The sequence below is a fragment of the Camellia sinensis genome, chromosome 6, assembly GCF_055761805.1.
Source record: "Camellia sinensis isolate YWXY chromosome 6, ASM5576180v1, whole genome shotgun sequence".
NCBI lineage: Eukaryota > Viridiplantae > Streptophyta > Magnoliopsida > Ericales > Theaceae > Camellia > Camellia sinensis.
This window is the reverse complement of record NC_138966.1, coordinates 190,047,465-190,191,643: the sequence shown is the minus strand read 5'-3', so window position 1 is coordinate 190,191,643 and position 144,179 is coordinate 190,047,465. Positions and strand designations below refer to the sequence as shown.

Here is a 144,179-nt window from a genome sequence, read left to right as displayed (position 1 = left end):
GAGCCGAGTATGCATACATTCATCCCTCTTCCCGAGGCCATTTTACTGCTTTCAGTAGCTTAATTAATTTGTCAATCAGTTAGGTGGTTTTGTAATTAATTAATTAGCTTGTTAGTTGATTAATTTGTATTATTCTTTTGGTCCCTCCGAGAGAGGGCGAATTGTGTAATAAGCGTGCGTGTGTGTGATGCATGTCTTCCAACCCCATTTCTTTCTCTCTTTTATTTAACCGCTTACGATGGTTAGTTTTAGGGCACATTTCAATTAGCATACTTATGATAGCATGTTTGCACACATTCATTCGTATTGCATGCACCAGGCTCGGCGCATCATGCTAACTACATTGTATTTCAATTCCAATTTGAATACATGTATCAAAGTTGCATTTCACATGACATCTTAGAATAGCCGAGCCTATTTCTAGTTGCATTTTGCATGTGTTGCATTAGCCATCTTAACATGAACTAGGATCATGCATTTGATTACTAACTAGTTTCTGTTTTGGCTCGGAGTACTCAGTAAGTGTTTATGCTTTAGCATCTTGCATGCGTGTGAGTGTTGCCATGATAGCATGCTTACCATGAGGCTAACTGCTTATGTGATATAACTGCCTGAATGTCTATGGGTGAAGGTTGGATTGCTTGAATTGGAACAATTCATTGAAATCCGTGTTTTAGCCTACTTGCGAGTAGCAAATCTCAAACTATTTTCCAAGCAAATGGATATGCAATGCTTTGTTCCAATTCAGACGATCCAGTCTATACGTGTATGTTGTGCGAATCACATAGTAAATCTAGGCTAATAACCGGAATAAGAACACATAATGTTTTCAAAACTCGATATCATGGTTAGTAGAGGCCGATCTTTGATCGGGCGAGCGGGGGTGCTCATAGCTGACCTTCTCCAATCGTACCCAAGTTCCCAAGCCGAGACAACTTTGGTGATGACGGACACGTGGCCTTAAGCAATGAGTCAGGGTTTCCTAAATTCTCCCAAAATAAATATTTAGGTGGCGACTCTGTATCTGGCAAAGCAGTCCATGTTTGGCACTTCTTTCAAAAAATCTGTTTTCAAAAACGATTTGCCGGATTTGGACTCTTTAATGATTCATTGGTCTTGCATCGCACTCTGCGAGATTAGATATAGGACCGTGACATTGAGTCCTGAACTATAGTGAGCCCAAATGAACAAAACGGGATTCATCTCCCGGGGCGTTCGGGGACGTCTACAGTTTGTTGCTCTAAATGTTGATATAGTCATGAAATGATAAAGTTGATGAAAATGCTCGATAGTGATTGATGAGTATATATGTTTATCTTGTGAAATTTCTTTAGAAAGAGAAATAAGAATGGTGACCAAAATGGGAAAAAATTGTATGGAAGAATTGAAAATGGAAGGATATTACTATGTATTGTTATGTGTTGCATTGACACTTCAATTCATTTGGTTATTACGAGTTTTGAATTGAGAATTGAAAATTTTGCATTTAAAAGAGAAATGTTTGTGAAATGAAATTCCATGGAAGTGTTTTGAGGTAAATATGTTGGTAAGTCCGGATAGGGGGGGTATAGAGAAAATTGTTTAAGTTGGCCTGAGTGTTCAGAGTGAAAGACCGAAAATACGTGCGGATGAGGTACCGCGTACCTTCCTGTTAGCTACCAATAAAGTGGGGGTTTTAATAGTGTTAGTTATGCCTACTTGCAGACACTAACCCATAGATTACCTGAGTCATATTTACCGCTCCTTGAACTTGATGTAAAATTATTAAATTGTTAGATCTTCAAGTTTTCATTAAGCATGATGGCTTTCAAAAAAAAAAAAAAAAAAGATGATAACGTGACTTTCTTTTAAAAGCATGGCATGGCATATGCATATGCATTTCACCTTGTGAGAATTGTATAAAATGTATATACTTTGTTAAGAATTTCCTACTGTGTTTTATGCTCACCTTATGGGATTTTGTGCAGGAAAATAAGTGGTGATTCCACCAAACCAAGGGCGTGGATGTGTATGTTGAGAGCACAAGGCTATAGTTTTGTTGTGATCATATTTTTTGCAAGCCAAGGGTTATATTTGTATGGGTTTGAGCAACCATTTTATGTAACCAAGCTCAAGTCTTGGACTTTGTAGCCCTTTGAGGGCATTTATTTATTTTGACTGGATGTTTTACATATTATAGATTCGTGTACTAAAGTCATAGAATGTATAATTGCATGTAGAACTATTTTGTAAATCTCATATGATTATGTATTTCAGTGTTGCGGATTCACTTTTATTTATCGTAAGGAGCAATGGTGGATGTATTTTATTGGGCATATTTTCTTGGGGCGTTGCATAAAATACAAGAATGAACAAATAAATAAACAAAAAAAAATCTTTATGTTTTCTTGCATTTCCTCATCATCCAGTTCGATATCTGGTCAGATCTGACCTAGAAACTAAGAGTAGAGAGAGAGTAGTCAGACAAAAAAGAGAGAGAGTGGTGATAGAAAGAGGGTTGAGACATCGCTGGATCCCATATTGTTGCGCTATTGCGTCGACAACGCCAATCGTAGTTGAAGAGAATATAGACAGAGCGCAGGAGAGAGAGATGGGGGAGTGAAGGAGATAGGAGGCGTGGGCGATCTGACAGAACAATAATCAACTGAGACAGGGGGCTAGGATTAGAGTCTAGAGAAGAAGAAAGAGGAGAGAGAAGAAAGCATTGTAGGCAGAGAATGAGGCAACGAGGTGTGGGAAGCGAAAAAGGAGGCAACGGCGGGGCAGAGGAAGATTACATCTTTTATGATTATATTATTGAATTATATGCATCCTTAATTTCATAGAAATTTAAATACTAGTTTCATACATTGCATGCTAGTCACTCAGTTATTTCCTTTCAATATTATTATTTACTAAAAGTGCATATGTTCATGCATATAAAAAAAAAATTAAAAAAATTAAAAAAAAAAAGCTAAAGTGAAATTATAAATCAATTATTTGGTGTATATGGGTCCAATGTGGGCTTTTGGGATGGGCCTATGGGTCGAGTTTCAAGTTAGGCCTAAAAATGTCCATCAAGCCCACAAGTCCTATCCATCAACCCATGCCCAGCCCATATATTTTAGGGTTCAATTGAGTCAGGCCATCTTCGAGCCAATGTTATGACGAAACTAATTGGAAGATTTCAATTAACAAAAGTTCTATGGTCCACTGCCTTCTCCTAGCTATTGATATGAGAGCCTAAAGAAAGATGGGCAAATTACTTGAAAGTCCTATTTAAGAGAGGATAAGTCTATTTAGTCCCACAACCTTTTGAATACTCTCAAAAGTCCACTATATATTTTTCATCTTCATTCTTCTTTGTGCATTTGTTTTTCTCTACCTCTTTCTCTTCATGATTTTCGGTGACCGTCGATCATACCTTACTTCTTCTCTTTCTCTTTTTAATATATAGTCATCGGTGACTGACGACCATCATTGCTTGGGGTTCACCGGCAACCACTGACTATTGACTCTGTACTTCACTCTAACTGACGGCGAAAGAAACGAGTTTCAGCGAAGCAAATGAGTAGATATACTCAAATCTACATCAGATCTGAGAAAATCTACATGAGATCCAACTAAATCTAAACCAAAAATAGTTGCTGGAGTACAATATTCTCTCTATATCTATTTCTCTCCTTCGTTTTCTCAAATTTTCTACCTTTTCTCTACTACATATTTCTATTTTCCTATTTTAATGGAGAAAATTTTCAAGTTCTGAACAATTTGTTTTTAAGTTTTAGTTACAGGCGGTGAAAACTGTAAAATTTTATAGTTTCGGTTTTTTTGTTGCTAAAATGAATCATGCTTTAAAACTATCAAATTTTATAGTTTCATAATATTCTTTAGAACTATAAAATATTGCAGTTTCATAACATGTTTTCCAGTTTGATTAATAAGGATAAATGCTTAATAGAATCATGCTTGTTATGGTTTCAAAACATACATTTCAATTTGATCAATATTAGAGATTATTTGTTTAAATCCGACAAAAATTAAAAAATAATGTATACTTTTCCCATTGTTGTTTGTTGTTTTTATTTTTATTTTTTTTCCCATTTAGTTTATTAATATTTAGCACATTTTGCTATGTTTTTTTCACTATAATTTTTCCATTTATTCTTTTTTTTTCCGATAATATTCTGGACATCCCGATGAGTCTCCGATGATGTTCTTGATGTTCAACGAACATTCTGGACATTTCGACGACTCCGAGTGACGTTCAGAACACTCTGGCGAAATTCCAACAATACTCTGGTGACTTTCCGGTGACTTCCCGATGATGTTGAATATTCCGGCGAGTCTCTAGTCACCGTTTGACGGAAAATCGGCAGTGGTGGGATGTAGCAACGTTTTTAAAGTTATTAAAAAAAAAAAAGATTTTTTGGTGACAATTAAAATTATGTAAGACTAATTGATGTAAGTATTTTGTTTTGGAATTAGATGGATTTTGAATTTTGTGCATGGGACTTACTCGTAACTACTCCAAGAAAGATCAAGAGTGTCATTATTATATCAATAGGGAGCCTAAAAAAATATCATGAGAGTGTCATCATTGTATGAGGAGAGAGACAAGGAGTACTATTTAACAAACTTCATTATTATAAAATCATAGGAAAACAATCTTAAGGAAATCATCCACAACCAATCCACTTATTTATGCTATATTGCATCATATTTAATTAAAGTTTAACAAATAATAGATTCATAGGTTCTCCATTCTTTCTTTCTCTAGTTGCTGGGCCACCAAAATTGAGCTTGAAGATAATCTACCACCTTCTTGTCCACTTGGAATGCCTTGGCAAGAACATCATCAGAAATCCTTGGATTTGACCCGAACACTGTATTAGCAACTGTAATGGTTCCGGGGTTTTGGCTACTTAAGGCAGCAAGAGCTACTGCATTAGTCTTTCCATTATTAAATTGAAAGTGAATGAGACCTTGTGGGAACACAAAAACATCTCCTGGGTACAAGACCTTTGTAAAGAGGCGGTTGTCAGTGTTGGAGGTCACGAAGCCAACATAGAGAGTACCTTCCAACACCACGATAACCTCAGTTGCACGAGGGTGCGTGTGGGGTGGGTTGAGGCCATAAGGTGCAAAGTCAATGCGAGCTAAGGAGATGCCGAGAGTATTGAGGCCTAGTATTTGGATAACGTTTACGGGAGTAACCTTTGACCCAATTGGGTTCGATGTGTTTTGAGGAGTAAGGAGGCCTGAAAAGAAGAAGTCATCTGCTGTGGCAAGCTTTGGGTCATTGCAAACTTTGCCATTCACGAACACTACAATGCAAAAGAAATGGAGTTGTGCTTCAGTAAGATTGGGTGAAAGAAATAAAATATAACATATAGACTGACTAATTTTCAATAATGTTACAATAATGACATCTAAGAAATTAAAAATTGGTCCTTTACTAATTAAAACAATTAAAATGTTGGAGACCAACATGAAATATATTTTATATTTTGAGGACCAAAAGTGTAATTAACCATTTTTTTAGCTAATGTTATTTTATGTACAGAAAATACTACTTATTTTGATGATGAATATTGACGATGTCAGCGAGGGAGACAATTTTAATACATATTTAATACTTTGAATACGAAATTGGCACCACTAAAATATTGATTATCAAAATGACACAAAAACATATTTATGTTACCAAAAGTACAATTAATCAATCAATATTTGACTTCAAAATGAAAAACTGACATGAATTCCAACGAAAAAAATTGAGGTTTTAATTATTATCAAAATACAACTGCTTTGAATAAGTTTTATCACTAAAATCATATTTCAAAATCTAAACCGTAAGTTTCGAGGGCTTAAAGTTGGGAGATAGAGATGAGCATGAAATATACCGTTGGAGTTATTAATAGCAACACAGAAATCCTGTAGAGGACTAGGGTCTGCAGCAGAGACAAGTGTGGAAGCCAACGCCATAATAGCTATGGTTACAAGGATAAAGTGAGTGCCCATTTTTATCACTCGGAAACAACAAACAAAATATTGCAGTAGCTGTTTTTTTTTTTTGGGAAGCAAATTGGAATTTCTATGCCTAATTGCTTGAAGAAGGAGACAGATATCTAAGCATGGAAAGCCTGTCTATTTATAGATATAGATGGATGAGAGTAGTTGAATTTTTTATTAAGTATTTTCCAATGCTAATGACAGAAGAATTACCAAGTCGTCAATGGGTAGCTTCTTTCCTTATTGGCCATTTAATTCAATGATGAACGGTTCTTCAACAACTAGACCCTTTTCTAATATCTTTTTTCTTACTGCTTATTGAAATGCTTCTATTGACTTTTCTATTTCATCTTTTTTTTTTAATTTTTTATAATGGACAATTTCAATCTTGGGAAGACAGTATTCCACTATCTCTTGACTTGATTCATAAAGACTTCTTGAAGAAAGAAAATTACTAGTCAAGCATAATTTCATCATTTAATTCTAAATTAAAGATTTTTAAATATTATCACCTGTTACCATTTTGTTTATGCCTATACATTATAAATTATAATTTGTCTCAATTTATTTAAATATTTCTTCAAGAAACAGAAAGATTGAAGTTTTACAATATTTGGATGCTCTTTAAGTGATTAGATTTAACAAGATAAAAATTACTTACACTCCTCAATTAAATTGTGTACATAGAGTAAGAAATAATAATTCATATATTCACTATACATAAATGCCTTTAAAATTTAAAAAAAATTAAAAATTAAAAAATCCATTTTATAACACACGATAAATGTTTGAAAATAATATTTTATTTATCTTTGTAAATTTTTTATTCATTACTTTTATATTTTTTATTGATAAAAAAACCAAATAGAAATTAATTTTGTAAGCAATACTTTTACGTTATGTTTGGTAAGAGAATTAACAATATATGAGATTAGTATAAAATTAGTTATCGGGTTGAATTAGTGAGATAAATAATTCTCTCTTATTCATATTTGTTTGGACGAATTACACTAACGGTCCTTATAGTTTAGGACTTGTGTCACTTTGGTCCATAATTTTTCCATTGTAACACATTTGATCATGAATTTTGAAACTTGTTTCAAATAAAGACAATTAGATACCATTGCTTAATTTCAAAGGAAAAATCGTCAATTTGATAAAAATATAAACTAATTTGACAAAACTAATTGTCAAAAAAATATTTTGAATTTTTAAAAATTATTTTTATCCACTAAAGATAAAATTATGTAAAATTGAATCTTTTAGACATTTATTTATTTATTTATTTAGCAAATTAATTTTTATTATGTGTTTGGATGATGATCATGTAATGGATGGTTGTTTTTATTTTCATTAAATTTGTTTACATTTTTCCAAAAGTAATTTTGATATCATTATTAAACCAATCCATTAAATAAAAAAAATCTAAAACTAAAAACACTTCATATATTAAATATATCAATTACACATTAAAATCATAATAACCACTCATTACATGATCATCATCCAAACACATTATAAAAATTAATTTGGTAAAATAAATAAATATAAGTCTAAAAGATTTATCAATTTTACATAATTTTATCTTTGGTGAATATAAATAATTTTTAAAAATTTAAAAATATTTTTTTGACATTTATTTTTGTCAAATTAGTTTATATTTTATCAAATTGACAATTTTACCCTTAAAATTAAGCAATGGTATATTCAATTTCCTTAGTTAGATCAGGATTCAAAATTCTTGGTCAAATTTGTTACAATTGAAAAGTGAAACACTCAAATTATAGGGACTATTAATGTAATTCATTCTATTTGTTTTGTAATAGAACAAAAAATTAAAATATCTAATCGAATCTAATTTAAATTATAAAAATTAAAATTAAATAATAAAATATGATTCTCGCAAAATAATTATTTTAATTTTATATTACAATTAATCTGTCTAATCAAATGGCTGTTAAGCTATAGTATTGAATTCATCGTTAAATTCCAAAGGAGTTGACTGTTAATCAAGGAAAGCAAATTAGACTTTCTATGCCTACGTGCTTGAAATAAGTTGACAAAGCAAGCATGGCATACGTATCTATATCTCAGTATAATATAGGGGGAGTTATCGATAAATTCTATAGGTTAGAAGTATGTTTTGATTAGTCTTATAATTTTTTCTTATTTATTTAATTTTTTTAGATGTGTAATAATTCATTTGTTATTATAATTTCCTTAATTGTTATTGTTTGTTAGAGTATTAAGTTTGGAATGTTACGTTTGAGAAATGTACATTAAAGAGTTTTTTAGTGTATTAGAATAGAATGTTACGTTTGAAATTGTATTGAACTGTTACATTTAGAAAAAGTATATTAAATTTTTTTTTTGAAATGTCACGTTACGGAAACGTGATCCAAAAATTAGATCCAATTTTCCTAAGATGACGTCCCCCAATAAGAAAGGGTAGAAACGTCTGTCAAATCATACCAAAGTTCAAAATAAGATCTCACAATATAGTTATCAAAATAAACGATACCTATCAGTGTATTAGAAAATCTGTGGGATTGATTAAAGTAACTGATCCTCATAGGAGACTTTTTGACCATTTTCCCTATAATATATAATTAAGAGTGATTGAGAATCCCACCATCTAGGAGGTTACAGCTCGTTCTAGCTCCAAACTCCTCTTTATTAATGTTTTTCATTGTACTCTGTACGTGTTTCATCAATAAAGTTTTCTTTGCCGATCAAAAAAAAAAAAAAGGAGTGATTGAGAAATCGTCTACTATTTTCAATACAAGGCTTATAATTAATGTCTTTTTACCCAGTCTTCTCTTCGGTTAGCTTATTGTCTAACTCCACCATGAATGGTTCTTCAACTGCACCATTCATTTTTTATTCGACAAATTATAATAATTTTTGAGTTTGCAAATAGCTAACAATATAACGTTAGGGTGGTAGGAGTCTCTTCATTAATAATCAATTTGGTAGGAGTCTCACCATTAATAATCAATTAGTTTTGAGTTAAGTATTTTAATAAGGCCCAAATCCATAGACTTTCACCGATTAATAAAAAGTTACATTCGAGCTAGCCTATCACATATTTTTAAAACCTAGAATCTATTCATGTGCTTAAAATTTCACCTTAAATTTTAACTTTTATTCAGACCTTTTTTTTTTTTTAAATAACAATTTCAAAATCACTAAAAAAATAAAAAAACTTCTAATAAAATTTTTTGAAGTGCATCACAACAATTGTAATCACTTTTGAAATCATTAAAAAAATAAAAATAAAAAACTTTTTTTCATCGAAATACAAAATTACATCTATTATGCTTTTGTTATCGAATTGTATATACATCGTTAATCTCATAGAAATTTATTAGTTACTAGTTTCATAGATGGCGTGCTACTCACTTGGTTTTTATTTTCAAAATTATTATTTTTTATACGTTCTTACACATAGAAAGAAAAAAATAAAAATAAAATAAAATAAAATAAAGTGAATATAAATTAATTATGGGACATTTATCAGTAAGTTTTATACATAAAGTTCAAAATTCATTTAGTCCCAAAACAAAATACTTGTACCAATTAATCCTACATATTTTTAATTATTACCAAAAAAAATTAATTTTTTTTTATAAATTTAAAAAATTTGCTACATCCCACTACCATCGGATTTTTGTCACACAGTCACCAATGACTCTTTAGAATATTTAACATCATCGGTAAGTCACAGCCGGAAGTTCACCGAAATATCGTCAGAATGTTTTGAATGTCACTAAAAGTCACCGAAATGTACAGAATACTCGTTGGAGGTCAAGAACATTGTTGGAGACTAACTGAAATATCTAGAATATTGTGGAAAAGAAAAAAAAAAGAATAAATGGAGAAATTATAGTAAAAACAATATTGCAAAATGTGTTAAATATTGATACACTGAAAGAAAGAAAAAACATAACAACAACAAACAACAACAATGAGAAAAAATATAAATTATTTTTCAATATTTGTAGGGTTTAAGCAAATAATTTACAATATTGATCAATCTCAAAAGCAAGCTTTTAAACTGTAAAATGTTACAGTTTCAGAGTATAATTCTATTAAGCATTTATCCTTATTAATCAAACTGGAAAACATGTTATAAAAATGTAAAATTTTACAATTCAAAAGAATGTTATGAAATTACAAAATTTTACAGTTTTAAAACATGATTCATTTTAGCAGAAAAAAACTGAAACTGTAAAATTTTACATTTTTCACTGCCTGTAATTAAAACTTGAAAACAACTTATTCAGAATTTGAAAATTTTCTCCATTGAAACAAAAAAATAGAAATGTGTAGCAGAGAAAAGGTTGAAAAATCTAGAGATTGATTGAGAGAAACAGATATAGAGAGAAGATTGTAATCCGATAACAATTTTTGGTTTAGATCTTGTCAGATCTCATATAGATCTACTCAGATCTCATGTAGATCTGTGTAGATCTACATTAGATCTATTCAACTTCTTCGCCGAAGTTGGTGGTTGGTGGTTATCGGTGAACCCCAATCACTGGTGGTCATCGGTGACTATATATTAGAAAGAGAAAAAGAAAAAGAAAAAGAAAAAGAAAGAGAAAAAGAAAGACATGGTTGCCAAAAATCAGGGGGAAAAAAAATTAGGTAGAGAAGAACAAATGTTCAAAAAAGAACAAAAAGAAAAATACGTAGTGAACTTTCGAGAATATTCAAAAGGTTATATGACTAAATAGACTTCTCCTGTTTTATACTAAGAGTCCCTATAGTTTAGGACTCGTGTCACTTTGGCCCCTGACTTCTTAATTGTGACACATTTGACTATAAATTTTGAATCTTGTTTCAAATAAGAACAATTGAAGATACCATTGCTTAATTTCAAAGGCAAAATCGTCAATTTGATAAAATATAAACTAATTTAACAAAAACAAATGTCAAAAAAATATTTTAAAATTTTTAAAAATTATTTCTACCCACTAAAAATAATATTATGTAAAATTAATAAATCTTTTATAAAAAAAATTTTACCAAATTAATTTTTATTTTTTATTTGGATGATAATCATGTGATGTATAGTTGTTAGGATTTTAATGTGTAATCAATATATTTAATATATGAAATGTTTTTAGTTTAGAAGTTTTTGATTTAATGCATTGGTTTAATAAAGATATCAAAATTATCGCCATATTTGACTTTTGAAAAAATAGAAACTAATTTAATGAAAATAAAAACAACCACTCATTAAATGATCATCATCCAAATACATAATAAAAATTAATTTGGTAAAAAAAAGCCTAAAAAATTTATCAATTTTACATAATTTTATCTTTAATGGTTAGAAATAATATATAGGGGAATTTTTTTTAAGGTCCCTAATAAGAGTAATTTACAGCATAAAGGACACCAAAAATAGGAATGATGTCTCAGGTCCCTCACTAACGACAAGCGCGTTTTTAATTTTTTTTTGGATCAAAATACCCTTCACAGATCAACATAGAATGCTCAACTCGATTGCATTCCGACGACTCAATTCATTCCAAGCATCCAACCATTTTCATGAGTAAGAGAACATGAGAATTAGGGTTTCACTATCATCTTCACTGTCGCCATTACGGTTTCATTATCTTCTGCCAAACTCTTTTCAATTCGTTCCTCACAAATTTCTCTGACCCGTTTTCATTGTTCATCGTCATCTCAGTTCATCTTCATCTCATTGCATCTTCATCTCAAGCCATTTCAGTTCGAAATTAGGGTTTTCATCATCACTCTGGTAAGTTTTCTCCAATCCAACTAGTTTTTCTCCGAAACACAGTTGACTAGCCTTCCATTAATTAGGATTTCAATTTCGTAATAAAAACCTACATGAATTTGAAAAATGTTATTTCTCTAAGTTTCGAACTTATTCTTGAAAATGTTTGTGTGATTTTGTCTGTAAATTTCTCTGTCATTTGAATTTCTCTGGTATTTGCTTGATCTATGTGTTTTCTTTGAATTTTCTCTAGCATGTTTATTCCCCCATTTGTTTCTGGTTATTCCATATTTTTCTCTGGTTTTCTGTAAATTTCTCTGGCATTTTCATATTATGGAATTCATATTTTTTTTGGCTTGCCATGTTTAATTTTCTCTGTCATATATGTAATTTTCTCTGGCTTGCCATGTGTAATTTTCTCTGGTATGTTTATTTTGTTCCATTCTTAAATTTTCTATGGCCACATCACTTTTCTCTTTTGTGTGGTTCTGTCATGTTCCATTTTCTCTAGTTGTTTGTAAATTTCTCTGACATTTTCATATTATGGAATACACACGTGTTTAATTTTCTCTAGCTTACCATGTGTAATTTTCTCTGGTATGTTTATTTTGTTCCATTCTTGAATTTTCTCTGGCCACATCACTTTTCTCATTTGTGTGTGCCTGTTATGTTCAATTTTCTCTGGTTGTCTATAAATTTCTCTAGCATTTTCATATTATGGAATGACATTTTCTCTAGTTTGCCTTGTTTAATTTTCTTTGGCATATATGTAATATTTTCTGGCTTACCATCTGTAATTTTCTCTGATATGTTTATTTTGTTCCACACTTGAATTTTCTATGGCCACATCATTTTTCTCCTTTGTGTGTGTCTGTCATGTTCTATTTTCTTTGGTTGTCTGTAAATTTCTCTGGAATTTTTATATTATGAAATGCATATTTTCTCTGGCTTGCCTTGTTAATTTTCTCTGGCATATATGTAATTTCTCCTGGCTTGCCATGTGTAATTTTCTCTGGTATATGTTTAGTTTGTTCCATTCTTGAATTTTCTCCGGCCACATCACTTTTCTCCTTTGTGTGTGTTTGTTATGTTCCATTTTCTCTTGTTGTCTGTAAATTTCTCTGGGATTTAATGTTGACATCTTTATGTTTTCATTGTCTAAAAATGACGAAACGTAAAAGCAGCAAAACACCATAAACACCAAGTAAGAAATAGAAACTCTATAAATAAGATAATCTAATTTGAATATTTCTTAAAACTAACTATACCTATAATTTGTATGCAGTGTGGATTGTGGCCTCTTCATTTGCTACATAATGAGACAATATAGCAACCATAAACCTATCAGCTCAACATTGTCAAAACAAGACGTAAGGTTCACGAGGACAGAAAATCATAGAGAGATTTGCGACCGAAATTGGCCGGTCATGGACAGAACCAATTGAAATATCACCAAAAGAAGAACTAAAAGTATAATAGTGAAAGCATACTAGTGAAATGAAGACAATGTACACAATGTAATAAGGAATGACCCTTCAATTTTTTTTTTCGTACATTGAAGAAATGATGTTTTTGACATATATGTATATATATTGTTTTAACTAATGTAAATTTCATAACTATCAATGGTTAAATATTTTTTTTATAATGCATATTTAGTGGTGATTATCAACACAATCCACGCAAAGAAAATTGTCTAAAGAAATTTTTCTTGTATGAAGTTACCAGAATTTCACAGAAAAATTTAACTCGTATCGTGCCAAAAGGGTGCCTATATGATCATGTAATTTGTAATGCACTGTGTTGGTACGAAACAATCATCAAATTCAAAAAACACAATGCACATTGTAGTTTTCTCTGCTATTGGCAAATTTCTCTAGATGAATTTGAGCACACAAAACACAGTGCACTATTAGCAAATTTCTCTGGATGAATTTGACCTCACAAAACATAGTGCAGAAATTAATTTTCTCTGCTAGTGGCAAATTTCTCTAGATGAATTTGCCACAATGCACATAGTAAATTTCTCTGGATGAATTTCACCTCACAAATTTCTCTAGATGAATTTGACCTTACAAAACATAGTGCACAAAGTAATTTTCTCTGTTACTGGCAAATTTCTCTGGATAAATTTGCCACAATGCACATAGTAAATTTCTTTGGATGAATTTGACCTCACAAATTTCTCTATTATTGACAAATTTCACTGGATGAATTTGACCTCACAAAACGCAATGCACATTTCAACAAACACAATGCACATAGCAAATTTCTCTACTATAGGAAAATTTCTCTGGATCAATTTGATTGGTATTATAAAGGCACTCCCAAAGTATGTTTCTAAAAACGCAACATAAAAAGTAATTTTCACTGCTATTAAAAAATTTCTCTGCATGAATTTGATTGGTATTATATATGCACTGTCCAAAAAGTACATTTCACAAAACAAAATACACAAAGTAATTCTCAAATGTATTATTCAATCAATAAATGTAATATCCTCAACTATTTAACAAAGGTTCCTTGCATATCCTCTTATTATGGCGATCAATCCTATCACATCGACTACACTTAATCACCCTTTTAAACTCTTTAGTAGAAGCAATTTTGTTCTTCTTTGGCCTCCTAGCTGGTCTCTTACTCAATGCAAGTAAAATCATAGCATCATCAATTCAATTCGCATGAAACATTAATAATAATAGTATCATTCCCATATTTGCACAGCAACAACACTGCACTGTCCATCTAAACTGAAACAAAAAATACCAAAAATAACTTGTTCAATATAAAAATACTTCACAAGAACAACATAAAAGTCTAGAGAAATTTCTAATAATTATAATTTTCTCTGGATTATAATACTTACCTTATAATGTTCTCTGGACTCAAATAAAAATCCAGAGAAATTTACAAACTTAAATTCACCTTCAAGATAACAAAAACAAAATTACAGAAGAATTAATGAATCTAGAGAAAATCACAGAGATATTCAATGCTAACTATTAAACACAATCACAGACAAAAATCACACAGAAGATCAGTTATCAAATTATAAGCTTCTCTGTGATTTTCACTGGACTACAAGCTTATAATTTTCTCTGTGTGATTGTGCATTATTGGACTCAAATCAGAATGCAGAGAAATTTCTCTGGAATATAAACATACAATTTTCTCTGGAATATGAACATATAATTTTCTCTGGAATACAAAGCAAAGTGTAGAAAAATGAAAAGTGCAGAATAAATGAAAAAAACAGAGCACAAAACTTAAGACAGTGAAGAAAAACAGAGCCAGTCTCCAAACACGAAGAACAAAACTTATCATTGATAAACATGTAACACAGAATGAAAAATCAACTCCATTGTCAATAACAAAGAATGAAAAATCAACTTCAAAAATCAAAAAATAATTCACTAAGCTGGCTTTTCTATCACTTTGATCAAAACTAAAAATAAAAACCTAATTCAAAATAAACTACAAAAACTTATTTGAAATCGGAGTCCATATATACAAATCAAATGAAAAATAAAAAACTTAAACTGATTATTAAACTTACCTGATTCAGCTCTACTGAAAATTCGAGCTTCAACACGACTTCAACTTCTACACGATCAACGAAACTCAACTACTATACGACTACAAAATTCCTATAAAATTTCCACGAAATCTGCATCATCGAAATCTCCATCGATCGCCAAGTTCATCCCAAAGTAATCTTCCACAAAAATAGTAACGTAATCTTCAGATTCCAAAATTGAAAACCACGTATAATATACAAAAGGGTAAAATAGGTATTTTATAAACTAAACTAACATTGAGGGACCTTAGACACCAGAAAATATTATTGTGGATCTCTCCTCATACTAAAAGTTGGATAGGGACCTTAGACCAATTTTTCCTAATTTATAAAAATTTAAAAATATTTTTTTGACATTTATTTTTATCTAATTAGTTTATATTTTATCAAATTGACGATTTTTCCTTTGAAATTAAGCGATGGTATCTTCAATTGTCCTTATTTGGAACAAGATTCAAAATTTAAAATTAAATGTGTCACAATTAAAAAGTTAAAAATTAAAGTGACACAAATTCTAAATTATAAAGACCGTTAATATAATTTGCCATTTTAAATATGATTTTCAGGTAATTTGCCCATCAATTATTCAGTGTATATGGATCCTCTGTGGCCTTTTGGGATGTGCCTATTGATCTAGTTTTGGGTCAAGTCTCAAAATGACCAACAGGCCTACAAGTCCTATCCTTCAGCCCAAGCCTAGCCCTTATATTCTTGGGTTAAGTCGAGTCAGGCCATCTTCGGGCGCAAGCTAGGCCCATGCTTGATCAGCTGGCCGAGCACGGTTCGGCGCTGGGCTCTAGACTTTTTGATGGGGCTTGATTAATAGTTTGAGGATAGAATAAAATAAAATAAAATAAAATAATTAGAGATTGTTTAATGGATAAAGGTGTAAGTATCTATTTTTTAAGGATACATTAGACATGCAAATTGAAGTTGCGACAAAATAGTCTATTCAATCTCATCGAGTGATTAAAAAGTTTATCATCCAATTTAAAATAATTTATTATTTTTTGAGTGATCCATTTTGCTCAAGATTTTAATCTAATTTTTTAAGAGAAAATATCATTTTGTCCTCTTAAACTATCACTCATTTTTTATATTGACCTTCAGACTTCGATTAATATCAATTTTACACCTAAACTTTCACATTTTTTTTTTTATCAATTTGGCCCATGCCGTCACATTCTGTCTACAATTGGACGGAATGTGTTGACGTGGCACCAAAGTTAATTTAACAATTTATTTTATCCCCCAAATTATGCCTTAAAAATCAATTTATCCCCAAATTAAAAATCAATTTGCCCCCCCCCCACATCAGCACATTTCGTCCAATTGTATACGAAAGGTGATGGCAGGGGTCTAATTGATCAATTTGTAAAAAGTTTAGGTACTAAATTAAAATAAATCGAAGTATGAGGGTCAACGTGAAAAACGCGTGATAGCTTGGGAGGAAATGATATTTCCTCTTTGTTTAATGTTAGCTATCAATAAAACTAAATTGTTACAATGTGCAAAATTAATAGGGCACAACTGATACAATTAAAACTACAATGACCATAGGAAAAATTACAGTGATAGTCCCTGTAATTTACATTGTTTTCATTTTGGTCCCTGTTATATCAATTTACTCAATTTTTTCCCTTAATTTTATGGATTGTGTCATATTAGTCCAATAAATAACGGTCGTTAAGTTTGATGGATGAAAAATCAAATGATGTTTCAATTTGGTCCATATAGTTTACAAGATGTGTCAATTTGGTCCTTATTTTTTTGACTTTCCTATAAACTATAGGGACCAAATTGACACATCCTATAAACTACAGGGACCAAATTGAAACACCATTTAATTTTCCTTCCATCAAACTTAGCTGCCGCTATTTTATTTGATTTATATGACACAATTTGTAAAATTAAGAGATAAAATTGATCAAATTAAAACAATAGAGACCAAAATAAAAATACAGGTAAACTACAGAAACTATTTGAGTAATTTAGCCATTACCATATTAACTCATGAAGCAAATTACAAGCACCACAAATATAATTTGTCCTAAAAACTTATATTGGCTGATATGATGGACTGGTTGAAATCCTCTGTCATATACAAAAAATAAAATTAAAAAAAATAAAAAAAAATAAAAAAAAAAAAAAAAAGAGGGACAGAGAGAAGTCAATAAAAGCAATTAAAAAAAAATTACAAATTACGATAATAGTTCCTGTAGTTTGGTCCTGATATCATTTTGATCCCTATAATTTCAATTGGCTTAATTTTTATATGAATTTATGACTTTGCTTCAATTTGGTTCAATTGATTACAACTCTCAGCATTTTTTTATAAAAAATACGCACATAAGTGGCGTGTCATATTTTTAAGAGCAAAATTATAAACGCACTCAACTCAGTGAGTTCAACTAATTCAATAATTGTTTTCTGTCAAAAACACTAACGGCATTATCAATTGAACCAAATTAATAAAAAATTTAAAATTAAAAATCAAAATTTGAACAAATTAAAAATATAAGAACTAAAATGACACAAAATAAAATATGAGGATCATCTGCGTAATTTGCCCCCAAAAAAATTATAAACTAGTAAAGTTGTTGAAGAACCGTTCATGGTTCTTCATTCCAAGATGAATGAAGAAAAAAGTTAACCATTGAAGACTTGGAATTGTCAAAAATATAATGACAAATTCAACTAATCTGATCAATCTATATCTATAAGCACACAACCTCTTCGCCATGCTAGATATAGCTAACCCTTCTTTCAATCATTTGCAATTTGCCTCAATTAAAATGTCCACTCACTTTTTCCTTGTAACCATAGCCATTGTGGCCTTGGCCTCCACACTTATCTTTGCTTTTGATTCCGGTTCTCTACAAGGTTTATTTATTTTTTTTTTTTTTGATTCATGAGAAGAGATAAAACAAACAAAACAACAGAGGGTCTAGGGAGATTAATCCCTTCCAGAGCCAACTTTAAGCAAGTCAGCAGTTAACAAAGATAGGATGGGAACAGGAGGGTCCTCTTTCAAGATGAGGTGCTCTTGTTGATTGACTCCTAAATTAGCCAAAGCATCTGCACACTGGTTTGCTTCCCTGGGAATTGTTTCTATAGTGCAGTTGCATCTTCGCAGCAGGAAATTGGCATCTTCAACTAGGGCCCTGTAGGGAGAGTTTTCCCCAGCTCCACCTTGGATAAGCTCCAATGCCTGCTGAGAGTCTGTTTCAATTTGTATGTTTGCCAATCCTTTTTGCAGAATGATGGTAAGGCCGCGGTAGATGCCCCAAAGCTCAGCTTCCAAACTGTGACAGTTACCTAAGTAACCATAGTAGCCCCAGATCCAAGTACCAACTGCATCTCGGAGTAGACCTCCATAGCCTGATTGCCCAGGATCCCCTTTAGAGCATCCATCAGTATTCATCTTGAGCTTACCTGCAATAGGACAAGACCATGACATTAGAGAAGGTTCCTTAAAGTTGGGGTGAAGTGAATTCTGGAAGGCTGCCTGAGTTTGCAAAGCCGTATTCAGTATGGATTTCACACTGATGTGGGGAGGTTGGGTAGAGTTATCAAAAACTTCTTTGTTTCTCTCTTTCCAAATAGTCCATAAGGCTGTCAAAAAAACTGTTGGCCATTGGATATCATGAATGAGTTCCTTGCTCTTGATATTTATCCTAATCCAGTCCTGCAGAGTTTTGTGTTGGCTTAGGTGCCACCAATGAAGGTTCTTCAGCTTTACCCATAAAACCTTAGCCTTGGGGCAGTTAATGAGGAGGTGAAGCATGTCTTCTCTAGTAGAGTGGCATCTGGGGCAGATGTCTGAATCAGAGAGATGTCTAATAACCCTCATATGATTTGTGAGCAGTCTTTCATGCATGACGAGCCAAAGGAAATGTCTAAGCTTATGAGGAGCCTGGATTTTCCATATCCCATACCAGTTGGTTCCAGCAGAATCGGTGTTGGCAAGAGCTTGGTAGGCTGCAGCTGTAGAAAAGTTGCCACTGGATGAGCCTCTCCAATGGGGAGTGTCGTTATAAGTAACATACCTGGGTCTATGAATTCTAAGAATGTCATCTGTATTTTGAGGGGTTAGAAGGTGCTGGATAGAAGTTAAGTCCCATTTACTCTCTTCGTCAAGGATGGAGCTGACTTTGGTAGCTACATCAAGATGAGCTCCCTGGTTTGTATGGCTCAGGGGTTGGTCTCCACACCACCAATCATTCCATAAGGAAATCAGTTCTCCTGTCCCAACATTCCATTTAATGTTCTGTTCCAACACAATTCTATTTTTAACAATGCTGCGCCAGATATGGGAGGCTTTCCTATCACTGGGCCAATTAGAGAGAGAGTGGTGCTTGAGATACTTGGTTTTGAGGATGGTGCACCAAAGCTCTTCAGAGTTGGAGACAAGTTTCCACCCTAGTTTAGCAATAAGAGCAGAATTTTGATCTCTGATGTTTCTGATTCCTAAGCCTCCATGCTTCTTGCTTTTACAGACTTGATGCCAGTTAACCAGGTGAACCCTCTTGCGAGTGTCAGTGCTGCCCCATAGAAAATTTCTGTTGAGTTTCTCAATTTGGTCACAGGTGTGGCGAGGGAGTTCCATAGTCTGCATAAGATGATTAGGCATAGCCGAAGTAACCGCCTTTATCAGGGTTGTTCTACCCGCGAGGGATAGGTTTTTGGCTTTCCAACCAGAAAGTCTTTGAGCCATTTTGTCAAGGATAACTTGAAACTGGTTTTTAGAAACTCTACTGTGGAGCATAGGGGTGCCCAAGTAATTGCCCAGATTGTCAGTGAGAGAGATACCACAGAAGTAACTTAAAGAAATGGCTTCTCTTCTAGGGACATTAGAGGAGATGAACATTTTTGATTTTTGAAAATTAATTTTTTGCCCAGACATAACACAGAATTCAGATAATACATCCATAATGCAAGCACAATTTCTCCTAGTAGCTCTAGCAAAAAGGATGAGATCATCAGCGAAGAACAAATGGGAAATGGGAGGGCTATCCTTGGAGGCCTTAAGACCCTTCCATTCTCCATTATCCGTCTTTGCTCTGATCATATTAGAAAGGTTTTCCATGCAAAGGACAAACAAATAGGGGGAAAGAGGGTCACCTTGACGTAAACCTCTACCCATAGATATGATAGGGAGAGTCTCACCATTCCAAATAATAGCAGAATTGACATTAGACACACAATTCATGATAAGAGTGATCCAATCAGGATTGAGGTTCAGCTCTTTGAGGGAATGGAGGATAAAATCCCACGATAAGCGATCATAGGCCTTCTCAAGATCGATTTTAAGAACCATTCCCCCAATTTTACCTTTTTTGCCTCGAAGTGTGTGCAGGATCTCTTGAGTGATGATGATGTTATCAGTGGTAGTGCGACCAGGGATAAAGCTGCTTTGGTTTGGACTAATGAGGTTAGAGAGAAAGGGCCTAAGTCTGTTGACTATAATTTTGGTGATAGTTTTGTAAGAAACATTGCACAGACTTATAGATCTAAATTGTTTCAAAGACTTAGGGTTTTGAATCTTAGGGATGAGAACAATCAGAGATTCATTAATCTCAGGAGGAACAGAATGATTATGGAAGCAATCTTTGATAAAATTACAGACAGAAGGGCCAATAGTGGTCCATTGGGTATGGTAAAAAACCGCTTGGAGGCCATCCTTCCCAGGGGCTTTATAGGCTTTAATGCTGCGAATGGCTTTCCAAATTTCAGAATTGCTCACAGGGGTTTGGAGAAGGTCATTATCTTCTCTAGTGAAACCAGTTTTGGCAATGTTAACCCAATTAGATAAGAAATGAGTATCCTCAAACTGAAAGAGCTTTGTAAAGTGGTCCAGAATATGAGCTTTTAGTTCATGGCAATTGGAGATCCAATTCCCAGTATCATCTTTAAGAACCTGGACTTTAAGCTTTCTCCTTTTATTAAGGGTAGAGATATGAAAGAATCTGGTATTGCTATCTCCCATAGTAAGCCAATTTGTACGGGATTTTTGGTACCACAAAAGTTCTTCTTGGAACAAGGTCGTATTAAACTGCTTAATAAGGTCCTTTTCAAGAATCTGAAGATTATGAGAAAAATGATTATTTTGGGATTTTTGAATGCCCTCAATCCGTGCAAGAAGACTTTTCTTTCTTTTAAAAATATTACCAAAAACCTCCTTGTTCCAGATTTTAACAGAATGGGTGAAATTATTGATGGCTTCAAGCAGGTTAAAATCCATGTTAAGCCAAGATTGTTTAACAACATTAGTGAAATTGTAATGACAAAGCCAAGCAGCTTCAAAACGAAACGGTCTATTTTGAGGGTTGGGGGGGTGCATACCTTGAGTGTAGACTACTAGAGGAGAATGGTCTGAATAGGTTCTTGGCAGGGTTCGCACCGTGCCTTCAGGGAATAAAGCCCGCCATTGCTCATTACTCATTACTCATGGCTCTGTCTAAACGTTCCATAGTGTTAGCCATGCCTTGCCTATTGTTAGTCCAGGTAAAGCGAGGGCCAACACTCCCTAGATCAATAAGGTTACAGTTGTTGATCCTATCAGCAAACCTTTGGGTCCTGGATAGGTTTGAGGAGGGTGTGAAGCTCCTCCTTTCACTGAGATTAGCATAGTCATTGAAATCGCCCACTACAAGCCAAGCTTTATTCATACTTGCTGCTGTGTCTTCAAGGTCTTCCCAAAGAGAATCCCTAGTAGTTGGGTTTGGGCTCGCATAAACAGCATTCAGAACCCATTCCTCATAGTCTGTTTTGTGCACTGTGGCCTGAATGTATTGATTGGAGGCTGCTGAAGCTCGAACAGTGACCTGAGTAGGATCCCAAATGATCCATATTATAGCGATCCCGGGTTTACCCTTGTTATACCGTGATCCAGACATGTGTCCGTGGATGTTGGTAGTTGTCTATCATCTTGTTTGCATACTTTTTACTTAGTATTTGAGTTATGGGATGTGTTGGGCAGGTTTGTTTCAGGTTGGTTGAGTTTAGAAACCAAAATTAGTTGCCCAGATTTTTGGCCTGTCCGCTCGAGCGGAGGTGTTGGCGCTCGAGCGGGGAATACATCCATCCAGTATCTTGTTGTGCAGTGTTGTGAGCTCGAGCGTAGGGTTGGGAGCTCGAGCGGAGGCCTGGTTCTGCGAAAGTGCTGGGCGAGTGCATTCTGTGCTCGAGCGAGCGGTTGGCCGCTCGAGCGGAAGTCTGTGAGTGGCCGCTCGAGCGGGGTGTTTTACGCTCGAGCGGAGACCTGGGTTAAAGTCCCGAAATTGTGACTTTTCAAATCACTTTTTCACTTTCTCTTCTCTCTCTTACTTTTCCAAAATCACCATTGTTGAGCCTCTCACTCTAGACTCTACCTTCTCTCTAGGTTTTGATCTAGTAGGAGTGATTTACTCACCTTTGGCCTTTACAAAAAAGTTGTTGATCGTCGAGGGCTTCATTTTAATCTGAAAATCACGGGTTTTGGAGCACGTTGGGTTTTGTAGTCTTCTCCTTTGGGACTCCGAATTTGAGGTAGGGATAACCTACTCCTCTCTATGGGTTTTGTCTTTAAATTTTGGTATTTTGAGATGTTGGGCTTGGTTTGGTAATTTTGTGAAAGTTTGGGGCTTTTGTGTAATTTTACAAAAGTTGGGGTTTTATTCATAATAAACCTAGATGCATGTTTGGCATAGAAAATGGAATGATTGTTGAATCATTGATGAAAATGGGACCTAAGGGTCGAAATAGTAATTATGAAAAATGGCCTAATTACATTGTTTAATTAATTGGGATAATTAATTGGTGAGAAATGAGGAAATGAAATGTTGATTGAATATCCATTTGTGCATTTATTTTCTGTTTTAGAAATAACTGCTTTGGGCTATCGGTGGAGGATAGTCGAGATTGTTGTAGACAATGCATGATGATTAGGTAAACGGAAACTAATCAATGGAATGTGTCATGGAATTTGACGGTTGATAGAATACATTAATTGTGTGTATTGTGTGATTGTATATAGAACCAATGTGTTTATATACGTTATGTGTAGAGGAGGAGATAGGGGATGTACTCCGCGGTTTAGGGGAAGATAGGGGATGTACCTCTAAACCGGATAGGTATTGGGAGGAGATAGGGGATGAACTCCGTAGACAGAGCTCATATGCTTGTCTAGAGAAGTGAAGATAGAGCTCATATGCTTATCTTTGTGAAGTGTGGATATAGCTTATATGCTTATCTGTGGATATTGTGGTTATACATATCTGTTGTAGAGTGTGGATATAGCTTGTATGCTTATCTGTGGATATTGTTGATATACATATCTGTTGAGAATGTGGATATAGCTTTTATGCTTATCTGAATGTGAGATATAGTTTTTATACATATCTGTGGAAATGATGATAGAGCTAGCATGCTTATCTGTTGAAAAAGGGAAAATGAAAAGTAATTGGGACTTGTAAGTCGTTGACATAAATATGTAATTTATGTGATTGTATCAGTGTTGACCAACTATCAATTGCTAATGTTTTAGTCATTGTCCATGGTTGGTTTAGTGTATTTCTACTGGGCTGTGGCTCACCCTATATGGGAATATCATTTTCAGGTGCAGGAAGCATGCCACCTCCAAGGACATAGCTGGGAGGCTAGTGGCGGGCATAGTTTTGTCGTTTTACTTTTGATGTATTACATGTAATTTCAAGCCAAGGGCTTAATGTGTAAACGAGTTAGAACTCTTTGTTGTAACCAAGTGTTAACTTGGAAAGCTGTAAGCCCGTAGGGCATTTTGTTATGAGATTAACATGTAATACTTATGACTTGGAATTCTAATGAATGAAAGGAATGCAGTTAGTTTAAATGTAAATGCATGTCTTATCTGATGGGTTTATTGTTATATTTTTGAGGGCGTTACAACTTGGTATCAGAGCGTACCGGGTTCGAATACTTTGGGTACGTGGGAAGTGATTAGGATCACAATGGGCTTGTCTCGCTTGATAGAGACGTAGATGTAGTACCATATGCTACGTGTTTATTTGATAACATGCTTATGTGACTATGTGGGTATGGGATTTAATTTCTAGGATGTTGATTGGATCCTTGAGTTTCTGGGAGTCTTGTTGGAAAGGCACTTGATCAATGCTGTTTCTAACCGGAACTCTAGTAACGCCTCGGGACTATTATTATCCGGAAATGAAGTTCGTAAGTGCTTATGTGTTTATGTGCTTATGTGGAGTGAATTACAGTTGTCCATGCATTAGGACGTGAGTGTTTAGTTTCGGCACATTTATAAATGTGCTAACGTTCTGTGTTGCCTTATTTAGGATGTCAGGACGAGGAAGAGGTGCTAGGCGTGGTAGACCTGCGAGGCAGGAAGTACCGTTACAGGGTGAGATTCCGGCAGTGCAGGAGGGAGTTGGGCAGGCCAATGTGGCCGAGCCAGTAGGTCAGCAGGCTATGGGTGCCTTGGCCAGAGAGATAGCAGGAGCTTTAGGTATTCTTAGAGCTGGGAATCAGGCAGCTGAGGCAGGGCCTTCTTTCTTGAAGAGGGAGTTTTTCCGGTGTAATCCGGACGAGTTTATCGGGGATCCTAAAGAGCCGCTTAAGGCAGATGAATGGCTCGAACAGACAACGAAGACGTTTGAGATGCTTGGCATCGAGGACGGAGCACTGAAAGTGACCTTGGCATCCTTCCAACTGAAGGGAGATGCGGGTCAATGGTGGAAGTACGAGAAGGCTCGTGTGGGCAGTACTTGGGAGGCATTTATAAATGCTTTTCAGGAGAGGTTTTTGTCTGCAGTAGCTAGGGAGAAGCTGAGGGATCAGTTTAGCCGGCTTAATCAGCAGGGCTTGTCAGTGGCCGAGTTTGAGGCTACTTTTACCAGTCTGTCCAGGTTTGCACCTGAACTGGTGGCGTCTGAGGAACGCCGTTGTTATGAGTTTGAGCGGAAGTTGAGGCGGGGCCTCAAGTTGAGAATTGGTGGGTCTTACATTCGAGAGTATAGACACCTGGTAGATGCTGCAGCTCATATGAAGCTTATGATGCAGGAGGAGGATGAGGGTCAGAGAGGCTCCAAGAGGAGCCAGGATAGTCAGAGTGATGGTAGGAGGCAGAGGGGTTATAACCCTCAGCAGTCTCAGGGTGCAGTCTCTAGATCGACCTTTCCAGTGCCGAGTGTAGGCTCGGGGAGAGGCAGTCAGGGGGAATTCACTTGTTACAAGTGTGGCTAGTTAGGTCACAAGGTTTCAGTTTGCCCGCAGAAGGGTGGGGGTCAGAAAGCTGCTTCTTCTTCAGCTAGACCGCAGAGTCAGAGTTTGGGCAGGGGGCAGCTCTTGACTTGTTATCAGTGTGGACAACCTGGGCACATGAAGAGGTTTTTCCCACAGTTGAGTGCCACTTCGGGAGCGTCTGGTTCTAGGCAGACGCAGGGTTTTCAGCCAGCTCAGTCTGTGCAGGCCTCGAGGGCCAATCCGGGAGCTTCGTCATCCCAGTCTGTGCAGCAGTCTTTTGCTCCGAGGGGTGAGCAGGTAGACCAGGGGCCTACGGGGCGCGTGTATGCTGTTACCGCGCAGGATTTAGTACCGGCTCCATCAGTAGTGAGAGGTACTTTTCTATTTTGCAACTCGGTTGCTAATGTGTTGATAGACACGGGTGCATCTCATTCTTTTGTATCTGCTGCATTTGCATCTGTTTTGGAATTGGAGTTAGCACAGTTAGCATCTCCTATTTGTGTGGTATCGCCTTTGGGTGGTGAGTTGATTCTGAAACAGGGTGTTAGAGGATGCGATATAGAGGTCGCCGACTATAGGCTTCCTTTTCCGTTTGTTGTCATGCCCATGAAGGGTTTTGATGTTATTTTGGGTATGGACTGGTTATCGTCATACCGGGCTGTTATTGATTGCTACCGCCAGAGGGTCACGTTATGTACCTTGAGCGGGGAGTGGTTCCATTTCTTGGGAGACCGGGTTGGTAGTGTTTTGCCACCGGGGTATGATTCGCGAGGGCGAAGTGAGCTTAGTGGTCTACTTGCTAGCTTTGAGAGTGGTGAGAGTGGTGAGACCCAGGTTGTGTTACCGAGGGTGGTTTGTGAGTATTCGGATGTCTTTCCCGAAGATCTTGTTAGTTTGCCACCTCACCGAGAGATAGAGTTCTCTATTGATTTAGTGCCTGGTACGGCGCCGATTTCTATGGCACCTTACCGTTTTGCTCCAGCAGAGTTGGTTGAGTTGAAAGTTCAGCTCCAGGAATTGCTCGATAAGGGCTTTGTTCGCCCTAGTGTTTCACCGTGGGGAGCGCCGGCCCTCTTTGTTAAAAAGAAAGATGGTGCCTTAAGATTGTGTATTGACTACAGGAAGTTGAATCGGGCTACGGTTAAAAATAAGTACCCTATGCCCCGTATAGATGATTTGTTTGACCAATTGAAGGGTTCCCGTTGTTTCTCTAAGATAGACTTGAGATCGGGTTACCATCAGTTGAGGGTCAGGGATGAGGATATTCCGAAAACGGCATTCCGTACGCGGTATGGCCATTATGAGTTTTTGGTGATGCCATTCGGGCTTACCAATGCACCGGCAGTCTTTATGGACTTGATGAACCGGATTTTTCGGGAGTTCTTAGACCGATTTGTGGTTGTTTTCGTGGACGACATCCTTATCTATTCGTCTTCTGAGGAGGAGCACGAGGCACACTTGAGAGTGGTGCTTGAGTTACTTAGAGCCCATAGGCTGTATGCCAAGTTTGGGAAGTGTGAGTTCTGGCTGAGGGAAGTCAAATTCTTAGGCCACGTGGTATCCGGGGAAGGGGTGTCTGTTGATACATCCAAGGTTGAGGCAGTGCAAGATTGGGCACAGCCTAAGAGTGTGTTTGAGATCCGCAGTTTTCTGGGATTAGCTGGGTATTACCGTCGGTTTGTGAAAGATTTCTCCAGGTTAGCGTCACCGTTGACTAGACTGACTCGGAAGGGAGTCAAGTTTGTGTGGAGTGAGACTTGTGAAAAGTCGTTCCAAGAGTTGAAAATTAGATTGACCACCGCTCCGGTGTTGATTATTCCGGAGAGAGGGTTGGGTTATGCGGTTTATTGTGATGCCTCACGAGAGGGTTTGGGTTGTGTGTTGATGCAAGAGGGGAAAGTGGTAGCTTATGGCTCACGTCAGTTGAAAATACACGAGAAGAATTACCCCACACACGACCTAGAGTTAGCAGCTGTGATCTTTGCCTTGAAAATCTGGAGGCACTACCTTTATGGTGAGAGGTTCGAGGTATTCTCGGATCACAAGAGTTTGAAGTATCTGTTTACACAGAGAGACTTGAATCTGAGGCAGAGGAGATGGATGGAGTTCATCGAGGATTATGATTTTGAGTTGCATTATCATCCGGGAAAGGCCAATGTTGTGGCCGATGCCCTTAGTAGGAAAACCATTGGTGATGTAGCTTGTATAGCCATCCGGGAATGGGAGATGTTGGGAGCACTTGGCGAGTTTGATTTGCTACTGGGCGAATCTGTTGAGGCTGCGGCCTTGTTTTCTGTCGTGGTGCAGCCTACACTTGTGATTAGAGTGTTAGAGGCACAGAGAGGTGACCTTGAGGTAGAATCCCTCCGAGAAAAGATCTCCAGTGGGAAAGTTGAGAAGGGTTTGACGGTGTATCCCGACCTGAGTGTGAGATACCGAGACCGTTTGTTTGTACCGGAGTCTTGCCGAGAGGAAGTACTCCGAGAGTTTCATCATTCGCGCCTTGCGGTGCATCCGGGAGGTACTAAGATGTATCAGGATTTGGGTCGCCAGTTTTGGTGGCGGGGTATGAAAAGAGATGTGGCTTTTTTCGTATCGAAGTGCCTTACTTGCCAGCAAGTGAAGGCCGAGCATCAGAGGCCAGCGGGTTTGTTGCAACCTTTGCCTATTGCCGAGTGGAAGTGGGAACATGTCACTATGGACTTCGTTGTAGGTCTTCCGAGGACTCAGCGGGGTAGTGATGCTATTTGGGTGGTTGTAGACCGGTTGACTAAGTCGGCGCACTTTATTCCTATGCGCGTGAGAGATTCGGTAGATCATCTTGCCGACTTGTATATTCGGGACGTAGTGAGATTGCACGGGGTCCCAGTGACGATCGTCTCAGATAGAGATCCTCGTTTTACTGCTAGGTTGTGGCAGAGTTTGCAGAGTGCCTTGGGCACTAAGTTGACCTTTAGTACGGCTTATCATCCTCAGACTGACGGGCAGTCCGAGCGTACTATTCAGATCCTCGAGGATATGCTTCGGGGTTGTGTCCTGGACTTCAGTGGGACGTGGGAGAGGCACTTGCCATTGGTAGAGTTTGCCTACAACAATAGTTTTCAGTCTAGCATCGGTATGGCACCGTTTGAGGCCTTGTATGGCCGACCGTGTAGGTCTTCAGTTTGTTGGGCCGAGGTGGGTGATGCACCTTTGTTGGGTCCGGAGTTGGTTAGGGAGACGACGGAGAAAGTTGAGCTTATCCGTAGGAGGCTTGTTACAGCCCAGAGTCGACAAAAGAGTTATGCCGACCGTAGGAGGAGGCCTTTGGCGTTTGAGGTAGGTGATCATGTCTTTCTGAAGATATCACCTAGGCGAGGTCTGATGAGGTTTGGGAAGAGTGGGAAGTTATCCCCTCGGTTTATTGGTCCTTTTGAGATCCTTGAGAGGATTGGTGAGGTTGCTTATCGATTAGCCTTACCACCGCAGTTGTCCGGAGTGCATGACGTGTTTCATGTGAGTATGCTTCGGAAGTATGAGCCAGATCCATCACATGTGTTGGATTGGACTGATTTAGAGGTAGATGAGGATGCCTCGTATGAGGAGAGACCGGTTCGGGTCTTGGATAGGCGGGATCAGGTCCTGCGTGGCAAGACCATTCCTTTGGTGAAAGTCTTGTGGAAACATCACGGAGTGGAGGAAGCCACTTGGGAACGTGAGTTGGAAGTCCGTGAGAAATATCCGGACTTGTTTGTTGATATGTAATCTTATATTTAAATTTTACATTTTTGTTGAACTTAAGAGCTTTTATATATGTCTTAAGTTGTGAAACATTGAAAATGTTTGGTTTATTGAAAGTATGTTTTGGAACTTGCCTCATATGGAAGTTGAATGTAACATTTTATCTGTTGAATATATTGTTGAAATTGGAAGGATAGTGCATAATGTTGATGCATGTTGAAAGTACATATGTTGTTTGCATATTGTGATATGTCTCTTGTTTAAGGGATGGGATGACCGGTAATGGGTCGAATTGTTGACTGTTCAAGTGTAACACTGTTTAAAATGGAGGAAAGCTTGTTTTGCAACTTGTGCTTAATTTCGGGGGCGAAATTCTTTAAGGGGGGGAGGTTATAGCGATCCCGGGTTTACCCTTGTTATACCGTGATCCGGACATGTGTCCGTGGATGTTGGTAGTTGTCTATCATCTTGTTTGCATCCTTTTTACTTAGTATTTGAGTTATGGGATGTGTTGGGCAGGTTTGTTTCAGGTTGGTTGAGTTTAGAAACCAAAATTAGTTGCCCAGATTTTTGGCCTGTCCGCTCGAGCGGAGGTGTTGGCGCTCGAGCGGGGAATACATCCATCCAGTATCTTGTTGTGCAGTGTTGTGAGCTCGAGCGTAGGGTTGGGAGCTCGAGCGGAGGCCTGGTTCTGCGAAAGTGCTGGGCGAGTGCATTCTGCGCTCGAGCGAGCGGTTGGCCGCTCGAGCGGAAGTCTGTGAGTGGCCGCTCGAGCGGGGTGTTTTACGCTCGAGCGGAGACCTGGGTTAAAGTCCCGAAATTGTGACTTTTCAAATCACTTTTTCACTTTCTCTTCTCTCTCTTACTTTTCCAAAATCACCATTGTTGAGCCTCTCACTCTAGACTCTACCTTCTCTCTAGGTTTTGATCTAGTAGGAGTGATTTACTCACCTTTGGCCTTTACAAAAAAGTTGTTGATCGTCGAGGGCTTCATTTTAATCTGAAAATCACGGGTTTTGGAGCACGTTGGGTTTTGTAGTCTTCTCCTTTGGGACTCCGAATTTGAGGTAGGGATAACCTACTCCTCTCTATGGGTTTTGTCTTTAAATTTTGGTATTTTGAGATGTTGGGCTTGGTTTGGTAATTTTGTGAAAGTTTGGGGCTTTTGTGTAATTTTACAAAAGTTGGGGTTTTATTCATAATAAACCTAGATGCATGTTTGGCATAGAAAATGGAATGATTGTTGAATCATTGATGAAAATGGGACCTAAGGGTCGAAATAGTAATTATGAAAAATGGCCTAATTACATTGTTTAATTAATTGGGATAATTAATTGGTGAGAAATGAGGAAATGAAATGTTGATTGAATATCCATTTGTGCATTTATTTTCTGTTTTAGAAATAACTGCTTTGGGCTATCGGTGGAGGATAGTCGAGATTGTTGTAGACAATGCATGATGATTAGGTAAACGGAAACTAATCAATGGAATGTGTCATGGAATTTGACGGTTGATAGAATACATTAATTGTGTGTATTGTGTGATTGTATATAGAACCAATGTGTTTATATACGTTATGTGTAGAGGAGGAGATAGGGGATGTACTCCGCGGTTTAGGGGAAGATAGGGGATGTACCTCTAAACCGGATAGGTATTGGGAGGAGATAGGGGATGAACTCCGTAGACAGAGCTCATATGCTTGTCTAGAGAAGTGAAGATAGAGCTCATATGCTTATCTTTGTGAAGTGTGGATATAGCTTATATGCTTATCTGTGGATATTGTGGTTATACATATCTGTTGTAGAGTGTGGATATAGCTTGTATGCTTATCTGTGGATATTGTTGATATACATATCTGTTGAGAATGTGGATATAGCTTTTATGCTTATCTGAATGTGAGATATAGTTTTTATACATATCTGTGGAAATGATGATAGAGCTAGCATGCTTATCTGTTGAAAAAGGGAAAATGAAAAGTAATTGGGACTTGTAAGTCGTTGACATAAATATGTAATTTATGTGATTGTATCAGTGTTGACCAACTATCAATTGCTAATGTTTTAGTCATTGTCCATGGTTGGTTTAGTGTATTTCTACTGGGCTGTGGCTCACCCTATATGGGAATATCATTTTCAGGTGCAGGAAGCATGCCACCTCCAAGGACATAGCTGGGAGGCTAGTGGCGGGCATAGTTTTGTCGTTTTACTTTTGATGTATTACATGTAATTTCAAGCCAAGGGCTTAATGTGTAAACGAGTTAGAACTCTTTGTTGTAACCAAGTGTTAACTTGGAAAGCTGTAAGCCCGTAGGGCATTTTGTTATGAGATTAACATGTAATACTTATGACTTGGAATTCTAATGAATGAAAGGAATGCAGTTAGTTTAAATGTAAATGCATGTCTTATCTGATGGGTTTATTGTTATATTTTTGAGGGCGTTACACATATACCTCCAGCTCGACCAGATGGGTCGACAGTAGTAGACGCCGTGAAGCCCAGGTTGTTGAAGAAGCTCCCCATGGAGCTGTAGGTGACTTTTGTTTCCATGAGAATGAGTATACCAGGATTATGCAGTCGGAGAAGGTCCCGCATGTGCCTTCTAAAGGTACTATTACCCGCCCCTCGGCAGTTCCAGATCAAGATTTTTAGAGAGTCCATAGATGGCATCGGGGGGAGGGGGTCAGTAGCTAACTTGGGAAGAATGCTACGAATTCTCCGATGATCCTGGTCGACTGATATACTATATACTCACTTCTATCTCACAACATTGTGCCTTCCCAAATATATGTTTGCTGTCATTTTAGTTTTTAACATTTTAATTGTGACAATTTCATTATCAAAATGTGTATTAAAGTTGTCTCACTAGTTGACATTGCCAATATTCATTGTCAAAATAAGTAGTATTTTTGAAATAAAAAATTACTCATTTGGTTCCTAAACTATACAATTTTATTTCATTTTGATCCCAAAATTTTAATTGTTTTAGTTTTATGAAGGGTCAATTTTTATTTTCTTAGATGTCATCATGTAACATTATTGAAGCTAATTAGTTTGTTTAACATTTTATTTTTTTTTTAATAAAATTTTTTTTTTTTCTGGCCACTTTACTCCCCAAAATACATCAACCCAGTTGGGTCGATTGTCACTCCTGTAAACGTCATGCAAATCCCAAGCCTCAACACTCTCGGCATCTCGTTAGCTCACATTGACTTCGCACCCTACGGCCTCAACCCACCACATACACACCTTCGCGGAACTAAGATCCTTGTGGTCTTGGAGGGTACCTCTACGTCGGTTTCGTAAATTCCAATCTAGAAAATAGTCACTTCACTAACATCTTGTACCCAGGATTGCGAATGCAGTGTTAGGGTCGAATCCAAAAACTTTTGATGATGTTCTTGCCAAGGCATTCCAAGTGGACAAGAAGGTGGTAGACCATCTTCAAGCTTATTTCCAGTGGCCCAACAACTAAAGAAGTAAATGGGGAATCGAATCATGAATCCATTATTTGTTAAACTTTAAACATATATATTTTAATATAGCATAAATACATTGTTGGTTATGGACAATGTCCTTATAACATTTGGAGTAACTATCAATAGGTCATAATAGTTTAATTTAATTCTCATGAAATCCTATTGAAAATAAATCTTAATAAAATCGTCACTACAAGTAATTTTTTGTGACGACTTTTTAGATGTGTCCCTAAAAATTAAAAATTAGTGACTTTTTAAGTCTACTTCCGTTTTGGACCCTTTATTTGTATTGAATCATGTTTAATCAAGTTTGAGGTCGTAGGTAATCTCATGATTATTGGCCGGTTATGACCTTAATCCATAGGGGTGGGTTCGGGTCATGACATGCTACCTCCTTCAACTACTTGTACGGACCACATTTTTGTAACCAAAAAGAGCTTATCTTTTTAATCGGAAAGCTGCATGGAGATTCTGCCATCGAGACACATAAACACAGATATGATTGTGTTGTAAGTTGTATGCATTGTTAACGAATACGGATTATTTTGCACGAAACTGTATACTAAATATCGTTTCCCCCTTACAATGCAACTATTTTACTTAGATCATTTTGCCCCTCCCTGTAAGAGTACGTTGGCTACTACACGCTCCATCCCTCGGCTAAATGATTGGGGTGATGCCGAAATACGGGAGACACGGTGACGTATGGGAATGAAGCAAATGTTGGAGCAACAAGAGGTAATCAACCCATTCGTTGTGCACATTTGACAGCATTGCCCCACCTGTGTTATGGAAACAATGACAGACTGAATTTGTGTTCCTATGACTAGATGACAAGCAGTGACAAACAGTGACCCATTCCTTAGCGTATGCCATATTTTCACTTTGTCCCTCCCTGTTTACTCTCAAATACTCAAACTTTTGCGGGAAAAACATGAAGTTTCCATCTGGACAATATTGTAACCTTATAAATTCAATTTTATGTACTACTTCCGTTATCAAATGAATTTTGGTTAAGCTCTGAAGTCAGATTTTTGGAAAAGTTGAAGATTTTGGTTTTTTAACCTTGTAAAAAGGTCAAAACATTGTCGTTCAATTATTGTTAATTAGTTTGTAATTGAAAGTTTGTCTTTGTTTATCTAAATGGGAAAAGGTCAATTGGTAAACATGGGATCGACTGTAAAGTTTTTATCCACACCAGATGAGCATCATTTACAACAAATTCTTTGTTCATTTCAGACAAATGGAGTAATTAATTTTTATTAGATATATTTAATATGTAAGTGTGTACACATACGTTAAAGCGGACCGAAAGTTTACGATTCATAGTTGAGATCGATTAACGATTCAGTACATTACCATTTTCATTCATGATTTGAATCCCGATTTGACAACTATGTTAGGTGGAGTTTCATCCAACAATTGAGGAAAGCAACGACATTGATGACGCAATCGACGCACACCATGTCAATAACAAACAGAAACCATAGATTGATGAAGTTCGTTTGAGCGAGGTTGAGTCCGATATTGGTGAACTAAAGGAAACCATGAAGCAAGTGCTTCACAGCAATGCGAAAATAAGGGACATGTTGCTCAATTTCCGAGGGAAGGAAGTTGTTGACAATGCAAAGGTAAGCAAAAGCGATCAGTACACAAGCTTCACACAGTTCACAGAGGTTACTTGAAGATGAAATATCGTAGTAAGTTAATGTATGTGTTTGTGTGATTATGTGGAGTCGACTGAAAGAAATTGTAACATTAACATATCCTCCAGAATTGGTGAACTCAAAGAAATGTTGAACGAACTGGTTGCAGCTATATTGTCTGGGAAACAACCGTTTAATGAACAGACACATATTGTTGAAATGAAGCAAATGATGCAGCAAGTGCTGGAAGGTTTATCAAAAATAGCACAATTGCCTCGCACAGAGGAAAAGGGTGTTGACCCTAGCGTGGGAGTCGAGTTGCATGACGGCGGCGTGGTCTTCCCAAATTATTATGGTAGCCCAATAGAGGGTAATCTTCAAGATTTACAAGGGGTGGATTGGGAGTACAATAATGTGAATGGAATATTGTCCAATGAGATAATTGATATGCACGTTGGACAGTTGTATACTGTCCAAGAAGTTGGGGACACGCACAACAACCGTGGCCTTGCCTTGGAGGAAACATACGCAAGCGAAGAAAGCAAATCTCTTTTGGTTCAGTTTCTGGCCATCAAGAACGTTGCAAAAGAGAATTTATCTTCCTTTGATGATTTGCAAACCTTGCCTCCAATGCGAGGAGAAGCAGACTGTAATACCCCTGTTCTATATTATGTTAATTGGTCCTTTATAGGAGTATGATTATGTGTTTAATATGATTTTGTGTGCTATTACGTGAAAATATGTGGTTTTGAATTTCTATCTGTTCACCGTAGGAATATCTGTTTAATTGTCTGCTTTGGAAATTAAATTGAAGGCCTTATCGGCCACAGAACCCGAAATTGATTATGCCATTGTGATTAGCGTAATTTTTAAAGCCTACGGTGAAATTTAATTGGAAATTGATTTGGATCAAATTAATTAGATTAAATTAATGAATTAAGTGCCCAATTGTTTTATAATAAAATAATGTGTTGAGTGGGGGCCTTAATACACTCAATTTCTCTCCTTAGCTTCATTTGGACTGATCGTAAACTCAAAGAAAAGAAGAGAGGGTCGGCTTAGAGAGAGAGAGTGTAGAAGATTGAGGTTTTGGTCTTGAGGCTTGGAGATTTTAGAAGATTACTCAAGAATTTGCTATAGATTAGAAGAATTGAGCCTCTAGGTAAGTGAATCCATGAGTTTAATGTGTAATCTTGTGTATGCAAAGTGGATTAATGATCAAGAGGAAGGATTGAAGTGGAATTGAGTTGTTTATGTTGAATTGAAGGTCAATGTATGCATGCATGTATATAATTGCTATGAAATTGCATAATCTAGCATGTATTAAGTTGAATATGGAATTATGAGTGTTAAATCATACATGCAAGCATGTTTTTGTTGAGTTTCATGAGAATGAACACCATTTGCTTCATCTAGGTTGAGAACAAGGGTAATACATCACATGCATGTACAAATTATAAGAATAGGAGCTATGAATGCATGAATTTGCATGTTGGAAATGAGTTTGGTGTCAATTGGGACATGCATGTGTTTGATTTATGAAATTGAGCTCCATGTTGATGTAAATGGGTGTTTGTATCATGATAGCATAAAAATATTTGAAGTTTGAGCCATAAAATATAAGTTGGATTGGTTTGAATGCCGGATTTAAGCTCAAGAACCATTCTAGAAAACCTAGAATTTTTAATGTCCGCTCGAGCGGGGGAACCGCCGCTCGAGCGGGGATTTTGAGCTCCCAGTATTTTCTGCAGACATGGTGGCCGCTCGAGCGGGGAGCCATGTAGAGAGGCATTCCGCTCGAGCGCCGAAGTGGACGATTGAGCGTAAATTCGACCTAACCAGTACTTTTGTAGGCCTCAAGGGTCCACTCGAGCGGGGAAGTCCACGCTCGAGCGGGGACCCTGTTTTCTGAAATTTTGAAAATGCATTATGTGTTCTGTTTTCCGTTCCCTTTCACTTCTAAGCACTCTTAGGCATACATTGAGCATTGTAATTGAATTAAAGAGATAAGAATGAAGCCTAAAGAGGAATATGTGAATTAAAGAATGGATTGAATTATTTGTGACCCATATGTGTTATGTGATATGTAGGGTCAAGCTCTAGGGCAAATCCACAAGCCGATCACTGTGAGTAATATCTTAACAAGATATTTGAAATATACTGTTGTCCAATTGTTTACTTCTATGTAAGTTTTGTAAGTTCGTTAATTTGAATGGTGGACAACGATTGATATGAATGATTAGGCCGAAGGCCGATTGATCTGAATGATTGGGCCAAAGGCCGATTGATATGAATGATTAGGCCAAAGCCCGATTGATATGAATGATTGGGCCGAAGGCCGATGGACATGAATGGTTGGGGCGAAGGCCGATTGACATAAATGATTGGGCCGAAGGCCGATTGATCCAAGTGATTGGGCCAAAGCCCGTCTGCTGTAACTATTTCAAAGATTGCTTATGTATCTACCTTATTTGATATTATTCACTAGGCTTTCGCTCACGCTCATTCATGTACATATAGGTGAGCCAAGGGACGTCCAGAACCAACCTCGGTGAAATTGTGAGAAACAGTCAGAGTTTTGGAGAGTCAGCCCTAGTGTCTCACGCACGAGACTCGTCTTCGCCTTTCTGCTATGCTATGTTATTTTTGTCATGATGGTGAGGACTTTGCATATGTCTATATATTTTCATGGGTTGACTTAGTTTTTGGATGATCTTGTTTGTACAGAACTTATGCTACTGAATTTCTGTTGTGAGTTATTAAGGTATACATATATGTAGGAATGGCAACGGGGCGGGGCGGGGCCGGGGATCACACTCCCCGTCCCCGATCCCCGATGGTAAAATTTTCCCCATCCCCAGCCCCGATCCCCGACGGGGACCTATCACTGCCCCCGTCCCCGTCCCCCAACGGGGATCGGGTTTCCCCGACCCCGAAATTCCCCGGACCCAAAAAAAAAAAAAAAAAAAAAAAAAACCAACAACAACAAACAAACAGCGAGGGAGAGATCTGATATACATCATAAACATCACAAACAACATCAAACAACATCATCAACATCAGGGCAGATCTGATGCTGTTTTTTTTTTTTTTTTTTTGAGTCGATCTGATCTGAGAGAGAGAGAGGAGTAGAGATCTGATCTAAGTCGATCTGCTCGTCTGAATTCAAAGGGCAGATATGAATCTGATCTGGCTCGATCTGCTCGTCACCCGTCGTCCTCCCATCTCTCTGCTGCTCGTCGTCGTCAGAGGTGGCGCTCGTCGTCGTCGTCCTAGTTGGAGGTGGCATCGTCGGAGACGGACTGTCATCGTAGTCAGATGTAGCGTCTCAGACGGAGAGGAAGAGAGAGAGAGGGAGTAGAAGGAAGAGAGAGAGAAGAGCATTAATGAAATAAAACAAAAAATAGAAATGAAAGAGGGTTAAATGAGAGACGGAAACAAATAAAATAATAAAAAAATATTATATATATATATAAATCAGTTCGGGGACATGCGGGGCGGGGCGGGGCGGGGCCAGGCCGGGGCCGAGGATTGGGCACTTATCACCGTCCCCGGCCCAAAATTAATCGGGGATTGGTTTTTGAATACCATCCCCGTCCCGTCGGGGGTATTTTTCGGGGAAAACCCGTTCAAATCGGGGTCGGGGGATCGGGTCCCCGTCGGGCCGGTTTTAAATTGCCATCTCTACATATATGTTTGGTTGTTTGGACGTGCCATGTAAGTACAGCTCTATGGACAAAGTTTTGAGCTGCTTCCGTCTGGCCCCCATTAACTCTGTTAAAATACATTTGTTTTGGTTTGAGGCCGTAGGTAATCTCATGAAAACTGGTCGGTTATGTCCTTAACCCACGGGGGCGGGTTCGGGTCATGACAGAGTAGTATCAGAGCACGAGCTAGTAACTCACACACTTGTCCAAAAGAGCAATAAGCGTCTAGAAAAGACCTAGGATGCATTCATGTGATAAGTATGACTTTGATAGTATCGAGAATGCATCTGAATGTTTCAATGTGAACAACTATGTGTTATAAATTTGTGAATTGCTGCTTTGCAAATTATTTAAATATGTATGCTCTGTAATATATGCATACCTGTGAATCTTTTGTACAAAGTATAATGTAAGTTTAATCAGATGGTGAGAATAAGAGGTGATGAGATAGAGGAATCCTCTACTGCCAGGATAGACAGAATGGAAAGACTGATACAGGAAATGGCAGAAGCTTTGAGACAGCAACAGGAGTGGCAACAACAGTGGCAGCAACCACACCCACCACCTCCACCTCCACCTCCACCTCTACCTCCGGCACCTCCTATGCCAGATAATCAGAATGATGACCGAATCATAGCTCTCACCAAAGAGTTCAAGAAAATGAAACCACCATAGTTCCATGGTGGATTAGATCCTTTGAAAGCTAAAGCTTGGGTCCTCAGCATCGAAAAACTGTTTGAAGTGTTTCCGTGTTCGGATACACAGAAAGTGCTTCTAGCCACCATTATGCTAGAAGACGAAGCAAGAAGATGGTGAATGTTAATGCATGAGAATTACAAAGATGCTGGTTGGGCAAAATTTCTAGAAATTTTCTATGACAAGTACTTCCCGCAGTGTGTCCGAGATAGGAAAGTAACAGAGTTCATGGAACTCAAGCATGACAGTATGACTGTAGCTGAGTATGAGGCCAAATTTATTGAATTGGCCAGGTTTACACCACACGTGATTTATACGGACTATAAGAAGGCGAGGCATTTTGAAGGTGGGCTTCGAAGCGACATTTTAGAAAAAGTGAATGTTTTGAAGCTAGAAACCTACATTGAGGTGATAGACAGGGCCATCATATCAGAGGTTAACATAGCTAGACAAGCTAAGCCAATGATAGAATGGAAAGGCAACAAAAGGCAGGGCTTCTTTTCAAAGAAGAAGTTTTCAAAGAAGCAAAATACGGGCTCCTCAAATACTTCTAATTCTTCCCGAGATACAACCCCGTTGTGTACTATTTGTAGTAACAGGCATCGTGGGGTTTGTTACCGTGTGTCAGGAGCTTGTTTTAATTGTGGTAAATAGGGGCATATGGCCAAAGATTCCAAACAGAACAGTGAAAAATTTGCTGCTAGTTCGACAGCATCAGTCCCAAAACCAGGAAATGCTACGAGATCTACTCCCGTCGAAGATACCGTGAGACAAGGGAGAGTTTTTTGCGCTTGTTCCGGGCGATACCCAGAATGCCAACGCAGTTGTCTCAGGTACCATTTCCATGTTTAATCAGGATGCCTTTGTGTTAATTGACTCTGGATCAATACACTCATTTGTAACATGTGCATTTGCATCTAGATTGAATAGACCCTTAGAATTACTGTCATATCTGCTATGTGTGTCTGCTCCATCTGGGGAATTTGTATTGTGTGAATCTATATACCGATTTTGTGATATGCGTGTTGAGGATGCTATCCTATATATAGGTTTGCTACCCTTGAACTTTAGACATTTCGATGTAATTTTGGGCATGGATTGGTTGACCAAGTATTGTGCCACCATTGATTGTGTGACAAAATGAGTTGTATTTAAACCACCAGAACATAAAGAGATTGTGTTTGTGGGTAATGGGGTAGTGCCTCCACCTTATTTGATATCTGCAATGAAAGCATGTAAACTGATCAGGAAGGGGTACCAGGGTTATTTGTGCTATGTATTGTCTAAACAATCTATGAATGTTGAATTGAATGATATCCCTATTGTTAGAGAATTTCCAGATGTGTTTCCAAATGAATTACCAGGGGAATTGGTAGACAGAGAGATAGAGTTCACTATTGAGACTGTGCCAGGCACCCGGCCTATTTCTAAAACTCCCTACAGAATGGCTACAGCTGAAATGAAAGAATTGAAGGAACAGTTGCAAGACCTGCTTAACAAAGGGTTTATCCGACCTAGCACTTCGCCATGGAGTGCACCAGTGTTGTTTGTAAAAAAGAAGGATGGAACCCTACGCCTGTGCATCGATTATCGGGAATTGAACAAGGTAACAATAAAGAACAAATATCCCCTACCCCGTATTGATGACTTATTTGACCAGTTGCAGGGATCACAGGTGTTTTCTAAGATCGATTTGAGATCCGGGTATCATCAGCTGAAAGTTAAGGCTGAGGATGTTGAGAAAACCGCATTCAAAACGAAGTATGGACAATTTGAGTTTCTTGTTATGCCATTTGGAGTGACTAATGCTCCGACAGCATTTATAGACCTAATGAACCGTATTTTTAAGACCTACCTTGACAAATTTGTTGTAGTCTTTATTGATGATATTTTGATATACTCCAAGAACAAACTTGAACATGAACATCATTTGAGGACTGTCCTACAAATACTTAGGGAGAAGAAATTGTTTGTTAAACTAAAGAAATGCGAGTTTTGGTTGGATGAAGTTGTCTTTTTAGGGCATGTGATCAACAAGGAGGGAATTTCAGTGGACCCGCAGAAAATAGAGGCAATTGTGAATTGGCCTACACCGACAAATGTAACAGAAGTCCGCAGCATCGTGGGCTTAGCCGGGTATTACAGGAGGTTTGTGAAAAAAATTTCGAAGATAGTTGACATGCAAAGGGCAATCATTTGAATGAAATGACGAAAGAAGTTGCCTTTCATGAATTGAAAACGAGATTGACCACTGCACCGGTGTTGACACTACCGTCAGGTACGAAAAATTTTGTAATTTTCAGTGATGCGTCTTATAAAAGTTTGGGTTGTGTGCTAATGCAGAACGGAAAGGTTATTGCTTATGCCTCCCGACAATTGAGACTGCACGAGAGAAACTCCCCAACACATGACTTAGAATTGGCCGCAGTCATTTTTGCTTTGAAAATCTGGCGGCATTAGTTGTATGGGGCAAAGTGTGAAGTCTACACGGATCACAAAAGTCTGAAATACTTCTTTACACGGAAGGAGTTAAATATGAGACAGAGGAGATGGCTCGAACTGATAAAGGATTATGATCTAGAGATTCAGTATCACCTTGGGAAAGCTAATACAGTTGCTGATGCCTTGAGCAGAAAATCAACGGGGAGTATGGCTTGTTTGCTTACTGAACAGAGAGAGATCTTGCAAGATTTTGAGAAATCTGAAATTGAAGTGGTAATATGTGAACAGAGCGGATTGGTAACCGCTATTACAGCCGAGCTGGCAGTCATTGATGAAATCAAACAGAAACAGAAGGAGGATGAATTCCTCCAGAAAGTGATTGATGAATTTGAGGCAAGTCCGAAAGCAGAGTTTAGCATTGAGAATGAAGTGTTGAGGTTTCGGAATAGGATGTGTGTCCTAGATATTCCGGAACTAAAGAAGAGGGTTTTAGATGAAGCCCACAGATCCGTATTTGCTATGCATCCGAGTAACAATAAAATGTATTGGGACCTAAAACAGACCTATTGGCGGCCTAAAATAAAGAAAGAAATTGCGGAATATGTGTCCAAGTATCTTCAATGTCAGCAAGTCAAAGCTGAACATCAGAAACCAGGCGGTCTACTTCAACCTCTCCCTATTCCTGAATGGAAGTAGGAGCATGTGACTATGGATTTTGTTGTTGGTCTACCTCGGATTTCTCGAGGTATGGATTCTATTTGGGTTGCAGTTGATAGACTGACTAAATCTGTACATTTTCTGCCTGTTAGAACTACATTTAATGCTTATAGATTGGCTACTATTTATGTTGATGAGATTGTCCATTTACACGGAGTTCTGGTATCTATTGTGTCGGATAGAGATCCGAAATTTGTATCTATGTTGTGGAAGAATTTGCAGGAAGCTATGGGGACGGAACTAAGATTCAGTACTGCATTCCACCCACAGACAGATGGGCAATCAGAACGAACAATACAGACTTTGAAAGATATGCTTCGGATGTGTGCTTTGGATTTTCAGGGGAGTTGGGAAGACTATTTGCCACTTGCAGAATTTGCTTATAATAACAGCTTCCACTCCAGCATCGGTATGGCACCATACGAGGCTTTGTATGGTAAAAGGTGTAGATCACCTATTTGTTGGACAGAAGTCGGAGATAGAGCTTTACTTGGGCCTGAAATTATGCAAGACACTACTGAGAAAATCAAAACTATTCGGCAAAGGCTCAAAATAGCTCAAGACCGACAAAAGAACTATGCAGACGTTCGAAGAACACCTCTTGAGTATGAGGTCGATGACCATGTGTTCATTTGTGTGTCCCCAATGAAAGGCCAAGTCAGGTCTGGAAAGAAGGACAAGTTGTTGCCCTGTTACATTGGGCCGTTTCAGATTTTGGAAAGGCTTGGTCCAGTTGCTTATAGAGTTGTTTTGCTACCTGGATTCGAGCAAATCCATAATGTGTTTTATGTGTCGATGCTGAGGGGTTACCTCCGAGACCCGTTTCATGTGATTGACTATCACCGGGTAGCTATTGATGAAAACATGGAATACGCCGAATGACCGGAACGAATTGTTGATCTGCAAGTGAAACAATTGAGAAGCAAGTCCATCCTAATGGTGAAAGTGGAATGGAAAGAACACTATGGGACGGATGCTACATGGGAAAGAGAGGAGGAAATGCGACTCCGCTATCCATATTTGTTTCTCGACGAAGGTAAAATGAGTTTGGAGGACCAAACTTCTTAAATAGGGGAAGACTGTAATACCCCTGTTCTGTATTATGTTAATTGGTCCTTTATAGGAGTATGATTATGTGTTTAATATGATTTTGTGTGCTATTACGTGAAAATATGTGGTTTTGAATTTCTATCTGTTCACCGTAGGAATATCTGTTTGATTGTCTGCTTTGGAAATTAAATTGAAGGCCTTATCGGCCATAGAACCTGAAATTGATTACGCCATTGTGATTAGCGTAATTTTTAAAGCCTACGGTGAAATTTAATTGAAAATTGATTTGGATCAAATTAATTAGATTAAATTAATGAATTAAGTGCCCAATTATTTTATAATAAAATAATGTGTTGAATGGGGGCCTTAATACACTCAATTTCTCTCCTTAGCTTCATTTGGACTGATCATAAACTCAAAGAAAAGAAGAGAGGGTCGGCTTAGAGAGAGAGAGTGTAGGAGATTGAGGTTTTGGTCTTGAGGCTTGGAGATTTTGGAAGATTACTCAAGAATTTGCTATAGATTGGAAGAATTGAGCCTCTAGATAAGTGAATCCATGAGTTTAATGTGTAATTTTGTGTATTCAAAGTGGATTAATGATCAAGAGTAAGGATTGAAGTGGAATTGAGTTGTTTATGTTGAATTGAAGGTCGATGTATGCATGCATGTATATAATTGCTATGAAATTGCATAATCTAGAATGTATTAAGTTGAATATGGAATTATGAGTGTTAAATCATACATGCAAGCATGTTTTTGTTAAGTTTCATGAGAATGAACACCATTTGCATCATCTAGGTTGAGAACAAGGGTAATACATCACATGCATGTACAAATTATAAGAATAGGAGCTATGAATGCATGAATTTGCATGTTGGAAATGAGTTTGGTGTCAATTGGGACATGCACGTGTTTGATTTATGAAATTGAGCTCCATGTTGATGTAAATGGGTGTTTGTATCATGATAGTATAAAAATATTTGAAGTTTGAGCCATAAAATATAAGTTGGATTGGTTTGAATGCCGGATTTGAGCTCAAGAACCATTCTGGAAAACTTAGAATTTTTGATGTCCACTCGAGCGGGGGAACTGCCGCTCGAGCGGGGATTTCGAGCTCCCAGTATTTTCTGTAGACATGGTGGCCGCTTGAGCGGGGAGGTTGACACTCGAGCAGGGAGCCATGTAGAGAGGCATTCCGCTCGAGCGCTGAAGTGGACGATCGAGCGTAAATTCGACCTAACCAGTACTTTTGCAGGCCTCAAGGGTCCGCTCGAACGGGGACCCTGTTTTTTGAAATTTTGAAAATGCATTATGTGTTCTGTTTTCTATTCCCTTTCACTTCTAAGCACTCTTAGGCATACATTGAGCATCGTAATTGAATTAAAGAGATAAGAATGAAGCCTAAAGAGGAATATGTGAATTAAAGAACGGATTGAATTATTTGTGACCCATATGTGTTATGTGATATGTAGGGTCAAGCTCCAGGGCAAATCCACAAGCCGATCATTGTGAGTAATATCTTAACAAGATATTTGAAATATACTGTTGTCCATTTGTTTACTTCTATGTAATTTTTGTAAGTTCATTAATTTGAATGGTAGACAACGATTGATATGAATGATTGGGCCCAAGGCTGATTAACATGAATGATTGGGCCGAAGGCCGATTGATATGATTGATTGGGACAAAGGCCGATTGATATGAATGATTGGGCCAAAGGCCGATTGATATGAATGATTAGGCCGAAGGCCGATGGACATGAATGGTTGGGCCGAAGGCCGATTGATATAAATGATTGGGCCGAAGGCCGATTGATCCAAGTGATTGGGCCAAAGCCCGTCTGCTGTAACTATTTCAAAGATTGCTTATGTATCTACCTTATTTGATATTATTCACTAGGCTTTCGCTCACGCTCATTCATGTACATATAGGTGAGCCAAGGGACGTCCAGAACCAGCCTCGGTGAAATTGTGAGAAACAGTCAGAGTTTTGGAGAGTCAGCCCTAGTGTCTCACGCACGAGACTCGTCTTCGCCTTTCTGCTATGCTATGTTATTTTTGTCATGATGGCGAGGACTTTGCATATGTCTGTATATAGTTTTCATGGGTTGACTTAGTTTTTGGATGATCCTGTTTGTATAGAACTTATGCTACTGTATTTCTGTTGTGAGTTATTAAGGTATACATATATGTTTGGTTGTTTGGACGTGCCATGTAAGCACAGCTCTATGGACAAAGTTTTGAACTGCTTCCGTTTGGCCCGCATTAACTCTATTAAAATACATTTGTTTTGGTTTGAGGCCGTAGGTAATCTCATGATTACTGGCCGATTATGTCCTTAACCCACGAGGGCGGGTTCGGGTCATGACACAGACAATGTGCATCCTTCTATTGGTAAGCTTGCCCAAACATTGGGAGCGGGACAAATTGTAACAGGCAGAGGAAAGGAAAGGGGAAGAGGAAGAGAAAGAGGTGTTGAAGCCACAGACATAAGGGATATGCATTCATGCAGTGATAGCAAAATAAGTACTCGACTTACTGCAGAAAAATTCTCAAGTCGCCACATCACTTCACCTTTCGTATGTTTCATTACCAATTGATGCCGACAGCATTACTGATCATAATTGAACCATTATTGGTGTTGTATTTTAATAGTTGTCATTCTAGTGCAAGTTTGCACTAACAAATGTTGTGCAATTGTCTTACAGATTTCGGACAAAGTCCTGTCCAAACTGCACAGGTTGGAGAAGTAGTTTCGTTCAGACGTTAGACATTGTTTCACCAATTTTAGATGCATAAGGATGTGTTATGTATTTTGTAAATTTATTTTCTAAACTGTGTTCAGTTAGTTAATTGTTTATATTAATAGGAGGAGTTGATGTTACTTGATTGTTTATATTGATAGAAGGACTTGATGACACTAGAGAGCATAGAGGTTTTATCAACGGCCGAACACAAAGTTGTTGACTCTGTACTTGACGAAAGAAAAAATGAAAGGTACGGATGAGTTTAGTACTCGCAATTAACCTGTTCCGTAGTATTTGTGAAATAAGTTTGAATTTCGCAATTTTCATCTGTCGTGCTATGTTTATTTGATTTTTGTAGCTATTAGTTCTTTAATTTTTCATTCTGTATGATATTGATTTTCGTATGATGGGTTTATCCATGTCGTATGTAGGATTTTCTTTGAATTTAATGCAGTGGCCTAGGGAAAGATCACTGGCTAAATTTCCTATCTGAAGTTTTCTTCTCTTGGTCTTATCCTGCACACATGTAGCTATTAGGAAAATTGCAAATCACTGATATTTTCACAAAATATTTACAAATTCATGGAAAACTTTATAATTTTAATTATGAAACTTAATAAAGTTTACCAATGATTTGCAAATTTTTTTGAAAACTTATACTGAAGTGCAATTTTCCCCAGCTATTTTCTTCTACTCTGCTTACATTTTCCATTTTGATCATTTTGGGATATTGTTGGGTCCAGTTTGTAAAATACATGTGATTTTTTTTTTACTTGCTCACCTGTAAATGAGCATTTAAATTTTCACATATTATTTTAGCAAATACTATTGGACATGTCATAAGTTATAATATCTAAAACTTTTTCTCTTATTTTTTTTTTTGAAAAACTTAAAACTAATCTTGGATTGGAGAGTAGTACAATCAGGAATATCTGCCATAGTTCTACAACAGAAAAAAACTAATCTTATGTTGTAGAGTTAAGCCAAATACGTTTAAGTTTTACTAGGCTGTAGATTGCTTCTTACTAGTTCATGGATACGTTTAATGTAGGGACATTGTCGTGTCTATGAATCTTCATGAGATGCCTTGCAAATGTGCTACGCGACGTCACATGCGCACTGTAGACACCCCATTTTTGACCGTCCTCAAGACTTGGGCGTCATCGTTTGAACACTCGATGATCATCCATGCTCGTGTTCGTTTTGAGTTCCCGAAGGTCTCGGCTGCGCGTCTTGCCTTAGGATCTCTAAACTTGTTTTTTTTGTGCTTGGTTGTGGACCAAGGACTTGTGGTTTTGTTTCTGAGGGAAGGGGGTGGGTTGTTGGCCATCCCCTCAACCCATCGACTAAGGCATTATGCCATCAGCCTTGTTTTCTTGCCATCGGCCAAAAATGGTGGCCGATCGGCACTTTATTTGGTCGATTGGCACTTTGTTTGGTCGATCGGCCATATTTTTTAGCCAAGACCTTTCCATCTGCTTTTTGCAGATATTTTTTGCCAACTGTGACAACTGGTGGGCACAATTCCTATCCTCCATACACGTGTATGGAAGGATTTGTTTCAAGACTCAAGCTTGTTGAACAAGCTTGAGAATTGAAATTCTATAAAAAGGAGGCCCCTCTCCCTTTCCAGAGGTTCAGAAAATTGATATAGAAGTTATATATCACTCTCTCTATATATATATTTGTGTGAGTTTGTGCTTGAAAGTGCATTTTGTTCATACTTTTGCACTAAAGCACCTAGTAGAACACCATCCTTTGGTTGCTGAGGTCCTTAGGAGTTGGTTTTAGAGTTCTTGGAGTGGTTTTGGTCAAAGAAAGGTGCTAGAGTTGTGTTCTTGAAGGTGTTCTTCAAGGGTGAGTAGACTACCTTTTAATCCCCCATTTTGGCTTAAGCTTTTAGACATATTTTCATATTGTTTTAAGCTTAACTATAAACTGAAAAAAGTTCTGTTTTTGTGTGCTTGAGATGTTTGTTTAAGGTCACATTTTGGTTGGGGGTAGTCTACCCCCTCTTAGGCCTTGTTTGGCCTTGTTTTGTGCCTTTCCTTTTGAGCTTTGGAACCATCTTTCTTTGACCTTTCTACCACTGAAATCCAGAGAATTTTCAGTGGTGGAAAGGTTGTTTTGGAGTCTTGTATAGGAGAGGGACACACCCCTCTCCTTGTGTCTCATTTGCTTGTATATATGGCTCATATTGGTAACATGTTTGCTTAGCATGTTTTGGCTTCATTTCAGCAAGTATTTGGTATTATTTTGTCATGATATACCTCTATTTTAAGTTGGTTTGATATCCTCTTACATGCATCATGCACTTGTCTTGCAATCCTCTCATTTGCCTTAACATGCATCATGCATTTGGACCATCATGCTTGCATGTTTTGGCTCGACTCAAAGAAGCTTTTAGTCATGTTTTACCATGCTTGAGCTCTTTTTTGTGTTTTTTTGATCATATATGCCATGCTTTGTATAGCTACAATGCATTCTAGCTTGTTAGCTTTGAGTGTCCAAGTCACTAGCATGCGTTGCTTAGACTATTTTCATGATTCGGCATCGTTCCCTACGTGATTTCAGTCCATGTAGTGTAGCCATACACTTGCCTTTGTCAATCCTTTAAAGCTTTGAAGAGTTGGTGTTTTATGCCTCATGAATGGATCATTGTGCATGCCATCATACTTAGGTCTTTGGGATGCCATCTCAGTGGGTTTTTGGGCTTATTTTGGCATGCCATAACTCTATTTTTCATTGGTTGAGTCATGCCATGTTTGGTTGTAATAGGTGTAGTGTAATACCCCTTGTTAGCCTTGCATGCCTCATGCCTTTCGGACTCTTGATATAGCTTGTGTTGGCTAGGTTCAAGCTTGTTTTTGGTCTTGTCTTGACCTACCTTGGTACTGTTTTGGGTGCCCTTGGCTCTTTGGGGCTTGCCTTGCATGGCCATGGTTTAAGTCCTTTCGTTAGTTTCATACTTTGAGCTTTCTTGCATGCTATCCTTATATTAGGTGAGTGGTTTGGCACCATTCCATGCATGATTTCAGGGCCTATAGTATCATCATACATTCATGTTTGTCACTTCTTGCTCATGTTTGAGAGTTGTGTCCTTATGCCTAAGTGATAGGCCAATTGGCATGCATGCTTATTTTGCATTTCATTCCATCATTTCTTGGCACTTTGGCCACTGATTTGGGCATGGCACAGGTCTGTCCATTTTGGTCTAAGTCCATCTTTGCATGTTGTTGTATGCTTGTTCATATTGCATGTTGTTGCATGCTTTCTAGTTTGCATGATTGTTGCATGCTTGTCCATCTTTGCATACCATGCATGTTTGTATGTTTAGGTTGCATTTTGCATGCTTGCTAGTTTGCATTTTGTCACATGCTTGTTTAGGTTGCATTGCATTTGGCATGCTTGTTACCTTAACCTTGTGTGCATGTTTGAGTAGTATTGTATTTGGCATGCTTATGTTGCATCGCATAGCTTCTCCGTATTGCATGCATTGCATTGTGTTTGGTTTGGGGTGTCAAACCAAACACGAGGACCGAGGGACGTTTCATACTTGAAGTAACGAAACGTACCTCAATCCTCGGTCGTCAACACTCTTGATCCAACATGATAGAGTGTGAGGCATTCATGAGTTTTTGTGCATTCATTCCATATTGATTTGTGCAATTCGGCCTCTTTGGCCATCATGCATCGAAATGCGTGATTGATGGCTCGAGGGTCAAACACTACACTCCTTTGAGTTCCAAACATGATAAGGGGTGTAGTTGCACAACATTTTCTTGCAAATGTATTGCCATGCCCTTGTTTGTCCTCTGCTGCAGCAAAAGGAGCAGTCTGCAGGAAGAGATGGCCGATCGGCTATCTGCAGTGCCAATCGGCCAACAATTTTTGGCCGATGGACTAAAAAGTGGTCGATGACCCTTTTCCCTTGGCCGATGGCTATATCCTTTGGCCGATGGTCTCTCAGAGTGTCCATGAGGTGATTCAGAAGCATCACAGAAACTTTCACAAATTTCAGAGGTGCATAAGTGTGCAAACAGAGGCAACATGAGGCATGGCAACGAATTTCCGAGCGAGGCGATCGAGCATGCATCATTCAATCATTCCGAGGTGAAACTGTGGCAACCTTTTTAATTTCATACTTAGTCTGTTTGGTAACTTAATTAATTTGTTTAATTAGTAAAGAGTTTTGTAATAATTAATTAGCTAGGGTAGTTAATTAATTAGTTGGCCTGTATTATTCATTCGGACCCTCCGTCGAGAGGGCAAATTTTGTAATAAGTGTGCGTGAGTGTGTGAATGTCTTCCAACCCCACGTCTTTCTCTCTTTTACTTACCTGCTTTTAGTGGTTAGTTTTAGGACATATATCAATTAGCATCCTTATGCTATGCATGTTTGCATTCATTCATTTGTCTTGCATGCACCGGGCTCGGCGCATCATACTAACTGCATCGTATTTCAATTCCTACTTGAATACATGTTATCAAGTGTTGCATTTCATATGCCATTTTAGAATAGCCGAGCCTATTTCTAGTTGCATTTTGCATATGTCGCATTAGCCATCTTAACATAGCTAGGATCATGCATTGATTACTAACTAGTTATTGTTTTGGGTCGGAGTACTAGGTAAGCTTTTATGCTTTAGTATCTTGCATGAGTGTGAGTGTTAACATGACAGTATGCTTGCCATGAGGCTATTTGCCTAACTGATATAATTGCCTGAATGCCTGTGGATGAAGGCTTCATTGCTTGAATTGGAACAATTTATCGAAATGCGAGTTTTTAAGCCCACTTTGCAGAGTGGCAAAATCATGTTTTCAAAGCTCACTCGAGGGTGGCAAATCCACGTCTTAGCCTACTTGCGAGTAGCACCTTCAAAACCATTTTCAAACAAACAAACATGAGATGTTTTGTTCCAATTTAGGTGATCTAGTCTATACTTGTGTGTTGTGCGCATCACATAGTAATTATAGGCTAATAACCAGAATAAGAACGCGTGTGTTTTCAAAAACAAGATATCATGTTAGTAAAGGCCGATCTTTGATCGAGCGAGCGGGGGTGCTCATTGCATGACCTTCCCCTCTCGTACCTAAGTTCCCGAGTCGAGGCAACTTTGGTGATGACGAACACGTGGCCTTAGGCAACAAGTCAGGGCTTCCTAAATTTTTCCAAAAATAAAACATTTAGGTGGCAACTCTGTATCTGGCAAAGCAGTCCATGTTTGGCACTTCTTTATTAAAATCAGTTTTTCAAAACGATTTGCCAGATTTGAACTCTTTGGTGATTTATCAGTCTTGCATTGCACTTTGCAAGATTAGATTCAGAACCGTGACATTGAGTCTGAACTGTAGTATGCTAATGAACAAAACGGATTTTGCGCCTTTCGTGCGCGGAGCCCGGGACGTTCGGGCACGTCTACACGCACACTTAAACCAGTGGCTAACAAAGTTATTTCCACTATATTTGCATGGTGAACATTTCCATGTAGGGACATTGTTATTTCGTATTAGATTTAAACAAATTGCAAACCTTATTTCGCAAGTTGTCTCGTCTGTTACAATGTTTCAGCCAATCAACTTGGTCGCGGTTCAATTGACTAACGGACAGCAGCAAGTACACAAAGACGGGAGGCATACTGCGTGGTTCTTTCCAGTATATCTGTCAGTAAGTAAGTGTTTTAGGTCGATTGTGTATTGTAGAAGACATATTTTCAGAAAACTTTGGCTGACTGAACTTTACACACCAAACATGCAGACTTTGATACTAAATCAAAAAACTCAACCTCTGAACCATGAAAATATCGTCAAATCATATTTTGGACATGACAGATATACTGGGGTGCTTGATGCATGTCAAAAGGTAATATAAATGTCCATTCTATTGAAACGAGTAGATTTAATATGAACATCGGTAATATGAATGTCGATCCCATTTACATGAATGTCAATGTAAATATGAAAGTGCGTACATGTTCGCATGCCCTCTAAACAATGTCTTCACTTGTGTTTATGTGTAGATTTACATGTCTTTCAATTATAGAGGAGTACATTGGTTGTGCCTAAAAATAGATATGGTAGACCGTGTGGCATACCTATTTGACTCATTGGCATTTGCCACACTGGACACCAATAAGCTGAATGCAGCAAAAATGTTGGTATGTCATGCTAAATTTCACAAATCTACTTTTACACTGTCACATCCTTCACATAAACTAACCGTCTCATTCTACAACAGGTTCAAACAACGCATGCCTTATTGCAGCTATAGTTTGGAAATGAATATGTTGTAGACGTACGTACCTTTGACGTCCGCATGTTAGAAAAAAGGCCATTACAACAGCTAGACGAGTAATCCACAAACCTGCGTCACATTTACTTGACTCCTGAATGACTCATTTAACGAACCTACTTATATTTACGAGAAATTGAATGTTACATTTCATTTGTAGCACTTTCGACTGTGGAATGTTTGTGATCAAGTACATGCAGCGGCCTGATATACCCAACGGTCCACACAAGGTACATTTTATCGCTTCATTTCCAATTGCGAAATAAATCCGTTTATTTTCTACTGCTGTAACTGTACCTGATTTGTGTTATTCACTTTCTCTACATAGTTTCATCCTTCTATGCGTCGGAAGTTGGTGCTTAACTTCGTTATGGATGTGAATAATTCAAAGATCAGCGAGTATCTTTTGTGCATGTGATTGATTGCAATTACAACAAATAGGGCAGTAATTTTATCATGGCCTACCAGTACGAGAGCAATTTCGATGCCCAACCACAACTGGATTACTGCATCAGCTTGTCGTGACAACTTTTTAGGTCGCAGCTGTGATAAAACTAATTTCCCACACGTATTGATTGTACACATAATTCCAATGTTTGGGACTGGAACAAACGACGGAAAGTAGTAATGTTTGTTTGCTTTTATCGTGGCCTGTACGTACTTACGAAATTGGGCATAAGTTGGATGTCGCAACTCCATCGATAAGTGGAATTATGGGTACAGAACAAACAATGCAATGTGATATTTGTCCAAATGAATATAGTAATGTTTGTCCAATGCAATGTGATATTTGTCCAACAAACAATGCAAGTTGAAAGTAGTAATGTTTGTTCACTTTTACCACATGAATTATGTTTGTTCGCTTTTTTTGAATGCCATAATTTTGTCCAAAACAAAGTAAAAAAAATCTCACAGAACAAACAAATAGCAGTGACTATAATGCACCAACAGGGATCCATCTGTCCACAGGAATACATGTGGTAAACAAGCTGTTGTAATTCTCCTGTTGAACCACCTTATTATTATGTTTCCAACTGTCCCTACACATTGTGGACTTCACATCTTCAGGTCAAGCTCTGTATCCTGCCAATGACCGTTTCTGCAATCCACCCAGTTAGTCCATGCAATATTCTCGTAACTGCTGCACCATGTGGGCCCTTACGTGCAGTTAAACTAAAACCCTTTCATATGTGTAACTAATGGACTCTGACATTGACTTTCGCACATGTCATGTTGTGGTTGATCCATGTGTCAACAGGCACAAACAAGTACAAATTTTAAACTGCAAACGTGCCACAAATTTTAAACTGCAAACAATGTCATGTTGCATACTGCTGTAGACACCCCATTTTTGACCGACCTTAAGACTCAGACGTCACTGATTGAGCGCTTGGTGATGTTGCATAATGTGCTCGTTCAGAAGTTTCAGAGTTACGGCCGTGAGCCCTGCCTCCGAACTTCCGAACCCTCTTCTGTACTTTGCCTCGGTTTGCGAACCAGGCTCGGTTTTCTTTGCTTCTTTTCCCGAGGGGAGGGAGAGGTCCCGTAGACCATCTCTCAATGCCCGTAGGCTACATTTGGTGGCCGTAGGCCATTTTGCCCATTTCGGAGTCCGGTTTCCGGTTTTCGGAGCCGTCAGGCCGTGTGCCTCGGTTCGGGACCGCCTAACCATCTCTGTTTGTTCTGATTTTTGGCATACTTCCTTTATTCTCCCTTTTGAGGGACACTGGGTTCTGAGAAACCCACTTTGTGGCCGAATGCCACTTTCGGTGCTTAACAGCCCATTTTCGGGACCCCAAACTGCGTGTTTTGGTCCCCGAGCATTCGTTTTGCAACGGTTTTCGTTCATTTTTGGAAGGTACCTCTGTTTTATCACCGGGGAGGTCACTGAAGGGTGGGAGGCCAGCAATTGTTGCAGCAACCAGTTATACATCCTCTGACGCCCTCCGGCGCCCGTTTTTCGCACTTCCGGGCTAATGTTGAACCCCTTGGACCCTTTTTCTCGAACTTTGAACCACATATTTGTGATGTACACACATGGGAGGACCCTAAAAAGTGGTGGCCGGCCAGTAATGTTACTTGACCCTTTTGACCCCCTCCTTCCGGGCTAATGTTGAACCCCTTGGACCCTTTTTCTTGAACTTTGAACCACATATTTGTGATGTACACACATGAGAGGACCCTAAAAGTTGGTGGCCGGCCAGTAATTCAATTTGACCCTTTTGACCCCCTCTTTCAGAGCTAATGTTGAACCCCTTGGACCCACTTTCTTGGACTTTTAACCACAGGGATGTGTTGTACACACATAGGAGGACACCATCAGTTGGTGGCCGGCCAGAAAATCTGCTTGACCCTTTTGACCCCTAGCCGGCCGGCTAGGGGGTGTGGCCGGCCGGCCACCTGGAGCAAAAGTAATGGGCCGGCCGTGCTGCTTACACTGTGCACTTTACAGCTGTGGGGCTTTATCCCCCAGAAAAGATCTTTATCCGGGGGATTTTTTGTGGGGGAAAGTTTGTCTCCTTTTCCCCCACCTTTACACCCCCTTGTTGGCCTATATAGCAAGCAAGATACATCCTTTGTTGGGGTTAGAAAACTTCACCTTCAAGCCTCCATACACAACTCCATCTCTATACCTCTCATTTCTTTGAAAATCTCTAAGTCCCTAAGCACCATTTCTTCTACACCACCAAGCTCTACCACCACCACCTCATTTCCAGCAACAAGGAAGGCTTCTCAAAGGCAACAGAAGCTGCAAATTGGTCCAAGAAGCAACAAAAGTCTTAGTCTTCAAGGGTGAGTAACTTTTCTTCACTTTGACCCTTTTTCTTGATCCATTGGTAAGCCCCCTATGCTTTTTGTTTCAAGATCCGGCCCTAACTGAAAAGGGCCCTCTTTTGAGCTCATCTTCACTTTTCATTAAGGGCTCAACCCTGTTTGAGCCCTCCATGATATACTTGCTTCATTGATCCTCTTATATGTCATAATCTTGCATGCTATCTTTGGCCCATGAGAAATCTGTTTTTGAGCATGTTGTAAACTGATATTAGGCTTATTTTGATCCCCTCTTCAACATTGAAGAAGGGCTCAACATTTTTTAGTGCCTCCATGTGTCACTTGTAGTTATATCCCTTATTTGGCCCCATTTTTGCATAAATTGGCAGCCCCCTTTTCTTCTGTTTTTGGACCTTGGTTCGAACTGAAAGTGGCCTTATTTTGGCCTATACTTCATGTTTCACTAACATTTTTTTTCTGTTTGGTGATTATTTTGTATACTTCATGTTATAGCACCTTTTGAGCCTCAATCTTGTGCCTTTTTTTAGCATATTTGTATACTGATTTTGAGGCTTCCATATACTGTAAATATTCATATTTTTTGTCCCTCTTCAGTGTTGTAGAAGGAAATTTTTCAGTTTGGGTTTTGCTTATATCACTTGCTTCATTACCCCTCTCTTGGCCCCTATTCTTGCATGCTATTTTTACCATACCTATGCTTGCTGTTTGGCCATGTTTATAACTGTGAATGTGCCTTTTTTGGGACTGTCTAGCTTCTGTCTTTGCATTGCATGTCCATATTGTGCATGTTTGGCATAGCCATAGGCCATTTCGGGTGCCTAAATTCGCATTTCGGGATAATTCCATGCATTTCATGTCATTTCACCTCATTTCGGGACTGTTTTCCCCCATATTTTAGTGCTGAAATTCCATTAGAATGATTATCATCCATTCCATGTCATTACATCACATTCTGTCATTGCCTCGGTTTGCGTGCCCGTGTGCACGCATTTCGAGGCACCTCATTTTTATCCGCCGGCATCCTATGTGAGTGTGGCTGAGGCTCACTCATGTTGGTATAAGTCCATATCATGCTTCCATGTCATTTACATCACATTCTGTCATTGTCTCGGTTTGCGTGCCCGTGTGCACGCATTTCGAGGCACCTCCTTTTTTATCCGCCGGCATCCTATGTGAGTGTGGCTGAGGCTCACTCATGTTGGTATAAGTCCATATCATGCTTCCATGTCCTTTCATCGCATTCCGTCATCGCATCGGTTTGCGTGCCCGTGTGCACGCATTTCGAGGCACTTCATTTTCATCAACCGGCTTCTTATGTGAGAGTGGCTGAGGCTCTCTCATGTTAGTATAAGTCCATGTTGCATTTTCCATGTCATTTACATTGCGTATACCATTGCCTCAGTTTGCGTGCCCGTGTACACGCATTTCGAGGCACCTCATTTTCATAGCATTTTGCCATTGCCTCGGTTTGCGTGCTCGTGTGCACGCATTTTGAGGCACCTCATTTTCATAGCATTCTGCCATTGCCTCGGTTTGCGTGCCCGTGTGCACGCATTTCGAGGCACCTCATTTTCATAGCATTTTGTCATTGCCTCGGTTTGCGTGCCCGTGTGCACGCATTTCGAGGCACCTCATTTTCATTACATTGCATATGCCATCGCCTCAGTTTGCGTGCCCGTGTGCACGCATTTCAAGGCGTCTCATTTTCATTGCATTCATACATTTTCTCGGTTCGCGTGCCCGTGTGCACGCACTTCGAGGCATCTCATTTTCACAGCATGGTGCATACTAGGTTGTATCTTAGATTGTATTCTGTCATTTTCTCGGTTTGCGTGCCCATGTGCACGCATTTCGAGGCATTTCACTTCCATAGCATTGTGTATGTTACGATTGTATATTATTTGCATTTCATGCATATCATGCATATTGCATCGTGTCCGGAATAGGAGTTAGCCCAGGCACGGGAAACGAGGTACATTTTGTACTCCGAGTGACGGAATGTGTCTCAATTCCCCAGTCACCGACACTCCGGATTATCCATGATGGAGTTAGGTTTTAGCTGTAGTTTCATGTGCATTCGTCCTATATTGAGTTGTGCATTTCGACTCCTCGGCCATCATGCCTCGGTATGCGTGATTGGTGGCACGAGGATCGAGGCATGCATATATCTGTGCAAATACATTGCTATGCCCCTTTCCTGCTCTCTGTTGCAGCAAAACGAAGAGTCAGCAACTTTTTGGGGCTTGGCACGCATTTCAAGAACAGGTGTAAACAGAGGCTAATTGGGGCATTCCGGTGGATTTCCGCGCAAGACAACCCGGACATGCATCATCCATCAGAAGCAAGGCAGTCCCTGGCTTGCACGCCAGTTTTATTTGCTTTCTTAGTTAATTCATTAATTAATTAGGATTTTGTAATATTTTGGACTGTAATATTCTTTTATTCGGGACTGTAATATTTGGACTGTATATTTATTCGGACCCTCTGCGCGAGGGCACAACTGTAATAAGTGTGCGTGAGTGTGATGTATGTCTTCCAACCCCACGTCTTTATCCCTTTTATTTATCCGTTTATGATGGTTAGATTAGGGCATATTTCAATTAGCATACAGTATGACAGCATGTTTGCATCATTCATCTGTATCGCATGCACCGGGCTCGGCGCATCATACTAACTGCATTATACTTTCAATTCTAAATTGAATATATGATAGTTGTAGCATTTCATATACCATCTTAGAATAACCGAACCTGCTATAGTTACATCTTTGCATGTGTTGCATTAGGCATTTCTGTATAATTAGGATCATGCATGATTTCTAATGAAGTTTCTATTTTGGCTTGGAGTACCCGGTAAGTTTTATGCTTTAGCATCCTTGCATGTGTGTGAGTGACTGCCATGAATAGCATGCTTATCATGAGGCTATGTGCTTATCTGATATAACTGCCTGAATGCCTGTGGGTGAAGGTTGGGTTATCTGAATTGGAATAAATCATCAAATGTTTCAAGCCTACCTGCGGGTAGCAAAACCTCTTTCAAAAACAAACATGAAATGTTTTGTTCCAATTCAGGCGATTCAGTCTATACTTGTATGCTGTGCGCATCACATAGTAACCTAGGCTAATAAACCGGAATAAGGGCACACAAAGTCTTCAAATATTGATATCATGGTTAGTAGAGGCCGGTCTATGACCGGGCGAGCGGGGGTGCTCACGAAGTGACCTTCCCCAATCGTACCCAAGTTCCCGAGCCGAGACAACTTTGGTGATGACGGACACGTGGCCTTTTGGCACCGAGTCAGGGTTTCCTAAATTTCTCAAAATAAAATATTTAGGTGGCGACTCTGTATCTGGCAAAGCAGTCCATGTTTGGCACTTCTTTCAAAAAATCTGTTTTCTCAAAACGATTTGCCGGATTTGGACTCTTTGGTTCAGACTTAGAACCGTGACAAATTTGAGAGTCCTGAGCTGTAGTGACCCCAAAATGAACAGAACGGGAGCTCGTTCCTCCCGAGGCGTTCGGGGACGTCTACAACTGCCTGGTTGTTTCCAGTATATCGGTCGGTAAGTAAGTGTTTTACGTCAGTTATGTATTGTAGATGACATATTTTCAGAAATATTTGGCTGACTGACTTTACACACTAAACATGCAGACTTTGATACTAAATAAAAATACTAAACATCTGTACATGACAGATATACCGATGTGAAGAAGTATGACATCCTTTACATAAACGAATCCTTGGAAGGGCAACCACATAGAAGATATATAAACGAAAGATATGTGAAGAAGTATTATCCAATCATGTGGGAAACTTTGAAGGGGAGTTGATTACTTCATAACAATGCACAAATGGAGAAAAATTACACAACCAAAAAAAAAACCATACAACAAACCATTCAAAAATAGAGTATTGATATTCATTAATGAACAAGTCTGCACAATGGTTTGAAAGATAGCACGCATTCTGTGCAATACAAAAGAATACATATATAAACTAGTCTAGGATTTGGGGAAGAGAATGGCTAGAACACCCCATTCTGATTGAGCATCTACCAGCATGGCTTGGGCTTGGTCCAACTCAGCTTTAGTTGTCTAAATTGATGCAGGACGATGTCTAATTTGGGAGAGCATCATCCTTGCTTCTTGATTAAGCTGGTCATGTTGCTGCTACAGATGAGCCTTTCTTTGCCGGACAGAGGCAAGTTCTGCCATGAGTTTGGTTTCCTCAAGTTCATGTGCTGAGTGTTGCTCAAGAATGGCTGCAGAGGTTTGCTGGCTAAGTTTGAGTGAAGTAGATATTGTGTCAGCTTCGTTTAGGAAATCTTTTTTTGGTTTGAATATCCTCCGAGCAAGTCTGAACCATCTCCAAAAGGGTTGACCATTCCGTGATGATCTGGCCAATTGCTTTAGTTGAATGGGGTTGAAAGGTTAGGGGAGAGGTTTAGAACAGTAGAAAGACAGGCCAAGGTTTCATCAGGTTTGTGGAGAATGATTTCTTCAACTGGGGTGTTAATGAGATTGATGAAGGTGGTTAAGGTTTGTTGAGTTTTAGCATGAAAGAGATGTAACCTTTGAGGCAATAGGGATATTTCGTCTAGATGTTATTGAAGAATAGAAAGTTCGGCCCAAATATCCTAACATGGAACGATGGCCTATGAACATTAATAGTTTGGTGAGAATATATGCTTGTAAGTAATAAAGAGTAAATAGGATGAGGTTGAAAATGGTAGTACCTGTCATGATAAAGTGCGCGCAGACGGTTGGCCTTGTTCGGCTGTGGTTGTGGCAGCAGGAGGAGTTGTTTCGAGTACTGATGAAATGGCAGCATCAACGCTTTCAGGCTCTTTTTCTGGTTCTGGTAAGAGGGGAAAGTCATGAGGATCTTCAAGTTCTTTCTCAGGCATTGGTCATGGAGATGAGTCATGTATTATGTCCGTCCCTGTAAATTGGAGAAGAATACCAGTTACTTAAAGAGAAGTTTTTTTTCAAACAAACAGTCACATTTATATTTCTATTTACCTTGGTTGTTGTGAACTTCTGGTTGAGGGGATTTTGTATTGTCATCTGTTGGAGAAGATTGGCTGTTGATTGAAATGTCAAAATCAATCCTCTCTGATTCTTTGTTTGAAGTTTGGGAATTTGAGGAGTTGGATGGTGATGGTTGAGGGCTAAAGACAGAAGGGACAATAATAAGCTCAGTGCCCCCTGGGTAATCAACCTCCATCAGGATAGCCCCAACTGTGACATCCTTGAGAGCAATAGGAGGAGGTTCTAGCTGTGAAGGATTGTGTGATGCAGATTGTGTAGATTTCTGTGGCGAAGACTGTGAAGGAGGTTGTAAGGAAGTTTGTTGAGATGCTTCAGGTAGTGGTGGAGTTGGTTCTACAGTGGGTTCTCTGGGTACATTGGTGATGGGACTAGGAATTGGATGAATGTGTTGAGGAGAAGTGGAAGGATGTTGTGAAGGAGGCTGTAATGAAGTTTGTTGAGATGCTTGAGGTGGTGGTGGAGTTGGTTCTACAATGGGTTCTCTGGTTACATTGGTGATGGGACTAGGAATTAAATCAATGTGTTGAGGAGAAGTGGAAGGATGTTGTGATGCAGATTGTGTAGATTGCTGTGGCGAAGACTATGAAGCAGGTTATAAGGAAGTTTGTTGAGATGCTTCAGGTGGTGGTGGAGTTGGTTATAGAGTGGGTTCTCTGGGTACATTGCTGATGGGACTGGGAATTAGATGAATGTGTTAAGGAGAGGTGGACGGATCCTCATCATCAGCAGCAGTAAGGAGTAATCTCCTTCTTTTTCTCTGCACAAAAATAAGTGATCAGTCGGGTGTGAATGGAAATTGAGATGATGTAAATATGTAAAGTGAAGGCATATTTGGTAGAGCTGCCCTGAAGGATTTGATGTTGTTTGACCAACCGTTTGGCTGAGAGGGATATCCCAATCACTTAGGTCTGTACTTAAAGCAGGAGCAGTGGAAGGTTCTCCTCTCTTCTTCGCCATGACCTCTGTCTCGACAGGGGTACAGGTGGTAGTTCCTCTTTGTGCTTGTGTTTACGAGGCTGCCAAAGAGTCTCTCATTAATTTCGGAATTGAGGGGGTGTTTGTCTGAGTAGTTGGATCCATTGGAGCCTTGCCTTTATGTTGGTCCCTAACCAATGGTTTAGCAGCAGGCCCAATTTTGGCTGTCAAAGGTCAAACAAGTTAGTATTGTAGAGAAAAAAAAAATAAAGAGCATGAGACAGTCAGGGATATGAAGTATATGAAGGAAGGATACCTGTAGCCTTAAGCTTGGAAGGCGAGGATATGGGGCCCTAATTATCAATACAAGTATCGTGAAGGCAGGTTTCAAGTGGCTTACATAAAATAATAGCAGTCATAAGTCCCCATCAATGGTCAAAAGCAGTGGAGCAGTCCGAAGCAGGTTTGAAGAAGAAGGGGCCAAAATCTTGGAAAAGTTTGGTGTTCTCTGTCAGAATGGATTCAGCTTGCCTAGGATCTTTGAAGTAGATTCTGGACCCAATCTCCTCATGGATGGTTGGGTGGAAATAAGGATAAGGGATACCCTGGGAAAGACCTAATTGCCTGGACCATTGATTGGGACAGTATGTTTCAAAACTGCAGTTGGACATCTTGGTGGAGGATATGGAACAGCCAACCAAGACATGTCTAGAGGTGAGAATGTGTCTCCAAGTCTCATTTTGTTCTTGGACTTGCTCATTGTGTAAATCACAAGGGTCTATGAAGAGGAAGCGAAGTCTACTAGAGGAGAATAGAAAGTTTTGAAATGGCATGTACAAGTTGGAAGGTCTCTTCGAATGAAGGTTGTAAAACATGGTAAGATGATTTTTGAAAGTGAGAATGGGTTGGCTGTTATAAGTGAGCAATTGCTCAGCATAGGAGTGGAAAAATGGTTTCAAGGTGTTAGCTGGTGGGGGTCATGCCTTAGGGAAATAGGCATATAACCAGGCCTGGAAGAGCCAGAAGGGGCCACCACAGTTGCCAAAAATCTTCTTGTCGACAAAGGAAAATAGGGCCTGGTAAAGGGTTGCAAGAAGATAAGGGGCTAAAGCCATAAGTTGGCCATCTTGCATACACAAGGCAAGGGGGAGGTATTCCTTCGTGATCTTGTACCCAGGGACACAAAAAACAAACTCACAAAGCCAAAGTAAGTAAAAAGCAGTTCTTTTTTTGTCCTGGACAGGGGAACCAGGCTCACCTTTGTATTTTTTGGCGAAATATGTATAGCACATGTCAGTGTTTAAAGTAAAGGTCACTTTTGGAGGCTCGAGGAGAGCATGAATTGGATTGCCCAAGATTGGGAGACCAGTCAAGTGAGCTACATCTAAGATGGTAGGGGAAATCATACCAAAATTGAGGAGTAAGGAGTTACAAGATTGCGACCAAAAGCATGCAACAGCAGCAATCAGCCCTTTGTCCATGTCATAATTTTTAGTCAACAGTCTAATTGTTTCACTAATGCCCTGGTGCTTCCATACTTCAGCGTCATGACCTTCAATTCTCCTGGCCCAGCTTCGCCAAACAGAGTCTGGTGACCTCCACGATCTGAGTGGGTTTTTGTTGACATTCCAGTTAGTCCACTTAAGTCCAGGTTGGTTGAGAAGAAGGTTCTCACCATTACCAAGGGGATAGTATGGAGCTAGCTCGTCTGGGAAGTAAGACGCGAAGTTAGGGCCTAGAGTAGGCTTAGCGACAAAGCTTGTGCTGGGCAATACGGTAATACCAAATTTTAGAGGAGCGATACGTGTTCTAATAGGGTCTGGGAAGCTGAGTAGGTCTTCATTGTTCTCTTCAGATGGAGATGGTTGAGATTTTTTCGGCGCCATGGCTTAGGGTTTTGTGGTGCTGTGGTTTTGAATGGCAATTCTTGAGAAGAAGGAGTACAGTCTAAGGAGTTCGAATCAGAGGGAAATGAAGTGGTTTGAAGTTGAAAAGGTGGGTCTTTTATAGCTTATGATGAGGCCGGTATATTTAAATGCTCTTATATTGGGCTACAGTTTATGTTTGTTTTGGGCCCGTATTAAGAAATTTGCCATTAGGCCCAAACAATGGCCCCCTTGTTGAAGTTAAATATCATATGAATTGGACCCCCACAAAGGGAGCACCCCCATGACCCCATCTCTCTCTGATTGGCCACTTTTTCTTTTTTTTCTTTTTTTCTTCTCCTCCAATCACCAGCCCCCACATGTGTGTTGAGGGAGTGGGGTGGTGGTGCAGGTGATGATTGGAGGGGGTCTCAATCACTTCCCCAAGGTTAATTTATATGATATTTAACTTGAACAAGGGGGCCATTATTTGCACCAAGTTTTGCCAGTCTCTGTCGACAGATGGTCCACTTAATGGAGGACACGTGGCCAAGTCTGAAGGAATGTCCACCAGTTGAAAGTGGGCTCTCTGCATGTGGGTCACCTAGAAATGATGGGGGAAGTTTTTAGCACTAGTCATGGAGTTAGTGGGCACACTTTCAGGAGGAAGGATGAGACAAAGCAGGAGCCTTGCTCTGTCGATAGAAGTTTCAAACAGTTGGTGGCCATGAAATAAACACAAGAAAAGGGAGATCGACAGATAGAAGTGGAGGTTTAGTATACTTGGAAAGCCTAGAAGGGAGATCGTTGGTTTCGATATCCATATACTGTTTTTGTGGCCCATCATTGCATGATCCCACACGTCTACACCATAACTGCCACTGTAACTGCCCCCTGATTTCGAATCTTCAAGTCCCCTCTGCCAAATATTGATTCTTCCCTGTCGACCTTCCTTTTCACCATTGTGGGGCATGTCCCTCATCATTATGAGACAAAAATCGACAGAATATTGTCCACTAAACACAACCACAATCCTTGAAAATTGGGCCACTGAACCACAACAGTTGGCCACTCACTGTTACTGCCCCTGACTTTGAATCATCAAACTCTGCCAAATATTGAATTTTCCCTGTAATTTAATCAAAATATATTCAATGTCAGTAAACTTGTTAATATTTGAAATAATCTTTTTCTGGATTGTAATGACTTAAACACAATTGTTGTCCTACATTTTACGTAACCAAAATACACAACTTATTTATATCGAAAACAAAATATACATCTCGTGTTTATAATCATAAAAATGGAAATTACTTTTTATTAAAAAAAAGTTCACTCATATTTTCAGCTAAATTATGATTGGTTATTTTAAAAAAATTCCTCTTTGCACCTATTTTTCCCACATCCTGCCAACAGCTACTCCATTCAATTGAGGACACATGGCAAGTCCACCTGAAGACAAGGGTTATCAACTAACATTGAATCTTGCATGCCACTTGACTTACACGGTGGAGCAGTTACTGGCAGTGCTCATGGATTTAGTGGCTAGCCTCCAAGAGGAAACATGAACGAATTGGGAGTCTGTATCTGTCGAGGAAAGGCTAAAATGACTTGGGCACAGGTGGCAACTTCAATTATATGCACTTCGACAGGTACAAGTAAAGGTTTTATGTGGTTTCAAGACACGAAAATGACCGTGCAGTTACAGAAGTTGCACAGAAGCAGTTGCAGAATCGGCAGATCATGGGGTCGTGGGAAATAATAGTTATAAAGGGCAGAATGTTTGCAAAGAGAGAGGACATGAACAACAACACAACAACTTACTTTCTACATTGTAACTTCTGAGTAGTTTTTTCCCTTCTACTTTCCAATTTGTTACAAACAACACAACAACTTACTTTCTACTTTCTACTTTGTTACCATCAGTTCATCGAAAGAAGTCTTCATCCTTTTCAGGCATTCGAACCAATACCACAATTGCTTGATTTTCTTCTTTAACTTGTCAACTATAAATTACTACTTCATTGCTGTCGATATAGGCCCACCATAATTTTACTAACAATAAACCCATCACTTTCATAGTTAACATGAAATAATTTCACAACTCTTGTTCGTAACTCATAATTCATATAGCAATCGGCATGAAGATAAAGTAACGAGTTCGTTGGGTTACTTTCTCCAAGTAACACCCAAAATTAACTGTCACTTGGATTATATACAAAATGCATGTGCTGGGATGTAATTTTGCAAACCCACATGGACAAAATTCGTATTTTACTTGAAATATAATACTTATTTACCGAAACAAGTCATAACAAATCAATACGAAGCCAAACACATCGTTAGTTGATAAACCACACCGCAAAAAACCCTTCAGTTAGATCCAACCAAATATGGAACAGAAACAAGCAACCCGCAATAGGAATCTTGGAATATAGACATAAGTCAATTTCCAACCCAAAACAATACACAGACAACCCATATATATCTCACCTTCAATTAGTTTTCAAAATGACAAGTCACTGCAAACACAAATGACAACATCACTCTAAACAATATGGAAAATTTACAGCTCGTGGCCTTGTACATAAGTAACGTTGTGCCATTTCCTGGCATTGTACGTAACCAATTATTTACACGTTACGTACAGCAATTCGTGCAAAATGAAAACTACATACATTATTTACATGTGTTTTCAATAGCTAGTACTGTCTACCTAATAAATTAAGGGAATAAGTAAATCATACAAATTATACAATTACCTGATTCACCTCATCAATTGTGGTCGAATCATTTTTGCACACTGCTGCTTCAACACTACCGTATTGGCCACAGGTTGCTTGGAATCAAGAGAAGCATCGAAAAATAGTCGCCGTTGCTTAATGTGCGGTGTACTTGGATCCACCGACCCAGTTTTGCAACGAACGGGCAATGACTCCGCATTGTACTCACGATCAGTTATGTGGGTTGTATCTGCATCTAAGTTACTACCCACTGTTCGGCTAAACCAAACCTTAGGACACATTCGCTTTGTGTGCCCAATGCATTTACAATTCCCACATTTTCTTGGTCTTCGACAGTTGGACGAGGCCCGTCCCGGCTTTCCTTTTGTCTTCACAACATCAGGATCTTCTACTCCAAATTGTCCAGGGAATGAATGTTTCCCTTTGTCTGCATTCCCATCGTTCAGATTCCTCTCATATAACTCCTTCATTCGGCTCGTCATCGGAAGACATGCATCCCTAACTTCTTTGAAACCTTCCGTTGATTGCGAGGCATAGAAACACATTTCATTGTAGGAAGAACTCAATATCCCATACCGGGCCGTCTATGTTGTAGTGCTATCAATTGAGGGTTGAGGCCATTGCTGGCCATCCTTGCTTGCAGCCCTTGTCCATCTATGCAGCACACAAGTTAGGGGAATTTGCATTAAATTTTCGGCTTTCATAACACATATCATGTGATAGCAAGGTAGCCCCAACGACTCAAACTTCATGCAAGAACATCTCATTGCAGCATCCACTGAACTGTGTGTTACTATTCATGATCTATCCTTCACTTTGTACTTATGAATATAGTAGCATTTCTGACCATCCGACAAAGGGAACACGTCTTTGACATTCAACTTCCCCTCTTCTAAGATTTCATCACAGAACATTCTAAATATATTCTCGCAATGGAGTAATCAATACCGGAAAAGTGTTATTTGTTTCAGCATCATCTCCAGCCTCGTTATACCTTATCCTTGCAAGAGCCCGATCATAGTGCCTAACAAATTCAAATAGCTTTAATTTGTGTTAGAGGAAGGGATTGGAATAAGCATTCATACTCTCCGAGCGTTGAGTGCTCTTCATCCCAGCAAAGAAATGTCCACGCATATATGCCTCAGCCCACATATGACGCTTCTCATATGTCTTCAACACCCAACTGTTGGTTTGAAGTCCAAATTTTTCGACCATTGTCGTCTAGCCATGCTCAAACTTCGTCTCATCCGTTTCCATGTCCATGCACTGCTTGAAAGCATATGCAAAGCCACTTTTGTGAACATTTGAAACAGCATTTTTCCCAAGATGCCAATTACATAATCGATGTCTTGCGTCTAGAAATACTCTTCTGTTTGCCTCTCGCATCGCCTTATCCTCATCTGTCAGTACGGACACAGGTGCTTTATTGTCCATCGCCTCCATAAATGTTTCCAAAACCCATGTATATGTATCAATTGTCTCATTAGCTAGCAAAACACATGCAAATATCGTGGTCCTAAAGTGGTTAGTCACACCAGCCAACATGACAAAAGGTTTCTTGTAGGCATTGGTTCTGTAAGTTGAGTCAAACATCAACACATCACCAAACTTTGCGTAGTCGGCCTACGATTTCAAATCTGCCCAGAACAGATTTTGTAACTTGTTTATCTTTACACACATCATACTTGTAAAAAAAACGTGCATCAACATCAAGTTTTGCACATAGGTAAACCAACGCACCCTACGCATCACCATCCTCAACTTCTGCTCTACATTCGGCTTGAATATGGTTGTGCAGATCCGTAGGATGAAACCAACATTCTCATGAGACCCGGATTGATTTACCATATAGTCCATGATTTGGCTAGTCTTCACAACGACGTTGCGCATAGCTATTTCTTGAGCTTTGTCAGCATTGTTTAAACTGCGATGTGACCTCAGATACATCACACAGTGTTGTTCTGCCAATTCATGGTTGTGGTCTGCGACGAAGTGAGTCACAACATACTTTCCCCTTTCACCAGCATCTGCATCGTACCGTATGCGAAATTGGGCTTTGCAACCTACTCTTGTTAGTGCCTTGGGAGCTCTACTCTTCTCAGCAACACGGTCCAAGTATTTTGGTAATCTCTGACCTTCCCTTGAACACAACCACAGCCTACTAGCAACCTTTCCCTCTTTATTTGTGTTCAATCTGGATTTTTGTATACTAAATCCCTTGGCTTTAGCATACGCATTGTAGAAAGCTTCTCCATCTTCGACCGAATCAAATTTTTGTGCCAGAATGGCACGTTCAACATCACCAACCATGTCATTGCAATGAGCATCGTCAACCATTTCTTTTTTCACATCGGCTCCGCCATCTTCAACGTTCATGTTGGTTGCTTCTTCATTGCTCAGACCAGCTTCGCAACCATGATAAGGTTCTGTCCGACTTTCATTGATCAAACGAATGTCATCTACTTCATTTGGAATGTCATAATCATCACCTTCCTTTTTAACTTCCGCTGGGGCCATACTGCACATGACATTAGTATAAACAATTACTTGATGACCGAAAAATGTTAACACAAACACAAACATGACATTTTCACACAGTTTAGTTGTTTGTGCAAACACAAACACTCGCTTGAGAAAGAAAAAGGTTAGTTGCCAATGGAGGGGTTTCCGTTTGAGCGAAGCATAGAGCGGTTGAAGTTAGGATGGGGGTTTAGTTGAGGGGAAATAGCTGAAGTGAAGAGGCCAGAGAGAGAGAGGGAGACAGCTCCATACCTCATATCTAGTTGGAGAGAACGACTTCACTTCAGCAATGGAACCAACACAGCCTTATAGTTCCGTTGTTGTTGGAAATTGGTCGTTATACTGTTCCCTATAGAGCTTCATCAATGGAACCAACCTAACAGGGGCTTCTCGCTGTTAATGGAAATCAAGGGTTACACTGACACAACCTTACACAGAGCACCGCAACAAAATGCACCTTTGGCGACCAAAATTGGCGACTAAAAAAAATTTAGTCGCCAAAAGTTGCAGAATTGGCGACCAAATTTTTTTTTAGCGGCCAAAAATATAATATTTAGCTACTAAATTTTTTTAGTCAAGATATATTGATTATTGGCGACTAAAAAAAATTAGTAGCTAAAAATACTAAAATTGGCGACAAAAAAATAAATTTAGTCACCGTATATTGAGTTTTGGCTACCAAAACCATTTAGTCGCCGAATGTAAAATAAAAAATTATTTTTTATCTTTAGCGACCAAAAGTTTGGTAGCCAAAAACATATTTTCAGCGACAAAAAAATAGTTTAGTCGCCGTATATTGAGTTTTGGCTACTAAAACTATTTAGTCGCCAAATGTAAAATAAAAAATATTTTTAATCTTTGGCGACCAAAATTTTAGTCACCAAAAATATATTTTCAGGGACAAAAAAATATTTTAGTTGCTATATATTGAGTTTTGGCTACCAAAACTATGTAGTCGCTGAATGTAAAATAAAAAATTAATTTTTATCTTTGGCGACCAAAAGTTTGGTAACCAAAAACATACTTTCAGCGACAAAAAAATATTTTAGTCGCCCAAAAATTAAAATATTTGGAGGGAGATATTTCAAATTTTATAGGGATTTGAAAAATTAATTGACTTTAGTCGCTAATGGTGTAATATATATAAATATATGTAACACCCGCTCCTGTTCTCTGTTTATTCTCCTTCACCACACCTAACCTCACCCCACTTCACATGACCACAGACCACCGCCACCGCCTCAAATGGCAACGGCCACTGCAGCAGATCGCCGCCACCTCTACAGATCGCCATTGCCACTGCTGCAGAGCACAGGTTCTCTCTCTCTCTCTCTCTCTCTCTCTCTCTCTCTCTATCTCTCTCTTTGCGCGCTCGCTCTCTTGCTCTCTCTTTCGATCGAGCTGTGTCTCTGTGTCTCTGTCTCCCTTCCTCTATTTCCCCCCTTTCTGATTGTTGCTCTAGGGTTTTATATTCTTGATTCAGTTTAATTTCGTGTTGGTTTCTAAAATGGGTTTGGTTGTTCAAATAGTTTTCTACCTTCCTTATGTGGTTTGGATATCAAACATTTAAATTGGTTTTTCTGGAAATTGTAGTGAACTGTGGCTTATGTTGCATTTTTGTGCCTTTCACTTCCAGGTCAACATTTGGGAGGAAAGAAAGGTCAGGTTCCTTGGTTATGGTGTGTAGCATTTGGTAAATGTGATTTATGATTTGTTTATGCATAATTTGAGGATTAATACCATTTTCCATCCTTTTCTTTGTCTTTGTTTTGATTGCTTCCAGTTTCTTATTCATGCTTTACAAGATAATGTCAGTCTGGTTTATTGATATTCTGGTGGTTCTATTTTCAATTGGTGGGGCAGGGGTCAGTCTATTCTTCATGTTACAATTTTTTTTTTATACATGCTCACTTTAAACTAATAAATATTTAGCCTCACTTATTCCTAAGAGGAAAAAAAATAAAAATCTTATCATCCTAAAAATTGTGGAATAAAGTTTGTTCCTCTTTTCTACAATCTGCCTCTTCTCTTGTGTATAGACTTGCATATTTATCTACCAAAATTTCTTGCCATAATTGTGTGTGTACATATATGTTGTTAGTACGTTGCAACTCTCTTCTGGTTTTTTCCCCGGATGTCCCTATGTAGCTAGGACCTTACTGATTTACTGCTATGTTTGATACTTTGCATCTGCTGGAAACTGGAACAATATCTAATAAGACTGTAATTTATGTTTCTTTCTCTTCTCCTTAAGTTTCTTTGGACGCATGTAATACTACCACCCTCAGATGTCTCCTTGTTAAATAGGACTGTCAATTGGTCCAGACAAACCCAAAGGCCACTTGTTTGGCCCAATCTTTTCCCGGCTGAGCCTAACTTAGTTTGGAATGGGCTGAGCTTGGGCTATGCCAACTTCAGCTGGAACTTAATCACAATCTGCTCAAGAATATGACTTTAAAGTACTTTCTTATATATATATATATATATGTAAATATTGTCTGTTTAATTAACAAAATCACATGTTGATTGAGATTATTGAGATTTAATATAGCTAATTTGCAAGGTTTTCAAACCTTTGGGCTTCCTGAAAAGTTGGGAAGCGTTATGTTACTAATAATTTTGAAGAAAAATTAAACAACACAATTGAACATTGGGCTAGCTTGAAGCCTATTGCATAAAATGGGCTAAGCTCAGGCTAAGAGATGTTTTCTTATAAACTTGTCTTGAAGTGAGCAGAGACTCTTGAACATTAGAACATCAGTTTGCAACATACTTACATGGTTAGAGGCAGTGCATGCCTCAACTACAATGAGGGTCTCCAGTTTAGGGTTCAACTCATGCACAACTCTTAATTTGAGACATGGTTCTCAGAGGTCTGAACTTGTCTTGAAGTGACCTTAGACTCATGGACATTAGAACATCAGTTTATAACATGCTTGCATTCTTGAAAAAGAAATGGGTTTGTTTATCTCAAATTTTCTTCTCATTTTGATAATGTACCTCATAGTCTCATTGTACTTGCAGGGTTTGCAAACTTGTTTGATGGCTTTCTTATCGAGGTATGCATGTTGTTGATTATGAACTTAGTGTAGGTTCCACTGTAAAGGGGATACGCTTTCTTGAGAAAGAAACTGAAAGCAGCTGAGCAATGGTTTATCAATGCACTTAAGAGAATATAAATGCATGAAAAAATTGTGATGGAACTTTTTTTTTTTTTTTAATCTTCTAAATGCTTGTATATGTATGTCTGGCTATATTTTGCTTAAAACTTTTATATTGGTTCCTTGTCTTTATGAAGCAAATTTCTTATTTCTCTTGAAATGGGAGTTGAAATTGGGTTAAGCATAGGTTTTTATGTATGTTTGCATGTGTAAAAGTAAGAATATTCATGAGGTCAGTGTGAATTGGCAAAAGATCAGCCTTGGTGAAATATCACAACTCCATCCAATAGGTGAACTTGCTTTGCTCTTTGTGCAACCAACCAAACCTGGCAAATCAAAATTTTATTTCGTTCATGAAGATATGGAAGAATGGCTTAAGGCATTAGTTTGCTACATGGACATAAAAGAAGATTGTAGATTAAATGATTAGTTTGAGAGGATGAGTTGACCTAAATGGTAGGCAATGGCCCTACAAATTAATTCAGCCTGATGTTAGTAACAGAGTTGTTTGATAGTGGAAATATATGTAAATAGCTTCATACTTTGCCTTTAGTTATGCATCATTCAATTGCCAAACAGATAGACTTACTGGAAAGTAAGTATGAGGTTAGGTAAGAGGCTGTATTTTAAGGTGCCAAGAGAACATTAATATTCTAGCTAGACAGATTGATGGTTCTGAAGCAGCTAGCTGTAAGTGATTGAAGCTTTTGTGGGTAGTATTGTTATCTGCATTTTGCCTTTTTCTTGGGACAGCCTTATAAAGAGTGCTTCTCCTTCAGAATTTTGATACAAGTACCAGATCCATTTAACAATGGACATGATGTGAACTAATGGTTGCCTCCTGTTGGGTTCTTTGGGGAACCTTAATTCATTTTGTTTATATTTGAAAGTGGAATAACCATTAAAAAGAAATAATAATAATTATTGTGGTTCATAAGCCTAGTTTCAACCATTAAAAAGAAATAATAATAATTATTTGAACTAATAGTTGTCTCCTGTTAGTTTATTTGTACACTTCTGAATTTCCTTCACCTACATTTTTTTTGTAGAATTTTCTAGTACATTAATATATCTAAATCATTAATTTTATAATTGTTATAATTTGAAACCTCAATTTTATTGAATAAGTGCTAATGGTTAATTTCCTTCACCACTATGTTTACTAAAGTATTTCTTTTTATTTTTTGATAATTTTGAATGGCCAATAAAATCTTGTAACTGTTCAGCATTCCATTTGACTGCATGTGTTTGGACAATTTGTATTTCTTGATGACAACTCATTAATTGGACAATGGCAAAAAGTTCGATGATGAGGTTGTGTTAGTTTTTTATTTTATTTAAGTTTATTTTTAAAATTCATGTTGTATGTATTTATGGCCTTATTGAATTTGTTCTGCAATATTTGAAGTCAGAGAATTAAATATTAGAGGCCATTAAATGAAATTTATTTGTTTGTAGTATAACTTAATAGTCTTAAACACCTATCAAATCCTTGGGAATCTTGTTGATTAATTACTGTAGCAGCAACAAATTGCACTAACATACCAAACTTGAGATTGTAACCAACCCAACAATGAAAGTTCACAGCAAGAGACAAAAAAGATACAATTCATCTTCAATGTGATATCCACACATGCTCTTGGTGGACTTTGAATTTAGGCACCTATGCTAGGCATGCTTTTAGACTTTAATTTTTTGTTCGTTGAAATTGAAACGTCAAGTGTTGTTACCTTGATGAGCTTGGCAATTTAACCATTGGCAATTTACATTGTTGAGACTTGGATTAGTTTTCTTATACTGCACTGTTGTTGTGGAACAAAATGTTTGACTAACTTGGATATTAGCTGTTTTAAGTACTTAAACTTCGAGTGAAATATTTAAATAGGAAACTTTGACAACTTAGCAACTCTTTCATGATAGAATATTTAAAAACATTTTTAACTTTTAATTAATAGAGCATTTTAGCATTCTAGAAAGATTAGAATGACGTAATTAGTTGTAACAATAAATAAGAAATAACTGAATCCATAATCCTATATAACGTAATTAGATTGTTGGACTGTGGCTTTAAAACTAAATTTTTCGTTGGAGCTCTCATCCTCTATAATGGGCCTATTAACTGCATCAAGTGCCTCAAGTTCAATTTTTTTATCAAGCTCCCACGATGGCACATGTAAGGTTACTTAATTATGTTAAATGTTTTATAATAATATATTCCTAGCATGAGTGTTTTTGTTTCTCGAAATGACTTATTTTCGTATTGTAGGTATGGGACCTTGTTACTAGAAGACTTTTACAAACTCGAGCTTTTCCACTACCAATTACTGCAATAGTTGTTGATCCAACATAGATGAAGTTATTTTTTGGTGGTATAGATTACTAGTGGATATTTCTTTTTTGTATACGGAGGACATCATTTTTGTATGATTATCTGTTTGTATGGAATTATTATTTTGGGTTGGATTATATTTGGTTTGTATAAAATTTGATGTTACAAGACCAAATTTTTGGATGGTTGAAAGTAAAATAGAAATAGACATATGTATTGTTTTGTTTATATACAGGGTGCAGATTGCACGAAATAAATACAGGTTGTGCAGAAATTAATAATAATAAAAATAAAAAAAATAACACTAAATAAAGTTTTTGGTGATTAAATGTTTAGTAGCCAAAAAAACAAAATAAAACTTGTTGGCTACTAAAAATTTAGTAGCCAAAAACAAACCAAAGATTTTTTGGCGACTAAAAATTTAATAGTCAAAAATATATGAGACTTTAGGCGACTAAATAGTTTAGTAGCTAAAAAAAAATATGAAAATTAATTTTTTTTGGCGACTAAATATTTAGTAGCTAATAATAAATGATACTTTGGGCGACTAAAAGTTTTAGTCCCTGAAAATGAAAATTAATTTTATTTGAAAACTTTTGGCGACTAAATATTCAATCGCCAATTTATGACTTTTGGCTACTAAAAAATATTTAGTCGCCAATACCTCGTACTTTTCTCTACTAAAACATTAGTAGCCATTTATAGGACTTTTGGCGACTAAATTTTTTCTAGTCACCAAAACCTTCCCCGACCATTTTCCCGCGACAAATCTAGCGACCAAAATATTTAGTCGGGAAAAGGCTTCGCCAACTAAAAACCTTACTTTTGGCGACTAAAATTTAGTCGCCAAAAGTGCATTTTCTTGTAGTGGAGAGGAGAACAGAGAGAGATAAAGACGAAATACAGAGAGTGAGTGGGATGCAATCATGCAAATACAAACATTAATCGGTTGCCCCGGTTTCAACTTTTTCACGATTAAACAATTCAATGACCTTGATCAATTATTGTAATCTAACAGCTAACAATTGGGTTGCATATGGTGTGCAACCTTAAGGGGGTTGCACACTTAAACAGCACCCATAACTTTATTCTCAAATCATAATTTTAAAATTTTACCAAACGCAACTAGAGTTTTTTTTTACTCTGTTCCTTTCTGGCGAAGCTTCAACCTGGCTAACTGCAGTCCAACCTTATGTGTTTTCTTTTTTATCTTCTGGGATCTGAGATTTGCTCACTGAGCTCTTCTCTTTTCGGACTTAAGTGCCGAGATCTTGTCTGCTAGAATCTTGGATATGCTCACTCAGGTTGAGCTCTTCTCTCCTCGGACCTACTCATCTAGGCCGAGATCATGTCTTCTAGGATCCGGGATCTGCTCACTTAAGTTGAGCTCTTGTCTTCTCGGGCCTACTTGTCTAGGCTGAGATCATGTCTTCTCGGATCCGAGATCCAGGATCTGGAATCCGAGATCTGCTCACTCAGGATGAGTTCTTCTATACTTAAATGTTATCTCCTTGGGAGCGCTCATGCCCCCTGTCTTTGCATCCCTTCTGGAAGGGTCTTCGTTCCTCCGCAGGTATCTATCCTTCCATACCTGGAGGTCATCTTCGTTGTAGTATCCGCTTCGATCTGTTGTCTTTGGTGCGTCACCTTCCTGGTCGGCGTCTTTCACTCCGTGACTCTGGTCAAGAGTTTCTGTGTTGCTATTGTCCCCTTCAACGTCGAGGTTGATAGATCTCCCATTCCCAGCAGGAGCGTTGTCTCCAGTCTGATCCTTCTGTCCATCATTGGCCATCTATTCTTCTTTCTTTCCCACAGACGGTGCCAAATTATGTGGGAAATTTTCCGACCACACTGCCAACTCAGTAATTCAGTTGAAGAGCACTGGCAGAATAGATGGCACCTGACTGACCTGCAATAGAAATATAAGAATCCCGCGGTGGTTCGTCCACCCGGGGGCACTCTGACGATTAAGTCAGTATATCTCTCAAAAATAATCAATTATTCAACTTACAAGCTTGAGCCTAAAAAGCATCCCTTAGACCCATGGGGGTGCCTCTCTTTTATAGCCAACATAAACCTAGTCCCAATAGAAGCCTAACTTCTATGGACTCAGGATTACTGCTAATCTTGGACTCCCAGTAAGATTAGGATAAACTCTCTAAGAGTCTTATCTTAATACAAGCTGAAGTCTTCTCTCATTCTAGGACTCTTGTCCCCCATCCAGGTTGAGTTCCCTTTTCATTCTAGAACTCTTGTCCCTTATCCACTTATCTCGGATTCTGATATCTTCGGAGATAACCTCAGCCTTGCCGAGATCACCTCGACGTCACGACCAGGACACGTGGTACCTCGGCTGACACGTCGGTGTCACATTGCCACATGTTGGTACTCAGAAAATATATACCCACAGTATCTATGATGAATATATAAGATACATTAATCTATCTAATGAATTCACTAATATAGAAGATGCATTATGTATTATGAATGTATAAGATACATTAATTTATTTAATGAAATTTATTGAATGAATGGATTCTTTGATGGGAAGAATACTAGTATAAATAGTGTAAGGTCCCAAACCACACTCTCCATCAAAACTCAAGTTGTCACCACAAGAAGGCTCCCATCGCCTAGAGAGAGAGAAGTGGTTTGAAGATCTTAGACAAGTAAAGAACTTAAAGATCAAGATCTTTTATTCAAGGTTTCTCTTTCTTACAAGAGGATTTCATACTATCATGGATCAAGGTATGTATTCACTTATTTTGTATAGTAGAAATTCATATAGTTTTCATGTATAGAATTGAATCCTTAATGGTTTTTAGTTTATGTTCCGCAAAGTTTTCTCTCAAAAACTATATGCACTAATTGATATATTATATCCTTATGGATGTTGTGATATAATTTTTGAAATTTTAAATTTTTATAATTTGTGTAATGGATGTGTCACAACCCCAAACCGCCCCTAGTAGTTTGGTGCCGTGATGGCCAGTAATCCAAGATTACCGAAGGTCAACTTTCCAAATTCACACACAATCAGAGTATAAATATATGGGGCTCACAAGTGCGGAAGCAATAATCTAAAATACAAGTGGTCCATAAGAGCAGTGCATAAGTCAAATGAAATGGCATACATCTTTACATAGCTTTAAAACTTGAATACAAACAAAATGAAGTACAAAAAATACATGTTACATCTTAACAAAAGGGCTTCTCAAGCCGACATGTTCAAATACAAAATTGCCGACATCCTCACTGCCGACATAACATGCATACAAAACACACATCTCGGCGTAGCCGACTTGTTGCTTGTTACCTACATACATACATAGGGAGGGTGAGCTTAGATACTCAGTGAATGGTACAAGTAATAAAGGGGTTAAATGAATGATACCCGAGATCTTTTCAAAACAATACATAGTATATCCTTGTCAAAACCATACATAACATAGCTTAGCTTGGCTTGAAATAAAACATAAATCAAACCTTGGTCTTTCAAAACTTGCTTACATACTTAACATACGTCAAATCTTAAAACATGGGGTGATGACATTCCGGCAAAACAAAAACATGACCTCGGCATCGAGCACAACCGTTTATAGTCCGTAGGTGGCCGATATCTTAACAAGGGTGCTACTTAGGCTTAACGTCCCCTAGCACGAAAAGACGGTGCTACTTAGGCTTAAAGTCCCCTAGCACAGAAGGACCCCCAAAACAAAATGTGCTGCGAAAGTTTAGAGTCCTCCAGCACAAGGGACTTTCAAAACAAGATGTGTTGCGAAAGTTTAGAATCCTCCAGCACAAGGGACTTTCAAAACAAGATGTGCAGTTGCATTATAGTCCCCTGGCAATAAGGACTTTCAAAACAAGGGTGCAGTTGCATTATAGTCCCCTAGCACTAAGGACTCTCAAAACAAGATGTGCAGTTGCATTATAGTCCCCTGGCACTAAGGACTTTCCGAGAATATCACCCTAAACAAAACTTATACTTGATACGCAAAACTTATACTTGATACATAAAATAGGGATATCATTCATGCTTAGCAAATACTTTTATCAAAACAAGGCAAAGCTTTATCAAAACCTTATAACATAACTTTATTAAAAATACCACTTACATAGTTCTTGGGACGTCGGGATCAAGGCAAAGGTCCAAGTCCTACAAACACATGGCAAAGCATACTGAATGCACTTCTCAATACAAGTCTTACATACATGCAAATGATCTCTGGAAAACATGCTGGAAGTCAAAACACAGTTTTACACGTCAGGAAGACATGCTGGGTACCAACCAGGTCTTTGTCGAGGTCCCACACCTCCTAGCCGAGGTGTGGCTACCTAGGCTTTGGCGTACGATTGCATGCCAAGGTGCGCGTAAGACAAACTAAAGGTGTAAGTGATCATGTAAGGTAGGCCAAGGTGAGATACGATGCTTGGCCTAAGTGTGAGGTCTAGGTAAGAGTGATCTCGGTGACTACACCTCGGGAAGTAAGGTTTTGAGATTTGGGTTTCCACCCGTGAAGAACAGGAAGAACATGAACATGAAGATCATGAAGAACATGAATGCCAAAATCATAACTTCTTTACTTACAAAATCTGGGATTTCATGCTATGATTTCGAAAACATGGACCTGGGTACCCATATTTGGAAATCATATGAAAACAAACACAAAAACATGGATCTAGGCATGAGCTTTCGGATCAAAACATGACTTTTCTTGAAGAACAAATGAATGCTATTTTCTCTTTCTAAAACCGAACTTCAAAGCAATGTGTGGCTTACAAATCATATTCAATCATGCAATGCAATAACATAAACATAAAGAACAACAAGAGCAGATCAAGAATCTAACCTTAGAACACGGATCTAACGGTTCGATCTCTAGGGATCAAGTTTGGAAATCTACTCTCCCTCAAGAACTTATCTCCCTCTTCTAGAGCTTCTCTCTCCTCTTCAAAACAAAGATATAACAAATGATAGGTTTTCTCTCTCTATCGGCTGACTTAACGCTCAGCTCGAACACGTGGCAACGGCTAGTTGGTTCTCCTCAAAAAGGTGATAGATTGACAAGACAAGACCATAACAAAGTGTATCTAACAAGCTACTCGGTAAGGCACTCCGGCAAGTGATGACATCGACTAAGAACAAAGTTTCGGCAACTAAGGTGACAATGACCTCGGCTAGGAAGGACAACACTTGACTAAGTTTTGCCACACCTTGGCCTAGATGTGCCACACCTCGGTCTAGGTCATACCACTCCAAGACAAGATCACTTGGGTGCAAAGGTAACATCTCGGCCTAGATAATACACATCTCGGCCTTGGTGATGAACACCTCGGCCTAGATAATGACATCTCGGCCAATATGTCAGGGCGAAGGTGGAGGTCAAACAAAGGGGTTCCAAGATAACTTCTAGACTGAAGATGACCTCGGCTTGGAATGATCTAGGCGTAACATGACCTAGGCTTGACATAACCTAGGCTTAACATGACTTAAGCTCGAGACACCAAGGAAGGAACACAGCATGCACACAACACTTAGACAAATCACATAAACACAAAACAAGGCATGGACCTTACTTAAGCAAAACAAGTTACAAACATGCAAATGCAAACTTAACGAGTTGTAATCATACAAATGCTCATGAACATGACTAAGACATAAATGTGGGTTGTTACAGGATGGGTCTATAATTTTAAAGTAATAATATCATAGTAAATGTTGGTATATTAATTAACATACCAATTGGTACATATAACACACTTATACAAAATTCATTTTCTACTTATTTAGCCCTGTTCGGGGTTAGACTGTTTTAATTTAAAAGTAAAAAGTTATTATAAATTATCATATTATTTTTTTTATAAAAATTCAAAAAATAACTAAAATAATATAAATTCTCAAACCACTTTTAGGAATTGATTTTTAATAATTTTATTAAAAAATATGTGAAACAAATAAAGGGAATATGTTGATTTTTTATATTAATTTTTTTTTCAAAAAAAGCTTTGGTAGCCTTCGGTTTAGTTTTGGAATTGTGATTCTCTTTTTTGAGTTGTGATTTGAGTGTGGAATTGTGAGTTAAGTTTTGAAAAGAGAAAATTTGTTTGGCTATGAGTTTTGAAAAGTGTTTTAAAAGAAGTTTTGAAAAAAGTTTTTGAATTTTTAATTTTGAAAAAAATTTTGAGTTTTGAAAAAAGTTTTGAGTTTGAATTTTGAGTTGTATTTTGAATTTTTTTGATTTTTTTTAAATATTAAAAAAATGTTTAAGAAAATTTTATTATTTTTATTTTAAATATATAATTTTAATTAATTTTTTTAAATTTTTTTGTTTTAAACATTTTATTTTATTTTGTAAATATTTTAATTTTTAATTTTAATATTTTAAACTCAAAACACAACTTCACACTCAAATCATAAACAAACACATAACTCAAAACTCAATTCAAAAATTATTTTCAAAATTTGTAACTAAACACATAACTCGAAACTCTACACTACTTTCAAAACTCTACACTTAAATCATAACCAACACATAACAAAAAAAAAATTAAAACATTTAAAATATATTTATAAAATAAAATAAAATATTTAAAATAAAAAATAAAAAAATATTTTAAATAAAAATTATATATTTAAAATAATTTTTTTTAAAAAAAAATAATATTCAAAAAATACAGCACATAAATGTATGAAATATAATGCATATTAAAATAAGTAAATATACCTACCCAAAAAATAAATAAATAAATAAATATTTAAAATATAAAATATTTACCCTAAAAAAATAAAATTAAGAAAATTTTTAAATATTTTTAAAAAAATCCAAAAAAATTCAAAATATAACTCAAAACTCTTTTTAAAACTCAATTCAAAACTCATAACTTAAAACACGACTCCATACTCAAATCATGATCCTAAAAATAATTTTAGAAAACAAAATAAAAAATATTTTTTAAAATTTTTTATTTTAAAATAGAGTTTTGAAAAGAATTGTTTTGAGTTTTAAAAAAAAGTTTTGAATTAAGTTTTGAATTGTGTGTTTAGTTATAAATTTTGAAAAATGATTTGAAAATTGTGTCCTTTCCAAAGATAAACCAAACACAACCTTTAAGTCCCCTTTAATAAGTGGTTAAAATAATGAGAAAAAAAAATTAAAAGAATGAAATAGTCAAAAAAAATCATATTCTTTTTTGTTTTCTTTATTTTTACACGATTTTTCATAAAATTTTTAAAATTATTCTAAATATTTTTAATTTTTTTTAATTTCATATATTAACCAAAAATTTATTTAAAAAATATTTTTCATACGAACATTTAATGATTAGAATATTATTTTCATATGAAAAATTAGTTCAAGAGTAATGTTAGAAATTCCAAAAAAATTATCAAAAATTCTACTAAATGTCTCATTTGAGTGTAAAACGCACACAATATGGGTCTCATGAAGGTCTCACATTCATATGAGACATTTGGTATAATTTTTGATTAAATTTTTAAAATTTCTAGCATTTTTGTTAGTTCAAATAAAACAATATATAAAACTTATTACTTACCAAAGTTAATGGTAATAAGTTTTTCTATCCAATTTCTTTTGTTTTATTGATTTTGTAGTTTTTTTTTTTGGAAATTAGTCTAAGGTCATTCTTCCATTTTTAGTAATAGAATAAATTCACAATATTATTGTATGATGTCTAAAGTCCCTCAACTCTACACCGATATATCACAGAGAAATTTTGTTACCGACAGAGTCTCAAAGGCGAAAACGATCTATGTAGTTTCGTAGCAATTGATGACGAAGGCTTCAAAGTATTCTTCTTGCTCAAGTTCGACGCCAATGGGAAGTCCATCGCCGTCAACTTGTTTTGCTTCGATTAACGAAAAATTGTATCTTTTTCATTTGCAAGTCCAGAGCTTTCAAATCCAAATTGATATGAACCAACACTGAGAACCTTCACAGTTGTAGAGAGAGAGATTAAAAATTGAAGCGAATCACGAAGAAAAAGAGAGAGAGTGCAGACATCAAATTAGTAAAACACATGCACATCAAATTCTTCTGCTTTTTGTTGTCATTTTTTATTTTTTATGTTTTTGAAAAAAATAATAATGAAAAAAATTTGAGAACAAAATAATGATCTAATTTGATTTTCTGAAATTTTTTAATCTCTTCTACTCGCCTTGGTTCTAGCTCTTCTTCTGCAACTATACATCAAAAGACAAAAATATTAGAGAGAGAGAGATTAGGCCAAACTGAGACTTGAACTTACTTTGTCTAGAAAAATTTGGAAAGAATTTCTTTGGAGAGTGGGAAATCTAGAGAAATTTTGAGAGAATATCTCTAGGGATTGAAATTTCTCTGGATCGATGTGTGAGGAACCTTAAATATTATGAAAATATTGAATGTCATTTATACTATAAAATCTTAATATCAGGGAGTTTAAAAAAAAATATATCTCCCAAAATTTCCCTTTCGATAGAGCATATCTAATATCTCACATTTTATTTGATTAATTTAAATTTAATAAAAAAAATATTTTCAATTTTTCATTAATAAATATTCATCAAAATTAATGGAGAGTTATTTTTTCATCAAAAAATAATTCATCAAATTTGAATTTCTTAAAATTTAAGAAGATGAAGCGATAGGTAAGAGAAAATTATGAAAAATTTAGGAAAAATTACACTTGATTTTTTTAATCAAATTTAATAATAAAAAAAAGTGAAATTTAGGGTAAGAAACAAATTTTAATTTGTTAATGAAATAATTAGAGTAGTTCATAAATTTTTTATTTAAATTAATTACAGAGATAATTTTATATTTTAAACAAATCTCATTTTGTAAATAATCCTAATGTTTAAATTTTTTGTAACTATAAATATCATCAACTGAGCAATTTTTATTTATATTTTACAAATTGTTTATAAGCCAAAAAAAAAAAAAAGTGAATTACAAATAGAAAATGTCTCGTAACTCAAATTTTGTGGCTCAAAAATGGCTCAAATGGCCAAAACGACGTCGTTTTGACTATTTTTATGTTGTTCTGTACTCAAAACGACGTCGTTTTGACCATTTGAGCCACTTTTGAGCCACAAAATTTGAGCTACGTAGCATTGTCGATTACAAATACACTTCTTGAGATTGCTTAAAATAAGAATTATTTATTGTAGTTATGGAAATTATATTGCATCCCTTAAAATTTTTAAATTCCTAACAAATAACTCATTTTATTAATAAATTATCAAAACAATTAACAGTTTTTAATAATATCAAAATTTTATTTAAATTAATAATTTAAGTAATTTTATTATTATATAAGAGGGTAATTAAGAATTTTATTTTTTTCAGTTAATTCTGTCAAAAAAATTATAACAATGAAATATTTGTAATTTTTAAAGTCACAGGAATAATTCGTATTTTAAGTTGTAATTTATCAACCCAAAAAAAAAATATTAAATACAAAAATTACAAAATATACCCTAATTGTCAAGCAAACAACAAATAAACCCCTAAAAATTGTAATCTTACGACGTCGTATGATGGCTTCTTCTTGTCACGGTGATAAAAAGCTTCGAGTCCGATAATAATTCACCTGATTCACCTGTTGTCTCTCTCTCTCTCTCCCTCCTCCTTCATTCAGGCTTCAGACTCCTCTGCAAAACCCAATAGCGACACTACAAAACACAACCAGAGAAGAGAAACAAGCAGATTCACACAAACCAATTTCTAGAGAGAGAGAGAGAGAGAGGATCATACAATTGAGCCGCATATATACACACATTTTTATACACACACATATGTATATATAAGCTGTGAAGTGGGAAGAATGGCGTTCCAGGGATTTGGGAAGAACTCAGGTCCAAGTGCAGCCCCCACATCACAAAACCCTTTTCCCCACTTCCCTCGCCCTCCTTCCCCAACTCCTCCTTTCTCCGCTTCTCCCCTTCAACGATCTCCCACGTACTCTCTCTCTCTCTCTCTCTCTCTTATATATATATATATATATATATATATATACATGTTATAGAACATAAACTAGTTTGAATGCGTCTTTTTTATTGGTATTAGATGTTTTGAGCCTTGAGAGATAACCCAGTAATATATTTGATTATTGAGTTACATGTGAAGTGAAGGAACCCTAATTAGACAATGATTCGGTGGATAAGGAAAAGGGTTTCAAACTGGTCACATTGTTGATCTTTTGAAAAGGGTCTCATAAAGAAAGAAATAAAGTTATTGAGAAGCCCCTACAATTCAACAAAAAATTAAGCTTTTAGATCAGTTGGTTCGAATCTCACTGCCTACCTAGCTAATCGTGTTGTGTTTTTTTTGTTTTTTCTGTTCTTTTCTTTTCGGCTAGGTTGAGTTTTGGTTTCTCACAGTGAGTGTGAGCCTATATAGGCTTACGTTGTATGTACCAGTGGAACAATTCTTGCATCTGGATTGAAGTATTTGGAATTTAAGAGCTACCTTGAGTTGTGTACGATTGTCTTGTGTGTTGTATTAATTCATGTTCTAGCTTTTTCTTTTTTTCTTTTTTTTTATTTATTGCTATTGACTCTTCAGGGGCCACCTGCCAATACTGCAGCCAGTATCCTATTTAAATTTGTGCTTTCCACCCCCTTTCTTCTGCTCCCTTTGTGCCTTCTTCATATGTCTGTTTAATGTTTATGTCGTTGTGCCCCATACAACCATTAGGGTAGAATCTATGCAATTTAGGACATTGAATAGAGAGGTGATGCCATAACAAGAAGAGCAAGAAAAAGAGTAAAATTATTGTATTTGTGTTTTATTTATCAAAAAAGAAGAAAAGGAGTAAAATTAAAGAAGCGGCAAAATTTGAAAATTGGTTGGTTTTAAGCTGGATTCAATTGCGATCAACTAGAACCATGTACAGTCAAATGGGTAGCATTAGTGGAGCCTCTTATTTCATGATTATCTAGATTAGGTAATCTCACTACTTTTCTAAGTGTTTTATGGTGTTGTTTAAGTTTGGATATTTTGGTAATTTCAAAATTTTCCATAGACGGGTAGTAGAGTCCATGGATCAACTTTTGAGTCAAGAGATATGTCCCCACTAACCATTGTTGTAATTATGTTATCGAAGCTGTTCTTGCTTTCATATGATTTGTTGGGAAAGCTTATGGATTTTTTGTTCTGTAATAGGGAACTTGAAGCTCCAGAGAGAACATATTCGCCACCATCACATTTTCAAAGCAGCCGCTTTGTAATGGGTCCTGCTTATCCTTCTTCAGCAGTACTTAGGTAACAAATCATGCAAACTTATAGCTTTATAATGTCTTACTTCCTTATCCGTTAAAGGGATCTCTCCTTTTTCCTCAAACTTGATCCTTTTGGGAGCATTTGCTCATAAGGGTTGTGCATCTGTTGGCATATAATTTGTTAATTTTTATACATTTTTATAAAAATCAATATATCTTATAATGTATTATTGATTGCTATATTTTCTCTTAGGCCCATTGAGTCTTCTCCTAAAGCAGGTGACACCGGGCAAAAATCTTTCTATAGTTATGATGCCCAAACTCATCAAAGGCCTTCTGCAGTCACTTCATTTCTTGATTCACAAAATTCTGGAGCTTACGTCCCTGCCAAAATTACGTCACTTCAAGACCTGAAAAGAACCAGACCACCTCAGTTGCTGTCTACTGATGAAGATGGTGTGAGAAACACTAGAAGGGGCAGTACGAGGTAAGTTATTTTATCGCGTGTGAAGTATTATTTATCGGTAGCATTGAATTTGCTTCTTGTTGCACATAACATGGTGAAACCTATACCTCTATGTCCACTGTATAGTTATTTTGTTATTAGATTTTATGCAGTGGTTGAAGTGTATTATGTTGAACATTTAGTTTTCCTTCTTTTCTTCTTGTCTGTGCAGTCACTGTCAAGCCATTAATTCTTGTGAGGAATTGGCTACTTATATCGGAAAATGTTATATGCACATATTAACATAGTAATGTCTTATTCATAGGTTTTCTGCCTTCATATGGAATAATGTTTGATGGTAAAGGGAAAATAGGCGTTCATCTCTAATAATGTTGTCCTTGGAGGCAATGTGATGAAGATCATGAAAGGAACACTAACTGAGAGCTTAGTTTCTAGGAGTTTAATTTGTTATTAGAGTTATCTTAGGATTAGGTTTTCTTTGGTCGGCTCTGTTTAAGTTTATGTTAGGGGTTCAGGAATTCCATTACATGCTTTTCTGGTTGAGCTGCATTGGACCTTATACTTGAAGTATATAAGATTTTACACTGGACAATGTCATGAAGGATATACAATTTCTCAATAGCTTGAGTTACTTTCTCTGAAAGTAGTATTATACCTATTCATGGGCTTTTATATACTTAAGTTCCATCTTAATTTAAGGGAGGCCATATGTTTGGTGGCCAGTAATGAATTAAATGAGATTTCTTAACTCACCTTCACCCATCTATCAATTTTATTCTAATCGTTCTATCACTTGTTCTACATGACAAATAGCATTTTAAAGACTTATTGTCTTCTATTGCTGTTTATTTTGAGTATCTAACGACTTTTGCTTTGTTTATTTGGGTAGGCCTTCAGATTCGCTCTTCAATGATCATAGGCAGGCTGTACCTCAGAGGCCACGACCACCTTCTTTTTTCCCAGAAAACTATCATTCTGTTGACAATTTTGGTCCTTTTGTTGAAACTCAGAGGTATTTGTAACATAAACTGTGCCTTCTGTGTGTGTGGGCAGGTGCTTGTTACTGTGTATTTGTTGATGTTATGGAAAATTTAAGCATGTTGCTCATACTCAAGCAATGCAAGTGGAAAGTTAGAATCCAGTAACAATTTCCACTGCATCTGGAGGATAAAAACATTGAATGTTTTGTCTATTATGCACCATGTGCTATGACATTGCTATTCTAGATGTTGGTCTCTTTTGATGAAAAGTAGGGATAAAATCATGAATAATAGGTCCAAAATTATATGATCTGGTATATAGTTGAAACCGCAGATCTCTTAATTATAACATGTCTTGTGCTGCACCAGACTCCCATGGGATACTGTGCATTTGGACCCATGGTTGGGGTTAAGGTTTGGGATGCAAGTACCTTGACAACGTCTACCGGGATGGGCATATATCGGGACTATTAGGTAACCTGCTCTGAATATCCATACCGGATGGGGTTCGAAGCCCTTTTAACGGGCGTAGATGTGGGCTCATTTTGGGTTTAGGAGGCTTGCTTTGCCTTATCCCATGCCAATGATATAGTATCTTACTAAATACCTGTCTAAAAAATTGTCAAAATTGCGGTTCGCAGAGCTCTTTTGGTATTTATTTGGTTGCTCATTGTTGTAAAATGATAATGAAGAATATTACCATTGTTGGTTGAATGGTTAAAGTCATGTGCTTTTTATTAAGAGAAATTTCTGTTCATTTCGTACATGCTCTAGTTAGTAGCACATAGTTTATCCTAAGATATGTGTAATTTTCCCGAGATTTATCTGATTATGCTGTGATTTGTCATACAGAACTGCCGTATCTCCCCCTGTATGGGGTAACCAGGCAAAGTTGCCGAGCAATTTTAGCAACTCATGGACACGCCAAGACCAGCCTGCAGTCTTACCTTATGATTCTAGAAAAAAATTTGCAACCAAGAATGTGGATGCTCAGGCCCCAAAAAGAACCAGGTCCCCACCTATACCATCTGCAGATGAAGTTTCCCAGGAAAATTCTCATTTTAGTCGAAATGATTCTAAAAGGTATAAGTAAAGCAAGCAGATTCTGAGTGTGATCAATATTTTAGCCTTTTCTTTTTGAGAATTTTTTGAATGTTACAATGAAAAATATCAATTTTTTTTTAGCCAAGATGGAAGAAGATACCTTTGCAACTTAAAAGTAAATTTCCTTGAAGAATCTTAAACGCTAGAAGATTATGACAAGAACATCATTAACTCAATAAAAGACTCAAGCAATGAAAGAAAAAATATAATTACCCTTTGCGATTCAATATGATTCAAAGATGATATTCCCAATTGTGATGAAAGCAATTTTAAATTCTTAAGAAATATCAATGGAATCTATTCAACTTTATAATTTCAAGTTGATGAAAATATGGCATTATTAATCCTCAACACCCTTACCCCCACCAAGCAGAGAGAGAACACTTATTTCGTTAAAGATTTTTCATTTGAGATCTTGGTATATGGAATTTCTAGATGAATTGTGGAAATGAAAATTGATGAAAGAGAGCTCCTAGGACTCTAGGAGATAAAGAGTATATTATTTGTCCTCTTTATTGTGTCTCTTTTGGATGATGATTTTTGCAATTCTCTCTCCTGCCCCCAACCTCAGATAAATAAATTGTAGATTTTCCTTGTTCAGACCTTCTCCATCACCTCCTAGATTGGGCACAAGATCAAATAATCTTTCCAAAGCTCCTGATTCCGAAACTCCTTATATGCCCCTGCCATCTGCACGGAGTATTGACGATAAAACTGCTTCAACTAAGCCCACCAACTTTCCAGTTCCCAAAAGAACTAGATCACCTCCTTTTCCTTCAACTGATCAAGTCTTTCAGGGCAACTCTTCTGCTCAAGATGACATTGAACGGTAAATTGTTTTGTGCATTTGAATTCATTTGTCATTAACTAGTATTTTTCTTTAAAATTTTAGTTAGTTTCTTATTTCATTTCCCTCGTGATTTGCAGAGAAATGCAAGCCAAAGCAAAGCGATTAGCCCGCTTCAAGGTGGAACTTAGCCAACCTGTTGAAAGCACTTCTGGCATTGGAAACCAAAAGTTTTTTGTGAATAAGCATGATCAGCCTTTGACAGAAAGGCGAAAAACGTTGGGGGAACATTCTACGGACATGGCTTCCGATGGCAATGTTCTGCCTGATTATGAAGGACTGGAATCATCTACTATTATAATTGGATTATGTCCAGATATGTGTCCAGGTACATGTCTCTACTTTTTGATCAAGGTGCAAGCATTTTAATTATAGAAGCTGCAATGTTGAGGTCATAAGTCAATGCTAACTTCTCTTCTCTCTCTTTTATTTTTATTTTTATTTTTATTTTTGTTTTTATTTTTATTTTATAAATATAAAATTGCTTTAAAAGAGCAGCAAGGGGTTGCAACATGTATGAAAAAGAAACTAACAATTTCAAAATTAAAAAAACCTCATAGAATATTAGTCTTGTTGAATCATTCTTTGTTACAGAGAAAACTTCCATTCTGAAACTAAGAAATTCAGTCTATTTCACTCTCTTGTAATATGATCGTTTATCTAATTCCTTTATTCTGAATTTTATAGTTAGTAGTCCCATCTAGTTCTCTTCTATGTTGAAGCCACTAGCTGTCCTTGTTTTTCATGTGGAGGCTTCTAACAGTATATTAATTTAACTGAGTATATAGCCCTTGATAGTGGTGAAAAAGGTTTCATGTAGTGACCCCACTTGAGTGGAACACAAGGCTTAGTTTGTTGTGTTGTTGTAGGCTTCTAAGAGTATATAAGGTTTTGAAAATTTGTATGATCTTATAATGTGTCAGATTCTTGTTCTGTATTCAGAATCTGAAAGAGCAGAGAGAGAGAGGAAAGGGGATCTTGATCAATATGAACGCTTGGATGGAGATAGAAATCAAACCAGCAAGTCCCTCGCTGTTAAGAAGGTACTCTATGAAGCTCTATTTTTCTTTTGGTACCCAAAAGAAAAATATATATACGATTGAGATATTTATCCTATTAGAGGTGGTATGATGGGTGTTCTTATATGATTCTTGCAGTATACTAGGACAGCAGAGAGGGAAGCAGACTTGATAAGACCCATGCCAATCCTGCAGATGACAATTGATTATCTTCTGTATTTGCTAGACCATCCTTATGATGACAAGTTTCTTGGTTTATATAACTTCTTGTGGGATAGGATGAGGGCAATTCGGATGGATCTGAGGATGCAACACATTTTTAACCTTGATGCTATTACCATGTTGGAGCAAATGGTATGTCCTTTTCCTATAGATTTAATCTCATTTTCTCAAAGGTAAATTGGGGTCTCTTGACAACATGGTGTGTACTATTCTGGCACATGTTAGAATGATCACTCAATGGCGCTGAGTCAGATGAGGTGTAGGATGAAAAAAGTCTTCTTCTTGAATGACTAGTAGTCCATATTTCTATGTTGATACGTGTGTTGATGTGTATTTTATTTTTTGAATTCTTCAAAGTTTTGCTATTTGGGTTACTAGTAGTAACTAGGGTAGCCTTTATCTTTGCCACAGATTGACAGATTGCTTATAGTTGGTGACATGGGCTTAAGTTACTTCATTTTGTTCTTGAGTTCAGCCGCACTGCACCTTTTTACTTATATTTTCATTCATCTTCAATTCGTGTATTAATTGTTGTTTGTTGTGTTGAATTGACATTTGTTGGTTGCTAAAATGCCACTTAACTCTTTAGACAACTAAATGGTATTGTTGATTGCTGTGGGTTTCAGATAAGACTTCACATAGTAGCCATGCATGAATTATGTGAATATACAAAAGGAGAAGGCTTTTCGGAGGGATTTGATGCACACCTTAACATTGAACAGATGAACAAAACTTCTGTTGAATTGTTTCAATTGTATGACGACCACAGGAAGAAAGGAATGCAGGTGCCAACGGAGAAAGAATTTCGAGGTTATTACGCGCTTCTCAAGCTGGACAAACATCCTGGATACAAAGTAAGTCATCAACATTGGGCACTCCATTTTACTTTTTTTGGTTTCAATTCTTGTCCGTGTAAATAAAGATATCTGTGCCAGGTTGAACCTGCAGAGCTCTCGCTTGATCTTTCCAAGATGACACCGGAGATAAGGCAAACCCCAGAAATATTATTTGCCCGTGATGTAGCAAGGTTGTTTTGCCCCTTGCATATGAAGTTACTGAATAAGACTACCTTCATATGACTGAATCTAATAATGGGTAGTATTTTTGTCCTTCCAGAGCCTGCAGAACTGGTAATTTTATAGCTTTCTTTCGACTTGCAAGAAAAGCGAGTTACCTCCAAGCATGCCTAATGCATGCTCACTTTGCAAAGGTATGGGTAATGGTTCCTTTGTGATCTTAATGCTTATGATAGGAATTTATATAATCAATTCTATTTAAAGCATGAGTTTTCTTTATGCATAGTGTTGTGAATAATGTATTGGAGTTAGTAAAAGCTCACGTTTCTACATATGGTGAATTTTATTGAATCATGCTCTTTTCTATGTTTTTGATGGGTATTACACTCAACTCAAGTTATCTGTGCATGCACATGTCTGCGCTGACTAAAATAAATTGTCTCATTGCCATGTTATCACGAACAGTTGCGAACCCAAGCACTTGCTTCTCTACATTGTGGTGTACAAAATAACCAAGGTATCCCTGTCACACATGTTGCCAAATGGCTTGCAATGGAGGTACTTATTCTTTGTCTTGATGCATATTGCCAAGCAATTTCCAATTTCTCCGTCTTTAAATCTATGCTTCATTGTCTGAAATCAGGAAGACAACATAGAAAACCTGTTGGAGTATCATGGCTTTGTGATAAAGGAATTTGAAGAGCCATATATGGTGAAGGAAGGGCTATTTCTCAACAGTGATAATGACTATCCAGTGAAGTGTTCGAAACTTGTTCATATGAAGAAGTCACGAAGGATAGTTGAGGATGTTTCATCTCCTCATACAATAGTGTCATTACCTGCTGAAGAAGAAAGAGAGGTCCAGTTGGTTAAGGTCTACGAGAAGGAATCAAAACCTGTTCAATTCAATGGGACAGAAAGTCATGCCCAGGTCATTGATGAGGAAATGGATGATTATGAAGCCGTGCCATCCCCAAAAGATGGAACACAAGTGAAGCCCATGGTCAAACCATTAGTAATTGGTCAACAGAGTGAAGATGTCTTTCGGATAGATACCATAAGTCCCTTGGCACGGGATTTCTCCTTGGCACATAATTCCCCTAAATCTCAGCAAGCTAGAGTTGGAAGCATGGGGAAACCAAATTTTGATCCCGTCTTCCGAAACTCTCTGGAGAGAAAAACACATTCTGACACAAAAGCCGTTCCATTGGAAATCATGTCGGAAAGAGTTGGCCAAGAAAAAATTGCAAGTTTTGAATTTGATTCTGCTATGGAAAATTATGTCCCTCAGAAAGTGTTTATCGAAGATTTGGAAGATGAAGAGCATACATATGATCAAGATGTTGAAACCGAGGAAGTTGAGCCTAGTTATCATGATGAGGAAGCTGCTGAGGCAAAACTCAAACTGATCTTCAGGTTGCAATTCTTTCTACTGATGTGACTGTAACTATGGTGTTTTCTGTCCTATATCTCACTCTTCTTGCATTTTTTTGGGTCAGATTATGGAAGCGTCGTTCATCAAAGAAAAGAGAGTTACGTGAACAAAGGCAGTTCTCTGCTATGGCCGCGTTAAATTCACTATCGATGGGCCCAAGAATTCGACAGAACATTGATGTAAGTATTATTATTGTTGGCATACCTCCTTTTGTCTTGTTGTCCCCCTCTTTTTGACTCATTATTTTAAGTATTGTTATTAATGACTATACAATTAAACTATGCGTTGACCATAAGAATTTTGCTATTGATCTTTTTAAACTGAAATATTTTGCTGAAGCTTCTAATTCTTTTTTCTTCTTATAAAGCAACCAAGCACTTCTGGTGTGTTCAACATCAACCGTGTTATGCATGAAAGATACGAAAGACATGAAAGATCATGGTCAAGGCTAAATGTTTCAGATGTGATAGCTGCTACACTTAATGAAAGAAACCCGGCTGCCAAATGTTTTTGCTGGAAAATAATTTTATGCTCTCAGACAGACAATCCAGATGGCGACAGGCTGCAGCAATCGAGTCAGGTTGCTCATTTTACTGCAGGCTCCTGGTTGCATTCTAAGCTCATTCCTACCAGCAAAGGTGATGATGACGTAATAATTTCATCCCCGGGCCTGTCAATATGGAAGAAATGGGTTCCCAGCCAATCTGGTGGTGACACCACGTGCTGTTTGTCTATCGTCAGGGATGCAAAACTTGATGATACGAATGAGATATTATTAGGTGCAAATGCAGCTCTTTTCCTTGTATCTGGAAGCATCTCATTGGAGATCCAAAAGTTTCGGCTCCATAACCTTCTTATGTCTTTACCTTCTGGTTCCCAGTTGCCCCTTCTAATCGTAATAGACTCGTATGAAGAAAATTCAGATTCTTCATCCATAATGGCTGAACGATTGGGGCTCCATGACATTGACAGTTCACGGGTAAATAAAATTTCGGTTGTTTTCCTTGCGAAGAACCAGCAATTGGAAGAGTTTGATGGGTTTTTCAGTGATGAGCAATTGAGAGGGGGATTGCAGTGGCTCGCAAGCCAATCACCCTTACAACCTATTGTTAGTTGTGTAAATACGCGTGAACTGACTTTGACCCACTTGAATTCTTCGCTGAAGGTGCTTGACGAGATGAGCGATTATGAAGTAGGTCCGGACCACTGTATATCGGCCTTTAACGAAGCCTTGCATCGAACAGTGGGAAAGGTTGCTGCTGCAGCTGATGCAAATCCTGCCTCTTGGCCTTGTTCTGAGATTGCTTTGCTGGAGAAGACTAGCAAGGAGTATGAAGCGGTGAAATTATATCTGCCAGACATCGGATGGAGCTCGTCAGCAAGAATTGAATTGCTTATTTGTGCTCTAAGAGACTGTCGACTTCCTTCATTTCATGACGACATATCTTGGCTCTACAGAGGTTCTAATTTGGGTGAAGATATTGAAAAGCAGAAACAAAAACTTGAAGATTGCTTGATCAGTTACCTTACCCAGTTGAGTAAAATGATGGGACTATCGCTGGCAACAAATGAGGCACGTGTAATGCTACAAAAGGGTGCGCGTCTTGAGCTCCATAACTCAACCTACTATATCATTCCGAAGTGGGTTATGATTTTCCAACGAGTTTTCAATTGGCGCTTAATGAGTTTATCCAATGGTGCATTCTCTTCTGCTTATATTCTGGAGCAGCTTGACTCGGATATTTCAAAAACAGGTCTGGACATGTCGGGGATTCAAGGCATTGTATCTTCGTCTTATTATTTAACTCACCCATCTCTAGATGAAATGGTTGAAGTTAGCTATGGCTCTTTTGCATCGAGCATGGGTCATACAGAAGACAAGGCTTTCCAGCCTCCATCGGCAATGGTTTCTAATGGTAGTACTGTACAAGCTACCAATGCAGCCCAAAATGGTAACTTGTCTGAGACAAACAATGACAATTATATAGAGCATGGATCAACTGAAACTAGCAGCAGGTTAGTGGTGGCCACGAGAGAAGCTGACAAACTGAGCAAGTTGTTGGAGCAGTGTAATATGTTGCAGGACAGGATTGATAACAAACTATCGATTTATTTTTAATGAGGTTGACTTTGGAAAGGCTACCAAGGACAGAGTGAAGAATGAAAAACATCTGCTAACGCCCATGGGAGAAGATATTTTTTAGTTCAACAACGAATATCTTGAATTTACAAGAAATTTTTCCCCCTGGATTCAGATCCTGAATGCCATAACTTGGTGAAGGCGATTCACAAGAGAATCGTGCACAATTCCGTATAGGCATGAAGTTTTGTATAATTATGTATTTTTGCCAAGGAGTTTTATCCTTTTAATGAGCTTTGTAATTTGTTGGAGATGTTACTTTGCAGAATGAGGAAATATAAGATCTTTACATGTTTATTGCCTATCATTGCCTCTTTTTGTTTGTAAAATTGTACTTTTCATATTTCAATCAAATTTTACCTGATCTCACAATTGAAAACTCACTCCAATTTATAACAATTTTTTAATGTTCTCACAAGGCCCACACGTGAGTACTTTTTGTTCAAATTTTTTTATGATAAGTTACGAAATAATCACAAGTTAAAATATAAAAAATTAATTATTGCAATTAAAAGATAGAGCCAAAGTATGATTCAATTAAAACTTGGGGTGTTATTGTTATTTTTTTATAAATGCATTTGTAGTTAGTATTAACAATTTGAATATATCATCCACAAACATTTTTGTTCGAATAATTAGACTGCGATATTTGCCAGCACCCACAAAACAGTGGAAGTGAGATTTGAACAAAAGACTTCCTCAGGGTTTACTGTCGGTCTCACAAGACTCCAGGAAACAGCTACCAGCTCATGCTCATGGAGGGCTAGGGTTGGATAAAACTTCATTCACAAAGCACCTCTGTCACCATTACTTTTTAACTTTAGGGTGCTAAGAGGAAATGCAAAGAGCAATTCATTCAGTGGCAACATAATTTGCTGTGAAGGAAATGGAATTACAGAAAAAAAAAGAAAAGCACAAGAAAAAGAACGAGAGAAATTATCACTTCAGGAATTTACGCAGTAAATAGTAAGAAATTTTACATCTAAATCTTAATAAACCTGTTCTCTTCCCACTTGCAAATGCAATAATACAATTACAAATGTCTTCACCTTCCTACTTTGTCTACATCACTCGTACAGTAATCTATGCAACCAAGTGGATTGAGAGTTAGAAGGCTGCAACTATTTCTTCTGTCTTCTGAGCAATCTAAACCATTTTTGCGCATATAATGATTAGTGTTGTCACAAGTTAGAGAGTTACCCTGCGATATGGGATGCGCTACTATGATCAATAAATAAAAAGATCTTGTCCGAGCAGACCTAATGGCATCTGTTCCGTAGCATACACCAATTTTTGATCTCCGGTTACCTGCAATAATGCATTTATTAACAATTTTCAAAAATTTACAAACATAAAAAAGTTGTTTCTATGTTTTTAAACAAGTTTTCATTCCTTCCTCACTTCTCCACCTCCTTTGGTCACCACCCACCACCAATCACCACCACTGGCGAGTCCCCCTCCACCTCTGACCACCACCCCATCAGCTGGTCACCACCTCTAGAGAGTCCAGTTCTCCTCCAGGCTCCAACCCCCTCAGGCCACCCCCTCCTCACTCGTTTCCAAAAACGGGTGTTTAAACAAGTTATTTATTTTTGTTTTTACCAAAAATAAACATAAATATGCTTAATGGTTTTAACGTTATCAAACAATACCAAAATTGCCTCTTTAGACACTCATTACTGATTCTCTTCTCTTGCAAAATAAATATAAAACTAAGGCAAGTAAGTACCGTTACAAACTGAATGAAACATGGCAACTTAAGAAACTTGCTAAATGCCTTTCACTGGCTCAATCACTGCAAAGAGATGAAGAAAAAAAATAAAAAAAATTAATTGGTTATAATAAACAAGGGACGATGTATAGAAAACAGACCTCAAGAAACTCACAATGTTAAAGGCTTGGGAAGTGCAGGAGATGGGGTGACTATTGCCGGGCTCAGATCTGTTGAGATATGCTGAAAAGAATGCATATCAGAGAAATCACTTCTCACTGATCGGAAAAACTCTGACCCTGGAGGGGTAAAAAATGTATCAGAACCTCCCCTTGCCAACTTCAGAGCAGCAGGGTGGGTATTAACTCCACCGCTTACATTAAAGATGTTGGTACCTGCCTATTACAACAGGAAGTTTTATTTTAGTCGTTCACAGATTACTCATTCTAAACTGCTACGATTGGCATAGATATCTTGAGTAGGGCCCCTACAAAATATAGGTCTCCCCTGATTATGATAATTGCATATATCACAATTGCTACTTGTAGACACTACTGTGGAGTGGGGTCCAGTAAAGAATTAGAAAAAGAGGTTAACAAGCGAAGGATTCATACATTAGACAATTCTTTGATGTGTACAATGATGATTGTAATATCATCTGTCCGAGTTTCATGCTGTAACCATTGTTTGTATGATTCTCCAGCAATAGCGGAACATGCATCTCGAGGATCAGTGTATCTTGAGACCTAAACAAACGGTGAAGGGAAAAAATGGAAAAACAGAAACAGAAAAACAAAAATCAGAAAAATTGAGCAAGGAGTGCAACTATGGATAAAAAATAAGTCACAAGCGAAATATTTAAACATCAAACCATAGTTCAAAATTCTAGGAAGGAAAAACACACACAAGTTCAGGAAATTATCTGATAAAAAAGTATAACAAGTGCCCGCTATTGATGTACCTTGTCAAAATAAACTATTTAAAGCAATCAATTGGTTTAGGGCCTTATCATATCAATTAACTTTCAAAAATAACATATTAATCAGGATTGAAGGCTGATTAGCTTTTTGATTCATATCACAAAGGAGATAAGCTTCTACAAGAGACTCAATCACCATAGTAACAAACTGATCAAAATTCAACAGCTTAACAAGATTGAAGTGAACAGAAAAATATGGAAAGCTACACACGATTAAGAAAAGATGATAGTATGCAATAAATAGTAACTAATTATAACAAAAGAACAAAATACCATTTTTGAATGTTGTTGAGGGTAATCACATACCATTTCCACAACAGTTTGGCTTGAGAGGAACTCGAAAACGCCATCACTTGCGACTACAAAGAACAGATGATTAGGTGTAAGCTGAACTGTTAAAACCTCAGGAAGTGCAATAACGCCAATCCTCTCTGCTTCACTATCCCCTACACTCCGTGTAAATGCAGTTCCGGGGTACATCGCATTTTGAACCCACAACCTCGGTGGATCAGCACCTTCAGTCTCTTCATCACCCCATGTTTGGATACTCGGATCGCTATTTCCTTCCACTTGATCAACAGTCAAAACCCTGGCCCCACAAAGCTTCACCCTCTCACATTCATCTTCCCGAAAAGGTGTCTGATCGTGAGACAGATCTTTGGAAATAATCTGATTCCCATCCTTACTGGCAATTACAGCTCTTGAATCACCCACATTCGCCACATAAAGCTTATCCCCAATAACAAGAACAGTAATTGCAGTTGTACCACTCAGCGAATCGTCTATGTCACTATTATGCAGTTCCTCATTTGTTGATAAAAATGCAGAATTATAAGCTTTAACAGGATCATCTAACAATGTCGGGTCACCGGATAGAATTTCAATTAACCTATTCTTAACGAAATTTGAACATTCTGTACCGAAATGTCCATGCCCATCAAACACACCAAAGAAATGGACATTAGGGTTGCCTTGAATGTTCTTTTTGATACAGAAACTATCTTGGTTTTCTTTATCAGGTGCATCTGGGTAGTACCCTCGTTGCGTGAGGGCTGAATACTCCAACCGGAAGTTTTTAGAAGGAACAAGAACAAAATCTAATGATCTATTTGCAAGTATATGTTTTCCATGGCAAGTATATTTACCCAAATCTTGAAATTCCCTGTCATCCCCATCTTGAAATTCGCCGTTATCCCCATCTAAAGATTTTGGGGATCGGCCACAACACTTGCCATGGACACAACCCATATTTTTTGACGCAACATGAACAGCCTAATGAATCAAATTGAAATGCATAACTCCTAAGAAAAACCTTCAAAGAAATCCAATTCTTGGTGACAATTGGCCAAGTGGGTACTCCGTAGATTCAACGTTCTGGGGGTCACACAAGGATTTTTCCATAGAACCAACAAGAATTAAGGATCAAATAAACAAACCCTACAAGCAAAACACCCCCAAAAGCCGTGTCTGTGAACAGAATTAATGAATTATGCTTTAAAGATGATGATTGGCATCTGGGTTTTCCAAGAAAAGGGGTTTTGTAGAGAAGTTTCACAAAATTAGGATAACCCCTTCAACAAACAATGATCAAAGAGGAGGAGAATTTTGATTTGGTACAAAGAAACCCTTTTTTGGGTAAGTAAAATTTTTTTTCGGTACGTAAGTACAAAGAAGCTCGATCAAAAAAAAAAAGTACAAAGAAACCCATCAAGGAAAAAAGGGCATGAAAAATCAAACCTTCAAAGGAATCCAATTCTTGGTTGAAAATGGCCAAGTGGGTACTTCAAAGATTCATCATTCTGGTGGTTACACAAGGGGTTTTGCATAGAATCAACAAGAATTAAGGATCAACAAAAAAAACCCTAGAAGCAAACCACTTCAAAAAAACCCTGCTTTTGGACAGAATTATGGTTTACAGATGATGATTGTCATCTGGGTTTTCCAAGAAAAGGGGTTTTGCAGAGAGGTTCCACAAGATTGGAATAACCCCTTTAACGAAAAATGATTAAAGAGATAGAATTTTGATTTGGTACAAAGGAGAAGGGCACAAAAAACCAACCCTACGAAGCAAAAGGTAGAAACTTTTCTGCTTTTGATTTGATCAAACTATGCTTTCTTGTCATTAGAGAGGGGAGAGGACGTGCAGGGTGGATTGTTGTGGGGCCTACACAAAGATTGTGCTTTTGCCAGTGGAAGATCAAAGGCTCAAAATTCAAATGAAATGAAAACTCGAGACAGAGAGAGGGAGAGAGAAAACAACAGATAACGGTCAATTAGGGGTCTGATTGGGATTATGCTGTTTTTAATTTACAGAGCTCTAATTAGATTTTCTACAGTACAGCTCTGATAGGTTGTCCAGCAATAAAAAAAAAAAAAAAACTAAGTAAATGACAAAAAAAAAAAAAAAGACAAATTAAAATTCTATTAGAGATCTTTTTTCAGAGATCTAAATCATTTTTTTTTTAATTTATTCATTTTTTTAATTTATATTTATAAAAATTTTATAAATTAATTTTTATTTATTTTTAGAAAATCATAAATTATAAACATATTTGGTTTGAATAAAATGTTTAAAAACATAAACTAAAAAATATATTTGTTCGTACTTAAAATATTTATATTTATTTTTATTATTTATGACAATAGGATCACACACGTTATAATTGAAAAAATAATAATTAAAAAAATAATTGAAAAAAAATTTAATTGGGAAAAAAATTAATTGAAAAAAAAAATTATTTGAAAATAAAAATTAAAAACTGAAAACGTAAACACATTTTTTGAGTTTACGTTTTTTTCTCAAATTTATAAACTGCGACAACCATTTATAAACCAAAAAAATTATCAAACAAATTTTTATGATAATTTTTAAAATTTTTGTAAATATAAAATCATCAGACCCTATCAATTTTGATTTTTTTTTTTTTTTTTACTCTTTACTAGTTTTAATCATTACTTCTAATACTTTTTTAGTCGCAATTGTTGGAAATTTTATAAAGAGGTAGTTGTGAATTGAAATAGACTTCATTTTGTGTTTTTTTGTTTTGAAGGAATGGTCAAACCTCCATTTGAATGAAAGGGTACAAACCTTTCATGGTGTCTCTTTATTTTAAAGGAAGGGGTATGTCCCTTCTTCATACCTTTTCTATTCAAATTGAATAAGTGCCAACAAAGCCTATATAAAGGCAGCCCCATTCCAATTTTGATTGAATCCAAAAAATTGAGTCTAAAATTCTTGTCTCTTTGCTGTCCATTTTCTTTTAGTGCATTATTCTTCATATAAAATATTAGGAATAAATTTCAGAGAGTTATAGAACACAAGGTTCTAGTTCGCCGGACAAATTTGTTTGAAGTGCTTCTACAAATTTGTGAAGATCATTGTATCCTGGGAGATAGACGCCACTCAACCGTAAGCACCGTAGCGGGGCGAATCTGTCTTAATGACAGAGTGTCACACATTCGACTTGGTCTTTAAATTATTGATTCGGTTCAACAAAATAAATTCTGTAAGTTTTATTTTATTTTGTTTGAATTATTTTAAGTTATTTTATTTACACAGAAGATTGTTCCTACAATCTTAAGACAGATTTGAATTATTCTGTTTACAGAATTTTTCGTTTGTTTCCTTTTTTTTTCATTCTTCGTAAATAATTTCGGAAGAAAATTATTTTCTGTGGATTTACAAAATAATATTCTGGTTGGAAAAACAAATAGTGATTATATGCTATTTGACAGATAGTAGTAATATACTGTCTCTTTTCTTTGACAACAACTAGTAGTACGATACTGGTGTCATTAACAATTCAGAATATATTTTTGTGGAATTTTTCAGAAATTAATTTTGGATTTTAGAAATTATTTTCTGAGTTTTCATTACTTAAAATTTTGTTTTAGTATTTTAATTATTGAAGTGCTATAGAAATTAATTTTCTGTGTAGAATTAATTTGGTTGAATAAAATTTTATTTTATTTCCAAATTAATTGAAAAATAAAAGTTATTTTCTTATTTCTTTTATTTTACAGAATTTAATTTCTTGTATGGAATTAATTTGGTTAAATAAAATTTTATTTTATTTCCAAATTAATTGAAAAATAAAAGTTATAGTTTTTATTTCTTTTTATTTTACAGAATTTATTTTTCTGTGTGGAATTAATTTGTTTAAATAATATTTTATTTTATTTTCAAATTAATTGAAAAATAAAAGTTACATTCTTATTTCTTTTATTTTTACAGAATTTAATTCTGTGAATTTGGTTTAATTTTCTGTGTAGTGAAAATTTTAATTATAAATTTGTTTTATAAATTAGAATTGATGGCTACTGAAACAAATGCCCAAACAAGTACTACTGTGGTGGCTGCAATTGCACCAACCCCCTCTCCTGTGATGACAGTACCAATAAGTCATGGAGAGAAGCCAGAGAAGTTCTCAGGAACTGACTTTAAAATATGGCAACAGAAAATGTTGTTCTATCTTACAACTCTGATCCTGGCTCGTTTTCTCCGTGAAGATGCTCCTATCCTGAAAGAGGATGAAACCGACCGGCAAGTGGTTGTTGCGATTGATGCTTGGAAACATGCCGATTTCCTTTGCCGAAACTACGTCTTGAACGGCCTTGACAACACATTATACAACGTCTACAGTCCAATCAAGACAGCAAAGGAACTTTGGGAATCGTTGGAGAAAAAGTACAAAACGGAAGATGCCGGCTCAAAGAAATTTGTGGTTGGCAGATTCTTGGATTTTGTAATGGTTGATTCAAAAACTGTGATCAGCCAAGCTCAAGATTTCCAATTCATTCTGCATGACATTCACGCAGAAGACATGTCTCTCAGTGAATCCTTCCAAGTTGCAGCCTTAATTGAAAAATTACCAAAAGGCTGGAAGGAGTTCAAGAACTACCTCAAACACAAGCGCAAAGAAATTTCTATAGACGAATTAATTGTGCGTTTGAGAATTGAGGAGGACAACCGCAATTCTGAAAAAGCGGACTGGTAAGCATCCTATGGAGTCTAAGGCAAATGTGGTGGAACATGCTTCAAAAACCAAGAAACGAAAGTCTTCTGGAGAAAGTTCATCACAAGGCTCTAAAGGGGGGGATAATAAAAAGTACAAGTTTAATGGCAAATGTTACATCTGTGACAAAGAGGGACATCGGGCCAAAGATTGTCGTAGCAAAGGCAAAACCAAAAGAAGAACAAGCAAGAAGCCTGCTCAAGCCCACATGACTGAAATGGACAATATTTCTAATGGTATAGATGATATCAATCTTTCTGCAGTTGTTTTCGAGGCAAATCTTGTCGGAGATCCTAAAGAATGGTGGGTGGACACTGGTGCTACTCGCCATATTTGTGCCGACAAAAAGATGTTCACATCTTATTCTATAGTGGACAATGGTGAACAACTCTTTATGAGCAACTCCTCAACTTCCAAAGTTGCAGGACAAGGAAAGATTGTACTCAAGACGACATCTGGAAAGGAACTCACTTTCAACAATGTGCTGCATATACCGGACATTCGCAAGAATTTAGTTTCCAGATCTTTGTTGAGTAAGAATGGGTTTAGACTAGTTTTTGAAAGTGACAAGTTTGTACTTACCAAAAACAGGATGTATGTAGGAAAAGGTTACATGTTTGATGACCTTTTCAAGTTAAATGTAATGACCATTGTACCCTCAGTTATTAATAATATTACATCTTCTTCTTACTTGCTTGAGTCTTCAAATTTATGGCACGGCAGACTAGGACATGTTAATTATGTATCTTTGCGTAGATTAATTAATATGGAATGTTTATCTAAATTTAACATTGATTCAAATCATAAATGTGAAGTTTGCGTTGAGGCAAAATTATCTAAAACTCCTTTTCATTCAATTGAAAGAAGTACGGAGCCACTTGAATTAATTCATGGTAACATTTGTGATTTTAAATTAATTCAAACTAGAGGTGGGAAAAAGTATTTTATCACTTTTATAGATGACTATACTAGATATAGTTATGTTTATTTGATTCAAACCAAGGATGAAGCTTTGGAAACTTTCATTCAATATAAGAATGAAGTTGAAAATCAACTTGGTAAGAAGATCAAGAAACTTAGAAGTGATAGAGGTGGTGAATATGAATCACCTTTTGGTGAGTTTTGTAAAGAATATGGAATAATTCATCAAACCACCGCTCCTTACTCACCTGAGGAAAATGGAATTGCTGAAAGGAAAAATAGGATTTTAAAAGAAATGATGAATGCCATGTTAATCAGTTCTGGATTACCTTAGAACTTGTGGGGGGGAAGCAATACTTTCTGCTAATTATATTTTAAATAAAGTACCCCGAAAGAAAATGAATCAAACACCTTATGAAATGCGGCATGGTAGAGTACCATCCTACAAATACTTAAAAGTGTGGCGGTGTTTGGCTGAAGTGGCTATTCCTAGTCCTAAAAAGACTAAGATAGGTCCTAAGACCATTGATTGCATTTTCATTGGTTATGCCAAGAATAGTAGTGCATATCGGTTTTTGATTCATAAATCAGAACATTCCGAAATGCGTGTAAATACTATTATTGAGTCTCGGAATGCATCATTTTTTGAACATGTATTTCCAAATAAAACTGGACAAGAGACTAGTAATAATAAGAGATCTTTTGACACTATTACTAGTAATGATCAAGAACATGATCAAGAGCAAGAGTTAGACCAAAATGAGGAAGAAGAACCTAGGCGTAGTAAACGTGCTAGAACCTCAAAATCTTTTGGTCCAGATTTTCTAACATTTTTGTTAGAAAATGAGCCTTTAACTTTTAAAAAGGCTATGTCCAGTCCTGAAGCTCCTTTATGGAAAGAAGCTGTCAACAGTGAAGTTGAATCCATCTTGCAAAATCACACTTGTGAATTGGTGGATTTGCCACCAGGTTGTAAACCTCTTGGGTACAAGTGGATTTTCAAAAGGAAAATGAAAGCGAATGGATCAATTGACAAATACAAGGCAAGACTTGTGGTCAAAGGATTTAGACAAAAAGAAGGCCTAGACTATTTTGACACATACTCACCGGTTACTAGAATAACATCCATTAGATTGCTAATTGCCATTGCATCTCTATATAATCTAGAAATTCATCAAATGGATGTTAAAACCGCTTTCTTAAATGGTGAGTTAAATGAAGAAATTTACATGGAACAACCAGAAGGGTTTTCTGTTCCAGGGAAAGAAAAGAAAGTGTGTAAATTGGTTAAATCATTATATGGTTTAAAACAAGCACCAAAGCAATGGCATGAGAAATTTGACAAGGCAATGATGTCAAATGGATTTAAAATTAATGAGTGTGACAAATGTGTTTATATTAAAAACACAGATAAAGGTTATGTCGTTGTATGTCTTTATGTAGATGATATACTCATCATTGGTAGTAATAATGACATGATTAAAACTACCAAGAAAATGTTAAATAAACATTTTTGACATGAAGGACATGGGCATTGCTGATGTAATACTTGGTATGAAAATTACCAAAACATCAGAAGGATATGCTTTGTCACAATCTCATTACATTGAGAAAATACTTGACAAATTCAGCAAAGATGATGATCATCTTGTAAGAACACCTGTAGATATTAATTTGTATCTTTTCAAAAATGTACAGGAAAGTATTTCTTAATTAGAGTATGCCCAAATTATTGGAAGCTTAATGTACTTGATGAACTGCACTCGCCCAGATATAGCTTATGCAGTAAGTAAATTAAGTAGATATACGAGTAATCCGGGAGTAGAACACTGGAAAGCAATTATAAGGGTTCTTAGATATCTCCGATTTACTCGTAACATTGGGCTTAATTATACAGATATCCAGCAGTACTTGAAGGATACTGTGATACAAATTGGATATCGGATACAAGAGACTCAAAGTCCACTAGTGGGTATGTCTTTACTCTTGGTGGGGTGGCTGTATCTTGGAAATCTTCCAAACAGACTTGTATTGCTAGGTCTACTATGGAATCTGAATTCATAGCTTTAGACAAAGCAGGGAAAGAGGCAGAATGGCTTCGTCACTTCCTTGAAGATATTCCAATATGGCCAAAACCGGTGCCTGCTATATGCATACATTGTGATAGTCAATCAGCAATTGGTAGAGCACAGAGTCATATGTATAACGGTAAGTCTCGACACATTCGTCGTCGACATAATACCGTAATACAATTACTCTTTAATGGAATTATGTCCATAGAATATGTTAAGTCTAAAGACAACATAGCGGATCCACTAACCAAAGGGTTAGCAAGAGAGTTAGTTGAGAATTCATCGAGGGGAATGGGACTAAAGCCTATTAAATAAGAGTTACTACAACGGCAACCCAACCTAGTTGACTGGAGATCCCAAGATCTAGGTTCAAAGGAACAACCGAGTTGTGAATGACTCAGAAGGATCACTGGGGAGTTTATCTCTTACCCATTTCTTTGATGAAATAGTGATGTCTGCAGCGGTTTAGGTTAAGTAATACTTTTAATGATTTTTATATCTAGGTAAACCTAGTAGAGTATGGCAGGATACTTTTCATAAGAATCACCTATGTGAGTGTGAACTGGGCCGGTTCTATAAGATTTGTGAAGGGCTACAAGTCTTTAGAGCACTCATGAAAGACCAGGTTGTTCAAGGTCAAAATGAACACAATAATGAGAACTAAACTATGTCTGGAGATATACTGTGTGAGTTCTATTGTCTTGGTTTACACAAACGGCTGAACAGTTCAAGACATCATGTTCACTAGTTAGCTAGTAAATCCGATAGTATCTCACAAGGGAAGGTTCAAAGCCAAAAGCTACCTATCCTTTGCAGAATATTTCCAATTTCTGTACTCTCTGTATTTACATCATGTTGTTGCATTTTCTCTCTGTCAATTTCATTCATGTGGGGGATTGTTAGAAAATTTATAAAGAGGTAGTTGTGAATTGAAATAGACTCCATTTTGAATGAAAGGGTGTAACCTTTCATGGTGTCTTTTTGTTTTAAAGGAAGGGTCAAACCTCCATTTGAATGAAAGGGTGCAAACCTTTCATGGCGTCTCTTTATTTTAAAGGAAGGGGTATGTCCCTTCTTCATACCATTTCTATTCAAATTGAATAGGTGCCAACAAAGCCTATATAAAGGCAACCCCATTCCAATTTTGATTGAATCCGAAAAATTGAGTCTAAAATTCTTGTCTCTTTGCTGTCCATTTTCTTTTAGTGCATTATTCTTCATATAAAATATTAGGAATAAATTTCAGAGAGTTATAGAACACAAGGTTCTAGTTCGCCGGACAAATGCCACCCTAATCCTTCACTAGCCCCTTCACCATTTCTTACTCTCACAATCTCCTCCCGCATACAGACCCACCCCCATAAATCTCGCTCATAGCCCTCTCACTTGCGTCTTTATTCTCCCATATTCTTTTTTGTTGCGATTTCTTCGTCTTTTGCGATTACTCTTTCCAGGTGGTGGACAAGTAAGAAAGAGAAGCAAGATGGTATGCAAGGAAGGGAGAGACACTAGGTGGTAGAAAGAAGGGAGGAGGGGCTGGGGGTTTGTAGAATGAGCTAAAGCCCATTTGTTTTGAGAGATATGAGTAGAATTGGAATTGAGATAGATATGAGACTTACTATATATTGTGTTTGTTTTTGGAGATGGAGAGGGGATTCATAATCTCAGGAGATTAGGATGGGTCTTGGTGTTGGGATTGAGATGGAGGAAGTGGAGATGGTATTAAGAAATTAGTCCTATGGGATTAGATTTTTTTATTTTTTATTTTTTTTATTTACATGTTGGACATTTTTTTTAAACATTAATATTTAACGTTTTTCTATTTTTTGTTAAGTAAAAATCATAATTTTATTTGTTTTAATATTTTATATTTCTTTTATAGGTTAATAATTTAACAATCCTCACATTAACAACTACTATAAAAACAAACACAATTTTACTTAATCTCTTCACTATCAATCCCTTCACTAACAATTCTCGTACTATTAATCCCCTTACTATCAATTCTCTCCATTCTACTTATGAAAATAACTGGGCCTAAGGGATTTGTGTCAAAGGTAGAAAGGTAATAATATATACCAACATAATTTATATATAAAATGATATGATGTTTTGTGATACTTTTATTTTAAACTAAAAATCTATTATTATGATATATAATTGAAAAAATGACCCATCAAAGTTTTATTTGTAAATCACTTTTATTTGTGAAATGGAAACAAAACCTTTCAAATATATATGTGGTGTTTTGGAAAATTGGTAAAAAGTTTAATTTTTTAGTTTTTTTTTTAATCTATTTTGTTTTTTTATAGATAAAAAATGTGAAAAGTGATGTGACTCAAAATAGATAAAAAATTAAAAGTTGATTTTTTTTTTTAATTTCTCAAAAGACCCCTATATGTTAACGTACGTCCATACCTTACTATGGGAGAAATAATATTGGGATCAAATTTGAAATTAAGATATGAGGGGGGGGGGGGGTTGTGTTGAAATGTAGGTTTATTCATGGGATTAGCCATTAGGGAGGTTAGGATTATTAATTTAATGGGATCACGAGAGGGAGAGTGAGTGGGAAAAGGAAAAGATAATAGAGAGAAGTGAAAAAGTGAAAAAGTAAAAAATGTACACGTTAAATATTTTTTAAAAAATACATCTCAATTATTGTCTTGTAATTTGCACATATTTGAACCATTCAAATATTTTAATAGGATAAAAATATATTGAATATTCAAAACTTTCTTAGTTTATTATATAGATTTTTTATGAAATGATAAATTATATTGACTTCAATCCGGCCCAATTTTTTTTTTTTTTTTTATGGTTTTTTTTTCCAGCATATGAAACCTTGAAGAACACAATTTTTTGGGTCTTTTGAGGGAAAAAATAAAAAAATGGGCCAGTTATTTAGAGTTGGTATCTGGGCAAATGGGCCCGTATTTATTATGTTGGACCAAATATTGGAGGTAACAACTAATTTCATTTCCCATAAAATGGGCCAGGTAGGAACAAAGTTTGGACACTAAGTTCAACATTTTGCCAACATCTTCACAGTCCAACAAATCATATTTCTGGTCTGCGCCAATGGTCAGGCCCACTTCAAGATTTTGATCTATGACTCATAATTATTACTATTTTCTTAATACATCAAGAATTTATCTTTGCTATAACTCGAAAACTAATAAGAATATTATATATGATCCATTTTTTTTTACAACTTTTTTATTTCATCGCATTCACGTCAAAATATAATTCTTCTTAATGTATTTTGTTATGTAATATGTTCAAAACATAAAATCAATTACAAACATCCAATTATGCAGAGACATGAAACAATGATATAAATTTAATGCTAAAGCCTCGTTTGGGAAGTAACATTTTTAGTCTAAAAATTAAAAAGCCATTAAAAAAACTAAAAGTCAAACAACCTATACCAAAAAGTCAAAGATTCCATTTTCTCTTTATATTCTGTACATCTTTTTGTAAAAAATCAAAAAGGCATCCCAAACATGTTAGTTTTTTTTTCATCATATTTTAGTTAAAAAGTCAAAAAGTTACTAAAAAAACATATTCTCAAACGAGGCCTAAATATCAATTTTTTATATATCTGGCTTGGAAATGAAATTCTTATAATTATCAAAAAGAAAGAAGTCGAGAAGCAATTAAAGGTGATTAACAAAAAAGTAAGTTATGTTACTGTGTAAAATTGATAATTAACCCAAAGAAAGAAGTGAAATAGAATGTTAAGATTTCTCTTTCGAAGCCTTAATAATAATAATAAGAAGAAGAAGAAGAAGAAGAAGAAAAAAGTAAGAAATTTCAGGAGAATGAGAAGAAAGAGAAAGGACAAAACAAAAAATAAAACAAGAATAGAAAGAGAAATTGAGTGAGAGAGAGAGAGAGAGAGAGAGAGATAATAGGGTGGATTATCATGATTGTAACCAAACACACCATCTATGATGCATTCATTCGACACACATCAACCCCACATCCATAATCATCATCTACCATACATCACCAAGCATCATGCAATCCAAGTCATCCATCCATCACCTTAAATAATAATAAATAAATAAAAAATCAACTAATTAGATTTAAAAAACGAGATACCTGATCTTTTGTGCTTTTACCTCAGATTCATTTTCAACCATCAAAATTGTCATATAATTAAATGGTTGATTGTGCATTTAGATAAACATTTAAAGAAAAAAAAATTACTTAGTCCTAAAAGACACTCTACTGTCCCTCTTTTTGAATCTCTTTCGTGTAATTCTTAAGTTGTATTTGGTTAGAAGATTTGAGAATAAATTTAAAAAAAAATAAAAAATGTATGTGAAACTAAATGAAATATAAATATATTTTATTCATATTTCACTTATCTTTTTCCATTCCATTTCCTAATCTCTTTCTAAACCTTTCAACCAAACAAAGCCTTAGTGTACTACTTCTACTTCTAGCGAGAGGTAAACGTTTGAAACACAACGGTCCCGGCGGCCGGGAATTCATCCACCGTGCAACTTCGGCATTTCAATCCAAGTGGCTCGAGCGTGCTGGTGACACATGTCCACACCTCATGGCCGGTAGCACAGGTAGATGAAACCGACATTGTCCCTGGCCGAAAAACTTGCACCACCTTCTTCAACACCTTACCAAGATCATCATGACCGTCGTAAACTGACCCAATGCACTCAAAGCTCGCGTAGCTGAACCCATCCTCTGGTGTAACGTGAATTGTGGAGTACCGATCACTATCAACTCCATTCATCGAATACCCACATGGCTCAAATCCAAAGTCACACAAAATAGCATTCGGATTGATATCTCCGATACCTGTCATCTCCGTCATCACTTTTCCGGCCATATCACCCAATTTATTGTCGTCAGGACACTTAAAAAACTTCCTGGCCAGCACTCGGTCGAGCTCAGTCATGCAAACTTCAACAGTATATGACTGCTCAGACATTTGCATTATCATGTCAGATTTATTACTAGCAGTGAACACGTGCCATGAATGACAAGTCAACTTAGAAGGCATCACATTTGCTTTTCTATAGCAAACATGACTAGGCAATACATCTTTCAAGTACAGCACTTCTTCTCCAAAACTAGTGTGAGGATAAGGTTGTGACTTGGGAAAAATAAAGCTACCTCGGCTGTACCTACACCCGCACAAAGTCAGGCCCACACCACAACCATGGTCCACCAATGGACGGACAGATTTCAACAGCTGAGTGGTCCCACATGTCTTGATGATGATCTTCGTGGGGTACACAAATAGACTCGACTCAGACAACACATAAGAGTCGAAGCAGTGGTTCCCCACAGCTGATACTACGGTGCATTGCACCGCATGGAGCACTTTCTCCAGCGACTCGAAGCTTATCCGCCGGAGGCCCATTCCGGCGGAATTGTCGCTGGAAAATCGGAGTTCTAAGCGCTTTTCGAAGCCTTCAAACCCAGAAACCGCCATTGAAAATGGAGAGAGATTAGAGATGATTGATATGAATAGGATTGAGTTTGAGAGATGGAAGAGAATTGTGGTGTGAGATATAGAGGGAGGGTTGTGTGTGTATATATAGAGAGAGAGTGGAGGAGAGAGAGGGGGCATGCGGGTTAGGGAACCAAGAATAATGATTGAGAGCATTTCTTCAATGGAAGATGATGGTTGGTTTTTGAGTGTGTGAAAGATCTTTCATCAGAGAGAGGAAGATACAAATGTAATTCATACCCACGCGCGTACTCTAGTTCTGAATTTACTTAAGAAAATTCCAAGATTTTCTCGGTTCATATAATCATAACTTCTTTTTTTTTTTTTTGGATTATGTACTATAACAATATGCTAGCTAGTTAACATTTTGATGTTGTAGAGGGGTCGCTGGAGGTTTACAGACGTTCATGTTTTATTTGAATCATGGATTTTGAAAAACCCCCCCTCAAAAAAAAAATTTTGAAAGAAAAATGAAAATGATGAAAAAATAATAACTTAGTTTTTTTTTTTTTTTTGAACTGCAAATAATAACTTAGTTATCGCTTACATTATATATATATATATATATATTAATCTAAGTTCGTAATCTAAATACATTGAGAGTTTAGACTATAAGTTCGACCAAGTAGTCTAGTTGAAGAGTCCATCTATAGAAAGAAAAGATACATGTTATTGGAAGTAGAATATGGGCGTTGTAATTCGTTGCAATTTTAAAATAAAATTATAATTAAATTGTAAATAACGAATTAACAAATTTAATTTCCATAACCAAACTGTCAAACTACGGTTTGGACGAGACTGGCCTAAAAGAGTTGTTCTATATGCAGAGATGTGTTCTTACTTTTTGTTTTTTTGAATTTTTTTTTTTTTGGAAGAAAACTGATGAGGTGAAAACAAGTCTGAATGATGAGGACAGCCTGGTCTTTTCTAAAATGGGCAGGTGGATTGGGTATGTAGACATGCCCAAAAACACATCAATTGTTTTTTGAAACATAAAAAACAAAAAACAAAAGGATTTCATAGGCGTGGCAACTAAATTATGATAATATATCCATAAAATATTGTACGTGAAATCAAAGGCATTCACATCATATTTTTATGCTACACATACAATGTATTATCATCATTTTTTTTTTTTTTTTTTTGGTATTTATCAAAACACAATACTTGATCAAATTGTGTACTTCAATAACTTTGGTTCCCTTCATATGAACAAAATGTTGTGAAAAAGTGAAAAAACATCTTTGCCAATGCACATATAAATGCATGCATATATAAATATATATAATGAATTCAAACCCCCTATTGGAAACATCTCGATCAACTTATTTTTGGCTTCGGTTGTCATCAAATTATGTAGTTTTGAATTGAAAAGCATGTTTATTTACACCTTCACATCTTATTATTTAGACAGAAGAATTATAAAATGTCATAAATGAATTTCTTACTTGATCTTATCTCGCTACAAACAAAACACAATTTTTTTTTTTTAAATACAAAAATGCACAAAATACATCCATCTTAATAAAGTGTGGGCGCTATTCAAGATTGCACACTTTTAATTTTGATTAAAAAAAATTATAAGATAAAGAACTAAAATTGAAAGGGAGAATATGTGTCAAGGGGAGAGAGAGAGAGAGAGAGAGAGAGAGAGAGAGAGAGGTGGAATATGCAATGATGTGAAATTGTGAGTTTAGGAACCAAATTTGAAGTTAATAGAGAGGCATGAATTGATTGAGAATGTATATATGGGTTGCATGCCTGCCCACCCACCAAACCACACAATCTCATGGCCTCTTTTTTAGAATAGGTTAGAAGTTAATTTTTTGATTTTTATTCTCTTTTAAGTCATATTATTTTTTAGTTTTTTATATGTTTTTTTTTTAAATATTTAAAAAACTTAAAAAACTAACTTTTAACTTTTTTTTTCAAAACAATAGACTCTCTCCTCATGTACTTTAAAAATAAATAAATAAATAATAATAATAAAATTAAAAATGTATGAACTAAATTTATTTTAATTCACATCATATTAAATTTAAACTTACTATATATACATTTAAATTATGAATATATTCTAAATATATATATATATATATATATATATATTCTGAACTCTCTTCCATATAGGAATGGTCAACCAGTTCCAAATCTTAAGAGGAAGATACACCACATATTGGACCTAACCTGTTTGTAAAGTCTGAAAACAAACTCTTATCAAAATCCACCTTTTACATGAAAAGATGTTACCACAATCTCCCTTTTTAAGATTAAAATCTCTTGACTTTTGATAAGCAGGGGTCAAAAAGAGAAAATAATAATAATAATAATTTATAACCCTCCTAATCTTAATTTGAACCCACCAAATATCTTTTTAATCTTAGACACGGCGACCTTATACTCTAAGGTGTTATTATTGATAGAAAATGTGAAATTCATAATTTCGTATTGGATGATTGAAGAACACAATAAGACATAGTGTATGATAATTACTGAAAAGTTTGAATACGTAACGCTTTAAGAGTATTCAATAATTTTTTCAGACTAACTGACCAAAATAATAGAACAAATGTCTCCCAGACAACCACTATGGTTAGGGACTGTTTGGCAACTTTAAAATAATTATTTTTTAGTTTTAAATGCATGTTACTTTTAACTTTTTTATTCACAAAAATATATTTTTTTTTAACTTTCTACACATATAAACCTTTTTAATTCTTAAAAAAAAAAAACACACAAACCTATCGACTAAAGGACCACTGGTCCTACTAATAGGACCAATTTGTCCCCGACAACATCATCTAATTTATGTGTCCCCATTCATTCATGGCACACACATCATATTGTGGTCCAATACTTCATCCAAAAATCAATTAATTTATGGGCATGTTGGACCCACCGAGTCCCCAAATGGGTTGACATTTGAATTAGTTATTATCAACTGATTTCAAACGAATTTTAAACAAGTAAAATATAAATCGAATTTAGTTTGAATCATTTAATTCATTTAACAGCCTTATATAAGAAAATGATATGACCTTTAGCACTCTTTTATTTCAAGCCAAAATACATACTCATTATTATGTCTTGCATTTTTTTTATTTTAAATATCACTATTATATTATTCTGTGTAAAATTTTTGTCAATAAATTATTTCTCTTAGAGGAAGGAGAGAGTCGTGTAGAGAGCACTATAAGACATATGTGAGTGAGTGCTACTGTGCCATGCGCACATTAGAATATTGTGCTATGGGTAGTGGTGGTGGTACCCCAACCACTCTTTTTATAGTTGAAGTTGGTGGTACAAAGATTTTGAAGTTGAATAGTTCTGTGTCCAAGCTCTTATTAGTGACTGCACTTTTCAATGACAAAGTGCAATTCAAAAAGTAATGTCAACACTGGCATTTGATGTGGAATGGATAAGAACTTTTGGTTACATTCAAGTTTAGAGCGCACAAATTCATTGGCTTGGATGTAATTGATTGGGTAGGGTCGATATTTAGGTAAAAATTACACTGAATTGGTAATGTTAGTTTCATTATTTTAAACATCAATACAGACCGCTTCTCTCATCAAATCGCACAGAACCGAACCGATTAAAACTGTTCGGTTCGGTACTGTTTAATCGGTTTAAGATTTTTTAAACTTAAGTCACTTTTAAATATAATTATTAATCTATATAAAAATATTAAATTAACTATTTGTCTACCATTTCAAACATATCCAATCCATTAATTTAATACATACTTTTCAATTCCTAAATTAACAAAAATAAAAACAAAAAAAAGTTCAAAAATACTAAGGTTTAAAGAATAATAAGATTATATATAATAAGAGTTTACAAACTTAGATTATAAAGATGATAAGGTTAATAATTTATTATACTTATTAATACTATTATATTATGAGATTACATATATATATATATATATATAAATATTATAAATACAATATATGTTGAAGCGGTCGGTTTCGATTTAGATTGGTGCACAAGGTGCTTAAACCGATACCGAACCAAAAATCACAAAAAATCAAATTTAAAAATCGCACAAACCGATTCTTATTAAAAAACAGACCAAATATAATCAATTTAATCTAATTCAATCGGTTTGATCGATTTTTTCAATTATTCTTGTACCCCTAGGCTTGGGTTTTTCAGTCACCACATACATTGATTTAATAGAATCAAAATCTTTATTAAATTTCAATCAGTCACCAGTTTAATAGAAACAAACCCATATATATATATATATATATATAAAATTGGGTTGAGGAGGTGAGATCAGTTTAAAATAATGATTTTTTAGCAATTTTGAGATGGATTTGAGTGGTTTTGTATTATCTTAAATGAAAAGGTTGCAATACAAAAATAATGAGTTGAAACCATTAAATTATGAATGAGAATTGTCTCATAAAATGAGTAAATATCAATAAAAGTTGGGCTTGGACCTAAACTTGGATATTTAGACTTGGACTTGGACTTAGTCTTAAGCCTCGTTTAGGAACATGCTATTTTAGTAACTTTTTAACTTTTTGACTAAAATATGAGGTTAAAAAAATTAGTATGTTTCGGGTGACTTTTTGACTTTTTATAAAAAGATGTGCAAAAAGTAAAGAGAAAATGAAATTTTTGACTTTTTGGTATATGTTATAAGCTTTTTGATTTTTTTTTTAACTTTTTGACTTTTAAGCTAAAACAGTTACTTGCCAAACGAGGCTTAGTCTTGATTTGGACTGGCCTAGGTTTGTGTATGTGCATGTGTTAGTCTTGGGCATGAGCCAGATTGTGCTATACTAGACTGGGTTTATCTTGTGCATATATTTTAAACTGGGTTTGGATCGGATTGTGATCCAACACCCGTATTCATTTTGTAACCCATCTAGTTAGATTATTTAAATAACATTATACATATATAATATAAGGGAGGTTTTCAACTTTTGTAACTTTCATCTTTTGATGATGGAATTGATAATCATATTATGTACATAGAAGTTTTGCACCTTTGTAACTTTAACCCTAATGGCTAGAGTTGATGGCCATTGATGTTAAGTTTTATGGTAGTCTTCATGGCTCAAACCCCTTTCATACAAGTATAAAAATGGCCTTCCCCTCCAACTTAGATAGATGAGATAGAAATATTTTTGAGATGAAAAATTTGTGATTTTCTTTAGATAAAGTTAGTGAAAATTTTTATACCAAAGAAATTTTTCTATTTTCTTTGTACTAACCCTTTCTTTGGTTCTTGCTAGAGAGAGAGTGTTGTTATTGTCAAGTTCGCCGAAGCTATTCAGAAGGTGGGTCTACATTAGCTGGTTTCAAGTGTCGTATCTTGGAAGACAGACGCCAACATATCTCTAGCACTTATTGGAAGATAGTGAATTTGTTTTAAGGAAATTGTGGTATCACACAGGTTTCAGTTTGCATCTCTTATCTTTCGTTCTTCAAATTTTTAAACTTGAACTATTTCTTGCATATTATTTTATATGTTTATGGGAATCCATCTTGTAATATGTTTCATACTATAATCTAATTTATTTATGTATTTTTAGTTGTATAGTTTATTTTGTATTTTATTCTTTAATAAATAAATAAATAAATTATTTTATCATTTCTATTTATTTTATTTTATGTAATTTTTTTATATTATTATGAGAAAATAACAAAAATACTTTTCAGAAAATTATAATTTTTTGTTTTCCGTGTTTTTTTATTTTTACTGAATTTTTAAAATATTTTAAGTAATTTTTTTAATTTTTAGACATACCTAACATAAATATACCTAAAAAATAAAAAAATTTGTGAAGAAAATCTTTTAAAAATTTAATAAATACCAAAAATACAAAAATACAAAAAAAAAACGATAATTCAGTACATTTTTTTTTTGTATTTTTATGTATTTATTAATTTTTTACTTTTTAGATACATCTAAGTAAGATGCATCTAAAAAAATAAAAAAAAAATTTAAATTTAAAATTTTAAAAATATTTACTAAAAATACGAAAATTAAAAAATTTAATCTAAAAATTTCAAACCAACATATTGAATAAGATCTTCTGTCTAAATATTATTTCATCATTTCATTATGTGCGCATGATACCTCTCTACTCTAATTGGTGATGAGAGTCATTGGAATCGAGAAACAGGAAATATTCAAATAGAAAATTCGTTACCAAGGGAGGGGAGATGTAAGATTGCTCGAAATAGGCCTGCCACTATTTTGAAGAGAAAAGATATTTTAAGTTTATTTATTTTATTTCATTTTATTTTTTGGACGAGGAGGAGTTTTAAGTAGAGAATGGATTCTCTCCGGAGAATTTTATTTAAACTTTTAAAATATGTTTCAATACGTTCAATTTAAATTTATAAATTTTAATTTTTAATATTAATTTATTAATAAAGATAATACATATTAAATTTCAAAATAAATTTTTTTTTCATGGTATATCCTAATTAATTATTCCTAATCAAATCTCTATATCTTCTTTCTCAAGAGATTAAAGTTATTATTTTTCTTCTTCTTCTTCTTCTTCATCCCTCCAAAACTCCAATTCACCCTACCAAAACTCACCATCATCATCAACATCGTTATTTTTTATTATTTTAAAACCCTAAACCTTAGAAGAAAGTGTGAACAAAATCAAATAATAGATGAGAGTAATAATCAAAAAAGTTTTTTGAAACAACCCATCAAAAAGGAAGAAAGTATTCATATAAAGGGGTTTCACAATTTTTGTAGAATACCATCAATTATTTGCTATATTTTTTTTTTGAAAAAAATTAAAGGGTCCAGTAATTAAATTAACAATAACATATTATTGGAATTGTTCTTATTTTGTCATTTAAATAGTATATTATTTGAGAACTACTCTTTCTTGTTAGTGCCTGATACTTATGTGCTTATAAGTTTGGTTTTTATTTTTTCACAAGCATTATTGTGGATAATTTATAATGTAAATTTTTTTTTTCTTGTATTGAAAAGTTTTATAATACTTATGTAAAAGTTTGATTTTTTCTGTATTTATAATGCTTATGTGCTTATAAGTTTGGTTTTTTTTTTTTTTATATTGTATGCACGTGCAAGAAATAATCTTCTCGTATAATCATGTTGATCAAGTCCGCGCTCCTCAAAACGTTATCGCTTTACTCCCTGAAAACACAAACGTGAGCTAGCCGGCGAGTGTGTGCCGGATATCTCTCCGATCCCTAAGTCAGCAAAATAACCAAATAGACAAAAGCTCTATGTATTCGAGAATCAAAGTTGTGTTACCTCTCCATAGGTGATGTTGTAAGCTTTTATAGATTCCGTGTGGCATAATCCAAGTAGGACTCTTACTCCTCCATGTAGAGTCCTCACTACTACAAATATAGATAAAGATCACACTTTTTTGGTGTGATGTATGTTTTTTAATCACACCTTTTAAGTTTTATTAAAGTGTGGTCTTTAGGAGTGTGATTAAAAATGGTCATTTTTAATCACACTTTTTAAGTGTCATTAAAAAATGCTTTCATCACATCTTTTAAGTGTGATTAATAATATTTAGATCACACCTTTTAAGTGTGATTAAAAACATTTAGATCACACCTTTTAAGTGTGGTTAAAAACATTTAGATCACACCTTTTAAGTGTGATTAAAAATATTTAGATCACACCTTTTAAGTGTGTTTAAAAACTTTAGTTCACACCTTTTAAGTGTGATTAAAAACTTTAGATCACACCTTTTAAATGTGATTAAAAACATTTAGATCACACCTTTTAAGTGTGATTAAAAATATTTATATCACACCTTTTAAGTGTGGTTAAAAACATTTAGATCACACCTTTTAAGTGTGATTAAAAACTTTAGTTCACACCTTTTAAGTGTGATTAAAAACTTTAGATCACACCTTTTAAGTGTGATTAAAAACATTTAGATCACACCTTTTAAGTGTGATTAATAACTAATAAAACCTGTGATAAAAAAAAAAATTGACATATTTAAAGAATAATCAATATTATTTTTGCACGCGCATTTGAATAATACAATACACATTATATACTATATTTTGAATCACAACCATATATTGAATGAAATAATATCATATATTTCATAAATGAAAGTTAAATGTTTAAAAGTATATACAAAGAAATTAATAAAAAAAAAAATTAACTGTGATTACATACATTAAAAAATAAAAAATAAAAAACTTGAAAAAAGTAAGTTCTTGAATTCTTTGACCATATTTTGCATCTCTCCAAGAAATTTCTGACCTGAAAAATAAAAAAACAAATTAATTTAAAAACCGCCAGAAGCATATGAATAAACTTACTAATTAATTTATAAACTTACATTTAGATCACACCAAAAATAATGTAATTTATCCAGTTGTTAAACTGCCCCAATCCTTTCCCCACAGCCACAAAAAAATGACATAATTATTTTGATTCTCCACACAAATAGTATAAAGCTACAAAAGATATTGATACCCTTGTAGAAGCCAAAATAAATCATCAAGGCATGAATAATTTCAAACTTTCTTAAGCTAGAATAATTTAATAATAAAACAAAAAAGTGATCTTAAACTCAAGATATGCACTTGTAGAAAATGACAATATTATTTGAGAAACAAGACATTTAATAATTAAAATAGTCCAAAAGAGTCCCATGTAAATCATACAATCATTGAACACCAACCACAACCAAAATAATTAAAAACAATGTCTGGCACAACATTTGGACCTCAATGAAAAAATTAGCTTCAAATCCAAACAAGTGATGAATCATGAATCTATCACAGTGTGAGACTCCAATACCAAACAAACATATGCAAATTTCAACAAAAATTTAATCAATCTCCAAGCTAAGAATAAATATGGAGTTAATAAGGCCAATAGATGATACAGGAAGAGTTTTCTGTTACTGGAATCAACATATCACATATGGCATTAGAACCAGTTATAGTGTTTCTAATACCATCTTATGGATCCCAAAACAAACAGTATATGCATGTCAAATTATTAGTTTTCTTTGCACAACCGAAACATTTTCTGTTTTATATAATCAAATAAATTTTTTTAATTTCTATGGGAAATCAAAATACTCACGCAAACATATTATGTTTGAAATTCAAAACTTGAAGAAGCAAAACAAACCTTGTTGGATCCATTTTGTGCAGTCAAGGATTTAAGGGAAAAAAGTAGACCGAACATGAGCTTGTGGTCCTGCTGGTATGTTAACATCCAATGAAGAAAATTTCCAATTTAACCATCACTGATTTAACTTGAGACTTTTACACCCCACCATGAAAAAATTTCTTCACCCTTGCTCCCTATATAAACATCATCATCAAATAAAAAACACCATCACTAACATCATCCGCTCTTTCCTATCATAACCATATATATATACACATACCCATATCAGACATGATGCCTCAATTTTTTCCCAAACTAAAAATACAACTGTTACAATGAAGGAAAATTGGACTAAGAGGACACTTGACGACTTCTAATAGTGTCAAAATATGCCAAAAGGGAAAGAAGAAAAATATTGTAACTACTAAATACATTCAACAGATGCAACAACTATTGAGACTACATTACTAAACACTGCTAGAAAATTTATGATTGCTATGAAAGAGATTATTACACTATACACCCACAACCCGTCTCTATTCTTACTCACAGATATGTAAAACGTAAACAAAATCATGAACCGCCAATATATGATGCTACCCAACTCAGTTTTGTCATATATTCTAATAATTGAACTTCCTAATGATATCACAGCACATACAGTATACCATCTGCAGTCTTTTGTGCATACATACCTGTGTACCTATTCTCTCATTTGCACGCTGTAATGTTCACAAGCAGCACTATACTGTCCTATTTTGTTATGTAGATACATGCACTGATTCTGGATTATCACTGGAGTGGAGGCATGAAGAAATATATTGCTGATTGGATTACGAATTTGTCCTTCACTCACATGAAACGATCACCGCTGTTGTCACCTGCATTACTTTGTTTCAAACTAAGATTGGCGAAAGCCCTCGACAAATATAAAATGATGAAATTACATGTGCTCAAATTGGCATACCTTTTGCGCTTGCTCTTCAAGACTGTAGAAGTGGAAAAATTGCTGTGCCAATTCCTTTTCCTCTGATTAATGAACCAATTATTTATCTGTTTCAATTGCAACCCTGTTTCTTGGACCAATCTTGCCTTGTCTTCCTCCTGAAAGAACAACAATTAACCACGGTGATTTAGAAAAACTCACCACTTAATTCTTGCGGCAAGCAGTATCAACAAACTCACCACTTAATTCTTGCAGCATGCAGTATCACAGATCAATTTAGTCAAACAATAAAAGGCAAATTCAGTGTCCTTTTAATGTTATGGAGAGCACATGAGAGCAAACTTGCCCGAAACTTTTAGCACAAGTCCAAACCAATAACCATGGTTAGTTGGAGCTTCATGCTTACCCATTAGTGCTTTAACCTACCAAATTTGAAACTAATAGCACGAAAGCAACCCATTCAAAGCCAAAGGTCATTGTGCTTCTCAATCATGAAAACTTACAGTTGGGTACGGCCACTTAGAATATGATTGCCACCAAGCCTTCAACATAGAAGTGGTATCACCAGGGAGCTTTCTGCCCTTCTCTTGCATAAGATTTCCTCCCTAATGTCAACGATTTTCTCCTTGTAACCCTATAAAAAAAATTTTAAAACAAAAGAAAAAAAATATTAGTTGACGGCAATATATGCATAGAAAAGTGTCCACAATCAAATATTTGTCTCTCACCTGTTTCAGTTCATGCTTCAGCTCTTGCCTCACACGCTCCATCAAGGATCTTTCACTATCTGTTGGGACGAGAGGACCAAAACCCAAGATGTCAGCACCCTCCAAACTTCCATCAAACAAGTTTGTGTCACTGTCTACTTGGTCATCGTCATCATCAGACATTGTTGCCCCTGTGCCTTCTCCAGGAGAAACACCTGTTCATATACCATGTTAAGCAGAATTTGCTTTAGTATTTCAAGATTAGACAGCATGGAGTTCAACATGGTAACGTACAATTCCATTTTATAATTTTTCATTATGCTTTTGATTCTTGAATCTTGCTACTTTACCATAAGAACAGGTTTATCTGCAGAAGAAACAAAGCAATAGGTGTTCCTTTGACAATTTTTTTTTTAGATATTGTATATTTATCTCAATAAGGCAAGTGATCTACATTTGGTCAGACCAAAAAAAAAAAATCAAACGTAACCAATTCCGTGTTGTAAAAATGTATATGCATGTATCATGGTTCTCAAGGGTCATCACAGCCACACTAGGTATTCAGTTACAGGTGCTTCTTGTGAAATGTCATAAACCGTCATACGGAAAGGCTTAAGAATCAGATAGATACCATGCAGAGTACATTTTTTTAAAGCAATCACTAATTCCTCTATAAGTAATAGAAAGAATATTAGCATGCCAGACACAGGAGAATTTGCTAGTAAAAACAATGTAATGAGAAATATCCATGAAGATTTTTTTTTTTTTGGGTGGGTTATATCCATGAAGATAGATAGTAGCATTGAAGGCTTCGAAATGTTAATTACAGATAGAATGGAAAATATTGAACATGAAGTAGTCCAGAAGCAAGGGACTCATATCACTAAGTGTTATGGGCTAATACAGCATTCCCATGCATATAAAAATTGTGCAGCACTGCACCCAAAACCTTTATCTCAATACTTTCTCGCAGCACTTATATATGCTTCCTCATTTGTCCAGCCTCAAGCTGGTTCTCAGAGGGTTCAATTATTAATAATCATCTGTTGAAAAACAATTCCACACTTCCAGTTTCCTTCTGCAAATTCAGCAATTATGCTACAAAAAGGATTTTTTTTTGAAAGGTATTTTATTATGTAGATCATATTAGAATGCATTCACTAACAAGTAGCAACACAACATAATTTTAGGAGTAATGGATGTGTTGATTTGAGCATCTAAAAATCGAAGCCTATTGATGCTTGTGGGAATTTTAATCATAGTTTTTTTGCTTCATGCTTCTCAATGGAGTTGACATAGGAATTATCTCACACACAATAAGTAATCAACTGCTCGACAAGAGTTTGTGCCTAAATGATTTTATATTCTCATATACTAAGGCCTCATTTGGAAACAGACTATTTTAGTAAATTTTTGGTTTTTTGGCTAAAATATGAGGTAAAAAAAAAACTAGTATGTTTAGAATGGCTTTTTGGTTTTTTACGAAAAGATGTGCAAAAAGTAGAGAGAAAAGGGAATCTTTAACTTTTTGGTATAAGTTATAGGCTTTTTGATTTTTTTAGTAACTTTTAGGCTTTTAAGCTAAAACATTGACATGCCAAACGAGGCCTAAATATAAGTCTAGCCACCAAAGGAGTTAGAAAAATAATCTACATGGAAAATACATTATCTTCACTGAAGTAAATAATAAGAATAAGAATAATAATTTAAAAAATAAAAAACCAAATTCTTAGCTTTGACCTACCAGTTAACTGGGTCACAGCATGAAGTATCTATGTGCTCATGTGTAGTTAAGCTGAGGCTGAGTATACATATGCATTGAAAACTAAGAATGAAGTGCAATGATTTCATGAGGCCTTGGGCTTTAGGGTAAATTATTGGATTTAGTCAAGATGCCAATGGTGGTGGATGACAAGCAATAAACTCATTCAACCTAGTAAAGGGCTATGCTCTGAGAGTCCAGAGGATTCTTTGGATTTGGAAAACCAAATTAGAAACCTTCCCAGTAGTCCTGTTCTGTTTTGAAGTTTTCTTCTTCCTCAAAAGCAAAATATCACTACCTACCTACCAAGGAAGGTGATATGTACCATTCTTAATTCATATCAACAAACTAAAGAAAAATGTAAGGTCATGAGAAGTTATGTAAACTCCAATGTAAGTAACAGCACTAAAGGTCTCGAACTGTCAAAAAATTGTATGATAATCAACATCATTACAAGAAAGCAAGTAAAAATTGGCCTGCGGAAAAAGGATTTCAAATTCTGGGGAAACCTGGAATCTATTGGAGTACACAAGAAATCTGAGAAATGAACAAATCTAGAAAGAATAAATAATGAACATACCTGTTAAGCTTTGTAGGGATTGCTCAATTTCCCAGCAAGCCATTACTGCTTCCATTGCATGCACACGAACATGTTGTTGCAGTTGTTCTTTAAAAGAACAGAGCAAGAGTACATAAGCGTATTGATGGTTACTTGTATTCTTGATGGAAGGAAAAAGGCCTTGGCTTTAGTCCCATACCCTTTCCCCTTACTTTTTAGGGGTAGGGGATCTCGGGTTGGTTCCATTTAAAAAAACTTTTGTTTTGAATGTAGAACATGTTTATGTATCAAAATAAGTCTTAAAATAATATAATGCAGTCGTTTTATGACCACGACAGTTGCTCAAAGAAATTAGTAAATGGAAATTTTTGAAGCCTTGTAAGCGTATTGATGGTTAGTGGTATTCTTGCAAGAATTTAGGTTTTATAATCCATAGAATATATTATTTTGACAAATATTAAAATGGCTCCCAAGCATGAAGCAAAGTTCATCAGGACTTGTAAAAAGATCGACTAATCATCATGCGAAGCGTCAAGGAGTCTGCATCGTGCTTGGTGTTTTCTGTTGACACAAGAATTTTTTGCAGATTTATTTTTACAAAATGATTCATAATTCCACCATGTCAACTAAAGATCCCAAAAAGCCTGACATAGAATGACAAAAAGAAAAGTAGTGGGAAGTTGGATATCCTAATATTTCCTCCCAAATAGCAGTCCATTATTTGATCATTTAGGCAACTTAACTGTAAAACACCGGAGAACTAGATTTATTTCCAGAGAAATGGGTGCATAAATTCTTTCTGACCAAATTTTAGCATTCAATCTCATGTGTACTGAAAAAAATGAGAATAAACTTCTCTTTTTTTTTTTATTTATTCATTGACCAGTTCTGAAGGGAAGAGGAATCATATGTTCAAACAGTACATAAGCAAAACCCAGTGGAATGAAGAACTGTAATTCCACGCAATTCATTATATTTAGCTCCCAAAAAATCAATTAAGAACCTAAACATAATATAGTAGTCTGCATAAAGTTCTGTTTATATTCAGGTTTCAGGAACTGCTTTCGTGGATTTATATGACAGATTTGTGATTAGGCAGAATGAGAAAATATTATATGGCTCTAATGTCATGACAAAAACATGAGCACCATAGAGCTTGAGAACACCAAGTGATCTGCAAGACTCAAGTTCTTAATCAGTGTCTCAGAATATGCTCAAGTATCTGCCACCAAATACTGACTTTGGCATTCAAAAAAAGTGAAATCGGATAATTGAAAGAACTAAAACAACTCCTTAACAAGGCACATTAGATTCCAAATTATGTTCTCATTTTGCATACCATCACTATCCATCTTTAAGGCAAGATTATCACTTCTAAACAAGTTTCAATCATAATACACCAGTTTAATACCTTGCAGAAGATGAAAGTTATGACTCTGTCATTCCTGAAATTGTAACCTTGGAAGTTTCCATATCATTGAGATCAATAAAGATCACTCATTACTGTTCTAGTATATAGTTTGAAATTGAGAGCAGATTCAATCCTTTGTGCACACAATCCAATTTTCCTCTGCTGGGGATTTATCATAAAATACTATTTAGTGCAAAACTACCACAGGGAAAAATAGAAGAACTCTTCTACTACCACATCCATGAGTTATTCATATGAAATATATCCATATAAAATTCATCCACCCATGCAGAATAGTAGTTTTATCTCTAGGAAACTTTCTTCCTACAAATTTATAGGTACAAAAAATGAGAAACCTTATTATTATCAGGAAATTCTGCTTTCAAGTTCTTTAACCTCTTTCCATTTAATTGACAGGGTTGCAGGATGTATGCCGCTATGTTTACACAATATAGCTGATGTACAAGTGTAGACTCTTGTCAGTGACGAAACACCTTTCATGACTCTCAATTAAAGCACTCAAACCTCGGAGAAATAAATTAATTAATTAACTAAAAATCCAAAATGTATGGCATTAAGAAAATTTTACTACCATTCAATCCAAGTTCTCTAGATGTGGGAACCAATTCAAGCTCTTGTAGAATTTCCAATAGAGAAAACTCAAATTCATCCACAAGAGCCTAAGAATTGAAGCAGTTTTAATTCAACAACACAAAATAGTTAACTAATGCATTTAGTTGTACTACCTTCTTAAGGAAACTAAAACCCTAAAATTGGAGTTAATCAATGAGTTCATGTTTTTCCACATACTCGTCGTACACCTAACCTAATCATTATTAAAATGCCTTTATTCTCATTGTTAATAGGTCTACAGTTTGAAATGTCCAATTAAGATGCGACGCAGAGAGACAATAATGTGTTTGGTTATCTTGGAAACGACTTTACTTGGAAATGACTTTAAAGCAACAGAATCATCTAGTAGCATATGCTGATCATCTTTGACAGTAAAAAATATTTAATGAAATTGTTGCTTCAACTTTCAGATTCATTGAAAATGATCTTGGCTTTGAGTCACATCATCATCACTTTCTACATCTTTTAATTTTGTGAATGCATTACACTCTTAAAACTTTATTTAGATGCGTTTTACATAAATGGTAAAATTAATATCACATTTCCCTAATTGATTAACTAACTAACTTCAATCAAATATGAGTTCAGGGTATCCTCAATTGAAAAATGCAAAAATTATATTATCATAACAACTTCAAAGCTTTCTCAATCAGAGGTTATGAGATTTATTGTTCGCGTCAATTAATTTCTTAAAGAAGAACAAGAAGAAGAAAGCATTGCTATTGATTCTAATCGTATCTAAGGTCAAGAGCAAGGCTCACAGACTCTTAGGTTTCAGGAGAACTTCAGTTTACGGCAATCTCCATCATCAGTGGTGCATTTTGTAGTCATTGCTCATAGAGTCAGTCCATTATTGTGAGAAGTATACTGTTGAAATTTTTTTACTACGTAGTTCCAAATTTAAATTTTTCGCCCCCATGTAATCCAAATTCAGTAAATATTTTCTCAAAACTGCAGTTCAAAGCTTCTCAATCATGAGTAACACTCAATGAATAAGCAGCAATATTGGCCATTTTTTCATATCAACAGTCTCAGCTCCAATAAGTAATTGTCTATCACTGCAAATCAAGACCTCTCATATAATTTAGTAAAACAATACTTTAAAGTTCCTACCAAGAACTTAATTTAAGAGCAAAGACAACTAATCAAGACCTCTCATCCAATATTTAGTATAACAATACTATAAGTTCCTAAAATAACTTAATTTTATGAGCAAAACGTTTGATGCCCTTGTTCCAGCCACTCTTCACATTACAATGCAGATCCATACGAACACAACAAGTACAGAAAGAACAAAAATAACCAATATTTTCCCTATAATATTTACTTGTCAAGAGGATATTGATCAAAATTGATTTAAAAAAATAATCTATAGCAAGGAAAATTTTCGCCCTGATGAATTGTTATGTTCTGATTTTTGACAGCATAGAGACAAAATTGGATGACAAAACAATCAGAAACAAGACCCATAATAAACTCATCTTCAGTTTCATAAATAGCATACACATATCCCCTAATTAATAACATCCACAGCAAAAAGAATAATACAAACAAACAATTTTGACCCAGGAAATCATATATATCACCTAATTAATAACATCCATAGCAAAAAGAATAATAATGCAGTGGACGATTCCATTCTTCTTTCCACTTAATCAACAACAAATCTAAGAAATCAACAACAATTTTGACCCAGGAAATCATATATATATAATAGGAACAAATGAGAATGATGATGAAAAAAAATCCACAACAAACCCTAAATCTTCAAACCCATAAAACTTAATTAATCAAACCCATTTAACAAATCAACAACAAATCAAACCATGGCAAGAAATCATATATATATATATATATATATATATCAGTAACAAATCAAAATGAAGACGAAAGGGACCTCGTCGGTCGCCGCCTTCCCTTGCCTCGATGTCGCCTCCCCTCGCCTAGCTGCCGGAGTCGTCTGCTGGAGTCGTCTACCGGAGTCACATCGCCTTCATCTCCATGTCGTTTCATCTCTGCATCTCTCTCAAAGACGGGTTGGGTTAGGGTTATGCAACAAATGAGAGAGAGAAAAAGAGGCTGAAATTCAAAGGGAAAAAAAAATAGAAAACGATTGAGAGAGAGACAGAGAGAGATGAGCGCGACTGAGAAGAAGAAAAATGAGGGAAATTTTGGGGGGAATTTTGGAATAATTTGTTAGTTTTTTTTTTTTTTTTTCAAACGTGGCAAATGGGCGGGTCTGAACGAGTCAAAATAGATTTTGTATTAAAAATTTGTTTCAATTTTTGAAAATTATTTTTTTGAGTTTTTAATTAGTATTTTTTTATTTTTAGTAAATTTTTTTAATATTTTAATCAATTAAAAAAATATTTAAAATATTTAAAAAATCAACAACTAATCAAGCTATTTTTTAATTATATTTGGTTCTAATACTCGGTTTTCTCAGCAAACAAACAGAGAAGAGAAAATTTTCAAAAAAAAAAAGAATAAACAATCTTGCATAAAAAACAAATATACAAACACAAGGGTCTAAAAGTAAAATAAGAGAGAAGCACAGATCGATTACAAATCAATCAGAAAGTCTATGTATGAAAATCAAATGATAGAGATTAAAAAGAAAAAAATCAAAACGTATGTATGAAAATCAAATGATAGAAATATAGATATTATTATTATTTTTTATTTGGTAGAAGTAGGGGTAATATTTTAATGAAAAATATTTTTCACTAAAATAAAAGTTTATTTTTTGTGGTCAATGAAAAATATTTTTCTACGGCCTATTTTTTTTGGTTAGTAAAAATCATGAACTAATTTTTTGTGGTAGAGGAAAGGTAGCGACATTAGTAGTGGAGGTGGTGGATAAGAGATGATGGTGGTGGTGGTGGTGATGGCGAAAAATATTAGTGGTGAAGTTGTGGTAGTTGTAGTGTAGATGGAGTGGAAGGGGTGAAGGAGAGGTAATGGTAGTAGTAGTGGCAGTCGTAGAGGTGAAGTGGCGACAGTGGAAGTAGTGGTGGTGGTGGAATGACGTTTGCAGTAGTGGTGAAGGTGGTAGAGGAGATGGGTGGTGAGAGAGAGAGAGATAAGTGAGAGACGGATAGAAGAGATAGAGAGAGAGAATAGAGCGGGAATGGAAAACAAAAGCATGCGGGAATAAAAAATATTTTTTTTTGTCAGAAATGAAATTTAAGTAACAAAATAATGTCGTTTAACTTTCTTTTCTTTTTTTTTTTGCCACGGGAGTTGCCATCGTCAAAAAAAAATATTTTTTGTTAAAATATACATTTTTTTGTAATTAATGATTTTTATTTTTTTTTGTAGAGGATAGAAAGTGGCAGTAGTGGTGAAGGTGGTGGATAAGAGATGATGGTGGTGGTGGTGGTGGTGGTAGCGGCGAAGGAGATTAATGGTGAAGTTGTGGTAGTGGTAGAGTAGATGAAGTGGCAAGGGTGAATGAGAGGTAATGGTAGTAGTAGTGGCAGTAGTGGTGAAGGTGGTGGATAAGAGATGATGGTGGTAGTGGTAGTGGTGGTGGTGGTGGTGGTGGTGGCGGTGGCGAAGGAGATTAGTGGTGAAGTTGTGGTAGTGGTAAAGTAGATGAAGTGGCAAGGGTGAATGAGAGGTAATGGTAGTAATAGTGGCAGTAGTGGTAGTGGTGGCAATGGTAGTAGCAATGGCAGTCGTAGAGGTGAAGTGGCGACAGTGGTAGTAATGGTGGTAGTGGAATGGCGTTTGCAGTAGTGGTGAAGGTGGTAAAGGAGATGGGTGGTGAGAGAGAGAAAAATGAGTGAGAGACAGATAGAGGAGAGAGAGAGAGAGAGAGAGAGAGAGAGACAAAGACAGAGTGATGAGCAAGAGAGAGACAAAGTGGTCGCTAAAAGTGCATTTTCTTGTAGTGGATAGATAAATCGAGAGGGAGCTCAGTAAATAGAGAAGACAGAAGCGAGAGAGTGAGCAACGCGAACATAGTGGGAGAGAAAGAGAAGAGAGAGAGAGGGACAAAAAGATAGAGAGTGAGAGACAGAAAAAAGATAGAGAGAGAAGAGAGATGAACGAGAGAGAGATAGAGAGAAGAGAGATGAGCGAGAGAGACATAGAGAGAAGAGAGACGAACGAGAGAGAGAGAGAAGAGAGATGAGCGAGAGAGACAGAGAAATATGAGAGAGATAGAGAGAAGAGAGATGAACGAAAGAGACAGAGAGAGAAAAGAGATGAGAGAAGAGATAGATGAGTGAGAGACACAGAGAGAGAGAGAGAGAGACAGATAGACAGAAAGAAAAGAGTGACGAGTGAGAGAGAGGAAGATGAAAAAATAGGTGAAAAGATATAGACAAAGAGAGGGGAAGAGAAAAAAAGAGCGAAAAGAGATAAACGAGAGAGAGACAGAAAGAGATGAGCGAGAGAGATAACGAGAAGAGAGACAGAGAGAGATGAGAGAGATAGACAGAGAAAAAGAGAGACAGACAGACAGACAGACAGACAGACAGACAGAGAAGAGTGATGAGTGAGAGTGAGAGAGACAGAGACAGAGAGATAGAAAGATGAAAAAATGGGTGAAAAAGTTCCGTGTCTAAAGCCTCATTTTCTAGTAGTGAGTCATCTCTATCATTCATGGGTAGAATAGAGGCGCAGATTTGGGAATTGTATATTTTATATAAAAATCAAATTGAAATATTCTATACAATCACACATATTTAGGGAGTGTGATTAAAAAGTAGTAATGTATATATAATCACACTTTAATTAAAATGTGTGATTAAAAAATATATATATATAATCACACTTATTTAAAAAGTGTGATTAAAAAGTAGTAGTGTATATATAATCACACTTTAATTAGAAGGTGTGATTAAAAAATATATAAATAATCACACTTTAATTAGAATGTGTGGTTAAAAAATATCTATATAATCACACCTATTTAAAAAGTGTGATTAAAAAGTAGTAGGGTATATATAATCACACTTTAATTAGAAGGTGTGATTAAAAAATATATAAATAATCACACTTTAATTAGAATGTGTGGTTAAAAAATATCTATATAATCACACCTATTTAAAAAATGTGATTAAAAAGTAGTAGTGTATATATAATCACACTTTAATTAGAAGGTGTGATTAAAAAATATATAAATAATCACACTTTAATTAGAATGTGTGGTTAAAAAATACCTATATAATCACACCTATTTAAAAAGTGTGATTAAAAAGTAGTAGTGTATATATAATCACACTTTAATTAGAAGGTGTGATTAAAAAATATATAAATAATCACACTTTAATTAGAATGTGTGATTAAAAAATATATATATAATCACACTTGTTTAAAAAGTGTGATTAAAAAGTAGTAGTGTATATATAATCACACTTTAATTAGAAGGTGTGATTAAAAATATATATATATAATCACACTTAATTGAAAAGTGACATAAAAAATAAATATTATCACACTCAATCAAATTAAGTGTGATTAAAATATCATTCTAATTTTTTTTATCACACTTCCAATAAAAGTGAGATCTTTTTTTTTGTCAAAGTGTGATCTTTAACTATTTTTGTAGTAGTGCCTCCTAGGAATAACCTTCCTGAAAGATAATGCTTATCCTTCAATACCCCTCACTGCTTAAACCAAGTGAGATGGTTCTACCACGGTTGGATGTCAATACGACCGAGATAACATGGCCATGCTAAAGCCACAGACTAGACCGAGCTCCCATTAGCTCGGTTCTTCCTTTCACTGCGTGTACCTCGGTTTAACATATTCCAACTGTGTTGTCTGAGACTGGACTAATCACATCGAGCTTGGACCGAGCTAACCAATAGCAAGGTTCTGAGGAAAGCTCAACATACTTCGGCCCAATATAATACGATTGAGCTAACTGTCACCGCACCGACCGTGGTGACCGAGCTAACCACCAAGCTCCTTCGGACCGGGCTATCTGCAAGGCTCCTCTGGACCAGACTAATTATAAGGCCCTTTTACTCAGCCCTTCTTACTGTGACCCATAGAATGGCCCATTACCCAGTTCGGCCCACTTTATATATAAATTATCCTCTCATTGTATTTGAGAATTATTTTTTGTATTAAAAAGATTTGAAATAATTTAATTTTTTTAGTTTGTTTATTATTTATTATTTGGGTTACCTTGAGAGTAATTTAGAAAATAATAATAAGGTATAATGAGAGTAAAATAAAATTTTAAATAATTAAACAAAATATACTTCAAAATTTGGAGTACTTAACAATTTTTTGGATGTAAATAGAAATTCCCATTCTCTCCGGTCAAAATCTGAACCAAAGTCTAAGTCCCGTGAAGCCCACCATGAGCCCGACTCTCTCTCTCTCTCTCCCTATTGCTCTAAGCAAGCATCATTCCTTGTTTTTTTGTGTGGTAGTAATTTGTTACTCTTTGACTTTTAAACTGCTATACTCTCTGGTATATTGTAGAGTTGTGAGAAAGTGATTATAGATTATAACTTAACAAATTATAATTTATAACTATGAGCATAAGCTAATAACCTATTTGATGTAGCTGTGAGATTATAGATTTAAGCAAGAGAGTAATATTTAATAAATAAACTGTAAAATAACTTTTTACTATGTAATTGTCATTTTTGCCCTTATGAATATAAAAATTGTAATTTTGTTATTTTCTTCCCTTTAAATTTTGAAAAAGTTATTTCATTAATGGAAGTTGATTATTCAATACCTAATTTGGTACATTTTTATATTAAAGTCACCAAAAAACTATTTTTCTAACACCCACAACTCAATATGCAGTGTCCATCTGTTAAATTAGGGGTGTGCACAAGTTGGAGCAAAGCAGTTTAGGGAGAAAAAATAACAACCAAACTGTGATTCACAGAAACCTAACTCAAATAACTTTATCCAATCCCATTAAAATAAACAAGCTTATTCAACTTAATTCCACAAAAAAAATGAAAGCTCATTCAACGTTTAACCATGTTCTTCAAATGAATTACCTTAATTCAAAAGACGAACTATCATCCAAGAGTAACAAGAAATTAAAGTCCAACTTGTTTAAAAAGAAATCAAACATACAAATAACCATCCAAATTAAGTCCAACATGAATAAAAAGAAATTAGCAGCACACACTCACAAGCAGACCATCCAAATTAAGTCCAAGAGAATCTAGCCAATCATCTAAATTATACAATTAAACAGTCCAAGAAATTAACAGTAAATAGCAACAGCTGCTACATATGCAACATCCACTTATCCGAACTCCAAAGAACCACAATAGCTTCATCCAAACTCCAACCTTCATCAATCTACAAATATAAGCAAGAAAAAATTATTCAACAACAAAAAAAATAAAAATAAAAATTGTGAATTGGTCTCTCTGATGATGGTTAGAAATTTTTCTTGCACCAAATTCACTGGAAAGCTAAAGCAAGCCAAAGGTCGGATTTTCTTGCGCTATAAAACTTGCGCTATAAAAATTGTGAACTGGTTTTGACAAAAATCTTTACTCTTTAGCATCTGCAGTCATTGTAACGATAAGTAAAAGATGACATTAAGAAAGATGAGAACATTACTAACAATTTAATAGTTCAAACAGAAGCCTACATAGTTAGTAATGCATGTGCAGCTGTGGAATCCCAAGGCCAGTCGCAAGGAATTATAACGTATGCTTAATACTTTTATTAAGATTCTAGCTCCTCAATTAATGGCGTTGGAAAAATCAGCAAAATATCCGAAGATGTTTAAGCTTCTCTGCATTGTGAAGATTTGCAAAATCAAGGCCTTGTTTGGTTTGTGTTTCTCAAAAAATTTTGAGAAAAATTCTCTACAATAAGTTTTCAAAAGTAATCAAACCAAACAAATTTTTCCAAAAAAAAATTTCAAAACTTGTTTGGTTTACATATTTTCCAAATAAATCTCTCTCTCATACACATCAAATCAATTACTTTTTTCAAAATTCTCTCTCAAAATAATTTTTCAGAACATCTTTTGAAAAAAAACCAAACCAAATAAATTTTCGTACTTTTTATCTCAAAACATGTTTCTCAAATACAAACCAAACAAGGCCCAAGTTTCTGAACAGGTTCTTATGCATTGAAGAGTAGCAGATTCTGATACATGGGAGAGCAATTCTTATTTCCAGTATAAATGGCCATTCCATTAGCAGGCTAAGGAATAGTCATTCCATTCCTACCCATAATCATTCTAGCAACATTACCATAGATTAAGGGACTAAGTGACGTGTCAGAATCTTCAAGATGGCTTATATGCAGAGTTAACAATGAAGTCCCCGAAACCCCAATGAAGCCTATCTGGAAACCCATGTTGAGAAAGAGTAATGGACTTGATGAGGTTACAACATCGGCAGGAAAAACATATGAATGAGAACTGGTGATGATGTGATCTTTGGCTGAATTAGAAGGAAGGATGATAGGTTGAGTGAAGCAATATACCAGCCTGATATATGTTCTTTATGATGCCAACATCTCAATCGCAATTGACTAGGGCAACAAACCAGTAAGCCTTAAATTGAATTATTATTTTCCCCATTTCAATGGGTTAATTCAAATGTTCGAAAGGATTGCCCATAACCGATCAACTAAATTATCATATATCCTCATAGATCAGTTTAGTAAATACCTAGGGAAGTATATAACTATATGATACGAAAAGACCAAACATTCAAATCATGTTTCTAGAGTCTTTATGAAAAAGCTAAGCTAAGTGAAATTTTAAGGATTTGGTGGAAATGGCTAAAATGGCATGAACAAAACCTTTTTTTATGACCAATGACACTACATATATCATACAAAAAGATCATCTCTTTAAAACGAAAAAAAATTAGAAGCCACAAGTATTATGATAGCTTACTTTTAATCAAGTAACTGTTGGCTAGCATATTTGAAGCCACATTCAGCTTTCACCTTTCATGTCAAAAAGGGCACAGAGAGAGAGAGAGAGAGAGAGAGAGAGAATTGACAACTTGGTTTGACGTTTTTGAAGTAATGCTCCCATTATGAAAAACCTCAGAAAATATCATTTCCCTAAAGATTTTCCCTTCAACTGAACTTTTAAACGAAGGAAAAATGCATTTGAAGAACAAATAATATGGTAACTGAAGTCTCTTTAAATGGAACAATAATAACATGACATTAAAAGTGTTTCAGAGCACACAAATTCAAGATTTAGATAGTCATATTCTACGAACTCATAAACATGCAATTAAATTATAGGTCTCTAACATTTCTGTTCAAATATTTTCATACAGAGAAGGTATGTTTCAATCTCAGATATTCATATTCTATGAACTCATAGACATGCTATAAGAAAATTGAGAGAGATTGAGAGAGCAATTTAGCTCTGTATGTTTTTGATGTATTTAGCAATCAAATGGAACCTCCATTATATAGGAGATGGTTTACAAGACAGAATGATATGAAGCCACCGAAAGGTAGCAAAAGGAAAGGAAAAGCAAGCATCTCTGTGCTAGCACCAACTATGCAACAACTAGCAAAAGGAAAAGAAAAGAAAGCATACAACTATGCAACAACTATCTACAGATATTATCTATTAAATTATTAAATATAATATCTACATATATTATCTACTATTATAATATTAACATCCCCCCTCAAACTCAAGGAGGACAAACATCAACCAACTTGAGTTTGGAGACAAGGTCAATGAAGCGGCCAGGAGAATGAGCTTTGGTGAAGATATCAGCAGGTTGATCAACAGAAGAGATCGGATGGAGATGGACAGTACCATGAGTAACATGTTGCCGAATAAAATGACAGTCAATCTCAATGTGCTTGGTGCGATCATGAAAAACATCATTGTGAGCAATTTGAAGAGCACTGTGATTGTCACAAAAGAGGGCAGTAGCGCCAGAGGGAGTAACACCCATGTCAGCAAGAAGCCAACGAAGCCAGAGAAGCTCCTGAGTAGTATCAGCAAGGGCACGGTATTCGGCTTCGGTACTAGAACGAGCAGTAAGAGATTGTTTCTTACTGCGCCAAGAAATAAGAGAATCACCCAAAAAAAAAAGCAAAACCCAGTAGTAGAGCGGCGGTCAGTAGGATCGCCAGCCCAATCAGCATCAGAGAAAGCACGAAGCTGGAGAGAGGAGCGGGCGGAATAATGAAGACCATGAAACATGGTGCCTTTGAGATAGCGAATGATACGAATTAAGGCAGCATAATGTGTGGTACGAGGAGCTGACATAAACTGGCTGACAATATGGACGGCATAGGCAATATCAGGACGAGTAACAGTGAGATAGACAAGACTGCCAACCAGCTGACGATATAGAGTAGCATCAGAGAGAAGAGTGCCATCAAGAGGGGTAAGACGACTCTGAGGCTCCAGGGGAGTTGAGGCAGTCTTGCAATCGGTAAGACCAGCACGGGTGAGAAGATCAGATGTGTACTTAGCCTGAGAGAGAAAAGAACCCGTGGAATCATGGAAGATTTCAAGACCCAAGAAATAGCTGAGAGGACCAAGGTCTTTCATCTCGAAATGATGGCTAAGAAATTGTTTAAGATGAAGAATACCATTGACATCATCACCGGTGATAATCATATCATCCACATAAAGAAGAAGCAAGGTGGTCCCTTGAGCAGTTTTGCGGATAAACAGTGCAGTATCATAAGAGCTGGAGGTGAAACTACAGTCATGAATAGTAGAGCTGAACTTGGCAAACCAAGCGCGGGGAGCTTGTTTGAGACCATATAAAGCACGTTGAAGTTTGCAGACTTTATGAGATGGATAAGTAGACCCAGGGGGAGGTTGCATGTAGACCTCCTCAAGAAGAACACCATTAAGAAAGGCATTTTTCACATCCATTTGATAAAGATCCCAGTGTCGGGTAGTAGCAACTGCAATGAGGCTGCGAACAGAGGTGAGACGAGCAACAGGAGCAAAGGTCTCCTCATAGTCAATACCATATTCTTGATTGAAGCCTTTAGCAACAAGGCGAGCTTTATAGCGCTCAATAGAGCCATCAGAACAGGTTTTGATTTTGTATACCCATTTACAGCCAATGGCAGTCTTGCCAGGAGGAAGATCAACAATGTCCCAAGTGTGAGTTTTGTCTAAAGCCTGTAATTCATCAGTCATAGCTTGCTGCCAAAGGGGATTAGAGCGAGCCTCCCGATAGGAGGTGGGTTCATGAGTAGAAAAAGCAGTAGAACCAACAATAAAGTCACGAAGACGAGTAGAAGGTTGGATTACCCGGTGTGGTCGAGCAGGAGGAGGAGGAGCCACAAGAAGAGACTCAACAGGGGGTGAGGAGTCCGAGGGAGCAAGATCAGGACCATCAGAGCTGGCAGGTGCTTGAGAAAGACCAGTAGGCAAGGCAGTCTCAAGAGAGTCAGGCATGGGCAGTGAAGGAAGCTCATCAGAAAATAGATCTGCAGAAGGGTTAGTAAAACACAGAGAGGGTGAGGGAACGGATAAACGGAATTGAGAGAGGGAGGAAAACATTGTGTGTTCCCAAAAGACCACATGACGAGAGATACGGAGACGATGGGAGAGAGGATCCCAACAGCGATACCCTTTATGTTCAATACCATACCCCAAGAAGCAACAAAGGCGAGAACGAGGTTCAAGTTTGGTACGTTCATGAGGTTGGAGAAGAACAAAACAGGCAGAGCCAAAAACCCTAAGGGTGTCGTAAGGGGGACGGGTACCATGTAAACGCTCATATGGAGTGTGATTATGAATGACTGGTGTAGGGATACAATTGATAGTGTAAGCAGCAGTGAGAGCGGCTTCACCCCAAAAATTTTCGGGACAAGAGGAAGAGAGAAGGAGGGCTCGAGTAGTGTCAAGTAGATGCCGATGTTTTCGTTCAGCACGGCCATTTTGTTGGGACGTACCTGGACAGGAACGATGAGGTTGAGTACCATGACTCCTAAGGAAAGAAAGAAAGTCAAAATCTTTATATTCCATGACATTGTCGGAGCGAAAAATCTTGATAGTTTTAGAAAATTGGGTTTTAACCATTGCAGCAAAATTGTAATAAAGTTGTTTGAGTTCAGAGCGATTTTTCATAAGAAACAACCATGTAAAACGAGAAAAATCATCTATAAAAACAACAAAATAACGTGCGCCTCCCATAGTAGGAGTAGGAGAGGGTCCCCAAATATCAGAATGAATGAGATCAAAGGGCGCAAGAGAAACAGAATCACTTTTATTAAACGACAAAGCAGGTTGTTTTGCAAGTTGACAGGACACACAATTGAAAGCATCAAAACTTACAGTACCCAAATGACCACTAGAAATTAAAGACTTCAAACGACCAACAGAAAGATGGCCCAAACGATAGTGCCAAAGCTGAAAATGAGATAAAGGAGGAGCAGTGGTAGCAGTGGTAGGAGCAGTGATTTGAGAGGAATCCGGAACATGAAGATGGATAAGTTCGTAGAGACGTCCTTGCTTACGGCCGATCCCAAGAGTTTGCCCGGTCCGAGGGTCCTGCACCAAACAACCAGTATGGGAAAAGGTAACAGTTAGACCATGCTCACATAATTGACTAATGGAGATAAGATTTAAAGTGAGAGCAGGCATAAGATATACATGGGATAAAGATAAGTGAGAGGTGAAAACAGACCCAACATGACTTACAGACAGAAGAGACCCATCAGCAGTATGGATAGAAGGAACATGAGAAGTCGAAGAGAGAGGAGTAAAAATAGTAGGATCAAAGGTCATGTGATTACAACAAGCGGAGTCAAAGTACCAGGAAGTGTTACCTGCGGTGGTAGACAAAGCAGGAGATGGAGGAGTACCGGAATGCTGCCAAAAATGTTGAAACATGGCTTCAACATCGGTATGAGAGAAGACCGGAGTGGAAGGATCTACAGGGACAGAAGAAGGTGAATCTTCGGAGGCGGCAGCAGCAGTGCGTGGAGCAGGCATGTTTTTAAATGGAGTCCCAGAACGGTGAGAGTTGCTGCGGGAAAGATTCCCGGTGGAAGGACCATGGCGAGAGGCACGGGTAGGATTGCGGAAGCAATCTTGTTGGAGATGACCGGGGCCAGTCTTGTTGCAAAATCGACAAAGACGAACGGGACAATGAACCAGAAGATGAGTCGATGGAAGATTGCGGTTGTGACAATAGTTGCAGGTAGTGGACCGCTGTGGTGAAGGAGAACTCCGAATCTGGGGAGTAGCAAGAACAGAGTCCACAGGGTGTGGATGGAGAGTACCAAACCTGGCTTCCTCGGACAGGAGTTCAGAAACGGCTTGCTCAAGAGTGGGTAAAGGAGTGCGATGTAGGAGAGATGCGCGGACGGGCTCAAAACGAGGAGTGAGAGCCATGAGAAACTGAACCAAGCGTTGTTGGTCACGGTAGGTAGTAAACAAGGCAGCATCCTCAGTATGAGGCCATGGAGGCTCAGAAAGAGCGAGTTGATCCCAAACATAATACATTTGGGAGAGGAAATCATTAATGGTCTGAGTGTTTTCTTGGCGCATACGGTGAAGATGACTCAGAAGCTGATATTGGTTAGCAAGACCGGTAGTCTGATAGCGTTCTTGCAAAAAATCCCAGATGGCCTTGGCTGGAGAGGAAGCAGACTCAAGTTGGAACCTACCAAACTGAAGGCTGATGGATGTAATAGAAGTATTGCGAAGCCAGGTGATGATCTGATAATTTTTACTATCCCAATCTTCTAGTCGGTCGATATATTTGGCAGCGGAGTCCGTGGCAGCGGAGTCCGTGGCAGCGGATTCCGTGGTTGTTGGGACTAGTTTGCACACATCCCCAGTAATGATACGCCAAAGTTTCTTGCCTTTGAGGAAGCCAGACATGGCTTGTGCCCAAAGGACATAATTAGTCCCGTCAAGAATAACGGAAATAGGGTGATTAGAGGAATCCGGGAGATCCATGAGGGAAAAATAGCACAATGGCGGTAGAATCTGAAAAAACCGAGGTTACCAATGAATTCAGAAGGCCGAAATTAGTGGGAAAAGGAGTGAAACGACCCAAAATATGACCACAGAGGCACAAAAATGAGAGGCAAAGGGGCGCGGCGCACGTTAGCAAGAAAGGCGCGGCGCACGTTAGCAAAAACAGGCAGGCAGTGCACGGTAGCAGAGAGGGCTGACGTGTGCTGACGTCAGAAACACGCGGCGCACGTTAGCAAGGTAGTGCGCGGTGCACGTTAGCACGGGACAGTGTGGAGGACGCGTAGAGCGCGTGTGTGGCGGAAGGCGGAGGCAGGCGACGCGCCGGTCACAGAAGCGGCGCGTGAGAGCGCGTGTAACGTCTGATGGGGTTGAAATTGGTGGCGTTAGAATCGTCCGGAGGAGACGAAGGCTCTGGTGTGGTGAAAAATGTATTTCAGAGATGGACGAAAAAGGGATACAGATGAAATGCAATCTGTAGAAAAAAAAAATATGTTGGCAGAAGAGGCTAGGCAGAAAACCTGTGCTCTGATACCATATAAGAAAATTGAGAGAGATTGAGAGAGCAATTTAGCTCTGTATGTTTTTGATGTATTTAGCAATCAAATGGAACCTCCATTATATAGGAGATGGTTTACAAGACAGAATGATATGAAGCCACCGAAAGGTAGCAAAAGGAAAGGAAAAGCAAGCATCTCTGTGCTAGCACCAACTATGCAACAACTAGCAAAAGGAAAAGAAAAGAAAGCATACAACTATGCAACAACTATCTACAGATATTATCTACTATTATAATATTAACACATGCAATTTTGTACTGATGGGTGTGGATAGTCCATGATAGCCACAAACTTCATCTCTGAATTGCACAATGAAAAAAGTTTTTAAATGAACGAATTTCTAATCTGGTTTTATTTATCATCAGATGTAGATATGAATTCATGCGTATTATTAACATGTGCCTTACTATTTGACTATCTTTTTTGTCTAGTGATAAAAAAAAAATCTAATCAAAAATCTATTTATAACTAAAAAAGCATTTTTTTAAACAGCTCTTAATATTAGGGAACTGGTTCCTCTCTCTAGTGCATCTACTCGAGTGTGAGAAGCTAAAACAAAAGTGTGAATACAGAGCCCTTCGCAAGCCTTGTTTGCCAACCAAACAGAAATTAAACAGAAATTCTCGCCAACCAAATAGAAATTAAACAAAATAGAGCCCTACACAAGCCTTGTTTGCCACCATTTCACAGTAAAATACTGTCTTAGATGTATCTGTGTGTCTGGTTTGTATTTTTGGTTGTGAGGAAATACATTGATTAATATATAAGTATTTCACAAGTGAAGATTAGAGTTTGTAGCTTTATTGGTTGATTTTGAACATGGAAGAGATCACCCAAAAATCAGAGAGAGAAGGGAAAGGGAAAGGGAGAGAGAGAGAGAGAGGGACACGACGAGCCTGTTTGGTGTACCAACTCATTTGCCTTTTGAATTCAGTCACAGCATGACATATCTCAGTCTGATTTTCCTTTTCCTTTACATTTTCATTTTCATTTTCTTTTATAGGGGCTGAAAAAGAAAATTCTATGTCACTATACAGAGTTGATACAATTGTTATACCATTATTATTTTATCATAAATAAGCAAACCCCCCCCCCCAAAAAAAAAAAAAGAAAAAAAAACTTACATGAAAAACAATGCTTTCTAAAATTTTGAGTGATATAGTTTATTATTACTATTATTTTTAACACATTTCAAAGTATGCAAATACTTCTAAGAACACTGTAGAATGAATATTTTTTTATTTTATGGTTTCTACTGTTGTATTGCTGACATAAACATGTTGTCATTCCTTCCTGGTGTTTGGGTTCCAACTCAAAAATATGGTAAAAAGCCTCTAGTTGGTGTGCGCGCGCAGAGAGAGAGAGAGAGATTGAAGTTGGGTTGGGGAGACTCTCAAAAGATTTGATGCCATTGAGAGCATTGAAACTCATTTTGAAACCTTGATAATGTGACTACAGGTTTGAGGTCACACAGACATGGATTGTGGTGGATATGTAAACATGGAGGCCGTCAAGTTCCCTATGCTCCAAACCCTCTGTCCTCTCCCCAGAAAGCTGCATATTTGTGTTTAGTTGCAGATTCAGGTTTTGAGATTTTCATGTTTAGTATTGTAAAATGAATCATATTACACAAGTTTATTGAGAAGTTCTCAAATTTTTAAATAAATTTGAACAAGTTATTACTCAATTTATTAAACTTACGTAATTATAAAAATCAAATCACTCGAGCATAGTTCATTATTAGCTCAATTAAAACTCTTTTAAGAAAGTATAAGAATCTACAATGAGGAATTGTCAATTTAGGTTTGTTTGGGATGTGATTTGGCTTTTTGACTATTTTAGCGTAGGGCTAAAAAGTCATGTTGAGATAGCCTTTTTAATTTTTTTGATTTTTATGAGAAAAAAGTAAAATGATTATAGTTTGAATGTGATGTTTTATCTTATTAAGATAAAAAACTTATTTCATTTTTTTATTATTAAAATAGTCAAAAAATAAATAATAAAAAAAAACTTGACATGCTAAACGAAGACTTAAATTATCCTAAACAAAGATATGTGTAGTTATTATTAGGGCTGAGCAAGGAATACGTAAAATCCATAATCCAATCCAGTCCAGTCCAATCCGATAGGTTTAGATTGATTTTTTGAATCCGTGGTTCGGTTCCAGATTGAAGAATTAAAAATTCGTAGTCCATGGATTGGTTCCGGATTGAATCCCACGGTTCCGGATTGGAACCGATCCGGACCGTATACAAATAGTCTATATTTTTATTATACATCCTCCCTCATAGTATCTTCTCTTATTCTATATAAAACCTAAACTCAAACCTAAACCCCGTATAATATATTCTTTTATTACTTTTGTTTGTTAGTTTTTAGTTTTAATTTGTAATGGTCTAAATACTTATGGTAAAACTAGTTTTCTTATGATTGTTTAAATTCTAGAACATTATGTCACTATTATAGAAAAATATATTGTTATTATGGAACGAATATAGCGCTATATTTATATTTTTATGAAATTAAAGTGTTATATATATATATATATATTTGTTATTTAATTATGTGAATCCGTGGCCCTAAACCGATCTAATCCGTGTTTAAATAGTTGGTTCGGATTGGTTCCATGATTTAAACGGATTGGATTGGTTATGATTGTTCAGGAACCGTAGATAATGGATTGGTCCTGATTTTATCCCAATCCGATTCAATCCGGACTATGCTCACCCCTAGTTATTATAATGTTTCAGGCTTTAATTATGAACACACACTACCAGAAAATAAAAGCAATAACTTAAATTATCCTAAACAAAGAAATGTCTAGTTGTCAAACCTAATCTTATCAAAGGATAACCAATGAAATACAATCGTGATTATAACATGATTAAGGTTCACTGTTCCGCTGTACCAAAAAAAAAAAAAAAAAGATAACATGATTGAGGTTTGCATGAACTATGAATGGGCTTAATCATAACCATCTTTACTCTAATAAAATAAACAATTGGGCTTTACATTAACAGTACTTATAATTTGGAATTTGTGTTACTCTGATCCATAACCTTCAATTGTAATACATTTTATCTTAAATTTTGAATTTCGTTCTAAATAAGAATAAATGAAATATTGTTGCTCTATTTCAAATGAGCAATGGTAGAGGGCCCAAATTCTGTGGCTCAATTGTGGCTCAAATGGCCAAAACGACGTCGTTTTGAGTACAAAACAACATCAAAATGGCCAAAACGACGTCGTTTTGGCCATTTGAGCCACAGAATTAGGGCCCCCAAATATTTTTCATTTCGAATATAAAGTCGTTAATTTGATAAAATATAAATTAGTTTGACAAAAATTAAATGTTAAAAAATTATTTCTACTCACCAAAAATAAAATTATATAAAAATGATAAATCTTTTACATTTTTGTTTATTTATTTACTTTTTTACCAAATTTATTTTTAATATGTGTTTGGATGATCATCATGTAATAGGTAATTATTTTTATTGATATTTTTAGATGGTTATCTATCTATACTATCTATATAACCAAATGTAATTATTTTGTCAAAAGCCTTCAAATATTTATTCCTAAATTCTCATAATTTTAAAACACTCTCTTTCCTACGTGGCAACCTTCTTTGATTGCCTTTCATGTTTTTTATTTTTCTTCATTTTTTATTTGTTTGATTAATTAAAATTAAAATTAATTTCATTATTTATGAATAAAGATTTGAATTTCAAAATTTGTCCATATAGATAAACATATAAAAACTGAAAATTAATTTTATAATCTATAGATAAAGATAAAAAATAAACAATTAATTTAAAAAAATTAATTTCATAACTTATAGATAATTTAAAATTTCTTCCCATAAATAAACAAATAAAAGTTGATAAATAACTTATAAAAATTAATTTCATGGCTTACAAATAAAGATAAAGATTAAATAATTAATTTTTTTTAAAATCAAAATTACTCTCTTTTTTTTCCCCTCATTTCATACTTTAATTAATTTCATTATAGATAAACATATAAAAATTCATAAATAATTTATGAAAATTTATTTCATGACCCATAGATAAAGATAAAAATTTTAAAAATTATTTTTAAAAAATAATTTCATGTCTTATAGATAAATAAACATATAAAAATTGATAAATAATTTATAAAGATTAATTTCATGGCCTACAGACAAAGATAAAGATTATATAATTGATTTTCAAAAAATTTAAATAATAAAATTTAAATAAAGATATAATTTGTTAATCTATATTTTTATTGATAAGTCCAATTTAGAAGTGTTTTAACCCAATAAGTCCATGAAGGAATTTTTTAACCCATTTAGTCCCATGTATGTATAGTTTTATTCCATAAAGTCCATTTTCTTGATTTACACTATTTTTTTGGACACTTATGCCCTTATATTAAATTTTGATACCTTTATAAATATTTTTTGAACGATTAGTAATTTAATGATGTGAACATTCATATTTTTAAATTCACATTGGTAGGAATGTAAAATTGGCCCGTGGGCGGCCCGAAATCCGCTC

General features: G+C 36.2%; 7 protein-coding genes, 1 long non-coding RNA gene and 1 pseudogene across 18 annotated transcripts; 1 reads left to right on the top strand and 8 right to left on the bottom strand.

Moving 5' to 3' along the window:
- Window positions 1–4,603: 4,603 nt before the first annotated feature.
- Window positions 4,604–6,102, bottom strand: LOC114275187 (putative germin-like protein 2-1). Its single transcript, XM_028217183.2, has 2 exons — window positions 5,886–6,102; window positions 4,604–5,306 (listed from the first exon to the last, which is right to left on the bottom strand). Exons 1-2 carry the CDS (start codon window positions 6,001–6,003, stop codon window positions 4,756–4,758), a joined length of 669 nt encoding a protein of 222 aa, XP_028072984.2. The 5' UTR covers window positions 6,004–6,102; the 3' UTR covers window positions 4,604–4,755.
- A 15,658-nt stretch (window positions 6,103–21,760) lies between these two features.
- Window positions 21,761–31,856, bottom strand: LOC145793928 (uncharacterized). The gene is made up of 2 exons (XM_082876836.1): window positions 31,707–31,856; window positions 21,761–22,150 (listed from the first exon to the last, which is right to left on the bottom strand). The coding sequence occupies exons 1-2, from the start codon at window positions 31,854–31,856 to the stop codon at window positions 21,761–21,763; spliced, it is 540 nt and encodes a 179-aa protein (XP_082732962.1).
- A 34,149-nt stretch (window positions 31,857–66,005) lies between these two features.
- Window positions 66,006–67,742, bottom strand: LOC145793927 (protein FAR1-RELATED SEQUENCE 5-like). Its single transcript, XM_082876835.1, has 2 exons — window positions 67,158–67,742; window positions 66,006–66,059 (listed from the first exon to the last, which is right to left on the bottom strand). The coding sequence occupies exons 1-2, from the start codon at window positions 67,740–67,742 to the stop codon at window positions 66,006–66,008; spliced, it is 639 nt and encodes a 212-aa protein (XP_082732961.1).
- A 15,262-nt stretch (window positions 67,743–83,004) lies between these two features.
- LOC114275165 (SAC3 family protein B) lies at window positions 83,005–94,167 on the top strand. 2 transcript variants are annotated; one of them, XM_028217156.2, is made up of 16 exons: window positions 83,005–83,374; window positions 84,581–84,679; window positions 84,890–85,123; window positions 85,992–86,114; window positions 86,935–87,165; window positions 87,788–88,015; window positions 88,114–88,361; window positions 88,976–89,076; window positions 89,191–89,406; window positions 89,901–90,128; window positions 90,210–90,301; window positions 90,391–90,484; window positions 90,756–90,848; window positions 90,934–91,706; window positions 91,790–91,904; window positions 92,093–94,167. In XM_028217156.2, exons 1-16 carry the CDS (start codon window positions 83,241–83,243, stop codon window positions 93,842–93,844), a joined length of 4,761 nt encoding a protein of 1,586 aa, XP_028072957.2. In that variant the 5' UTR covers window positions 83,005–83,240; the 3' UTR covers window positions 93,845–94,167. The 2 variants fall into 2 exon arrangements, with proteins under 2 accessions (XP_028072957.2, XP_082731818.1); XM_082875692.1 differs by lacking the exon at window positions 87,788–88,015.
- Window positions 94,168–94,793: 626 nt separating this feature from the next.
- LOC114274718 (putative protein phosphatase 2C 35) lies at window positions 94,794–98,837 on the bottom strand. Of its 9 annotated transcripts, XM_082875697.1 has the most exons (6): window positions 96,862–98,789; window positions 96,191–96,322; window positions 95,976–96,063; window positions 95,752–95,875; window positions 95,595–95,660; window positions 94,794–95,173 (listed from the first exon to the last, which is right to left on the bottom strand). In XM_082875697.1, exons 1-3 carry the CDS (start codon window positions 97,801–97,803, stop codon window positions 96,031–96,033), a joined length of 1,107 nt encoding a protein of 368 aa, XP_082731823.1. In that variant the 5' UTR covers window positions 97,804–98,789; the 3' UTR covers window positions 94,794–95,173; window positions 95,595–95,660; window positions 95,752–95,875; window positions 95,976–96,030. The 9 variants fall into 9 exon arrangements, with proteins under 9 accessions (XP_082731823.1, XP_082731819.1, XP_082731826.1 ...); XM_082875693.1 differs by lacking the exon at window positions 95,976–96,063 and having other exon boundaries at window positions 95,752–95,975; window positions 96,862–98,837; XM_082875700.1 differs by lacking the exon at window positions 95,976–96,063 and having other exon boundaries at window positions 95,752–95,971; window positions 96,862–98,830.
- A 10,066-nt stretch (window positions 98,838–108,903) lies between these two features.
- On the bottom strand, window positions 108,904–110,198 carry LOC114275186 (S-adenosylmethionine decarboxylase proenzyme 4). The gene has a single exon (XM_028217181.2). The coding sequence runs from the start codon at window positions 110,166–110,168 to the stop codon at window positions 109,014–109,016; it is 1,155 nt and encodes a 384-aa protein (XP_028072982.2). The 5' UTR covers window positions 110,169–110,198; the 3' UTR covers window positions 108,904–109,013.
- A 9,662-nt stretch (window positions 110,199–119,860) lies between these two features.
- LOC145793114 (homeobox protein knotted-1-like 2) lies at window positions 119,861–123,362 on the bottom strand (annotated as a pseudogene). The gene is made up of 5 exons (XR_014333687.1): window positions 123,156–123,362; window positions 120,835–121,028; window positions 120,610–120,740; window positions 120,128–120,264; window positions 119,861–120,041 (listed from the first exon to the last, which is right to left on the bottom strand). The product of XR_014333687.1 is annotated as a homeobox protein knotted-1-like 2 (transcript).
- Window positions 123,363–132,193: 8,831 nt separating this feature from the next.
- Window positions 132,194–133,530, bottom strand: LOC145793115 (uncharacterized). Its single transcript, XR_014333699.1, has 2 exons — window positions 133,383–133,530; window positions 132,194–132,471 (listed from the first exon to the last, which is right to left on the bottom strand). It is a non-coding gene; the product is annotated as an uncharacterized LOC145793115 (long non-coding RNA).
- A 3,632-nt stretch (window positions 133,531–137,162) lies between these two features.
- LOC145793926 (uncharacterized) lies at window positions 137,163–139,057 on the bottom strand. Its single transcript, XM_082876834.1, has 2 exons — window positions 137,920–139,057; window positions 137,163–137,641 (listed from the first exon to the last, which is right to left on the bottom strand). Exons 1-2 carry the CDS (start codon window positions 139,055–139,057, stop codon window positions 137,604–137,606), a joined length of 1,176 nt encoding a protein of 391 aa, XP_082732960.1. The 3' UTR covers window positions 137,163–137,603.
- Between the last annotated feature and the right edge of the window lie 5,122 nt (window positions 139,058–144,179).

Bases quoted from the DNA above. Each gene is read 5' to 3' on its own strand.
- LOC114274718 (XM_082875693.1), bottom strand. From the start codon at position 97,803: ATGGGTTGTGTCCATGGCAAGTGTTGTGGCCGATCCCCAAAATCTTTA. The intron at 96,323-96,861 runs GTATGTGATTAC...CCGTTTGTTTAG, and splicing joins GCCAAACTGTTGTGGAAATG to GTCTCAAGATACACTGATCC. The intron at 95,976-96,190 runs GTATGAATCCTT...CTGTTGTAATAG, and splicing joins ACATCAAAGAATTGTCTAAT to GCAGGTACCAACATCTTTAA.
- LOC145793928 (XM_082876836.1), bottom strand. From the start codon at position 31,856: ATGCGGGACCTTCTCCGACTGCATAATCCTGGTATACTCATTCTCATG. The intron at 22,151-31,706 runs GTAACGCCCTCA...GATCCTACTCAG, and splicing joins GTCGAGCTGGAGGTATATGT to GTCACTGTTCGAGCTTCAGC.
- LOC145793926 (XM_082876834.1), bottom strand. From the start codon at position 139,057: ATGGATCTCCCGGATTCCTCTAATCACCCTATTTCCGTTATTCTTGAC. The intron at 137,642-137,919 runs GTAACACTTCCT...TGTTTGGTGCAG, and splicing joins TGCTTTGTCTACCACCGCAG to GACCCTCGGACCGGGCAAAC.
- LOC114275165 (XM_028217156.2), top strand. From the start codon at position 83,241: ATGGCGTTCCAGGGATTTGGGAAGAACTCAGGTCCAAGTGCAGCCCCC. The intron at 84,680-84,889 runs GTAACAAATCAT...ATTTTCTCTTAG, and splicing joins CCTTCTTCAGCAGTACTTAG to GCCCATTGAGTCTTCTCCTA. The intron at 91,707-91,789 runs GTTGCAATTCTT...TTTTTGGGTCAG, and splicing joins AAACTCAAACTGATCTTCAG to ATTATGGAAGCGTCGTTCAT.
- LOC114275187 (XM_028217183.2), bottom strand. From the start codon at position 6,003: ATGGGCACTCACTTTATCCTTGTAACCATAGCTATTATGGCGTTGGCT. The intron at 5,307-5,885 runs GTATATTTCATG...TTTGCATTGTAG, and splicing joins TGCTATTAATAACTCCAACG to TGTTCGTGAATGGCAAAGTT.
- LOC145793927 (XM_082876835.1), bottom strand. From the start codon at position 67,742: ATGGTTGACGATGCTCATTGCAATGACATGGTTGGTGATGTTGAACGT. The intron at 66,060-67,157 runs GTGATGCGTAGG...TGTGCTGCATAG, and splicing joins TAGAGCAGAAGTTGAGGATG to ATGGACAAGGGCTGCAAGCA.
- LOC114275186 (XM_028217181.2), bottom strand. From the start codon at position 110,168: ATGCCCCCTCTCTCTCCTCCACTCTCTCTCTATATATACACACACAAC.